Source organism: Phycodurus eques, chromosome 5, assembly GCF_024500275.1.
Source record: "Phycodurus eques isolate BA_2022a chromosome 5, UOR_Pequ_1.1, whole genome shotgun sequence".
NCBI classification, from domain to species: Eukaryota; Metazoa; Chordata; class Actinopteri; order Syngnathiformes; family Syngnathidae; genus Phycodurus; species Phycodurus eques.
Window position 1 is genome coordinate 10,668,924 of NC_084529.1, and position 144,179 is coordinate 10,813,102.

General features: G+C 42.0%; 3 protein-coding genes across 7 annotated transcripts in view; 1 reads left to right on the forward strand and 2 right to left on the reverse strand.

Moving 5' to 3' along the window:
• Positions 1-11,418: 11,418 nt before the first annotated feature.
• calb2a (calbindin 2a) lies at positions 11,419-71,180 on the reverse strand. 2 transcript variants are annotated; one of them, XM_061676661.1, is made up of 11 exons: positions 70,911-71,180; positions 32,679-32,755; positions 32,499-32,588; positions 27,925-28,005; positions 26,011-26,067; positions 21,718-21,795; positions 20,902-20,957; positions 20,741-20,780; positions 20,572-20,625; positions 14,919-14,990; positions 11,419-11,889 (listed from the first exon to the last, which is right to left on the reverse strand). In XM_061676661.1, exons 1-11 carry the CDS (start codon positions 71,002-71,004, stop codon positions 11,773-11,775), a joined length of 816 nt encoding a protein of 271 aa, XP_061532645.1. In that variant the 5' UTR covers positions 71,005-71,180; the 3' UTR covers positions 11,419-11,772. The 2 variants fall into 2 exon arrangements, with proteins under 2 accessions (XP_061532645.1, XP_061532646.1); XM_061676662.1 differs by lacking the exon at positions 70,911-71,180 and adding an exon at positions 41,970-42,075.
• An 8,753-nt stretch (positions 71,181-79,933) lies between these two features.
• pnp6 (purine nucleoside phosphorylase 6) lies at positions 79,934-95,324 on the reverse strand. 2 transcript variants are annotated; one of them, XM_061676643.1, is made up of 6 exons: positions 95,211-95,324; positions 91,946-92,097; positions 91,730-91,833; positions 90,368-90,543; positions 82,771-82,961; positions 79,934-80,844 (listed from the first exon to the last, which is right to left on the reverse strand). In XM_061676643.1, exons 1-6 carry the CDS (start codon positions 95,234-95,236, stop codon positions 80,648-80,650), a joined length of 846 nt encoding a protein of 281 aa, XP_061532627.1. In that variant the 5' UTR covers positions 95,237-95,324; the 3' UTR covers positions 79,934-80,647. The 2 variants fall into 2 exon arrangements, with proteins under 2 accessions (XP_061532627.1, XP_061532626.1); XM_061676642.1 differs by having other exon boundaries at positions 91,928-92,097.
• Positions 95,325-119,946: 24,622 nt separating this feature from the next.
• hydin (HYDIN axonemal central pair apparatus protein) overlaps positions 119,947-144,179 on the forward strand; it is a 123,375-nt gene continuing 99,142 nt past the window's right edge. For all 3 annotated transcript variants that reach the window (XM_061677469.1, XM_061677470.1, XM_061677471.1), the window contains exons 1-17: positions 119,947-120,001; positions 120,210-120,334; positions 121,688-121,807; positions 122,062-122,196; positions 122,850-123,049; positions 127,095-127,219; positions 129,270-129,459; positions 129,683-129,821; positions 132,949-133,048; positions 133,562-133,680; positions 133,775-133,998; positions 134,835-134,902; positions 135,698-135,939; positions 137,253-137,353; positions 141,671-141,806; positions 142,308-142,472; positions 142,563-142,721. In XM_061677469.1, coding sequence (XP_061533453.1) covers positions 120,236-120,334; positions 121,688-121,807; positions 122,062-122,196; positions 122,850-123,049; positions 127,095-127,219; positions 129,270-129,459; positions 129,683-129,821; positions 132,949-133,048; positions 133,562-133,680; positions 133,775-133,998; positions 134,835-134,902; positions 135,698-135,939; positions 137,253-137,353; positions 141,671-141,806; positions 142,308-142,472; positions 142,563-142,721 — 2,322 coding nt within the window. In that variant the 5' untranslated portion in view covers positions 119,947-120,001; positions 120,210-120,235. The remainder of the gene's footprint in view (positions 120,002-120,209; positions 120,335-121,687; positions 121,808-122,061; positions 122,197-122,849; positions 123,050-127,094; positions 127,220-129,269; positions 129,460-129,682; positions 129,822-132,948; positions 133,049-133,561; positions 133,681-133,774; positions 133,999-134,834; positions 134,903-135,697; positions 135,940-137,252; positions 137,354-141,670; positions 141,807-142,307; positions 142,473-142,562; positions 142,722-144,179) is intronic.

A 144,179-nucleotide genomic window follows, 5' to 3' on the forward strand; every position in this document is an offset into this window, starting at 1 on the left:
AGACCATTTTTACTCACGGGGGGGGGGGGGGGGGGGTGGGGGGGCTAGCTGGGGCCAGGGGTGTTGTCAGAGAGGTAGAGTTTTAACACACACACACGCACACACACACTCAAGCGCATCAACACGCATCCCCACACACAAGCACATTCACACGCGGTCTAAATTTATTGATTCATGGTACAGTATTTATTAATCATATTAGTTAATCGTATTTTTTTTTTACTTTTTAAGTGTATTCAGTACATTCTTTCATTGTATTCTCAAGCTTGACTAGACTGCAAATTAGCTGAAGCTAGACAGATATTTTGAAAAGTAACAATGAGCAGTGGAGAGCAATACACAACATTTCCGCAACACTGAAGGTCTACATGAATAACATGTATTATAAAAAGCTACTGCTGTAGGCTTGCATTGTTTTGTGTTGTGGTAATGTTAGGTAGAAGCATCCAATCAATTAAAGCTGACATTAACGCCTGTCTGGTCTGACAGGCTGATATCATAATTTATGAAGTTGGCTAACAATTTTTGACCAGAAGTATTTTCTTTTTAGTTCATTGCAATTGTTTCTTGGTTCTGATTGCCTCTTGCCAGGTGGATGGGAACTCAGTGCTGGGGTTTTAAACAAAATGCACTAAAGAATTCTGCTAGAATATTGATTTAAAGTGACATGCATTAATTACGCCTTTTGTGTCGGTGCAATATCACAATTTTAATATTTACAGTACTTACAATGGTACCGAGAGACGGAGACTTCCCGGCATGTTGTACATGCAGTAATTACGTATCAATCATAATGTTAGGCGTTCTTGTGTTTACCCATAATAATTAGTTTTCACTCACCTGTTGCTTTTCGTTTTTGTTGTGCTGTACCGTAAGTGTAGGTTGTGCTCTGTGTTGTGACTCCTTGCTCCTTTTCTTGTGCAGCAAGTATGTAGTTAGTGTGCATGTGATGCTGATGTTGCTGTCTTACTGCAGTACTGCGTAGTAATTTTATGGAAGGGTGGTCGAAGCACAGTGTTAAGGGGGAACTGACCCCCCTAGGACCACCATTGCTATTAAGTTAAACGTACACCAGATATACTCACAGCAAGCCATGACGTATTCTTTTGTATGAATGGCAACAGGTGGATAGTTACACAACTTAATTGTACCTTCTGCCATCAAGTTCATCATTTAATTACGCCTGTCACTATACATCACTGACGTACGTACATAGCGGAACAAAGGTGCATTTTGTTAGATAAATAATTTTCTGACCAATTAAGTGACATTTGATAATAATATCCCACAGCACCTGCAATAATTTCTCATTGCACACGAATGTGACACTACACATTAAAAATTCTCACGTTCTAAAACATTTAGAAGATCCTCACTCAACTATAGGTTGTGTAATCCATGGTTAAATATTTACCTTAGTCATCATCAGAGGAGCCACAGCATTGGTGTGGTAGTTCTTAATCATCATCTCAGCAGAAACAGTGTGAATGTCACCCTCCACGTTGATAGCTACATTGTTTATGAGGCAGTTTAGACCTTCCTCTTACACCAGCTGTCCCACCTCTTCAACACACTTCTGGATGCTCTCATTACTTATTACATCTGGGAGAAAAGCATGTCATTTATGAATGTATTGTTTTATTTTTTAGTATTATTTTTTAATGGGATGGGTTACTGTCTCTCTGAATCTCTGAAACTCCTATTTCAATGCCAGCATCTTATTGAGAAACATGACATGGAGTATCCCGCCTCCTGTAGAGAGTGATTATATCAAGATTATTGCAAGGAGAGATGCTAAAACACATTCATGTAAGCCACATAGGGGGTGATGCATGCTAAAGAGAGGCAAAAGAGACATACTGGGCCAACAAGCAAGATGGGATGAAAGAATTTGGTAGCCAGTGTTCAGCTTGCAATGAATATGCACACAAACAGCAACAGGAAACAATGTTGTCACACCCACCCACACAACCATGGCAAATCCTCAGCATGGCCCTATACAAACGGGCAGGCAAAGACTTTCTGGTAATAGTAGTTCAATATACTCAGATTTGTGGGAAATAGAACAGCTTACAGTCCTCATGGCAGAAAAAACAGTTCTCTAGTGCAAATCACAATTTGGCAAGTATAGGCAGCCTGACTGTGTAATCACAGACTGTGGCTCCCAGTTTGACAATGAGGTATTTAGAAAAGAGACTTAATAAAGAATAATAATTTATAAATAAATATAAATAAGAATAATTTATAATAAATAAATAATACGGTTTACACGATCAGGATATTTGGGGCCGATCACCGATCACTGATCAGCAAGTTTAAAAAAACCATAACCGATCACCGATCCGATCACAAGATGAAGCAATGTGTCTATTTAAATGACTTGTTCATTTACTGTATATTCTTGTGTACTGTATACTGAGTATTTTCAAAAGTATTCTCTAGTCAGGTCATGTATTCTAATCAGTCAGGTCAAACCATTACATGACAGAAATAATGGATGCTAACTTATTGCAATTAAATGACTTCAGGCGGCACGGTGGATGACTGGTTAGCACATTTACCTCACAGTTCTGAGGACTAGGGTTCAAATCCCGCCCCCACCTGTGTGGAGTTTGCATGTTCTCCCTGTGCCTGCATGGGTTTTTCTCCCACATATAAAAAAAAACATGCCTTGTAGGTTGATTGAAGACTCTAAATTGCACGCAGGTGTGAATCTGAGTGCGAATGGTTGTTTGTTTATATGTGCCCTGTGATTGCCTGGCAACCAGTTAAGGGTGTACCCCGCCTCTCGGCCGAAGATAGCTAGGATAGGCTCCAGCACGCCCAAGACCCTAGTGAGGATAAGCGGTACAGAAAATGGATGGGTGTTTAAAACAATTTGAAGCTGTGTAGAGGTGCAAGAAATCCATTTTACGCTGGAGAAGTTACGAAGATACATCACCAGAAGATGCAAGCCATTCACGTTGATGGGATTCACACAAAACCAGATCGGCTTGGATCACATTATTTATGAAGAACTGAAGGTCAAGTGGGGGTGCAAATGTTACTGTGTTTGTACACAATACCGTACTGTCTGCTGAATGCGGTGGCCTGCTGAACTTCAGTTGTCACTCAAATATGAGTGGTAAAATATGGGCTCAAATGTCTGTAATGTGAGCCACAGACTTAACTACGTGTGCCGCTGTGTTTAATAAACAGTTAACCTTCCCTGGCGTGTGACAAAAAAATTAGTAAGGCGGTGACTTATTGGATGATACCCAGGGGTGGATCCAGGGGATGGCCATCTGCGTGGCCTCCCCGCTGGCCACGCAGATGGCCCCCCGTGACGTGTGTCAAGAATATTCAAAGCAAAAATTTCCAGTCAAACTTCAATTGGCTCCTCCGTTGACGATTGAATTTCGTGGCAACCCCAGTAATTTTCTGCCACCAGCTGGCCACCCTAGAGAAAAATTCCTAGCTCTACCACTGACGACACCCGGCTAGCAAGGTAACTGCATGCTGTAGTGGTAGAAATGGGAAAAATGATTATTACTAAGTAACTTACTAAGTAAGTATTACTAAGTAGTAATTGCGCTACGTAGCAATCGATGGAATGAAGGCGCTCAGTACTGATATAGTGGGGGAGCGCCGACTTTATTTATTTATTCATTTGTTTGTGACATAATCTTGCCTCGATGGTACACATGTGAAATATGAATTAAAATCATCCACGCATTCCTGAGTTCCAGACCTTATTGTGCCGAGAGTCCTAAAATCAGGTTTGAATTTCTCGAGCTTATCTACGTCACTAGTGAAGATCTCCGCCTTCCCTTTCCGCTCCCGAGCCAGCGCTGTAAACATAACAAACACGTGCTCTCTCACAAGTGGGTCTTCTACATAGATGCAATCAGAGGAAAAGGGGCAGTCTTAGCCAAATATGGACAAAGAGGATACAAAACTGGGTCAAACAGAAGTAGAGCCTGTAAGAGGGGCCTTTTCTGGACACTCGTATGACAAAATCAGGTGTTTTTTGTTTGTTTGTTTTTTTAATGAAATTGACAGTGTTATACCAAGTCCAGGTGAGAGAGTCACTCTATGGAGGTCTAAATAGCCAAAATACGGGCCATTAATGTTGTTAGAAACAAATCACTGACATCACTGACAGGGTTTTTAACAATAGAAACATTTATCTTTATCTTAAAGTATCATTATCTTAAAGTAAACCACAGACACACATGCGTCGCGTCGGGCGTCCTGCACAGCAGTGAACACCCCGAAAACCAACTGTGGTCAAGCCAGCCTCCACTCGAAAAGAAGAAGTCAAGCCAGCCGCCCCTAATTTTGTGTATACTACGCATTACGCATTAACAAGCCGCCAACTAGCGACGAAAGCCAAATTCAAAATAAAAGCCTCAAAATAATACGTGGATATAAATGCACACTGATTTTTAAAGAAGGAATAAAAATAATCCTTTTGGTATCACAACAACAGCACCCCAAGTCTCCAACAAAAGAGGTCCCATCCAAATCTGATCTTTGCTTCTCCTCACTAGGGTCGCGGGCCTGCTGGAGCCTATCCCAGCTGTCATCGGGCAGGAGGCGGGGTACACCCTGAACTGGTTGGCAGCCAATCTCAGGGAACATACAAACAAACAACCATCCGCACTCACATTCACACCTACGGGCAATTTAGAGTCTCCAATTAATGCATGTTTTTGGGATGTGGGAGGAAACCGGAGTGCTCAGAGAAACCCCACGCAGGCACGGGAGAACATTCAAACTCCACACAGGCGGGGCCGGGGATTGAACCCCCGTCTTCAGAACTGTGAGGTCGACGCTCTAACCAGTCGCCCACCGTGCCGCCATATTTAAAAGAAATGTAGATTAATCATAAATGCATATACATACATATAATTCCCTCTGTCTCTCAACGCATAGTCCTTTGGTGAATGTGTTGAGTGAACGTGAACCTCAGGGATGAATCATTAAATGAATGACGAAGCACTTGAATGGTTTTGTGAAAAAGAACTGAACGATTCGGTGAACGAATCTTTTGAACAAATCTTTTTAATGAACTGATTCGAATGATTCAGTACACTCAAAAGAACTGCCTTGCCCATCACTACTATTTATGTAAAACTCGGCATTATTTGGAACAGGCACCAATGCAGTGCTGTCCATTTTCTGAGCTGCTTATCCTCTCTAGGGTCACGGGCGTGCTGGAGCCTATCCCAGCTGTCATCGGGCAGGAGGCGGGGTACACCCTGAACTTGTTCCTAGCCAATTGCAGGGCACATACAAACAAACAACCATCCACACTCACAGTCACACCTACGGGCAATTTAGAGTCTCCAATTAAAGCATGTTTTTGGGATGTGGGAGGAAACCGGAGTGCCCGGTGAAAACCCACAGGGAGAACATGCAAACTCCACACAGTTGGGGCTGGGGATTGAACCCGGGTCCTCAGAATTGTGAGGCTGACGCTCTAACCAGTCGGCCACCGTGCCGCCTTGAATAAACTCCTTACCAATAAATTTCTTCACCAATGTGTTCCAAAAGTTGTCCAGTTACACATCTTAAGCGATTTCAATTAAACTTGTGGGAAAATCCATGAGAGCTGCTGAAAGTTGGGCTACCTGGAACCTTCTTGGTGAAAAACTGAAAATCTTTACCTCTGCCCTTAGCAGAGGTGGGTAGAGTAGCCAAATGTTGTACTCAAGTAAGAGTACTGTTACTTTAGAATTATATGACTCAAGTAAAAGTAAAGCAGGGTCATCCAAATATTTACTGGAGTAAGAAAGTACTCAATGAAAAAACTACTCAAGTAAAGAGTAATTTGTGAGTAACCTGATTTTTTTTTAAATCAGAGAATGAACATCAAATAAAATAAAAAAGTAATATATGGGAGTCGACACACACTTGCCACCATTTAAAATTTTAATTGCCCAAAAACCAACAACACATAACTTGGGCCCTACAGAAACATTATTTGCTTTATTCGCTAAAATAACTTCATGGAGAAGATGTTTGCTGAACAGACTTATTGATTGTGTGTGCGTGTGCGACACCATAGGGATAGTACTAATTATGCCATATCCACTGCCAAAAGACCAATAGGAACATCTGCAACTTACCGCAAGGGGTTTTCTCAAGTTAGAAGTGGGCTGAAATATCAACGTTTCGACAGTCACAATTTAAGAGCTGCATGACAAAAGCTGTTGTTTTTTGGAGTCTGTAAAATAAACAGTCGCGCAGCTGCCCCCCCCCCCCTCAAAATTGGCACATAGCCTCGCGAAGGCTATGTGCGCGGTCATGTGACTGCCTTGTGTTTTCTGATTGGTGAAAAATGAATAATTTTGATTAGTTCACGAAGGCTACGTACATGGTCACGTGACTGCCTTGTGTCATTTGATTTGTGAATTGGAGTCCAATGACATTGGTGATCCCGTTTGATTGGCGCAAGGGGCGCCCTTTGCAGAAGTCTAAGATGGAGTCTAATAATACACGCGCACAAGCAAGAATGAATAAATAAAATCAATTGCAAACATGTTTTGCACTAAAACCACTCCTTAGTGGGAAAATGAGTCCACACACTTTTTAGAAGTTAATTTAATAGTAGCTTTATTCATTTATTTCAACATCTTAAATGCTCCAGGCGTAGCCGGAAAAAGTGTTGCTCGGGAGAGCGGTTCTCTTCTTGGCCTGCTGTCCCTGTGACTGGGATAGGTGACTGAAAATGGATGGACGGATGGATGGAATGCTAAAAACAATACTGCTCCACAAAGTCAGATGTCTCAGGGCTCTATGTCTTAGTCTTATCCTGACTCTACATTATCATTGATACCTTTCTAGAATGTAATGCCTTTAAAACTTCCACATACTGAGATTCACTTGACACAATTCTTCTTACAGTATCAACCCCATTTGCTGCACCCTCTGTTAGAGGTCAAGTTCCTGGTTTGATCAGGGCAGCCACTGCCTTTCGTGAGAACATGTTGTATGGCATTTCTCCATAAGTGGTACCTGGTGCATAATACACATGGTGGAAATTTGTGATACCAGCCCTGATTACTGCATCTTTTCTCTGAAAATCTTTTCAGAGACTGCAACTATTGGAACTGTATGTCTGACTCCTATTTCCCCATCAACTACTTTCTCCACAAAGGTCCTCATTTCATCAGGTTCCTCCTCAGTGAAGACATGTTTCATGACATATTGCCAGAAGGCAGCATCATAAGGAGGTGAGCGCGTATTGCCTTGTAATAACATCCTCCATTCAGGATGTGGTTGGCAATCGTTCTTCCTGGATAGATAAGCTGGATCAACTCAAGCGGTGCAGAATCATCCATGGTATCAACCAAGGTCCCGAGGTTGGATTGAAGTAGGTAGAAACCCACCCAACCTTGAAATGATGGGTAGATGCCTGCTTTGTGATATCCACAGCCTTGAGCCAGATGGGGAGATTGAAGGTCACAATGATGACTCTGTCCCTTGAGAGCCGCATGCACTCTTTGAGAGTGGTGAAGATGGTCCCGTGGTCATTAGGGTTACCTTTGATGACTGGGAGAAAGTTTACCTGTTCGCTCTCTCGCTCTCGTACAGTGCAGACGCTTTTTTGCTCGCTCTGCTTGCTTCACTTCTGTTTACATTTTTTCTTGCTGATAAGCTTGTTTTTCTTCAAAAAATAATTAGAAGCAACAACTCCTGGATATATTTAAACCTGTGGGACCATTTTTGGTAGATACAGTCAGTTGTTGCTATATTCCAATATTTTCTGATACCCTCTCACCATTACATGAGTGTGGCCTGCTCATTAGCACAAGCCTGCGATTAGCAACAAGACCAGCAATCAAGATGCCTCCCTTTTCCACTGAGGACTATGACGGACTGCTGCAGAGGATATCAACCCTGGAAACGAAAATCCACCGTCTTGAAGTGTATGTGGATGTTAATGGACAGTCGGGGAAGAAAACCACTCTACTGATGTTTCAAAATGGTGAGCAGAAGTGCTAACAGACAGCCATTTATCTCAACAAAGAGGACAGATGTGGACTGTGGAAACGGTAATGGACCATCCAGCCGTTCTCCCTGGAATTTACTGGGAGCAAAGCCCAAAGATATGGGACAACATCTAAAAAGGAGGACACAACACCAGCAGATTACAGAGGAATCCGGCTAGCCTGCATTGCGGGCTGCTTCAATCCTGAGTGAGGGTCCGTGGACGGTCACTACAGCGAAGGGCAAGAAAAAAGGACGCGAGTCAATGCAAAACATTGACATCAGACTTACAAATAGATTTGAGCCACTTTTACAAGACCCTGGCCAAGAATGCTCACCCCCCACCACCCCTGAAAGGTATAAAACTAAATCATACAAGAAAAAACTGGCCCCCCAAATGTTAATAGTTGGTGAAGGAGCTGTCAAGGATGTGAAATGTTTTTGCAGTGAGAAGAACACCAAAATACTGTGTTTTACCAATGACATGGTGTCTGATATCGCTAAAACAAATCCTGGAGATCACTAATCAGCACCCAACTGTGAAATGTATCATACACACAGGGGCCCTGGATGTTCTCAAGCAGCAATCAGAGGTACTGAAGCGAGATTTCATTGATCTCCTAACAAAAGTGCAATTTTTGGATGCTGAGGTTTTTATTAGTGTGTGTTTTTATTACTTGTACAATTTGGAGATGAAAGTTTCTCTAGGGGCACGGTGGACAACTGGTTAGAGCGTCAGCCTCACAGTTCTGAGGACCCGGGTTCAATCCCCGGCCCTGCCTGTGTGGAGTTTGCATGTTCTCCCCGTGCCTGCGTGGGTTTTCTCCGGGCAATCCGGTTTCCTCCCACATCCCAAAAACATGCATTAATTGGAGACTCTAAATTGCCCGTAGGCATGACTGTGAGTGCAAATGGTTGTTTGTTTCTATGTGCCCTGCGATTGGCTGGCAACCAGTTCAGAGTGTACCCTGCCTCCTGTCCGATGACAGCTGGGATAGGCTCCAGTACGCCCGCGACCCTCGTGAGGAGAAGCGGCTCAGAAAATGGATGGATGGAAGTTTCTCTAGGCTCAGTCAATTAAATAAGTGGCTCAAAGTAGTGTGTACTGCACTAACCGTTAGTTTCATTGACAATTTCTGCATTTTTTGGGAGCGCAGACATCTTTACAAGGCAGACCGTTTCTGTCTAAATAGACAAGGGGTTAAGTTACTGGCTGCCGACATTTTTTACTGTGTACGTCATTCAGCGGCCCAAAAAGAAAACACTGGCCTTGGTGACACAGTTGTAAGACAAAAAGATGCAGTTGTTCCCAAACAATCAGGAGATAAGGTGACACGAGGCGCAGACGGATTCATCAGTGTCATCCAAACAATCGGCGGAACGAATGACAAATAAGATGAGCCAGCACCTTCTCCCACATCCCTCCCTGCCCCATTGGAGCAAAGCCCAACGCAAAACACACTCTCTACTAGCCTAAATTCTCTGCTAGGTGTGGCAGACAGGATGAGGACTGTTGTTGGAATTTAATGCACACCACGCCAAGCTCTTCCTCCCATCCCCCCTCGCCTGAAACCACCATACACTAAGATGCAAAGGGCCCCTCCTACACCCATGAAGAACCCATCCATCCATCCATCCATAAATTTTCTGAGCCGCTTCTCCTCACTAGCCGCTTCTCCTCACTACTTTTCCAGAATAAGTCAGACCCCTATGGGGATCAGGCATTTTTGATCCCTGTAATTACAAGGGACAGAAAGTTGGTAAAATAAATATGGCACAAAAACTAGAACTACAAACTTAGTGAGGATAACATGTGAATCTATCAAACTATTGTCTCCAGTTATCTCTAGGAGACTAGCTCTATTCAATATCAGGTCACTGGGTAATAAATCAATGCTGATTAATGACATAATTACAACCTATGATCTGGACATACTGTTACTAAATGAAACGTGGTTAACAGAAAGTAGCTGTAATACCATTTAAAATGAGGCAACACCAGCAGATTTTAATTATATGAACAAGTGTCGAATAGGGAAAAAAGGCGGTGGTATTACTATTATTTTTTTTTTTTTCATTATTTCAGTGTAAAGAAATTATACTGGGTGATTTTAGCTCTTTTGAATATCTCTGTTTTTTAGTTAAAGGTGACCCAAAGTTATTGTTTTAATAATTTATAGGCCTCCAAGATACAATAGAAAATGTATGGAGGACTTTTCAGAACTGCTGTCAGTTATTTGTACTGACTACAACTATTTTGTCATAACGGGAGACTTTAACATTCATGTTGACAATAACATGGAAAAAAAATTGAAAGAACTCTCTGCTGTACTAGACACTTTTGACCTCTCTCAACATATTAAGAGTCCAATCCACACTCAAGGTCACATCTTAGAGCTGGTCATCTCTAAGGTTGTTGAAATTCTATCAATTGACATTAATGATATGGCTATTTCTGACCATTTTTTTTCCAAAAGTTTAGACAACCACTATGTCTATTAAGAAAAGGTACATAAATGAGAGTACTGCCACTAAGTTTATGGAGACCATTGCTGTGCCACAAACTGTGAATGCTGAGACAGTTGATGAACTTTTGGATAAGTTTACCTGTAAAATCTCCAATGTCATGAATGCTGTCGCTTCTATTAAAACCAAGACAATCTTGAGGCGACCAAGAACACCGGTGTTTTTTTTGGGTTTTTTTTTTTTTGGTGGTGGTTTGTCATTGACAAATAAATAATTCACACCATCTGTGCCCTATTTCCAGCGATGTACATTTTTCTTGTGCATCTGTATGTCACCTAAAGAGTTAAATGGTTTTAATTTATTGATGTGGGTTTGCCTCAGCTCCACTGCGAGATGGGAGGCCGTATGCCTGATGGATAATTTAGACTTTAAAAGCATGCCAACTCAATTACAGAGGTTTTACTAGACATTTGATGCAACAGCCAATTATCTAAAGATGATCAACTCAGCTAAGGCACCTCTTTTTCTGTGGCTAATCTTTGTTTATATTGTATGCGCTTATGAAGGCTGCCCTTGATTTAAAAAAAAAAACAAAAAACTGTTATTAATGTCACCTAGATTTAATTTTACCCATTGATTTTGACAGGAAGCAACTATTATTAAGAAATTGATGTATAATTAAAAAATATTTTGTGTATTATGCAGAAGGCTGAAACACACCCCATATATCTATGCATCTAAATTGCCCAACTGCTCCTGGAAACTTAACCACAGCTCCATTGTGTCACTAGTGGGCATGTTTTGTTCTTTTATTTTTGTGCATTACAATTTTGAACAAAGAAGGTTGAATCTCCTGCAAATCTCCTAAAAAAATAGGACAAAGAAAAGAAGGTATAGACACCCACTGACTATGAACTATGCAATAAACGAAGCAAATGTCTGTCTAGATGAAAATAATCAAAAATGTATTCATGTTAAGAGGTTTTATTGCGATTTTCATTTTACAGTATCAGCCAAAAACAAACATTGAATGTCAAATCATATGGCATCAAAGGACATCATGTGAAATAGGAGGGCTTGCTAGATGTTTCACAAAAGATCACCTTCGGGTTGAGAGGTCAGGTTGCAGAAAACAAGGGTTTACTGGGTAAGAGCTATTTTATGCCAATGTTGTACTTGTCATTCTCTCAGAAGAAAGAGCTTTTGGAGAAGATGTGAGGTCCGGCACATGCACCTGGTGTTTTGTTACCAGAAAGTAGGAAGGTAGTGTTTTACTGGGAGAGCAGGGCAGGGAGAGCAGACATAATTAGGATACACAACAAGAAAGGATCATTGAATTGGCTCCCTGCAGAGGACGATTTCAAGCTCGCCGCGGTAGAGCTTTCCTCCATCAGACAGGCTCATGATGCTCTGCTTGTAGCCTGTCAGGTTCTTCGGGTCTGCCTCCTGGAAGACATGAGGTGCTATGATAGGTTGTGTATGATTGAGTCAGAAAAGCTGAAGGCATCCATCTCCTGTCACCAACTAATGACATTAGTTAAGAAGAAGACACCATTTGCATCTCAATTTACACACAAATGAGAGCTACAGTAAGTGGTACTTTTCATTAATTTGTTAATTTTTCATTTGATTTTTTTCCCCTCTCACAGCACTTTTATAATAAGTTGTTGAGATAATACAAATTTATAAATGAGCCTGCATGATATGCATAAGAATTTTACAGTAATCAATTCACATATCGAGATTACTTGGTAATTATTGATTACTTGTCCAGTAAAAGTTATTTTACATTGTTTTCTTAGTTTAGTTGTGCAATATTTATTAGGAATTAATGATGAGGAAACTAAAATGAATGAATGATATATATATATATATACATCCATCCATTTTCTGAGCCGCTTCTCCTCACTAGGGTCGCGAGCGTGCTGGAGCCTATCCCAGCTAATAACGGGTAGGAGGCGGGGTACACCCTGAACTGGTTGCCAGCCAATCCCAGGGCACATACAAACAAACAACCACTCACACCTACGGGCAATTTCAGAGTCGTCAATTAACTGATCGTGCATGTTTTGGGGATGTGGGAGGAAACCGGAGTGCCCGGACAAAACCCACGCAGGCACGGGGAGAACATGCAAACTCCACACAGGCGTGGCTGGGGATTGAACCCCAGTCCTCAGAACTGTGGGGCAGACGCTCTAACCAGTCGGCCGCCGTGGCATATATATGTAATATATAAATGGGGTGTCCATGATGCTAGGGCCTCATTGACATTCTTCATTTAAACACACTAAAACCAATCAAGCCATTTCTTAAAGTGATGTTTACTTGCGGATCATAATTAATCACGAATGTGATGTGTTGACAAAGTTAGACCTGAACACAGCAGAAAGTGAAGGAAAACGTTTTTGCTTCTGAAACTGCATTATCTTTATTCCTGAGGCATTATAAAGAGAAATTATTATAAATATATAGTAGTATAAAGTAGCAGAGTATCAATAATTATTGTTACTATTTTAATTGTAAATAGTTTCTTTGCATACCTCTAGGTACAGTAAAAATAATTTCTTCTTCTTAGAAGTAGTAGTTGTCAGGTGCGTCACTCACATGGGGGATGTGGGTGTCACATCTGTGTCAAGTGTTATTTGTTTTTTTGTATATGCTGCGGGGTGCTAGAAAATGGCTGGCTGGCCTCAAATGGCCCCCTGGCCATCATTTGGACAACCCTAATATCAATGATTAAATGACATCTTCGGGCAAAACCTTATGAGCAGTAATACTTTTTTTGTGTCACATTCTGTCATTTCTTTCTCTTAAATAAAACAATATTTGATGTTACTGCAGCTCCGGACAACACTAATTTGCATTACTGCTTGAAATAGGGGCACATCCGGAGTCTAAGTTGGTCCCTCAAGGTACAATCTACACTATTATACCTCATTGGACTAAATGTCCAAGGCACTAGGCATGTTCCCAAACTGAAAAATATGTCAAAATGGCAGTACAAGTAATACATTTTACATTTTTATATTAACAGTGGTGAATGTCCAAGTTAAAAGCACTTTCCCTAAATGCGACAAACGGCAAATGAAAAAAGGAACATGTCATGATATTCTGTGCAGCCTTTATCTGCCGTGTCAAAGTTTTGTGTCACAATATATAACTCTTTTAAATGTGCTACAAAGTGTTACATTCCAAACTGTGAGAATAGCCATGCCTGTTTTGTTGTTGTTTATACATTCCAAACTGTGAGAATAGCCATGCCTGTTTTGTTGTTGTTTATTTCTACTAATCAGTGTTCGAGCAGTGTTGTATACAATCCAACATGGGGCCGAGTTTCATTTCGTGTTCCCGTGATGAATACTTTTCGGGATTCAGAGGAGCAAGAATTGGTTTCATTAGGGAGGGAACAGCGTTGGTTGAATAAGGAAAACCAATGTGCGAAAGGACAACAATTTAATTAATATAAAAAATTTATTAATATTAAAATTTAATTAATTCAATTTAATAATTCAGGTGACGGACTGATTCCAGCGTTGGGTGTCGATGGTGAGAATATGAGGTCATAGAAGCAAAGAGAGTAGCTGAGCACTGAACAATAAATGCTCTGTTTTTGGCGACTTGCTACCCAGTATATCTTTAATGCATTGCATTTTGATCTGGTGGTTTACCAAACTCAATACATTGTAATATTATAGGAAATACACTGTTATGTATGATTTAATAAATAACTTTATTGTGGGATTTGTCAGTTATCAAGCATGTGGATTGTTTTAACAGAACAAATTTAATGTTCCTTAAATTTGTAGGTCTGTGCAAGTAAATGTAATTTTACTCTCAAATTAAAAATTTAAAATAGCATTTTAGAAATTAGCTCTTTAAATGTTACTTAAAACATTGCCTGTTTGTTGCGTTTAAACTATGTTCCCAGTGGCCATGGCAGTCATGTAGAAGAGTGCCCACACGCACCACTAACATATGTTTACTTAACCTTCTAATAGCTGCCGTGGTATTCAGAACTGTAGTACGCTTTTGTGCCCCTGCCCTTCACGGCCCATCACGGATACTGTGATAGACGTGACACACACAAGAAAAAACAGCATGACTTGAATACCGAGGAAAAAAAAAACTAAAATCCCACAAAGCACTATGTTTCAGGCAAACGGAGCTGCCGTGGCCGCTGGTAACACAGTATAAACACAATACTGCATTCAAGGTTCTATGTTAGCAATAGTTCCTTTTTTTTGCAATGACCAGAATGGATTTCATTTGATAGATTTCTCATCTATTATAATTATTATCATAATTTTTTATTTGAATAGATATTATGTATGTTGGTTTTCTGTTACATACAGTATGGATGTAGCCTGCAGGAGGGAAAAAGCATAACTAAGCTAACCCTAACCCAGATACACACACGCACACACATTCTGTTGGAACTGCTGTTGCTAAGGAATTTACCAAAGCCCACGTCTCACCGTCTTGTTTGTCAGGCAAAGGTCTTGTAGCAGGGCGTCCAATTCCTGCTCGTCAATGTAGCCATTCCCATCCTGAAACAAGGCAACAGAAACACACGTGCTGTTTTCGTCCTTGCCTTCCACGACATTTTTAAATACATATTATTTCTATTTAAGAACTGCTCTTTGGATAAACTTAATAAATAGGTTACTTGTATACTGAATGAATAACAGCATAATGCATATAGTATATTTCAAAATAGTCATAAACTGTGAATGTATATCTTAAAGAGAGAAGTACATTTTAACTTAGAAATGGTTTTTGAAGATTTTTCAAATTGGTACAAAATGATTGCTGTCCATTTTCGGTTTATTCTGTTTGAAGATAACACAGAACTGAATTAATCCACATTTCTTTTGTTCACAAAGATGCTCTTCAGAGTTTCCATCCATCTTCTGAGCCGCTTCTCCTCACTAAGGTCGCGGGGGTGCTGGAACCTATCCCAGCTGTCATCGGGCAGGAGGTGGGGTACACCCTGAACTGGTTGCCAGCCAATCGCAGGGCACATAGAAACAAACAACCATTCGCACTCACAGTCATGCCTACGGGCAATTTAGAGTCTCCAATTAATGCATGTTTTTGGGATGTGGGAGGAAACCGCAGTGCCCGGAGAAAACCCACGCAGGCACGGGGAGAACATGCAAACTCCACACAGGCGGGGCCGGGGATTGAACCCGGGTCCTCAGTACTGTGAGGCTGACGCTATAACCAGTCGGCCACCGTGCCGCCTCTTCAGAGTTTCTTCACTGAAATATACCAAATCTTGGAAAAAAGAGAACTTTCCACTGTATTTAGCTTTGAGAAGACATCTGGTCGAGCAGAGCATCGTGAGAAATCAGTGCAACGTGTCAGGCACTCGGCCATCATTGCATGCCATCATGCAGTTGAGACTTAATTTGGGGCTCTAACTGTGAGCCTTGTTAAGGTTTAACTGACCAGACACACTGCACTCTAAGAGAACCAATGGCAGCATGGCAGCAGCAGAACCTATGTACAACCCCAATTCCAATGAAGTTGGGACGTTGTGTTAAAAACAGAATACAATGATTTGCAAATCATGTTGAATCTATATTTAATTGAATACACTACAAAGACAAGATATTTAATGTTCAAACAGATAAACTGTATTGTTTTTAGCAAATAAACATTAACTTAGAATTTTATGGCTGCAACACGTTCCAAAAAAGCTGGGACCACTGTGTTACATCACCTTTGCTTTTAACAACATTCAATAAACGTTTGGGAACTGAGGACAGTAATTGTTGAAGCTTTGTAGGTGGAATTTTCTTGTTTGATGTACAGCTTCAGCTGTTCAAAATGCCGGGGTCTCCGTTGTCATATTTTACGCTTCATAATGGGCCGCACATTTTCAATGGGAGACAGGTCTGGACTGCAGGCAGGCCAGTCTAGCACCCGCACTCTTTTACTACGAAGCCATGATGTTGTAACACATGCAGAATATGGTTTTGTCTTGCTGAAATAAGTAGGGCCGGCCATGAAAAAGATGTTGCTTGGATGGCAGCATATGTTTCTCCAAAACCTGTATGAACCTCTTAGCATTAATGATGCTTTTACAGATGTGTAAGTTACCCATGCCATTGGCACTAACACAGCCCCATACCATCACAGATGCTGGCTTTTGAACTTTGCGTCCATAACAGTCCGGATGGCTCTTTTCCTCTTTGGCCAGGGGGACACGACGTCCGCAGTTTCCAAGAACAATTTGAAATGTGGACTCGTCAGACCACAGAACACTTTTCCACTTTGCATCAGTCCATCTTAGATGAGCTCGGTCTCAGAGAAGTCTATGGCGTTTCTGGGTGTTGTTGATAAATGGCTTTTGCTTTGGATAGTAGAGTTTCAAGTTGCACTTACAGATGTAGCGCCGAACTGTATTTACTGACATTGGTTTTCTGAAGTGTTCCTGAGGTCATGTGGTGATATCCTTTACACATTGATGTCGGTTTTTGATGCATTGCCGCCTGGGGAATCGAAGGTCACGGGCATTCAATGTTGGTTTTCGGGCCTTCCCGCTTAGATGCAGTGATTTCTCCAGATTCTCTGAACCTTTTGATGATATTATGGGCCGTAAATGATGAAATCCCTAAATTCCTTGCAATTGTATGTTGAGGAACATTGTCCTTAAACTGTTCTGTTATTTTCTCACACACTTGTTCACAAAGAGGTGAACCTCGCCCCATCTTTGCTTGTCAATGACTGAGTAATTCAGGGAATTTATACCCAATCATGGCACCCACCTGTTCCCCATTAGCCTGTTCACCTGTGGGATGTTCCAAACAGGTGTTTGATGAGTATTCCTCAACTTTCTCAGTCTTTTTTGCCACCTGTCCCAGCTTTTTTGGAACGTGTTGCAGCCATAAAATTCTAAGTTAATGATTATTTGCTAAAAACAATCAAGATTATCAGTTTGAACATGACATATCTTGTCTTTGTAGTGTATTCAATTAAATATAGGTTAAACATGATTTGCAAATCATTGTATTCTGTTTTTATTTGTTTAACACAACGTCCCAACTTCATTGGAATTGGGGTTGTACATCACGATGATGCCACTAATTACACACCATTGCCCCCCCCCCCCCCGCCCAAAAAAAAAAAAAAAAAAAACACGCAAGTCATTGACTCACACTTTATCTTGAATCTGACATGCAAGCACAACCAGATGATGTTGGATAACAGCTTCACATTAGTGAGGTTGGTTTAGTGGACCTTAACTTGATCTTTCGTGTCACACTGCCAGGTTAATTTTTTCCTGGGCTTATTTTGCATTGACCAGTCACCACTTTCCCTCAAAGGTGAGCTGGGAACTTTTTTTTTTTTTTTTACATGAAAAATGCAGTTGTATGTGCATTATTTTATTGCTTTGCTGGGTTGCACAGAAACACAGAGGTGGTGAAACACTGCACCGTGTATACTACTTCCACCCGCAAGCAATGGCCAAACGGCATCCATTTATTTTGTCTGTATTTTATAAACAAGAGAGTAAAGAAAGACTAATAGTGTTAGAAATTGCTACCAACTACTGCAAAATAATAACATTAATCTTCATAAATCTGATACTGATTATTGCAATTTTGGCTAAGGGACAAAGTACAAATAAAAAACCAATCCTAATCCTCCACAAAGGATAGAAAATTAACATATCTCATCAGTTACTCTTTGAACAATCATTATGTGCATGGGTGATGCAGTTTTAAACAGTTCTTACAGCCAGCTTTTATTTTCACCGTGAACACTTATTTCCTGCTAAACATAGTTAATATAACAAACTATCTAACAATCACCATCCGACAAGATTCTCCCTTTGCATGATTTGTGCACAGTGGAGGTAATAAAAACACATTATGTCGCTACTATTATGATCTCAAAGTTACAAGTAGTACTGGATTCGTGAAATTGGTATTTGAAGACCCTGCTCAAAAAACCACCCCCACCTCCTCCACAAATACAATGCATTACATTTTCTCCTGCTGGCAAGAACTGGCGTACCCATCTTCATTAATATTTCACTAAGCTACTAAGACAAATGCTCACCTGACATTGTTGAAAATAAATATACTCTCCGAGATGCTTTCTGCAGCCTCACAATTTAATAAGCATTCAACAAGTCACGACCCCACCTTTGGCCTTTGACTCATTGTTGCGAATGTTATTAGGGTTTTTTGAAAGATGAGAGATTTTTTGTAGTGTTGGATTATTTTATTTCTTACTCATGAAGCTATGTTCCATTAGCTTTGCAGGCATCCAGTCGGACGGCGATAATCCACCTGCATCTGTTTGGCTTCGTGTGATAAAGAGGAAGTGGTCTGAACCAAGGTGGACGGGACCGTTCACCGTGACTGCGAGGACTACCAACTTGAAGGAAAAGGGACTACCTGGTTCCACAGGTCACAATGTTGTGTAGCCAAACCACTTTGATTGTTTCATTAGTGTTGCATTTATTGCCTCAAGTTGCATTCGGCAAACAGGGGGAATTTAGTAGACCAACAATTCATGTAGCAGGAGAAAGGGTACCAAGCAAATGTGGAATACCATTCCAAATTACAATTAATCACAAGAAAGGAACAAACAATGCTTGTGTCTGACTTGTGCGAAGTGATTAACTGTGAAGGCTATAACAGCTCGTATAGAGGAACAAACATCTACTTATGTTTCGACCAGACGGTACAGACCCGATGCGCCAGAATTTGCCATATAGTCATACATGGTGTCAGACATGGGGACAAACCACCCACACAGGTGGACCCCACAAAAAATGGTGGACAAAGCCATTAAGGGCCAGAAAAACCATAATGCAATAATGGATAGAATAAAATTATAAAGAAATTATGATTCAACACAAAACCCTATTATGCTAAGCATCAATGGTACAAACACAAACACAAACACAAAGGACGGATGACCACATACCTTACTGTAAAATATTTTAAAGTGATTTTACAGTAATTAAATAGATTTTCCACTGCATCATTGGATTTTGGTTGATGTTACACATATGTTGCATATTTTGCATGCAGCAGAACTGTGAGGCCGTATGGCATTGCGCCATAAGATGTTGAACTGTTGCTGTAATAAAGACTTTAATCCTTAAATGTTCATGAATGATAAGCATTAAGGTAACATTGATCATGTGTGTTTATGTTACCCGTAGTTCTTTGAATGTGTCTTATTTAACTCTCGCGTTACATTATGTTGCACTTTGTTTCCATGAAACCCTGACTGTGGGTTGTGTGCAATAGAGTAACATCCCGGTCAGTTCTGCTGCATGCCAAGATAATCGTTACCTGGCCTACTTCTTCTGTAACCCAAAAGAGCTCCCGTTTACCTTGTGTAACTCAATAGCACCACGATGAATAGAAACATTGATGTAACACTGGAGTAAGTTACTGTATTTTAAGTTTCCAGTAAATTACTTGCAACAGTGTTGCCAGTCTGTTACTGTAAAAACCCTATAATATGTCTAACAGTGTGTCTATATACGTACACTGACGTCATTGTCGTAAAGTGACACAAGTGTCGAGTTGTTGGTGGGTGTTGTATCATACAACTTATCTGCTGAATAAGGTTCTTGTTAACACAGTTGTTGTCTGCACATTATTGAACATAACATTTGTATCCCGCTCCCCTCATTCCTCACCTCCAGTCACATGGTCGCACTGTCGCTGGTGCGAATATTTTAAGAATAGCAGCACATGGAATAGCCTAAGCTATCCACGCTAACAGCTATTCTCATCCGCAACTAGTTTATTTTCGTACTCTCAGAACCACATGGACATAACTAGACTGTGACAGCTTGTTGGCCGGACATTTCATTGTTCCACAGAGTTTAAGAGAAGGCAGCAGACGGGCAATTCCTCTTTAAATTGGTCAATTGGAAGTCTAGGTCTAAAAAACACATGATTAGCAATTAATTGACAAGTTTTAAACACCGATTTGGAGTTGAAAATCGACTTGTAGAATAATCGGTTCAACACTTATTAGTTATTCTAAACAAAAGAATCATGAGCAGCTTTTGATCCAATGTGATGATTCTTCAAATGTCCTGGTTCAGAAATGTAGTACAGTACATTTAAATTTTGTTTCACAACCTACCTTGTCGTAGTATGTGAAGATTGCATTGAACTGCTCACTGGTCAGCTTGACACCCTTTAAAAATAAAAATATGACTCTACTTTCACTTAAAGATAAAAGTTCAAAATCTACCCAATCAAAAAGATGTATCAAAGAATCAATGTTCTCTTTGGATTGTGTTGTACTCTACCTGGAATTTGAGCAAGAAATTCTCTTGAACAGGTAGCAATCTAGAAGAGTGGCAAATTCAATCAATGGACAAAATTGTTTTCTTTTATTTGAAGATGCAGACAATGGGTTTCAACATAAACATGATCCGAGGGTAGTGATTAAAGTGAAATTGCACATTACCTTGCCATCTCTGAAAGGCCCAGTTTTCCATCTCCATTCAGATCAAACATCCTGAGCTACAAAGCGAAGCAGAGATGAGAAGAGGCAGGAGTGGATGACTGAAAGGCATCTTATTCATAGGCTAATGCAGTCAATATGATATGAAATGTAAGAATAGAAAAATTAATAGCAGTTAAGTTTAAGTTCTCTACTTTAAATTGCATCTACAACTTTGTACAGAAGGACAATAAAGGGATAACCTTATAGTTTCTTCAAGGTGAGTGGGTATTTTTCACATGAGACTTCATTAATTATCATATGTACAAATAGTCATTGTATTGTATTTCAATTAAAGCTGAAGAACATCAATAGTTCTTAAACCACCAGCTACTTTTGAAATGCCATGTTCATGCCCAACATCATAGTTGGGGTTTGTTTTCATGCAGAGCCTTAAAGAAGATTTGCAACCTGCTTCATCAAATCAGGTCAGGTCACCTCCGGGGCTCCAAGAAGTAGCAGATGTTAGCACATCTGGGTTGTAAACACACAACCTGCAGGACACCAGCTGCCCAGACTACTCAGGCGTACAATGGAAGTCCCCGGAGTAAAATGTACAACACTAAATATCACCTTTCATCAAGACTAGACTTTTTATGTTTGTGTTTTTGTCTTAACTGTGTTCTTTTAATGAAATAAACTCTGTATCAAGAACCTAATTAATTTTTTCCTCCCATTCTTCAATTTGTATTTAATAACTACGTTTAATACACAATCGTGGTGTAAAATAAATGTGTGTGTTTGTTTGTGCGAGTGTTTACACATGGGAACGAGCCTTACTGTGGTCTCTGTGTACTCGTTAAGCTTCTGTTCATCGTAGTTTCTGTTAGCCTTCTTCAAGAGGTCTGACAGAAAGCCCTGAACACACAGACAAACAAAAGCAACACATTTCACAACTGCAGAATCAGTGTACAAGGATCTTCCTCATGAAAAGTCTCTTGAAATAACATTTGGTAATATGTAGTACTGTATATTGTTTATTTTCATATAATTCGATTAATAATGCAACAGATACACGCAAAAAAACTAATTTATGCCACCTTTATATATGGGTATAGGTTTTTTTTATAGGTTTTATATGGGTAAATGCCTCCCATGCTGAGACACCCATGCTTGACATTCTATTTTCAAAAAGTTGATGATTTATAAATTTAGCCCATAATAGTTAAGACAATCAAGAGATAAATACACTAATACTATGGCAGTCCTATGCACAGGGAACTTGAACAAGATTTCTTAAACTATTTTGGGAAAAAAATCATAAACAATGATATTGTTTATTTATGAAGAACAACTTTATTCAGTAATAAAAACAGCAGTGAAATTAAAGGCCAAACTTTACTGATTAGTTTTGAAACTAATCAGTAAAGTTTGTCATTAGCATTATAATTTCAACAACTGACACAGTAAATGTTTAACTTCGCTATGCAAAGTAGAAATGCATTGATTAAAGAACACCCATCCTTTGAACTATGTGAACTGCACAATTTAAATGCATTGCCCTTCAAATTTTACGGATGCAAGTACATAAATAATGCTAATGACTCATAAAACCCTTTACACTCTTGGCTTTATACTGTACATTCACAACAACAATAAAGTAATGCAATTGTTCTGACTTTTAAAAAAATTCCTACATATCTCAGAAATAATACCATGGGCTCATCTCATTTCTCTCTTTGCAACTTCCTAAGTCATCGTTCCCGTTCCTCTGTATACATGCTAGCGCCTCGCACCAGAAATTCCATTGAGGAAATGCGATTGACAGAGGAGCAAGGTTAGAGGTTTAGCAATGTGTTTGTGGAAAATGAGACAAGTGGGGTGCTTTTAATATGGGTTACAAGGGCAGCCATTGTTGACAATTGGCCGCTTCCCCGCCGACATATGTATTATCAATGTGTAGTTTAAAATGTATTTTCGGGTGCAATACACCAATGCCACCCACCCTTCGACGTTCAGCCATGGGTTTACTTCTTGAAAACCACATTAAAAGTGTCTTTGAAGCCATCATGGTGAGTTAAAAACTAATTAAGTCTTTAATTGTTGCAAAAAAGTAATAAAATAAAATTAAATTAAATAGCAAATCTATAACAGGCTATAAAAAAACTGTGACATGTATTACATTTCACTGTTACTCATTTAAGTTTTGATGTGATGTGTGACAATGGATAGGGAAAAAGATAAACTTGAAATCGATAAATAATAAGGGACGGAGTTTAAATCTGCAAAGAGATTAAAGAAAAAAACAAATGAAACTTAAGTACATGTTGAGTTGACATAACTATAAATAGTATATATTACTGTAAATGTTTTTTTTTTTTTAACGTGTGTTTACTTACCCCCTTACGACCCATGTGTTCAATGTTATCTGATTGCAAGCTCATTTACATTTTTCAAAAGCAGTAAAGAAGCCACACCTCATTTGTGCCTTGCACCTTGGAAATGTGATCCCATAAAAACAAAAACAGGCTATGTGACTATGAAGTGACCCTATTTACTCCCACAGTTGGACGCTTTGCTTAACAAATTTTTTCGGAAATGTTTTCACAAGGTGGGTGGTGGAAAGTCAACTGATTGCTTTTATTTTAGAAACTTCACCTGAAAAATTGGCTTTGCTTAAACCGAATTGTAAATGTTTTGCAATAATAAAATGAAATGAAATGTATTGTTGTTACAATTATGTCACTTTGTCTAAGTTGGTCCTCTAAAATGGAGGTGTTCCGTGTAAAAAAGCTGTCAATTTTTAATTAAAATCCAATTGTGGTATTTTTTTTTTAAAGCCAGAATCATTTAACAGTCAACCTGAAAATGTTGAAATAAATCTGGACCTAATTGTAAGTAACAAGCTAAGTTTTCTCTTCTCTTTCTCTTCAAGTTTACACCTGTTCTAACAATATACTGTAGTGAGACGTTCCCTCCCTGTGTTCACCAAGCTACGTCAATGATTTATTTTGTCTGTTTATTGAAAGCGACAGCCATCAAAAGTGCTCCAGCTCTTTGTGGGTCAAGCTGTTCCATTTTAACCCAGTATGTACAAAGAGGACCTCTCGCAATTTTATCGATGATAAATCACACATTTCCTGCCTTTTAATGTTCTATCTATCAAATAATGCACAACCCCATAAACAAATAGGTACTTGTTTATGAAACATAGCACAGCAGCTGCAATTAAGGACATTACCATGTAACGTTTCTCATCCCTTTATGCATTTTCTACAAGACTTGTCCACATTAGGGATGAGGGTGAGCTACGGCCTATTGTAGCTGATTTTGGGCGAGTTGTGGGGTCACAGCCAAACCCAGGACACATACAGACAAACAACTATTCCACCTATGGACAATTTAGAGAATTCATTTCACCTAATATGCATATTTTGCAGGAATTAGAGAAAATTGGAGTATCGGAAGACAACCTATGGAAGCATAGGGATAACATGCAAAACTCCACACAAGGAGGCCGGGGCAGAAATTTGAATTCCTCAACTGTGAGGTAATGGGGCTAAGTATAACACCGCCGTCTTTGTTTAATTCCTCCTGCAAATTATGCAGTGTCGGGCTACTGTGATGTCACATTATTGGTGGAGCGGATCAAGCAATTGCCATCCTGTCACAGTGGAAGACCAGATCTGGATTCACCATTTCAAACAATATTCCGCCGAGCCTATTGCGTCATGAAAATGCTATGCTTTACACCAGCCCACAACCCATGTTTACTACAAAAATCAGATTAATTAAGTATGCCCTTCAGGAATACAACATGGATGCTCTTATGGTCTGCATTCTGAAGCAAGTTACTGCTCCCTATCCTGTCTCATTGGCATCTGAAAAGCGATGAAGCAGACGAGCCTGTGTGGGATGTCCAAAACCTTTAGGTTTGCTGCACCTATCAACCGTTGAATTCAGAGAACACGTCCAGGTCTTTCATCCATTTCACCCACTGATGCAGGATGTCCTGACGTATGGACTCATCCCAGCCAAGATTCCTTCTGCAAAACTCCTGTAGCAAGATTTTGGCAAGCAACATAACTGGCGAGAGAAACCGAAGAAGATCATAGACAGAACTTGCCACTGACAACATTCCATGCCTGGTGCATGACCTTTGAGGCACCTCCATGCTGAACTTGTCTCAATGCCGCTGAAGACCCAGGGCCTGTTCCACAGGTGTGTTGTATCTGTCAAGGTTTAGTTCCTTCAGATCTTTTGCTATATGTTCCTCAGGAAAATCCTGCAACATGGTGCGACTGTTGCTAACCCTTGTGGGCTAGGTGAAGCCTCGCTTCAGACAAAGAGCAGTTAGACTTTTTTGACCAGGAAAACAGAGTAATCTTCAGAGCTCATGCTCTTCAAATAATCTGCTACTTAGTCATTCAATAAAACTTCCCACTCGTGCAGTGTATCAGTAATGGTGTGTTCTTGCTGTGTTCACAATAAACATGATTAAATAAGTTACATACGTTAAATGATGTAGAACAATTTTGTGCAATGCTTGTAATAATTTACATAAATTAATTTCTTTCAAACAAGCACAAGACTTTGGTTTTGCTCTTATCTACTGTACCTTTTCACAAAAATTTAGTTCAGCATATTTCGCAAATGTCGCAGTTTCCTTAAATGTCTTTCAGAAATCTTTAGAGACATTAAAGAATGTAATTTAGCCTGATAAGATCTCCATTCAGAAGGTTCAATTATCTTGTGAACGTTTCTAAAGGCACATCTGACCTTTCTATCTCATCGAAAACTACAGAATGAATGACTATGCAATTAATTTGGATGTACAATCAAAGAAATCAAGTCCTACATCACGACCGATTGATTGGCTGTGATCTGTGTGTGACAATGGTTTCAATATGTATACTGTATGATGAAAATGAGACTGGTTATTACAATTTAGGCTGAGTGCTCTGCTCGGAAGATTGAGTTGGGGAGGAGAAAGAGACAAAATAAAAAAATATAATTTTTGTCCATCCATGAGTTAAACATGTATTTTTAATGGTTGCAACCGTGTTAAGTACCATAATCACCATTTAAGATGTTGTTGTTTGATTGGTAATTTGATAAAAATGTAATACAAACCTTCAATTCGTTTGCTTCAATGTAACCACTGCGGTCTGTATCATATCGCCGCCATGCCTGAAAGAAATGGGGAAAAGCAAAAAATATAGACTTTTTTATTTTGCTTCCAAGTTTGAACTCCTTTTGTTGAAACCCATACAATGCATTACAGAACATGCTGCAAAAAGACATTTTCCCACCAGGATAAAGAAAAACGTATACAATACACAGACAAAGGCAGTAAGAGACGGGAAGATATGAGCAAGGCAGACAGTCATTTTAATGAATGTTTTAATCGAGCAGCTGCCTATGTCCAAATAAGGGTTCCTTGTCAAAGATGGATGGTCCTCTCCCTTTTTCATCTATCCTCCTCCCCATCGCTCCCCTTCTCGTTTGCTTGGCTCTGCAGAGAAGAGCTAGCAGTAGTGTTATCCATTATACATGACCCTGAAAATAGAAGGTCCTGTGTTCTCATTCTAACCCTTTAAAATCTCTTTGCTCACTTCCCCCTCTCCACACCCTTCAACAAAGACCGATTAATCCTCCTCTCGTTTCATGTTCTCAAACTCTGGCTCTCAGCTTCCCATCGACATTTCATTAAGTTTTCTCTGTGACTGTTTACAGTAGTCCTTTGGTTTCCTCACACATTCTCCTTTCTTCACCCTCCTCTATTTTCATTATTTCATCTGAATAACACTGCAGAGAAGGACATATTTTCCCCTGTATGCAATTGGGTCAAAAATTGGCTACATGCCTTTATTGGAGCAAATTTAACAAAAAAAAATCTTCAATATTCTTATCTTGAGCAAGGATTTGGTAGACTAAATTATTTTATATTCCAAGTATTGTATCTTTCAAAACTCTGGGGACAGCTTTGTGTTACTTCTACAATCAGTCATTATTCATACTGCACATAACAAAGGCATTTTACCAAACTTAGAATTATTAAATAGTTTTGACATTTGCTATAAATAAATATTTTCTGTAATAATTGTAATATTCTATGTGGTCCCATCACATCAGACACACTGTAGTGCTGTACTAATAATGTTTTTGGGCAGTTTTTTTGTTGTTGTTGTTTAGTTTGCATAGAGCTTCTGGTGGAGATTGAGTGGTCACATGGTTCATCCACCAAGCTTTGCATGTACTTCTTTATATGTTTGAACATGAAACCTGGCAGGAACTGGACTCACGATATACATAAAACACAGATTTGTTTGCTCTGCTTGATAGCTCTGCCTCAAGCCTCTGCAATAAACAATACATCAAAATCGAACAATTTTCTGTTCACATAAAAGTCAAAGCGGATTAGCTGAGTCACTTTATGTGTTTCAGGCAGATCAGAACAAAACTTGAGCCAACACTGTTAAAATTGGTGAATACTGGCAAGAAAAGGCTATGCTGCCTTTGCATTTTAGCAGCTGCATAATGTAATTGTGTTCTGCTAAAACTTTACATGATGGGCCTATTGAAAATTATGATTGATTGGTTTAGGACAGTTTGCAGGCAAAGTCTCAGTCAGCGGCCAAAGATCCTCTCAAATAATAACTACCATTGAGACATACAGTATTGCTTGATTTACATTTTCCTCAATTACTATTCATCTATTTTAAATGATGCCATGAAAGTGCTGATAATGAATTTTATACTTTGATATGTCATATTGAGTCTATTTCTTCGTCTAGATATTCGGCTCAGGAGCAATTAATATCATTAAAAACTTATTTGCATCAAGTAACCAGTATAAATATACAGCAAGTCACGAGACACAATTACCGTAACCGCCAGTTCATGGAAAGCCAGGAAAATGTGCACTGTTACATTGTGCTTTATTGGCAAAAGTAAGCCTTCGAGCCAAGACTTGTTGAGAAGTGATATTATAAGAAGATAATACCTGCTTAAATAACACACACGGAGACACACACACACACTTACCGCCATGAATTCAGCACTGGAACTGACAAACTGTCTGAAGCAGAGCAAGAAGTTCTCTTCAGTGGGGAGAATCTGGGCCAGCTACAGAGATAGAATGACAGAGAAATGGGATAGATGAGAAGAAAAAATAGAGGAGTCAACGCTCTTTAGCGATGGAGGCTGTAAAACCTTTTGACTGTTAAGTTGCAAATGGATGAGTTCTACATAAATAATATACCACAACCTGCAGAGTCCCAGGATCTTTTTAGTCCAAGTTTTTGCACGTTAGAACTTTCTTAAAGGAATTAATAAACCTTTGAATAGGGCATTATCACAAAACATTGTTAGTATGCAACATTTGTGCATTTGATTGACAGCTTTTCACTTTGATTAACATCCCATCCATCCATTTTCTGAGCCGCTTCTCCTCACTAGGGTCGCGGGCACGCTGGAGCCTATCCCAGCTATCATCGGGCAGGAGGCGGGGTACACCCTGAAGTGGTTGCCAGCCAATCGCAGGGCACATACAAACAAACAACCATTCACACTCACATTCACACCTACGGGCAATTTAGAGTCTCCAATTCATGCATGTTTTGGGGATGTGACAGGAAACCGGAGTGCCCGGAGAAAACCCACACAGGCACAGGGAGAACATGCAAACTCCACACAGGCGGGGCCGGGGATTGAACCCCGATCCTCAGAACTATGAGGCTGACGCTCTAACCAGTCGTCCACCGTGCCGCCACTTTGATTAACAGTATAATGAATAATGAAATAAAACAATTCTCTAGGAATGTAAAAAAAATATATACTGTATATCCTTCAACCATATTGTCAAGCTCCTCAAATTTTGCCATGCAATATCTCCACTTGAAAGGGATGGAATCATCTATCCACAGGTTCCCACTGGAATTCACTCAAATGACCAGGCAGCTTTCCTTTTCTTCTTTTTATTTATGTGCAGTTTTAGGACATCTCAACAAGCTATTAGCCTTTAGCCTTTTGGTGAAAACCCCTCAAATCAAAGAAACATAAAATATTTTTATTTGAATTCTGTACATAATGTCATCAATATTTCCAGTGGCTATATACAAAATACAAGACAAACATATCCTGTGACACCGGTCCTGTTCCATTGAATTGAAAATTAAGTGAAAATCCAGTGACCCACTGCTGTTAATTCTTTCAGCCTTTCTGTCAAGTATGAATCTCAATTTTTATTATTTACTCTGAGTCTATTTTCAGACTATTTTTAGGTGGCACGGTGACCGGCTGGTTAGCGCATCTGCCTCACAGTTCTGAGGACCGGGGTTCAAATCCCGGCCCCGCCTGTGTGAAGTTTACATGTTCTCCCCGTGCCTGCGTGGGTTTTCTTCAGGTACTCCGGTTTCCTCCCACATCCCAAAAACAAGTGTGGTAGGTTGATTGAAGACTCTAAATTGCCTGTAGGTGTGAATGTGAGTTGGTTGTTTGGTTGTTTGTTTATATGTGCCCTGCGATTGGCTGGTGACCAGTTCAGGGTGTACCCTGCCTCCCGCCTGAAAATCGCTGGGATAGGCTCCAGCAGGCCCGCGACCTTAGTGAGGATAAGTGGTAACGAAAACGGATGGATAGTCTACGTTTCATTTTTTAATGCCTTTTAATGTACATTTTCTTGAATTTCTAACTGTATTCTACCATTAACTATTTAATATTAATTACTTTTTAACCTTGGTAACTTTTTATTGGCAAGATTTTAATACAGTGAAGTTTATCAACAAATTATGAAGTAAAATACAAAATGTTTGCATTGAGTTATGACGTTAAAATCCACGCTATTTTTACATTGCTTAATTTACCCTGTGGTTACACAATAAATCTTAATTTCATAATTTCTCAAAAGACAAGTTCAAATTAAAACCCCATATTTTACATATAATAATTTCACCACATTTCAATCAATCAGGGACATTAACAAACAATTAGCACCCATGGGAACTAAATGGTTAACAACCCACATGTAACGAGGCAACCAGCTCTATGGTAGCACACACACAAACGATGTAACTGCTAGAGTCTCTGATCACAGTTTCTTACTGGCTGCCTCTCTATAGCATTTGCAGATGGATTTGTTTTGCATGGGTTTCCGTATTCAGACATTGAAGGAAGGGTCTTTCTGGCCGTCGCTGTCTGCTACTTGATTTTAAGTAGTTCCAACTGCGACATGCACCGTCTTTTTAGAGTTCAGGCAGTAGCTGTGTGGTGATTGGTCCTTCTGGTTTATTATAGTTCATCCGCCATTTTTGTAGTCCTTTGAGAGTTGAATCCGTTGAACTTTATTTTGACTTGACACATATTCATTCATTCATTCATCTTCCGTTCCGCTTATCCTCACTAATTACCAAAGTTTGTCTATCTACACAGAATTGAGTTATTTGTTGACTGGTGAGTTGGTATCTGCCTGAACACAGATGCAGGTAAAGTCTCAGTCTTAGTTCTCCTGGACCTGAGCGCAACGTCTGTCACAGTCAACCAGGTGATCTTATTGCAGAGGTGAGAACAGTGGGTAGGAATCTCTAGTACTGTTATAAACTATTTCAAGTCCGACCTCGAGTACAGGACGTACTTTGTTGCAATCGGTAACTGTGTCTCAGACCAAATGGCTATGACCTGTGGTGTTCCCCATGGGTCAATCCTGGGACACTTTTTGTTCAATCTGTGCATACTTCCATTAGGCTAGTTCATATACAGCTAAAAATTGTCCGACTGAAACTATGGAGATGACTCTCTGATCTACATGCGTTGGCTTGTAGATTCCCTCTGTCACTGTATCGAACAGATGTTGTGGGTGCAAAAACTATTTTCTTCAGCTAAACTCAGACCAAATTGAAATCATTGTCTGTGGCAAAAGAGAAAATATGATCAGTCACCTTGAGACACTCTCTCTAAAACTAAATCAAGTTGGAAATCCAGGGGTAATATTGGACTCAAACCTGAATTTTAATAGCCATGTTACAGTTTGTCTTAGTTGTACTTGTTCAAGCTTCACATCATTGTGTCAGTTGTGCACATCAAAAAAGTAGTTTCTCATTTCTTTGCAAATGCTTTGGTAGTTCCATGCAAATGATTATGAACAATTCTCTGCTGTTTCCGACATTATTAATTTCTTATGTAATGTTGATCAAAATGTTTGATATTGTTCTTTGTTGAATAGTCTCACCCCCGACAAGATTTAGGCACTAGTGAATCTTGACTTTCTCTAACAAAGGGAAATGTGTGAACTATTAGATCAACACTTGATCCATCGGTTTTCTGAAATAGCTCAAAGGTGCATCTCAAATTCAAATTCCTTGTTTGTCTTGTAACATACTTGGCCAATAAAGCTGATAAAGCTGATTCTGATTCTGATGGCCCATCCACTGGTAAATACTGTAGATGGAGCAATGTCTGACAATGGAAGAACAATAAATTAGACAGGGTCAACAGCCAAAGAAAAGAAGAAGAGAAATTGCTGCCTGGCAAGGGAGTTGAGAGGAGGGAAAACAGGAAGAAGCAGAAGAGGCTGAGGACAAATGCATGTTACTGATGAAATGCAGTACTGTAAGAGCCTCACTTGTAGACCAATCTCAATCATAGTCTTAGGTGTTTTTCCCTATTTTTCTACTCTTTTGTTTTGTTTACTTTGTGCTATGCAGTGCTGTCTTTTCCTTTCTGTATCGCAATGAGTTGAGGTCTGTCAACAAAATACAGTACAAACAGTAAAGGTGTAATTGTGAATCTTCTCCAGTCTCTTGCAATCAATCTCCTACATACAGTATAGCTTAGGTGTAACTTAAATTTAAAATAATTGTCATCGAAATCTAGCCACAGTTTTCATCCAAACATCCATCCAGCATATATTGTTATATTGACATGACTAAAGAATTTGACTGTCCTATCTGTAAACGATGACACACAGACTTGTCATTCTGATGGTAGTGAAATGTTCATTGAAGCAGTTATTTAGTTTTGAGAGGTGAACAAGGGATTTTCAGCAAAAGACACTGACTTTTGCAGGTAATCCATGGTGTTTTGCTATTTGTCCAAATTGTTTTGAGAAATGCACTTAGTGCTTTGAAAATTTCAAGATTGATAAGAGAAATGTAAGAAAGAAAAGTGACTGAGAAAAACTGTAAATCAATAACATCGGAACCTTTTCACCATCTAAAAATTATCTCCAAAATCAAATGAATAGTGTCTACACCTTACTTAGAAAGAATGGAAAACTCTAAATTGCCCAAAGGTGTGAATGTGAGTGCGAATGGTTGTTTGTTTATATGTGCCCTGCGATTGGCTGGCGACCAGTTCAGGCTGTACCCTGCCTCTCGCCCGAAGATAGCTGAGATAGGCTCCAGCACGCCCGCGACCATAGTGAGGATAAGCGGAACGGAAGATGAATGAATGAATGAATATATAAGGTGTTTCATCGTAGGTGTGTGTGTGTGCGTGTGTGTATGTGTGTGTGTGTGTGCATTTCCAAATCATTTAATTTTTCACCTGTACATGCCATTTTCCTTTTTCAATGAAAAGTAGAGATGCCAAGCAGAATAACCATGATCCACCCAATGTCTTACCTCTGACATCTCAATTCTTCCATCTTTGTTCTTGTCGAACTTCTGCATGAACTCCTTCATCTTTTCTCTGAATGTTGAGTTTGAAGGGTCCTACAAACACAACATGCAGTATATAACTTTGGAAAAATGAAATGTGAGTAAATGTGTAGAATGTGTTAAATGACTGACTACTTGACTCACCACGCCAGATCCTCTCCGGGCGGATTCCAGCTCCCGAAAGAAATTCTCCAACTCCTTCCCTTCGATATAACCATTGCCTTGTGAGCCAAAGAACATAAACAACCACAATTGACTGAAATTCAAACAAAGTGGAGACTTTCAACTTTAATTTAAGACGTTTCACAAAAATCTGTCATTTGCCATTTAGGAATCACAGCCATTGTATGCAGACCACCTCACTTTTCAGGGGCTCAAATATATTGGACGAGTGTCATACTTGTAACTATAACTATAGTTTTTAATGTTTGGAAGAAATTGTTGGGACTGTTTCATCGCGTCGGGTGGTTTGTGTGTGCGGGTTTTGGCTTAGCTTCCTGTTTTGAGCTTGTGGCGTTTTGTTTTGGGGGTATGCGCCGGGGCTCGGCATTTTGGCGCAATTGGGGGCTTCGCACGGTGATTTTTAATTTTTTTGTTATTAATGTTATTATTTTTTTTATGGATGGGGCTGGGTCCTGTGGAGCACTGTTTCCTTTCCTGATTTTCACCGGTGGGGTACGTGGTTGGTGTTTGTGGTGCTGTGGGGCGGCGTTTGTGTGGGTTTTATCCCAGTTCATTGTGGTGTGGAGTTGCTGTGGTGGGGTTTTGGGTCGGTGTTGAGCTTTTTTTTCTGTCATCGGCGCTTGCGTTGGTTTGGGGACTGGTTTGGATCCTAGCACCATCGGTGCTGGGATGCGGCCGGCCGTTAGCCTTGTTGGCTGTCTCGGTGTTGGCATGGACATGTTTTGTGGTTTCCCTCACCTGGTTGACTGGGAGTTGGCTTCGCTGGGGATCTGTGCGGTGTGGACTGGGGTTTGGGGCGCATCAGTCACTGCACGTCGTGGGAGCCTGCTTTGTGCGGTAAGGTCTTGTTCCGGGTGTTGCACTGGGGCGACTAGTCATTGATTTTGGCGGGGTCGGATGCGCTTTTGTTCGCCGCCGCCACCATTGGGCGCGGGCGTGTCTTCGTGTACATTCTTCTTTGTTGGTTTTCGACGCTTCTTCTTCAGGATGAGCGGACTGTGGGCATCGGGGCTGGGGTCCAGGGTTTTTGAGTTTGGTCCCAGTTCCAGTCGGTTCACCATTCTCCCAAACCTACTCATGATGGGTGCTTAACCTGGGCTCGCTTTGGCAGGCTATGACCGTTTTTTGGCTGGCGGCTAGCTCATGCGTGGGGCCCTTGTTGGTGGCTGGGGCCCCCATGCTCTCCCGGGATGATGGGGGCAGTGGCAGAGGTGGGGCTCGTTGGGTGGGGGGGTGAAAGTTGGGTGTGGGGGGGGAGGGCGGTCGTCCGGTGACCGTGCCCCTCCCCTTGGGACTGGTTGGGGCACTTCGGTCGGGCTCGGGACCTCCCTGGGTCCTGGGTGGTCGGTGGCGTCGCCCTGGTTGGGTTCGCTGCTGGACGGGTTCACTGACACCCCCCCTTTTCACCCTTCCTCGATGTGCCGGCTCACCAACTCCATACACCGGTTGACTAACAGGCGTGTGATATGGTTTCCATTCACTAATAAGTTCGATAGAAACACTATAGAGTTTCATTTCTTGTGCTGGTATCACTTATAACAAAACAGGTTATACTAACATATCAATTCACAGGTTCTTACAGGTGTTTAGACACTAAAAAAGAATCCCACCGCACCACTCGACAGTAGCACTGCCTTTCTCATTTTCACACATCCTGTCCTGCTCTTTTCTGTCCACTCTTATCTGGTTCTCTTGGTTAGTTATTGCATATCCTCACCGGGTGTGTCCCCACCCCCCCCCAATCTAAAAATAACGTTACTTGTGTTCAAATATCTAGATTGTCTCACTATTGTTCTGCTGTGGTTTTCACTCCTTAGAATCAGAATCAGAATCATCTTTATTTGCCAAGTATGTCCAAAACACACAAGGAATTTGTCTCCGGTAGTTGGAGCCGCTCTAGTACAACAGACAGTCAATTTACAGAACACTTTGGGGACATAAAGACATTGACAAAAAACAATTGTGCAAAAAGATGCAGAGTCCTCTAGCACTTAGAGCAGTTCGAATGACTAATATTGCAATAGTCCGGTGCAATGACCATTGTGCAAAGGGCGCTGAGACTTCAAGGAGTGTATGCGGTTTAAAGTGACGAGTAGTCCGATCATCTGGGACAATGATGGTTGTGCAAATGTTACAGATACTCCTCAATCAGTGTGCAAATGGAGCAGATGCTACTCTGGCATGAGTGGCCAGTATATGCAAATAGTGCAGCATGGCGAGACAACTACAGTGAGTGCACGAGTAATACATAATTGGCCCCACAGAAATGTGACAACGAACTCAAGTCAAAAAATTTCCAGCTTGTTGTAATGGAATTATAGGTTAGGTGTTTAAGAAGTTGATCGCAAGAGGGAAGAAGCTGTTGGAATGTCTACTAGTTCTAGTTTGCGTTGATCGGTAGCGCCTACCTGAGGGAAGGAGCTGGAAGAGTCAGTGACCGGGGTGCAGACGGTCCGAGAGGATTTTGCACGCCCTTGTCTTAGTTCTGGCAGCGTGCAAGTCCTCAATGGTGGGTAGGGGGGTACCTTTCAGCAGTTTTGATTGTCCGTTGCAGTCGGTGTTTGTCCTTTTTTGTAGCAGCACCAAACCAGACTGTGATGGAAGAACACAGGACTGATTTGATGACCGCTGTGTAGAACTGTCTCAGCAGCTCCGGTGGCAGGCCGTGCTTTCTCAGAAGCCGCAAGAAGTACATCCTCTGCTGGGCCTTTTTGAGGACGGAGTTGATGTTGGTCGCCCACTTCAGGTCCTGAGAGATTGTAATTCCCAGGAACTTGAAGGTCTCGATAGTTGACACAAGGCAGCTGGACAACGTGAGGGGCAGCTGTGGCGAAGGATGCCTCCTGAAGTCCACGATCATCTCTACCGTCTTGAGCGTGTTCAGCTCCAGGTTGTGTCGGCCGCACCATAGCTCCAGCCGCTCCGCTTCCTGTCGATATGCAGACTCGTCACCGTCCTTGATGAGGCCGATGACAGTGGTGTCATCTGCAAACTTCAGGAGCTTGACAGTCACCCGACTGTCAAGCTCCTGAGGTGCAGTCGTTCGTGTAGAGAGAGAAGAGCAGTGGAGAGAGGACACAACCTTGGGGTACCCCAGTGCTGATGCTGCGTGTGGATGAGGTGGCCTCCCCCAGCCTGACCTGCTGTGTCCTGCCCGTCAGAAAGCTGTAAATCCACTGGCAGATGGCAGGTGAGATGCTGAGCTGGAGAAGCTTGGTTGAAAGGAGTTCAGGGATGATGGTGTTGAACGCTGAGCTGAAGTCCACGAACAGGATCCTCGCGTAGGTCCCTGCACTGTCGAGGTGTTCTAGGATGAAGTGCAGTCCCATGTTGACTGCATCATCCGCAGACCTGTTCGCTTGGTAGGCAAACTGCAGGGGGTCCAGCAGGGGACCTGTGACACTCTTGAGGTGGTCCAGCACGAGACGTTCAAAGGACTTCATGACCACAGATGTCAAAGCGACAGGCCTGTAGTCATTCAGACCAGAGATTGCAGGTTTCTTGGGGACTGGAATGATGGTGGAGCGTTTGAAACAGGATGGAACTTCGCACATTTCCAAAGATCTGTTGAAAATCTGAGTGAAGACTGGAGCAAGCTGGTCCGCGCAGACTTTGAGGCAGGATGGGCACACATGGTCCGGTCCTGCCGCTTTGTTAATCTTCTGTTGTTTGAAGATGCGTCTCACATCCTGTTCATGGATGGTTAACGCAGAAGTCAGAGGTGTGGTTGTGGTCGCGGGTGCGGCCGGGTGGGTGTGTGGAGTGAAACTGTCCTTTTCAAATCTGCAATAGAAGGTATTCAAGTCGTTGGCTAGTGTGCTATTGTTCTCAGCTTGGGGGGATCGTCGCTTGTAATTAGTCAGCGATTGGAATGCATTCCAGACTGATTTTGAGTCGTTCGCGCTAAACTGGTTTTCCAACTTTGCTGCATAGATCCTCTTTGCAATGTTAATTTCTTTAGTAAGCTGGTTTCTAGCTCGATTATACAGGGCCCTGTCCCCGCTCTGATATGCATCTTCCTTAGCTTGGCGAAGCTGCTTTAGTTTAGCAGTGAACCACGGCTTGTTGTTGTTGAATGTCCGAAATGATTTTGTTGGTACACAAACCTCTTCACAGAAACTGATATAGGATGTGACAGTGTCCGTATATTCATCCAGGCTGCCAGCTGAATTTTCAAAGACACTCCAGCCTGTGCAGTCTAAACAGCTTTTAAGTTCCATCTTGGCTTCATTGGTCCACTTTTTGACTGTTTTCACTGTAGGCTTCGCACCTTGTCCCCTTGTCCACTCTGTCCCTCTGTCGGTCCCCTAAAACTCTTTTCTGTCCGGCTCCATTTTCAATAAACATCAGAATAATTAAAACATTTCAAAATAAGCAGAAGGAGTATTTCAAACTCCCCTGTTGCACAAAGGCATCCAGCACAAAGGCATACAGATCCACCATTCTGCAAGGCCATGCAGCCGAACACCACAGGTTTAAAACAACAAAAAAAGAAGAAATGCTTGCACTTCTCCTATAATCATAATCATAATCATAATAACAATAATAAGAAGAAACCAGACTGATGTTGTTCATGGAGATCATTGGAAGTGAGATGGGAGTGGCGCTGGGAAGCAATGGTCTTTTTCAAGATTTTTGAGAAAAATGGGAGGTTGGAGATGAGACGAAGGTTATTGAAATTATATGGAACTGAACCATGTTTTTTCAGTACGGGCTGCAGTATTGAAAACTGTGGGATCAAACCTTTAGAGAGAGAGGATCAGGTAATGTTAGTGATCAGGGGGACCAGGGACGGGAGGCCAGCTTTTACCAGAACTGTAGGGAGGGGGTCGAGTTGGCAAGTGGAGGGCTTGGAGCGACGAGTGATTTCTGAAATATCCGTGGCAGAAGGCAGAATAAAAATTTATGAGTGGACAGGTAGGACAGGGGGAAGCAGTGAGGACGGACTAAGGCAGGTGGAAGGAAGACATTGCTGGTGGATTGATTGATTTTTTTTGCATTGAAAAATGACACAAGGGAACTACAAAAAATAGATGAGTACAAGTGGGAGGGAATGGAACCCGGAGGGAGTGAAATATTGCCAAGCAGGGAGAAGAGTGCCTTGGAATTGTCTTCGTATTCCTGGATTAGGGTTGTGTAGTAGGTAGATTTGTCTTGAATTAAATAGTCTTTGTAGTGGTAAAGATGACAACTGTACATGTCCTTGTGTATAGTGAGTCAGGTTTTCTGATTGAGGTATTCGAGTTAACAACCTTTGAATTTTATTTGTCGCAGTACAGGGGTGAACTGGGGTGCAGAGGTGGTGCAAGCTACAGACCTGGTTTTTAATGGAGCAACTGTGTTGTGGAGATGATGGAGATTATCATTGTAGTGAGTTATCAGTTCATCGGGGAGGAGAGAAAGTCCATGCAGGGAAGGCTGTTCATAAGTGTGGAGAGAGTGTCTGGGCTTAATGTTCTTGATTTGGTGAAAACAGATGGTTGATTTTGGAAAAGGTTACTGGAGGTTAGTAGGAAAGGTTATTAGTATGTGGTCTGAAAAGAGGAGTGAGTCGAAATGGAAGTTGCTTGTAATGATGCTTGAACAGCATACCAGATCAAGGATGTGTCCTTTGTAGGTGAGTGGGAAAGTTAATTAATTGGTGTAGATCAGGGATTCCTAATAAATCGATCGCGATCGACCGGTCGATCAAAGGAAGCCTCGGTAGATTGACGTCAATGTGACAGAGAGCTCAGTGTACGTGTGGCGTCTGTGTGAGTGTTGTACACACAACTCTGCATGCGTGGGGCGGAGAGCCACTACGAAGGAAGAGATCACGTGAGGTGTGTGCGTGTGTGTGTGTTGTGTAGCAAGAGTGACAGGGAATAAGTTAGCGAGTGTCCTCTGCAAGGAACTTACAGTATATGCAGTACAGTGCTACAAATAAAGGTTTGCAACATCCATCCATCCATTTTTCGTAGTGCTGACCCTCACAAGGGTCGCAGGCTTACTGGAGCCTATCCCTAGCTATCTTGGGGCGAGAGGCGGGGTACACCCTGAACTGGTCGCCAGCCAATCGCAGGGCACATATAAACAAACAACCATTCACACTCAAATTACACCTACAGGCAATTTAGAGTCTTCAATTAACCTACCATGCATGTTTTTTAAGGATGTGGGAGGAAACCGGAGTGACCGGAGAAGACCCACATGCAGAACATGCAAACTCTAAACATGGGAGGCAGATTTGCAACAAATTAAATAGATTGCACAACAGTAGAGTGCCCGCTATCTTGACGTGGGAGTGCCGCGATGGTCCCGCCATTCATTTCTATTGAGACTTTTGGGCATGAGTACACGCACAAACAAAAACTTACTTTTTAAGCGATTTTCATGTGGTTATTTTGTTATAAATGTCAGACATGTGGCTACGTTACAAAAAAAGCAGTGTGTATTGAAAATGTTTCTTCACTCAAAATGTTTTACATTAAAGGGACTCTAAGCAGAGATCCATGTTTTGTTTCATAATACATTAAATATGTTTGAAGTGGGCGGCACGGTGGCCGACTGGTTAGAGCGTCAGCCTCACAGTTCTGAGGACCCGGGTTCAATCGCCGGCCCCGCCTGTGTGGAGTTTGCATGTTCTCCCCGTGCCTGCGTGGGTTTTCTCCGGGCACTCCGGTTTCCTCCCACATCCCAAAAACATGCATAAATTGGAGACTCTAGATTGCCCGTAGGTGTGAATGTGAGTGCGAATGGTTGTTTGTTTTGATGTGCCCTGCAATTGGCTGGCAACCAGTTCAGGGTGTACCCCGCCTCCTGCGCGATGACAGCTGGGATAGGCTCCAGCACTCCCGCGACCCTAGTGAGGAAAAGCGGCTCAGAAAATGGATGGATGGATGTTTGAAGTGCTGAAAACATATGCAAAGACAAAACAAGTTACTGCTGAATTGTTGATGCGGGGACCCAAGGGGGTCCCAAGGGTGCGGGGGGGGGTTGGGGCTTTGGGGGAATGAGGGGGGGGGCCCATTTCCCAGCAGCCCCAGGAGTCAAGTGAAGAGAAATGTGAAGACCCACCGCCCACCCTACGACTATGGTTACCAGGACTGGCAATCACTGCCCCCTAAACTTAATAACTGGTTGGGCCACCCTTAGCAGCAACATTTCAGAAAAAAAATGGACAAAAGCCAGAACACTTTTACATTTCTGAAAACAATTGAACAAAACTCAAAACAAATTAACAAAAGCGCAAAAAAATGACAAGTGACACAAACCAGAAAGAGAACGTACCATATCACAGATTGACGCATTATTAGAATTCCCACGCACATACTTGGCAGGACAGGCCCTGCTCCAATATTAGTAGCTCCAGGACACGCGCCGCTGCACTGATTGGCTGCTGTAGAACATGCCCTGCTGCTTCCAGATGTAGTATGTGACTTATTAAGTTGGCAGCGTTAATATGAATGCCATTAACCCTGAAGCCAGCTACAAGCCTGTACAAGGTGATCGAATCCGACTGGACAGGACATTCATTCATTCATTCATCTTACATTCCGCTTATCCTGACTAGGGTCGTGGCCGTGCGGGAGCGTACCCCAGCTATCATCGGGCGAGAGGGGGGGTACACCTTGAACTGGTCGCTAGCCAATTGCAGGGCACATCTAAATAAACAACAATTCACAGTCACATTCACACCTAAGGGCAATTTAGAGTCTTCAATTAACCTACCACACATGTTTTTGGATGTGGGAGGAAACTGGAGTACCCGGAGAAAACCCATGCAGGCACTGGGAGAACATGCAAACCCCACATAGGTGATGCCGGATTTGAACCCAGGTCCTCAGAACTGTGAGGCAGATGTGCCAACCAGTCGTCCACTAAAACAACATTTGATGCTTTATATACTGTACATATGACTTGAGCCGAGGCGACACGGCGGCGTGGCTCGCAAACCTGGAAACATATTTTCACCGTGAGGGAAAACCTCTGTGCATTTTTATTGAATGTAAACTGCGACGTTAAGACGCCGTGCAGCGGCGATTAAAATTTTTTAAAAGCGGCAAAACCAGCGGCCGACCGATCGGCCGCTCAAGGAAACAGTTGCCAAACCACGCACACTGCGCAATAGTTCAGTCGGGTTCGGCGGCGTCGCTTGGTGTGCGCCGGCCTTAACCACCATAATCCTAAATTTAACCCATCCTAAACTGCCTTAACCCCAACTCTAGTCCTCAACCTAACCATAACAAATTTCTATTTTTTTGTATTTATTTATTTTGTACAAATGTGATCCATATTTGGGATGGACATGTCGTTACAGCTGCATAGCCAACCCTCCCCGTGATGCAGGAGCCAATCATGTTGAAGCAGAGCGTGTCTTGCCAAGAAAGGGTGTGGAATTCCTAATTAGTCTGTGATATGGTACATACCCTTCCGGTTTGTGTCACTTGTATTCGTTTCGGCTTTGTTCATTTGTTTCGTGTCTTGCTAATTTGTTTTCTGAAAAGTAAAAATATTTCAGCTTTTGTTAATTTGTTTTCCAAAATGTCAATTGGTTTCATATTTTGTACATTTATTTTCTGAAATGTAAAAGAATTTCGGCTGTTATTAATTTGTTTTAAGAAAAGCTATTTTGTTTTGTTAATTTCCATCCATCCATCCATTTTCTAGCACTTATCTGAGGACGGGTCGCGGGGGAAGTAGCTTTAGCAGGGCTCCTTTCGATGTGGAGGAGCAGCGGCTGTACTCTGAGCTCCTTCCGGATGACTGAGCTTCTCACCCTATATCTGAGGGAGGAAACTCATTTCGGCCGCTTGTATCCGGGTTCGGCGGCAGGGTGGACGACTTGTTAGAACGTCAGCCTCACAGTTCTGAGAACTGGGGTTCAATCCCCGGCCCCGCCTGTGTGGAGTTTGCATGTTCTCCCCGTGCCTGCGTGGGTTTTCTCCGGGCACTCCGGTTTCCTCCCACATCCCAAAAACATGCATGAATTGGAGACTCTAAATTGCCCGTAGGTGTGAATGTGACTGCGAATGGTTGTTTGTTTGTATGTTCCCTGCGATTGGCTGGCTACCAGTTCAGGGTGTACCCCGCCTCCTGCCCGATGATAGCTGGGATAGGCTCCAGCACGCCCATGACCCTAGTGAGGAGAAGCGGCTCGGAAAACGGATGGATGGATGGTATCCGGGATCTTGTTCTTTCAGTCACAACCCACAGCTCGGGACCATAGGTGAGGGTAGAAACACAGATTGAGCGGTAAATTGAGAGGTTCACCTTTTGGCTCCTTCTTTACCACAAAGGACCACCACAAAGTCTGCATCACTGCAGACGCTGCACCAATCCGCCTGTCGATCTCCAGTTCCATTCTTCCCTCACTCGTGAACAAGACCCGAAGATACTTGAACTCCTCCACTTGGGGCAGGATCTCATCCCCGACCTGGAGAGGGCACACCACCCTTTTCCAACTGAGGACCATGGTCTCAGATTTGGAGGTGCTGATCCTCATCCCAGCCGCTTCACACTCGGCTGCGAACTGTTCCAGTGAGAGTTGGAGATCACGGCTTGATGAAGCCAACAGAACCACATCATCTGCAAAAAGCAGAGATGCAATACTGAGGCCAGCAAACCAGACCCACTGTACGCTTAGAAATTCTGTCCATAAAAGTTATGAACAGAATTGGTGACAAAGGGCAGCCTTGGCGGAGTTCAACCCTCACCGTAAACAAGTCCGACTTACTGCCAGCAATACGGACCAAACTCTGACACCGATCGTACAGGGGACGAACAGCCCGTATCAGGGGGTTCGGAACCCCATACTCCCGAAGCACCCCCACAGGACTCCTCACGGGACATGGTCGAACGCCTTCTCCGAGTCCACAAAACACATGTAGACTGGTTGGGCGAACACCCATGCACCTTCGAGGAACCTGCCGAGGTTGTAGAGCTGGTCCGTTGTTCCACGGCCAGGACGAAAACCACAAAGCTCCTCTTGAATCTGAAATTCGACTTCCCACTGGACCCTCCTTTCCAGCACCCCTGAATAGATTTTACCAGGGATTATTATTTTCTGAAATACAACTGTTTCACAAATTTTTATATTGTTTTGCACTTCCCAGCCATCGTAGAAATCACCTGATTTTGTTTATTTGCACGACTGCATCAATTTAGTGTTTTGAGCATCAAAGATGAGCTCCATATCAAACATAACAGCCAGGTCAGGTCTGTCAGGATGGACCACAATTATTCTCTTGTAAAGTAACCCTACAAATAATTAACACATGTACGAAACTTTATGAGTTTGTGACCGAGAATTTTGGGCGGGCTTTTTGCCAATCTGACTATGAAAACAGATTGCTTCTCAATAAACCTAATTTACCTCATTTTCACAACCATAAAGCGCAATCAAAAGTCTTAAATTTTCTCCCAAATAGACGGGGTGCCTTATAATGGGGCGCACCTTATTATTATTATTATTAATCAGTTTATTTGAAAGGGGACAATGCAATTTCATAAAACACATGAAATACACATGGTTAAAAAAGCCAGAATTAGCCAGAAGGCTAGTTTTCATCTGTAGTCCCCTGGCCATGATGTAAAAAAGCAGTAAAATACATCTACAAGACAATATAATATAAAACAGGATACATAAAGACTTACTATTAAGAGAGAATAAAACCACAAATAATTTGATCATAACAAAAAAAAAAAAAAAAAAATTAAAAAAATAAAAATAAAAACAATAAAAACATCATAACATACTCGTCTTTTAGTGTTGGCAGCTATAAGTGTTAACTAACCACATTTTCATTTTTTTTGTGAAGGCCTTGTATGTTGTAAGCAGTTTAACCTCCTCAGGTACTGAGTTCCACTCACCAGCGCTCCTCACTGACCAGGCTGACTTACTGAAAGTGCTCCTGCGCAGAGGAATGAGACAGTCACCTCTGACAGAGCCTCCAGTGACATGCTCAGAGCTGTTTCTTTGGCTGATGAACTCAGCCAGAGGAGCTGGAGCCAAATCATGCAGTACTTTATAAATCAAATTTAAATCTGCAAATATGTGAAGACTGTCCCAGTTTAAAAGACTGTATTTTTTTTAAATTGCACAGTGATGATAGTGCCTTGGTTTTTTATCCATCACTTTAATTGCTTGTTTGTACAAAACTTCCAATGGTTTTTTTTGCATTCTGACCAGCCTGGGACCAACTGGTTATGCAATAGTTAAAGTGACTAAGAATCATTGAATATAAGTACATTTTTTGCGGCTTCAGTTGACATTTCATCTCGAATTACACGAAAATTTGCGAGGTTTAATTTGATATTTTTACACAATTTGTCAATATGGGCTTTAAAGGAAAGCTGTGAATCTATTATTAACCCAAGATATTTGTATTGGCTGACAATTTGCATTTTTTCTCCATTAACAAGTATGTCGGGGTCAGGTGATACTCTATTTGTTTTAGTGAAATACATGCCTACAGTTTTAGAAACGTTTAGCTGTAGACAGCACTGCTGCAACCAAGTTGTGACACAGGACATTGTATTAGTGAGTTTAGCAGCAACAGTATCTTTGGAGCGACCATGAACAAAGAAAACCGTGTCGTCTGCATACATTAAGCACTCTGCTTCAGAACAAACAGTGGGCAAATCGTTGATATAAAGACTAAATAAAAGGGGGCCTAATATTGATCCCTGAGGGACTCCAGAGGTTAGCCTAAGAGACTCTGATCTGTAGTTGTTAACTGATACAGATTGTGTTCGGTCATGCAGATATGATTCAATCCAGCTCACAGCTTTGTGAGAGAAGTTAAATTTTGAGAGCTTGGTAAGAAGAACAGAGTGATTTACTGTATCGAAAGCTTTCCTGAGGTCCAAGAACACCGCCCCTACAACTCCACCCTTGTCGAGAGAAGATTTTATTTTCTCAATGAAGAGGCATGTAGCCATTTCAGTGGAATGCTTGGATCTGAAACCAAACTGCATGGCGTGGAGAGAGGGGGAGCTGCTGTTTAAATAATGGACAATCTGCTCTGACACCCATTTTTCTGCAACTTTGGAAATGGCCGGAAGAATGCTTATAGGTCGGTAGTTATTCAGACAATTTGAGTCACCGGATTTAAAGACAGGGGTAACAATAGCAGATTTCCAGGCCTTTGGAAAGTGACCAGATGAAATTGAAAGATTAATGATTGAGGCAATAGGAGTAGCAAGAGTTGAACCTAGATCTTTGAGCATGTTCGTGTCCATTCCAAAAACATCCTTTGCCTTAGATGGTTTGAGTGAATGAATTAAATCGATAACTTTGGTCTCAGTAATATTTGTAATAGTAAAGAACTGCGTTGCAGACAATGCAGGGTATTCCTTCCTTTGTTTTACTGCAAACTTAGAAGAGATTTCTGACACAGATTCAATGAAGTAGTTGTTAAAAGCATCAGCCATCACTTGAGGTTCCGTGAGGATGTTTCCATTTAATTTAATTTGGATTAGTTTTGTTTTGTTATTTTGTGTATTACCCAATAGTTTTTTAATATAATTCCAGGTTATTTTTGAATTTCCCTTCGCACTATTCAAAGCAGTAATGAAAAAGTCAGCTTTAGATTTTCTTATTTCTTTCACTACCCTATTTCTCAGTGAAATAAAGTGGTGTCTATTGTATCCTGATTTGACCGACAATTTCAAGGAATGATCGCGTTCTTTCATCAGTTTCAGAATAAATGTGTTTAACCAAGGAAGGCCATTCTTTCTAGCTTTTAGTTTAATTATCCGTGTAAATTGTATAATAATTTTTTGTATTTTGTTGGCAAATTTAGAACAATCCTCATCTAAATTTTTACCAGCAAGTAATACATCCCAGTTTACTTCTTGGATAGAATCTTGGAAATTTTGTTGTTCATGTTTTGGTATCCTATTGGATTCAGTGGTGGCCAAGGGTTTGAAGCGCTTTTTATTTAATTTTCTTGTGACCATTATAAAATTGTGATCAGACAATCCTGTGAGCATATTGTATGGCTTCAAGATCCTTTCTGGCCTATTAGTAAAAGCTAGATCAATCTGAGTTCGGGTGGAGTTTGTAATTCTCGTAGGGCCATTAATTACCTGAGTCATATCCATATCATCCATGACCCTTTTCAATAGTTTCCTAACTTTGTTAACTTCCCAATTAACATTTAGGTCACCCATTATTATCACCTCTTTTGCAAGATTGAGTTGTTTCAGTAAAATTTCCAGCTTTTCATAAAAAGCGGCATTTGATGAGGGAGGCCTATAAATAACTATAAGAATAAAAGACATTTGCTGTGACAAAGAAACAGTTAGTCCAAGAAATTCTAATCCATTCTCATATGTAACATGTATTTCATTACAATTAAAAGTGTCCTTGGCATAAATCATAACACCTCCTCCCTTAGAACCCTGTCTGTCATTTCTAAACATTTTATAACCAGGTACAGATAGTATTGCTGAGGGCGAAGATTCATGGAGCCATGTCTCAGATAGGCAGAGGAAGTCAATATTTGAGTCAGTGAGTAGGTGTTTGACCTGATCACTTTTTGTTAAAATGCTTCGTATATTTAAGTGTGCAAAAATAATGCCTTTTGGTTTACGTGTTGAGTCCCATATTAATTTAGAGTTAACGGTTTGGAACACCCTGCATTTCCGGTGCTTTAGTATTGCGGGGTTTGGAAGCCCCCTGTTTCTTTTATTGGCAATGTTTGCATATAGCTTTACGCTGCCAGCTTCCGCATCAGCCGGCAGTGGTGGGGGCCCAGGCGGCAGTGGTGGAGGCCCAGGCGGCAGTGGTGGAGGCCCAGCCGGCAGTGGTGGAGGCCCAGCCGGCAGAGTTGGAGGCCCAGCCGGCAGTGGTGGAGGCCCAGCCGGCAGTGGTGCAGGTACAGCTAGCAGTGGTGGAGGCCCGGCCAGCAGTGGTGGAGGCCCAGCTAGCAGTGATGGAGGCCCAACTGGCAGTGACGGAGGCCCAACTGGCAGTGGTAGAGGCCCAGCTAGCAGAGGCAGAGGCCCAACCAGCAGAGGCGGAAGCCCACCTAGCAGTAGTGGAGGCCCAGCTAGCAGAGGTGGAGGCCCAGCTATCAGTGGTGGAGGCCCAGCTAGCAGTGGTGGAGGCCCACCTAGCAGTGGTGGAGGCCCAGCCGGCAATGGTGGAGGCCCAGCTCGCAGTGGTGGAGGCCCAACTAGCAGTGGTGTTGGCCCAACTAGCAGTGGTGTTGGCCCAGGTGGCAGTGGTGTTGGCCCAGGTGGCAGTGGTAGAGGCCCAGCAAGCAGAGGTGGAGGCCCAGCCGGTAGAGGTCGAGGCCTAGCTAGCAATGATGTTAGCTGATCTAGCATTGATGTTAGCCCGGCTGCTCGAGGTAAAGGCCCAGTTGGCAGTGATGTTGGCCCAGGTAGCAGAGGTGGAGGCCCAGCTAGCAGTGGCCCAGGGTTTAGTTCAACATCACCAGCCAAAAGAAGTATCAGCAAGAGATTAAAAACACCCAGGAGTGGTTTGCCTGTGACAGCCTGTTTCTGCTCACCTGGGGGTGGCCTAGCATGGCCATAGTCCAGTACCCTTGTGAATAGCATGTGCTGACTCCACCTGGCTGGATACAAGGTTAGAATGCCCCTTTTTCTTGGACATGTTGAACTTAGCAGAAGATAGAGGGTTATCCAAACAGCAAAGGAATACGTTGATAGCAAATCCATGGTCCTATTTGATCTTTGGATGACTTTTTAAGCAAACGCACAGGACCTGCCAAACTGTGTGGCTGCACCCCGGCAGCCATCTTGTTTTCATTCCCATTCCCATTACGTGTGCACCAAGTTCCAAACTCTGTAAATGTTGTTGTGTGACTTTTATGAGTGCTCCGCTTGACTGACTGGGAGCATTTCCTGCCAACACGCTGCTTATATAGAGGAAATGCGGACGTGACTGAGACAGCATGCGGACAAATGCTGCAAATCAGACAATTAAACAAAATCAGGTGATTTCTATGATGGGTGGGAAGTGCAAAACAATGTACAAATTTGTGAAACAGTTGCATTTCAGAAAATAATAATCCCTGGTAAGGTCTATTCAGGGGTGCTGCAGAGGAGGGTCCATCGGGAAGTCGAATCTCAGATTCAGGATGAGCAGTGTGGTTAACGGGGGAAGGGTGCGCGTGAAAGTGGACGCTAAAGACACGCCCCCAGTAGGTATATATTGGCTAAGGACCCCTGAAAATGGCACCTACGAAGAGACATGCTTATGAAGCACAGTTTAAACTGCAAGCTATCAGTTACGCGGAGGAACATGGGAATCGAGCAGCCGCGAGAGAATTCAAGATCAACGAATTCATGGTTCGCAAGTGGATGCCTGGGCTAAGGTATCTACTTTGACTGTTGTCCGAGCTTTCGCGAGCTTTTTGTGGATGAGGATTGATCAAAAAATAACATGAGTAGATTGTTAAATACTTCAATAAAGTACACCCGAACGCAGTTTTGCTCCCGCTGCCTTTTTAAAAACATACGCTAGCATGTTTTAGCGTGCATCCATGTTACCGTATCTTTTAAGCTAGCGTATGTTTTACCATGCCTGCGCCCAATAATACGGTGCGGTGCACCTTATATATGTGTTAAATACAGAAATAGACCCCGTAACTGAGACTGCGCCTTTTGATACGGTGCGCCTTATCGTCGTGAAAATATGGTATATGGAATCAGATTCATGGCAAAATAGAATCACATAGACTTTTAAATCGCAAACAAAACAACAAGACTATCAAACAAAACCTATTGAATTTCAAGCAAAAAAAAAGACATTGAGAGACATAATCTAACTAGGGTGAAAAAAGAAAAAAAAAAGTTATTACTTACAATGAAAATATTCTTTTGCTTGCGATGACGACATTCGCGTGTGTGCTCACTGACTTTATGCTCACTTCCAATCTTTGTGCGCGCGCTGCCTGACTTTGTGCGTTTACTTTTTGGCACAAGCCTCTCGGGTGGGCTGGGTTTATGAGGAATGTGTCGTCATTTGTTCAATTGTTTTGTGTGACAGCTCATGCCTCCAGATGTGATTTCTTTTTTGTTTACGTGTCACACTGAGCAGAGCCAGCGACAAGAACTCAAGATTAAATTTTCAATCACCTTAAGGAAGTGTATCTATCATATTTGTTGTCAATGCTGTACTAGGAAGAAGTGATGTTGTAACATTGTGCTAGTAACATGTTAGAAGCGCACAGCCACAGTTTATCAACAATTTAGCAGCTTATAACCGTTAGCTATATTGCTAGCATTAGCTACCATACTGACTCATCCATACCGTATACTTAATGGCCATTGGCCACATTTCCTTATCATCTTATGATGACCTGAGAATTGCGTTACTGAATAAAATTAAACACATAACCAGTACAGCTTAAAGACAGAATTAGCATAAAAGGGAACCACAAATCCTAAATACCTTGCAGGATTTCCTGCAAGAGCTTGATTATATTCAATGTGTAGTTTTAAAGTAAGCCAGTCTTTCTTACGAGGCGTTGACAAATTGACAGTTTTCCTTTTACGGTTTATTTCAATATCCGGTTTGTGTTCATGCACATGAGGTGGCCCATTGGTTAAGGCGATTGACTGCTAATCCATTGTGTTCTACATACATTGGTTCAAATTCCATCCTTGTCGTGTTCTACTGTAAACAAGTTCTCCTCCTGTTCTCCTCCTGCCCGATGATAGCTGTGATAAGCTCCAGCACGCCCGCAACCCTAGTGAGGAGAAGCGGCTCAGAAAATTGATGGATGGATGGTTTGTGTTCATATCCAATGTTTTCCCCTCTGAAATAATGAAGTTTTGAAGGAAAACAAGCATGAGGATATATGTATTTATATGTAGTATATTGTATCTGTGTGTATGTGTATTTAATTTTGTAAAGCATTACTATTCGAGGGCGGAACGGTGGATGTCTGGTTAGCACATCTGCCTCACAGTTCTGAGGACCCGGGTACAAATCCAGTCTCGCCTGTGTGGAGTTTGCCTGCTCTCCCCTTGCCTGCGTGGATTTTCTCCAGGTACTCCTTAATTGAAGACTCTAAATTTAATGTGAGTGCGAATGTGACTGTGAATAGTTGTTTGTTTCTATGTGCCATTGTGATTGACTGGCGACCAGTTCAGGGTGTACTCCGCCTCTCGCCCGAAGATAGAAGGGATAGGTTCCAGCACGCCCGCAACCCTAGTGAGGATAAGCGGCACAGAAAATGGATGGATGGATTGATTACTCTTAGAAACAAGAGTAGTATGCCCTGGTAAAATGACAAACAGATAAGAAGGCATTCTTCTTCTTTTCCTTTCGGCTTGTCCCGTTAGGGGTCGCCACAGCGCGTCATCCTTTTCCATGTAAGCCTATCTCCTGCATCTTCCTCTCGAACATTCCCTCACGACATCCATCAACCTTCTCTTTGGTCTTCCTCGAGCTCTCTTGCCTGGCAGCTCCATCCTCATCATCCTTCTTCCAAAATACTCACTATTTCTCCTCTGGACGTGTCCAAACCATTGAAGTCTGCGCTCTCTAACTTCATCTCCAAAACATCGAACCTTGGCTGTCCCTCTGATGAGCTCATTTCTAATTTTATCCAACCTGGTCACTCCAAGAGCGAACCTCAACATCTTCATTTCCGCCACCTCCAGCTCTGCTTCCTGTTGTCTCTTCAGTGCCACTGTCTCTAACCCGTACATCATGGCTGGCCTCACTACTGTTTTATAAACTTTGCCCTTCATCCTAGGAGAGACTCTTCTGTCACATAACACACCTGACACCTTCCTCCACCCGTTCCAACCTGCTTTGACCCGTTTCTTCACTTCCTGACCACACTCACCATTGCTCTGGACGGTTGACCCCAAGTATTTAAAGTCCTCCACCCTTGCTATCAGAATCAGAATCAGAATCAGAATCATCTTTATTTGCCAAGTATGTCCAAAACACACAAGGAATTTGTCTCCGGTAGTTGGAGCCGCTCTAGTACAACAGACAGTCAATTTACAGAACACTTTGGGGACATAAAGACATTGACAAAAAACAATTGTGCAAAAAGATGCAGAGTCCTCTAGCACTTAGAGCAGTTCGAACGACTAATATTGCAATAGTCCGGTGCAATGACCATTGTGCAAAGGGCGCTGAGACTTCAAGGAGTGTATGCGGTTTAAAGTGACGAGTAGTGCGATCATCTGGGACAATGTCGGTTGTGCAAATGTTACAGATACTCCTCAATCAGTGTGCAAATTAAGCAGATGCTACTCTGGCATGAGTGGCCAGTATATGCAAATAGTGCAGCATGGCGAGACAACTACAGTGAGTGCACACGTAATAAATAATTGGCCCCACAGAAATGTGACAACGAACTCAAGTCAAAAAATTGCCAGCTTGTTGTAATGGAATTATAGGTTAGGTGTTTAAGAAGTTGATCGCAAGAGGGAAGAAGCTGTTGGAATGTCTACTAGTTCTAGTTTGCGTTGATCGGTAGCGCCTACCTGAGGGAAGGAGCTGGAAGAGCTGGTGACCGGGGTGCAGACGGTCCGAGAGGATTTTGCACGCCCTTGTCTTAGTTCTGGCAGCGTGCAAGTCCTCAATGGTGGGTAGGGGGGTACCGACAATCCTTTCAGCAGTTTTGATTGTCCGTTGCAGTCGGAGTTTGTCCTTTTTTGTAGCAGCACCAAACCAGACTGTGATGGAAGAACACAGGACCGATTCGATGACCGCTGTGTAGAACTGTCTCAGCAGCTCCGGTGGCAGGCCGTGCTTTCTCAGAAGCCGCAGGAAGTACATCCTCTGCTGGGCCTTTTTGAGGACGGAGTTGATGTTGTTCGCCCACTTCAGGTCCTGAGAGATTGTAATTCCCACGAACTTGAAGGTCTCGACGGTTGACACAAGGCAGCTGGACAACGTGAGGGGCAGCTGTGGCGAAGGATGCCTCCTGAAGTCCACGATCATCTCTACCGTCTTGAGCGTGTTCAGCTCCAGGTTGTGTCGCCCGCACCACAGCTCCAGCCGCTCCGCTTCCTGTCGATATGCAGACTCGTCACCGTCCTTGATGAGGCCGATGACAGTGGTGTCATCTGCAAACTTCAGGAGCTTGACAGTCGGGTTCGCTGAGGTGCAGTCGTTCGTGTAGAGAGAGAAGAGCAGCGGAGAGAGGACACAACCTTGGGGCGCCCCAGTGCTGATGCTGCGTGTGGATGAGGTGGCCTCCCCCAGCCTGACCTGCTGTGTCCTGCCCGTCAGAAAGCTGTAAATCCACTGGCAGATGGCAGGTGAGACGCTGAGCTGGAGAAGCTTGGTTGAAAGGAGTTCAGGGATGATGGTGTTGAACGCTGAGCTGAAGTCCACGAACAGGATCCTCGCGTAGGTCCCTGCACTGTCGAGGTTTTCTAGGATGAAGTGCAGTCCCATGTTGACTGCATCATCCGCAGACCTGTTCGCTTGGTAGGCAAACTGCAGGGGGTCCAGCAGGGGACCTGTGACACTCTTGAGGTGGTCCAGCACGAGACGTTCAAAGGACTTCATGACCACAGATGTCAAAGCGACAGGCCTGTAGTCATTCAGACTAGAGATTGCAGGTTTCTTGGGGACTGGAATGATGGTGGAGCGTTTGAAGCAGGATGGAACTTCGCACATTTCCAAAGATCTGTTAAAGATCTGAGTGAAGACTGGAGCGAGCTGGTCCGCGCAGACTTTGAGGCAGGATGGGGACACATGGTCCGGTCCTGTTGCTTTGTTAATCTTCTGTTGTTTGAAGATGCGTCTCACATCCTGTTCATGGATGGTTAACGCAGAAGTCAGAGGTGTGGTTGTGGTCGCGGGTGCGGCCGGGTGGGTGTGTGGAGTGAAACTGTCCTTTTCAAATCTGCAATAGAAGGTATTCAAGTCGTTGGCTAGTGTGCTATTGTTCTCAGCTTGGGGGGATCGTCGCTTGTAATTAGTCAGCGATTGGAATGCACGCCAGACTGATTTCGAGTCGTTCGCGCTAAACTGTTTTTCCAACTTTGCTGCATAGATCCTCTTTGCAATGTTAATTTCTTTAGTAAGCTGGTTTCTAGCTCGATTATACAGGGCCCTGTCCCCGCTCTGATATGCATCTTCCTTAGCTTGGCGAAGCTGCTTAAGTTTAGCAATGAACCACGGCTTGTTGTTGTTGAATGTCCGAAATGATTTTGTTGGTACACAAACCTCTTCACAGAAACTGATATAGGATGTGACAGTGTCCGTATATTCATCCAGGCTGCCAGCTGAATTTTCAAAGACACTCCAGTCTGTGCAGTCTAAACAGCTTTGAAGTTCCATCTTTGCTTCATTGGTCCACTTTTTGACTGTTTTCACTGTAGGCTTCGCACATTTAAGTACTTGCTTGTACGTCGGTATTAAGTGAATTAAGCAGTGATCAGACGAGCCCAGGGCTGCACGAGGTATAGCACGGTATGCGTTTTTTACCGTAGTGTAGCAGTGGTCTAAAGTATTATTTTCCCTGGTAGGACAGTCGATGTGCTGCTTGTATTTAGGGAGTTCGTGGTTGAGTTTAGCTTTGTTAAAGTCCCCGAGAATAATGAGGGGTGAGTCAGGGTGTTTTTTTTCAATTTCGTTGACTTGTTCGGCGAGCGTTAGCAATGCGGCGCTCGTGTTAGCTTGCGGTGTGATATAGACTATCGCTTCTCCCTGTAGCCTCATTCTTCCCCCACCAGCCCTCTCATTCATGCACATATATTCTGTTTTACTTTGGCTAATCTTCATTCCTCTTCTTTCCAGTGCATGCCTCCATCTTTCTAACTGTTCCTCCAGCTGCTCCCTGCTTTCACTGCAGATCACAATGTCATCTGCAAACATCATGGTCCACGGGGATTCCAGTCTAACCTCATCTGTCAGCCTATCCATCACCACTGCAAAAAGGAAGGGGCTCAGGGCTGATCCCTGATGCAGTCCCACGTCCACCTTAAATTCTTCTGTCACACCTACAGCACACCTCACCGCTGTTCTGCTGCCCTCGTACATGTCCTGTATTATTCTAACATACTTCTCTGCCACTCCAGACTTCCGCATGCAGTACCACAGTTCTTCTCTGGGTACTCTGTCATAGGCTTTCTCTAGATCTACAAAGACACAATGTAGCTCCTTCTGACCTTCTCTGTACTTTTCCATCAACATCCTCAAGGCAAATAATGCATCTGTGGTACTCTTTCTAGGCATGAAACCATACTGTTGCTCGCAAATACTCACTTCTGTCCTGAGTCTAGCCTCCACTACTCTTTCCCATAACTTCATTGTGTGGCTCATCAACTTTATTCCTCTATAGTTGCCACAGCTCTGCACATCACCTTTGTTCTTAAAAATGGGCACCAGTACACTTTTCCTCCATTCCTCAGGCATCTTCTCACGCACTAGAATTCTATTGAACAAGCTGGTCAAAAACTTCACAGCCACCTCTCCTAGATGCTTCCATACCTCCACAGGAATGTCATCAGGACCAACTGCCTTTCCATTTTTCATCCTCTTTAATGCCTTTCTAACTTCCCCCTTAGTAATCATTGCCACTTCCTGGTCCACCACACTTACCTCTTCTACTCTCCCTTCTCTATCATTTTCCTCATTCATCAACTCCTCGAAGTATTCTTTCCATCTAGCAAGCACACTGCTGGCACCAGTCAACATATTTCCATCTCTATCCTTAATCACCCTAACCTGCTGCACATCCTTCCCATCTCTATCCCTCTGTCTGGCCAGCCTGTATAGATCCTTTTCTCCTTCTTTAGTGTCCAACCTGCCATACATGTCATCATATGCCTCTTGTTTGGCCTTTGCCACCTCTACCTTTGCCCTGTGTCGCATCTCAATGTATTCCTTTCGCCTCTCCTCGGTCCTCTCAGTGTCCCACTTCTTCTTAGCTAACCTCTTTCCTTGTATGATTTCCTGTACTGTGAGGTTCCACCACCAAGTCTCCTTCTCTCCTTTCCTGCCAGAAGATACACCAAGTACTCTCCTGCCTGCTTCTCTGATCACCTTGGCTGCAGTGGTCCAGTCTTCTGGAAGCTCCTGCCGTCCACCGAGAGCCTGTATCACCTCTTCCCGAAAAGCTGCACAACACTCGTCCTGTCTCAGCTTCCACCACATGGTTCTCTTCTCTGCCTTTGTCTTAAAAATTGATAATTCCCAAGCCTACACTGTAGTCTACTTTAACTTCTGTCTTGGGCTAGCTTCCAGTGCAGGCTTTCCCAGTCGGGTTCTTCTGGTGTGAGAATTAGCAAACAGTCCACCATGTGTCCAAAAAATTCATAGTGAATCATCCCGGCTTCAAGCCTCAGTTTGTTTGAACAGTTTTTATTCACCCATCCATTTTCTGAGCCGCTTCTCCTCACTCGAGTCGCAGGGGTGCTGGAGCCTATCCCAGCTATCATCGGGCAGGAGGCGGGGTACACCCTGAACTGGTTGCCAGCCAATCGCAGGGCACAGTTTTTATTGGTCTAATCTAATTAACCTTCCTGTCTTTCAGCTAATCGAGCAACCTCTCCAGGATCAGAGCACTGATGCTGACCCAGAGGATGGGGTCGTGGTGTCAGACATGCCTTGCCCCGTGTCCCACCATAACTTTCATGTCCTTCATGGATTCATAAATGCCATTACGTCGACTTTGTTTAAACATGAACTCTACATTCAGACGTGAAGACTGAGAGAAGTGAAAATTAAATGTGAAAATTGTAGAATTGGAAAATGTGACATTTTAATGAGACATTTTATGTTTCAAGTAGTATAAACTTTCAATATTTCCTTTCATTTTATCCATCCATCCATCCATTTTCTGAGCCGCTTCTCCTCACTAGGGTCGCGGGCGTGCTGGAGCCTATCCCAGCTGTCATCGGGCAGGAGGCGGGGTACACCCTGAACTGGTTGCCAGCCAATCGCAGGGCACATACAAACAAACAACCATTTGCACTCACATTCACACCTATGGGCAATTTAGAGTTTTCAATTAACGTGCATGTTTTTTGGGATGTGGGAGGAAACCGGAGTGCCCGGAGAAAATCCACGCAGGCACAGGAAGAACATGCAAACTCCACACAGGCGGGGCCGGGGATTGAACCCGGGTCCTCAGAACTGTGAGGCTGACGCTCTAACCAGTCGACAACTGTGCCCCTTTCATTTTAATTTAATTTAATTAAATTTTTCCAAAGCTGATTTGTTGTTCGTTCTTCACCTGTTTTGATACGGTAAGTGATGCGACTAAAATACCAATTTATATATTTTACGTTAAAATTGACTCAATGCTCTGTGTATTTCCTCGTCTGACGTCCTGTCTGGGTTGCCATATTCTGTCCAGCTTGATATGACCATGCAGTGTACTCTTGAAAATAGACTTGTAATGAAGGACCTTTTATGCGTTGCATAACTTTTATTTTGCAATTAAATATTTTTGCAATTAAGCGGAAACATTTTATTGTTACTTTATTGTTACATTCATGGTCAAAGTAGACAGTTATCCTAAAACTCTGACAGTCTGAATTTAGAAGATGCTGGTGTTCCTGTCCAGTCAACCACTTTGTCACTCCAGGGACATTGAATGTTCTTCATCCTCAGCTGTTCCATATGGAGAAATTAGAAATTAAGACTGTGGGACACAAAAAGAAAGAGATGTGATATTACTTGTCTGTAGGTTTATGGAGGTCTTAGTTGACCAAGATTTGTCCATGCATTAGAGTTGTTTGCTGCTAAAAACTAAATTATTTCAGATGGGAAAACGTTTGATATAAATAAAAACTTAATATTGAGAAAAACCCTTATATTATTGAAAGGAAAACTGTCTTTATCTGTAATTATTTTCTTTTTGTCAACACCTAGTAAGAAAGACTGCCTAACTTTAAAAGTAGATGCTGTATATCGTCAAGCTTTTGCTGAAAATCCTACATTTAGGATTTGTGCTTCCCTTTTATGCTAATTCCGTCTTTAAGCCGTACTGGTTATAAGTGTTTAATTGTATTCAGTAATGTAATTCTCAGGTCATCATACGATGATAAAGAAATGTGGCCAATAGCCATATAGTATACAGTTCGAGCAAGTCAGTATACAGTTAGCAGTATATTTTGAACTGCTAAATTGTTGAGAAAATGTGGCTGTGCGCTTCTAACATGTTACTAGCATAATGTTACAACATCACGTCTTCCTAGGACAGCATTGACAACATATATGATAGATACTTACACTTCCTTAAGGAAAATTGAATCTTGCATTCTTGTCGCTGGCTCTGCTCAGTGTGACACACGCACACAAAAAAAACACACACCTGGAGGCATTAGCTGTCACTCAAAACAAATAAGCCAATGAGGATGCATTCCTCATAAAGCCCACCCACCCGAGAGGTTTGTGCCAAAAAACAAATTGCAAAAAGTCAGGCAGGACACGCGAATATCGTCATTGCAAGCAAAAAAAATTTCATTGCCAGTAATAACATTATTATTATAATTTTTTGCTTGAACTAGATTATGTCTCTCAGTGTCTTATTTCTGCCTGCAATTCAAGTTTATTTTTTTATTTATTTGCAATTTAAAACGTTTTGTGTGATTCTTTTAGAAAAAACCCTGTGTCTCGAAGTATTCCTTTGTTCTCACTTGACATAAGCGCCATTCATCCGGGTGATGGTGCTGCACAGACCCGGAAATCCACCACACCAATTAAATGACATGATGCAAAGTGATGACTGCATATACTGAGATGCTATTTATGGAAAATCAGCTTCTACGATTTAGAACGTGTGATGATCCATAGGTGGCTTCTCTTACTGTATTCCATAAAGAGTAATGAAGTTATCAGTGGGTGGACTGGGGAAAAAGGGCAATGGGGAGGAGAGGGAGCCTATAGTCTTTTCATAACCATGAAGTACTGTAAATTACTGTAAGTAATGGAATTGACTGTCAATGTTTATAAGAGCTCAAAATGATTCCACAATTTGCTTGACTGTTCAGTAAATTACTGCCCGGGATGCTGTCCATCATGATTCCTTGAGGTCCATAGCTGTACTTCATCCATCCATTCATCCATCCATCCATTTTCTGCTCCTATTCTGTTGGGTCATGGGTAGCTGTTGTCTGCCACAGCTGACTTTGGGTACAAGTCTTTATGTTGCATCTTATTTTCATTCTGAGTGTGCTGCTCCCATGAAAACAGTCATCCAGAAACCAAATAATGGCACTTCCTTCACTGAGGTAGTATATGTGAATGTGTGCCAACATTTTTTAACAAGCCCATCGAATGACTGGACAGATGGCTCCAAACGATGTGACTAGCTGCTTCTATAAAACCCTGGAAGGCAGCACTGCCTCATTTATGCAATCTACTTCCTCTCTTCTCCCTCAAACTCATCATCTCGCTCTCTTATCTTCTCCTCCTCCATCATACTGACATCTTTGTTCTATCCACTGACATTTTCTGTGTGTGCATGTGTGTGTGTCTGCGTGTGTGTGTGTGGACATGCAGGTGCTCCTTGGTGATGTTATCACAACTCATAAATGTTTGCTCGTGCTGCTTCCATAAGTAGGACAGCCGCCCTGCTATGAGCCTCTCTCCTGTAGGTCGTAATGACATTTAGCTCTCTGGAGAGAAATGACCTCTGAGACAATTAGCGCAAGTACATTGTGATTAAATACAAGGGAAGTGGCATAAGATATCAATAATAAATTATTTATTGGATGCAGTTTCCCCAGGACTTGTCTTGCATTCAAGTGAAAGAAAGAATATATCCAAACTCATATATGACGGTATATGCACATGTTTTTTGTTTAAGTTTGCTTTTTCAAATGTCAATTTTCAAACCTTACATTAAAGGGTTTCTGGTTTATCTTGGAGCTGCACTGTACAATATGCTGTATGTTAATTAGACTGTCAGCTGGTGCAAACTTTATTAACATCTCTTTTCAGTGAATTTCACAGGCATTTTTCATTTAATATTGAGCTACATTATATATTATGTGCACTGTTAGACATTCCTGTCAATTCTATAGTTATTTAGCACATACCATCCATTTTCTACACCGCTTATCCTTAGTAGAGTCGTGGGTATGCTGGAGCCTATCCCAGCTAACTTCGGGCAGGAGTCGGGGTACACCCTGAACTGGTCGGCAGCCAATCATAGGGCACACATAAACAAACAACTATAAGCACTCACATCCATACCTACGGCCAATCTAGAGTCTTCAATTGACCTAGGAGGAAACCCATGCAGGCACAAGTAGAACATCCAAACAACACACAGGCGAGGCCGGATTTGAATCTGGGTCCTCAGAACTGTGAGGCAGATGTGCTAACCAGTCGTCCACTGTGCCACCACCACATACCTTACAGTGAAATATTTTAAAGTGATTTTACAGAAATTAACTACAGTTTCCATTGCATCATGGGTTTTTGGTTGACGTCACACAGAGAGTTACTGTATTTTGCATGCAGCACAATTGTGCGTTAATCCTCAATGTTCATGAAAGATAAGGATTAACATAACATTGATCATGTATGTTTATGTTATGTGTGTTTACTCTTGCGTTACATGTATGTTGCACTTTGTTTTCAGGAAACCTTGGCTGTGGGTTGTGTGCAATAGAGTGACCCGCTCAGTTCTGTTAAGACTAGCTGTGATAAGCGTTACCTGGCCTGCTTCTTCTGCAAGCCAAAAAAAGCTCCTATTTATCTTGTGTAACTCATCAGCACCACAATGAATAGAAACATTGGTTTGACACTGTTATCAGTAAATTACTCTAATTCAAGTTTACAGTAATTTACTGACAACAATGTTGTCAGTCTCTGCCACCAAAGAAATGGTCAAACTACAGCTCATTTCCTGAAAAGCTCGTAAGTCGAGTCACTCGTATCTCAAGGTACCACTGTATAAACTTCCATCGATCCATTTTCTGAGCCGCGTCTCCTCACTAGGGTCGCGGGCGTGCTGGAGCCTATCCCAGCTGTCATCGGGTAGGAGGCGGGGTACACCCTGAACTGGTTGCCAGCCAATCGCAGGGCACATAGAAACAAACAACCATTCGCACTCACAGTCATGCCTACGGGCAATTTAGAGTCTCCAATTAAGGCATGTTTTTGGGATGTGGGAGGAAACCGGAGTGCCCGGAGAAAACCCACGCAGGCACGGGGAGAACATGCAAACTCCCCACAGGCAGGGCCGGGGATTGAACCCGGGTCCTCACAACTGTGAGGTTGACGCTCTAACCAGTCGGCCACCGTGCCGCCCTGTGTAAACTTATATCACAATAATAAGAATAGAAGAGTATGGCGAAGGAAAGGAATAGTTGATTATCCATGTCTCGAACATCGTCTCACAATAGACTATGCTCTTCATTTACTGAAGACAAATATGAAGGCAGCAAGGCCCACAAACAAGTAGAAGGGGAAAGTTGCTTCTGTGAAGGACTGGCAAAGCACATCTATGGATTAAACATAATTCTGTGACATCAATGGACTCTAGGCTGTTAGCAGTTATTGAGTGCAAAGGATTTTGTCTGGTGATCCAAATACATGAGCCCTCTAAAGGTGTGGTAGTTTGCATAAAATGGTGGTAATTTCTAAATAGTGAATGCTATATTTTTGTGAGACATCAGAAACTTAAGCTAATGATCTACAATTTATCACATCATTTTTACTTAAAATCCATTGCAGAGAATACAGGCAAACTCACAACAACAAATACTTCTGGACATACAGTATTTGTTTGCGTGTTGGGAAGATTAATTTGAAAATGTAGTTGGTTACAATTCCAAGTTACCCTGTTGAAAATGTAATAGTAGTGTAACTTTCAATTACTTTCTCAAAGTAATATAACTAACTACATTTGATTACATTACATTAAATTTTTACTTTTCTTGATTTTGAATGGGGCGGTACGGTGGCCGAATGGTTAGAGCATCAGCCTCACAGTTCTGAGGACCCGGGTTCAATCCCCGGCCCCGCCTGTGTGGAGTTTGCATGTTCTCCCCGTGCCTTCATGGGTTTTCTCCGGGCACTCCGGTTTCCTCCCACATCCCAAAAACATGCGTTAATTGGAGACGTGTTAATTGGAGACTCTAAATTGCCCGTAGGTGTGACTGTGAGTGCAAATGGTTGTTTGTTTCTATGTGCCCTGCGATTGGCTGGCAATCACAAGGTAATTCAATGTGCTTTACATGATTAAAAGCATTTAAAAACAAAGGAAAAAAAATACAAATAAAAACACAATTCAAACAACGTGGAGTGCAAGAAATATAATTTTAAAGTGGAAATGCTCTTTAAAGCATTGGAGTTTTTAACCTGGACTTAAAAACATGAAACTTGGGGCTGACGGCACTTCTGTTGGCAACTGCGCGGACCCAGCTATGTCAACGCCAAATCGTCTGTCATGGGTTATCTGAGCCCTCGCATCAAACTGACCCTGAAGAGGAAAAAAGATTATTCTTCCACTTCAACTGAGGATTTACTTGATTCGCCAGAGACACAGAAAAGTGTCTTCCTCTCAATCGACAAGAAATTGTCAATTACACATGACTTGCTTCGCCAAGAGATCGCCGAACTCAGAAAGAGCTTGGAGTTGACACAACAACAGGTCAAGGAGCTAAGATTAGATACTACTGCGCTTCGATCAAACATGATGTCAACATCAGCAGAACTACAAACTCTTAGACAGGAATATAAACTCATGAAAGAAACTACACTGGACAGTATGCGCAACAATCTCATTTTCTCCGGCATTCCAGAAAATGCTCCAGAAGATCTCGTGGTGCAGATTTAAAAATTCATGATGTCCGCGCTCAAGATACAGCAAGATACAGTCGACGAGATTACCTTTCACCGTGTCCACCGATTGGGAGGCCCTCGTCCAGGAAACCCACCACGTCCTATCATTTCAAAGTTTGAACACTTTCAGCAAAAAGTGTTTGTAAAATCAAAAGGTTGGGAGCTCAGAGTGACTTCGTTTGGAATGAACAATCAGTTCCCCAAGGAAATCAACGAGAGGCATAAAATCTTGTACCCGTTGACGAAGAATAACCGTGAGAAACGCAAACGAGCGTGGCCAGTTGTCGACAAGCTACATGTCGACAGCCAACTGTTTCGTGCTTCGTGATGCCAACATCTCGCTCTGGCCTTCTCGATAAGTACTTCTTTTGATCTGTTGTCGTTATGAATTGTCAAAAGTGTATTGTATTTTGTTTCATTCTTTCCACTTTTGCTTAGACAAACAAAAAAACAGAATCACGCATGCCACCAGCATGAATTCTCACTCCTATCTGTCTGCTTTTCTGCTCTGCTTGTTTCCACACACACTAAACACACAAGTCGCTCAAAACTCTTCTTGCGCACTACAAACAACCACCACACACCATATTATCCCCTTGTCACTGTTTGTTTTCTATGTTCAGTGTTTGTTCATTACCCTTCTATGTATCCTGGCTTTGCTGTACTTAAATATAGCATCTCTATCACCGTCTCTAAATAACATTTGTCAACACAATACCAAACAATCTCCCGAAAACTGTAAAAAAAAACCAACAAAGAATGCATAGTAACAAATGTATTTAAAATTATGATACACGTACCCATTATATCTCACACTTAACTTTTGTGTCATGAAATGTCAATGGCATTCGATCGCAGGCAAAGTGAATGAACCCCCACCAACATGGCGCTTCAACACGTCCCTATTGAAGGACCCGGATTTTGATTATTTCGTGAGAAAGGAATGGGATGAGTTTTTAAAATTCAACGACTCCCCAACCATATCCCCATCTCTGCTGTGGGAAACCGGGATAAGCTGTATTGGGAGGTCGAATCATATCATACTCTTTGGAAAAGCAAAAACAAGAACAAAAAATGGAAAATGGAATTGAGGAAAAAATTAAACACCTCACAGAAGAATATGCAATTAATCCGACAGCAACGCTTAGAAACCAACTTCAAAAGGCAAAACATCAATTACACGTTAACTTATCAAAAAGAACATATTTTCTACAACAGTTAAGATACATTGACTTTGAGTACAATAAAAAAATCATGGAAAATTCCTTACGAACCAATTTCAGTGCAATAAAGAAAAGTAATTAATTACAGCCACTCAAGATTCAAACAGCAACTGTACACAGTCACCGCTAGAAATAAATGACATTTTTTACAATTTTTATAGCAGCTTATACGCATCTTCGAACAACCCAGATCAAAAATGAATTGAAACTTTTATTAAGGATCTAAACATACCTCAATTAAATACACAAATTAAAGACAGCCTTGATGTTCTTTTAACCATCGCAGAATTACATAACGCATTAAAAAATATGCAACCGAGACGGGCGCCTGGTCCGGACGGAATCCCTGTTGAATTCATGAAACATTTTTGGCCAATACTAGCGCCTCTATTTTTCAGAACAGTCAAGGAGCAAAACGACAATGGTCAAATTATTAGCCATATGAACACAGCTTTTATTAGTAGTTATTACTTAAGTCAGGTAAAGATCCAATTCTCCCGGCTAATTATTGGCCCTTATCACTGATTAATGTAGATATCAAGATTATCTCGAAAGCCCTCGCTGCGAGACTTGAAAAGGTACTTCGTCGATAATCCACTATGACCAGACAGGCTTCATCAAAGGTAGAAGTTCCACAAATAATGTCAGACGTCTGTTAAATTGAATAAGCATATCACAGCGTAAAAATCTAAACGCAATCATCATGTCACTTGACGCAGAGAAAGCTTTCGATAAAGTTAACTGGGCTTTCTTGTTTGTAGTACTTCCCAAATTTGGCTTTGGAGATTCATTTATGCATTGGATAGCAACATTATACAATTCGCCGAAAGCGACTGTCACCACAAATAGGATTACTTCACAAAGTTTTACATTACAAAGAGGAACCAGACAAGGATGTCCACTCTCACCAATGCTATTTGCAATAATCATGGAACCTCTTGCTGCCGCTGTATGTCAGAATGCTAATATTAAATATATCTGCTCACTCGTGACAGAACACAAAATCAATCTGGATGCTGATGATATCCTTCTTTACTTACAGGAACCCAAGTATTCTCTTCAGCCAGTTTTCAATCCATCGAAACATTTTCACAAATATCAGACTACTCTATCAACTGGACAAAATCAACAATACTCCCAACAACAGCAAGCTCATGGACTCCTGCAGATCAAATCCCAGATTACCCTATCCTCAGAATCAGAATCAGTATCATCTTTATTTGTCAAGGATGTCCAAAAAACACACAAGGAATTTGTCTCCGGTAGTTGGAGCCACTCTAGTATGACAACAGACAGTCAATTGACAGAGACATAAAGACATTGACAAAAACAGTCACTGAGCAGTAAAGGGTTTCTCGTTATCTGGTAATCCCGGTACAAATTAAAAAAAAAAAAAATTTAAAATTGTTTTTACATATTTATTTTTTTGACAATTGTGCAGAAAGATGCAGAGTCCTCTAGCACTTAGAGCAGTTTGAATGACTAAAATAGCAATAGTCCGGTGCAATGACCATTGTGCAAAGGGTGCCGAGACTTCAAGGAATGTATGAAGTTTAAAGTGACTAGTTGTGCGATAATCTGGTACAATGTTGGTTGTGCAAATGTTGCAGATACTCCTCAGTCAGTGTGCAAATGCTACTCTGGCACGAGTGGCCAGTATTGTTTAACAACAGATATGCAAATAGTGCAGCGTGGCGAGACTTCTACAGTGAGTGCACGAGTAATATATAATCGGCCCGACAGAAATTTGACAACAAACTCAAGACAAAAAAAATGACAGCATGTTGCAATGGAATTGTAGGTTAGCTGTTTAAGAAGTTGATTGCAAGAGGGAAGAAGCTGTTGGAATGTCTGCTAGTTCTAGTTTGCATTGATCGATAGCGCCTATCTGAGGGAACGAGCTGGAAGAGCCGGTGACAGGGAGGTGGAGGGTCCGAGTTAATAAAAAAGACTTTTGACGAGGACGAGAAATATTGATCATATTACCCACATTCTGGCCACCTTGCGCTGGTTCCCGTCTACTTGATGTGATTTTAAGGTCCTGTTACTTACTCATGAAATTTTATACGGGTGAGCACCGTCTTATCTCACTGACTTAGTTATGTTCTGTCCCGAAATCTACGCTCGAAAAATGCAGGTCTTTTGGTGACTCCGAGAGCCAGAATGAAGTCCGGCTCTTGAGCATTTTCTATTCGGGCTCCAGTACTCTGGAATGCTCTACCCACAGATATTAGAGCTGCTGCCTCAGTAGAAATTTTTAAATCACAACTTAAGACTTATTTCTACTCTTTGGCATTTAGTTGAAGTACATGTGTAGGCCTGTTTTACTGCTTCTTGTCCTCTCTCCTCCCCTCTCGGCTCCTGCTCGGAGAGAGGGCTAGGTGACGTTGATCGAATCTGAGGCTGTTGCTCTTTGGGTTCTGCACCGATCAACTGACACAAGAGCTAAGTTAGACCACTTTCCTGGACCCGTTGCCAGGATTCTGCTACGACCAATCGGGCCAGGTCCTGAGGCAGAACCACCTAAGGCGTCTACCCTGCGGCGCTATTTCACTTTAAATTGACTCTCATGCCCTCTTAATGAACATTGTGCAGCATCATACAACAGTATGTGATTGATGTGGCCCACTCGACATCCATTGCAGCGTGGTCATCCTGGAAGGAGGATCCCACCATCTGCAGTCCCGTCTCAAGGTTTTCCCCAAAATAGGGTTTTGAGATATTCCTTGCCCGATTGGGGGCTTTAAATGAGAGAATTTCGTAAATCTTTGCCAACTGTGTGCCTGTTAGGTCTTCTGAGACTCTTTTGTGATTAAGGGCCATACAAATAAACTTGAACTATATGTTCAAAAGTGTTACTACGAGGCTAACATTTTCAAAATCTCACATAAACTAATATATTGCACCACATGGTGGCACTTCGAGGTCATATTTGGAAAAATATGTGATGTTTGAGAATAAGGCAGAATCAGAATCAGAATCAGAATCAGAATCATCTTTATTTGCCAAGTATGTCCAAAACACACAAGGAATTTGTCTCCGGTAGTTGGAGCCGCTCTAGTACAACAAACAGTCAATTTACAGAACACTTTGGGGACATAAAGACATTGACAAAAAACAATTGTGCAAAAAGATGCAGAGTCCTCTAGCACTTAGAGCAGTTCGAACGACTAATATTGCAATAGTCCGGTGCAATGACCATTGTGCAAAGGGCGCTGAGACTTCAAGGAGTGTATGCGGTTTAAAGTGACGAGTAGTGCGATCATCATCATTAAAAAAAAAAAAAAATGGCACATTAAGAGGGAGATAATCAAAAGCCTCGGTTTAGAAAGAGGAAGTAATATGAAAAAAAAAACATCTGAACCTTTGCGTCTATTTTTTAAATGTAATTAAAATTGAAATTATGGACATTTGCAAAAGCAACTGTAATTTAACTATACATTTTCTCATAGTAATGTAAAGGATTACAAATTTTTTAATTAAAGTATGTACTGTATATGACAAAATATTGTAGTTTAATTGCATACTTTATATGATCATTATAGCATTTCTAAAACAGCAATAGACCTTTCTATAGCACTGTACATTATAAGGATTGGAAACCCTCTCACATGAATGAGCAACTTGTGTTCTGCGCACAGTGCAACTCAAAACCTTTTGAGTCTGCACCAACCAGTTTCCACTGCTTCGTGTGATTTTGGCTGATCCATCAATTTTCTGTACCGCTTATCCTCACTAGGGTCACGGGCGTGCTGGAGCCTATCCCAGCTATCTTCGGGCGAGAGGCAGGGTACACCCTGAACTGGTCGCCAGCCAACCACAGAGCACATACACTGGGTACGGAAAGTATTCAGACCCCCTTAAAATGTTCACTCTTTGTTATAGTGCAGCTATTTGCTAAATCATTTAAGTTCTTTTTTTTCCTCATTAATGTACACAAAGCACCCCATATTGACAGAAAAAAATGGAATTGTTGATTTTTTGCTGATTTATTAAAAAAGAAAAACTGAAATATCACACAGCCATAAGTATTGAGACCCTTTGCTGTGACACTCATACATGTAACTCGGGTGCTGTCCATTTCTTCTGATCATCCTTGAGATGGTTCTAGACCTTCATTGGAGTCCAGCTGTGTTTGATTATATTGATTGGACTTGATTAGGAAAGCCACACACCTGTCTATATAACACCTTACAGCTCACAGTGTATGTCAGAGAAAATGAGAATCAAGAGGTTAAAGGAACTGCCTGAAGAGCTCAGAGACAGAATTGTGGCAAGGCACAGATCTGGCCAAGGTTACAAAAATAAATTCTGCTGCAGAGCACAGTGGCCTCCATAATCCTTAAATGGAATATGTTTGGGATGACCAGAACCCTTCCGAGAGTTGGCCGTCAGGCCAAACTGAGCAACAGGGGGAGAAGAGCCTTGGTGAGAGAGGTAAAAAATAACCCAAAGATCATTGTGGCTGAGCTCCAGAGATGTAGTCGGGAGATGGGAGAAAGTTCTATGAAGTCAACCATCACTGCAGCCCTCCACCAGTCGGGGCTTTATGGCAGAGTGGCCAGATGAAAAACTCTCCTCAGTCCAAGACACATGAAAGCCTGCATGAGTTTGCTAAAAAACACCTGAAGGACTCCAAGATGGTGAGAAATAAGATTCTCTGGTCTGATGGGACCACGATAGAACTTTTTGGCCTTAATTCTAAGCGGCTAAACCAGGCACTGCTCATCACCTGTCCAATACAGTCCCAACAGTGAAGCATGGTGGTGGCAGCATCGTGCTGTGGGGGTGTTTTTCAGCTGCAGGGACAGGACGGCTGGTTGCAATCAAATGAAAGATGAATACGGCCAAGTACAGGGATATCCTGGACGAAAACCTTCTCCAGCACGCTCAGGACCTCAGACTGGGCGGAAGGTTCACCTTCCAACAAGACAATGACCCTCAGCACACAGCTAAAATAATGAAGGAATGGTTCCAGAACAACTCCGTGGCTGTTCTTGAATGGCCCAGCCAGAGCCCTGACTTAAACCCAATTGAGCATCTCTGGAGAGACCTGAAAATGGCTGCCCACCAACGTTCACCATCCAAGCTGACAGAACTGGAGAGGATCTGCAAGGAGGAATGGCAGAGGATCCCCAAATCCAGGTGCATCATTCCCAAAAAGACTCATGGCTGTATTAGCTCAAAAAGGTGCTTCTACTAAATACTGAGCAAAGGGTCTGAATACTTATGGCTGTGTGATATTTCAGTTTTTCTTTTTTAATAAATCTCCCGCGACCCTTCTGAGGATAAGCTGCTCAGATAGTGGATGGATGGATGGATGGATGGATTAATAAATCTGCAAAAGTTTCAACAATTCTGTTTTTTCTGTCAATATGGGGTGCTGTGTGTACATTAATGAGGGAAAAAATTAACTTAAATTATTTTAGCAAATGGCTGCAATATAACAAAGAGTGAAAAATTTAAGGGGTCTGAATACTTTCCATACCCACTGTATAAACAAACAACCATTCACACTCACATTCACACCTACGGGCAATTTAGAGTCTTCAATTAACCTACCGTGCATGTTTTTGGGATGTGGGAGGAAACCGGAGTGCCTGGCGAAAACCCACACAGGCATGGGGAGAACATGCAAATTCCACACAGGCGAGGTTGGATTTTAACAAGGGTCATCACAACTGTGAGACAGATGTGCTAACCAGTCGGTGTAAATAACAAGATGCACGGAAATGTGATAGTACAAGAAAGAGAATGAGCATAAAAATCCACTGTGTAGAAATACTGAACACTAACATGGCGCACCGTTGCAGAAAAGCATTGTTGTATAGCTTCTATTATATACTGTACATGCAGGTTTGGTAGTAGCAGTATGTTTTCATTGGAGGAAGCTCTTTGTCAAGGTCAAGAGACAACAGGCAATTGCTGCTTTCACACAGTGTCACCTGATTCAGGCAAGCTCATCAATTATCCATCCAACCATCCATTTTCAACATCCCTTATCCTGGTTAGGGTCACAGGGCGCTGGAGCCTATCCCAGCTGACTTCGGGCGAAAGGCGGTCTACACCCTGAACTGGTCACTAGTCAGTCGCAGGGCACATATAAACACCGACAACCATTCGCACTCACATTCACACCGTCACTGAGTGGGAATCGAACCCACACCAAAGTCAGGTGAGTGTACCACTACACCATCAGTGATTTGGTAATTAATTAGTATTGAGCAAATAATGATGATGAATGAATAATGATGAATAATGAAGATAGTTTGAGTATGATATATCAAGTGGTGCATGACTCCAGAATCCAATTCTGACTACTTACCTCCCACTTTTTATATATATATATTTTTTATTTTTATTTTTTTACAGTAACTTACTGTAATAACCCTATGAAATGTTTAACTTTGTAATCTTGAATTTCGGATTCTAAAACTCGCCTAACAGTGAGCAGTACCAACTAAATATTATGTAAAGTGCATTTGGCTTTCAAAGGAAATTTAAGTCCAGCAATTTTAAATGTTTATTCTGGGTGTGGGTGATTTTGATTAATGTTCAAGATTTCATCACCAGTTTAACAAAAACTGTTGACAGCAAATGCTCTATAATTAGCAGGAGGAAGTGCAGGTGTTTTTTTATTTTTCTTATTTTAAAAAAGCTTTGCACGGACTGAATTAATAAGACCTGACCGAGACAGCAGAGGAAGATGAGAAGGACGTGGCACAGAGGAGCTGCAAGACGGAGGCGCATTCCAGATGAGATTTGATCCTGCGCCAACAGGGGAATAAGTGGTTTCATCATCTCTGGATGCATCGCCTCCTTTGTATTTTTAGTTACAAACTCGGTGATGTTTGCTCAATCTGAGCAAACAAATTAGCTCTCCTTTCTTTCTTCAGAGCAAGAACAGACTCCCAGTAATGAGGAACGAACTTAGACACTGTAGCCAAATGTATTGATACGCTGGCAGCATTTGATTAGCAAAGTACTGTAGCTTGTTGCAAAGCACAATAAATAAATAAATAATAGGACTCCAAAACCAAAACAGTCGTGATGCTGATATCCATAAGCTCCAAGCCCGCTATACAGTGGCTTCATTCCACATTCATTTCTCTGTGGAATAACTTCCAGCACACGAGGAGGCGTCAAAACAGACTGCATTAGATCATTAACTATAGTGGAGTGTATGTGTAAAGCAGGTGAGGTGGACTTGCATCATCTACAGTATAGTCGCGTTTATATATTGACTGGTTCAAAAACAAGAAAAACTTAAAGGATTTGATTTTGAATAGGAAATATTTACTGGACAATCAACCAGAGGCTGGCTCATAACATTAATTTCATGTTAATTTGACTGTTAATCTATAAGAAGCAGCACGGCTGGTCTAAGATCAGTGGTTTTGGGGTGCGGGGATTCATTTTAGGGGTGCTTTTGGCACCCCCTAAAATGGGCAAGAAATGAAGGAGCAAACCATATTTTAGGCAATTGCAGGAGAGGAGGCTGTATTTTTGCAGTTCAAATATTACCTTACAACCAAGTTCTGTAATTCTACATTTTTCAGGGTTGTTTAAAAACGACAAAGTTGAAAAAACTATTTTGATCTCTCAAATTTTAGCGGTGGTGGGATTCATTTTAGGGGTGCTATTGCAAAATGGCCTACAAACGCCTATGGTTTCCTCTATTTACAAATACGTGTGTGTGTATGTGTGTGTGTGTGTGTGTGTGTGTGTGTGTGTGTGTGTGTGTGTGAGTGTGAAGAAGAGAGAGGGAGGTGGCGGCTGGAGTGGAGGGATGGCTGAGGTACTATTGATGAATTACGACACTGATAATTCCATGCTGACAGAAACGGGATCAATAAAGCCTATAGGAGGTAGGCATAAAGATGTCACCTGACATTCCACTTATTGACAAAATGTCGACAAGCTTGTTTATGAATGGAAACGGAAACCAATCCAATCAACATCACTCAAAAGTATTCACCAACAGACTTAAACGACTATTTGCTACCTACATATCACACAAAACAAACTTAATGACGGTGTAAATTGTTATTGAAAAGTAATTGTTAATTTTATTTTATGCAGTAATTGCGATGTTTAAATTTAAACACCTGAAGGTGTCGATCATGTTTCATCATGATCAAATAGTCCCCCCTACACATTCGTTATTCATTCTTATAACATTGAGAAAAAAAAATCAACAACGCAATTTGGACATTAAAATGACCTTACCATCGGCATCAAAATGTTTCCAGATGTCGAGGAACTGGGATGCGGTGACCTCGGCCAGGTGCAGGTGAGGAGTCTTCTGTGCCTTTTTGGCCATGATGCTCTGCGCGGATATGCTGCACGTCTCAGGTCTGCTGCTAATTTGAACTTTTCTGCGGCTCTTGTCAAAGTCAACCGTAGGGCTCAACTGTGGCGCGCCGCCGGTCGCCCACTGCTTTTTAACTCTGTTCTTACCGCTAGGGGCGCATTTTACACCTTCAGTCTCTCATCTCGTCCACTCCCTATGAGTGTGCGCGCAGCGTGTCCCCGGCAGCGTGTTTTTCCTGCTGCTGTGCGTGATAATCTTCGTGTGTGTGCGTGCGTGTATGTGTGCGCGTGCGTGGGTACATCTAAGTGCCTGCCAGAGCTTTGCCAACGTGTGTGAGGCTTCACAGACGTTAATTAGAGCTCACACACTAATCACATTTCCCACATTGCCTCCAGCAAGCAGTGATTAGCCCACATAATAAATGTAAATTCTGAAAAAAAAAAAATTTTCATTTAGTGTGCTGCACAGTAGGGCCGGCAAAGCCATGGATCCTATTAGAAGAATGGATGAAGAAAGCAATGCTTACATATTTCAACATGACGAAATGTTAACTTCATCACCTCGTTGACACATTTAATAACAATTTAAGATGTTTACATGTTACATTGTAAAGCAACTTGAAAAAAGCATATATATGTAGAGTTTGTATGTGCTCCCCATGCCGGCGTGGGTACTCCAGTTTCCTCCCACATCCCAAAAACATGTACGGTAGGTTAATTGAAGACTAAATTGTCCGTAGGTATGAATGTGAGTGTGGTTGTTGTCAGGGACGGAACAAAGGACAGGAGTACCCGGAGAAAGCCCACACAGGCACGTGTAGAACATGCAAACTCCACACAGGCAGGGATTTGAACCCCGGTCCTCAGAACTGTGAGGCAGATTTGTTAAGCATTCTTCCACCATGCTGCCACATTGGGATATTGATATTCTTAATTTCTAATTATCACAGTTATTCGAAATTTACTTTTTATCTAAGTGCCACAGACTAAAATGCACCTCTGCAAATTTAGGATGGGAGTGCACACATTTATTGTTTACTTCTGCGTTGTAATGCTTGTAGAGTTATTTACAGAGAATAATAATTTAAAAAAAATGGTGCGCCTCAGGGTTCAGTTCTCGGACTGTTATTGTTCACCATTTATATCAATAATATCTGGCACAATGTTCCTAAATATTCCGAACTTGCCTTCTATAATTACATCTCAGGGGGGGGGGGGTGATTGAGTGTGTCACATCTTATAAATTAGTTTTTTTAATTGATGATACACTGTTTTTAAACTTCACATTCAGCAGCTTGTCAAGAAGCTAAAACTGTGTCTTTATTTCAGAAACAGGTCCTATTTCTCATTTGCTGCAAAAAAAGAGACTCATTGCTGCAACTTTTTTGCCCCAAAAATATGCAGGGTAGGTTAATTGATGACTCTAAATTGCACGTAGGTGTGAATGTGAGTGCGAATGGTTGTTTGTTTATACGTGCCCTGTGATTGGCTGGCGACCAGTTCAGGGTGTACCCTGCTTCTTGCCCAGAGATAGCTGGGATAGGCTCCAGCGCACCCGCGAAACTAGTGAGGATAAGCAGAACGGAAGATTAATGAATGGATATCCCAATGTATCATGGGTCCTTTTTTTTTTTTAACCTATTCTGATTAATTTATGAACAAGGTGGTCACTAAATACCCCAATTCCAATGAAGTTGGGACGATGTGTTAAACCTAAATAAAAACAGAATACAATGATTTGCAAATCATGTTCAACCTATATTTAATTGAATACACTACAAAGACAAGCTATTTAATGTTCAAACTGATAAACGTAATTGTTTTTAGCAAATAATCATTAACTTAGAATTTTATGGCTGCAACACGTTCCAAAAAAGCTGGGACAGGTGGCAAAAAAGAATGAGAAAAGTTGAGAAATACTCATCAAACACCTGTTTGGAACATCCCACAGGTGAACAGGCTAATTGGGAACAGGTGGGTGCCATGATTGGGTATAAAAGGAGTTTCCCTGAATTGCTCAGTCATTCAAAAGCAATGATGGGGAGAGGTTCACCTTTTTGTGAATAAGTGCGTGAGAAAATAGTCGAACAGTTTAAGGACAATGTTCCTCAATGTACAATTGCAAGGAATTTAGGGATTTCATCATTTATGGTCCATAATATCATCAAAAAGTTCAGAGAATCTGGAGAAATCACTTGATGTAAGCGGCAAGGCCGAAAACCAACATTGAATGCCCGTAACCTTCGACCCCTCAGGCGCACTGCATCAAAAACCGACATCAATGTTTAAAGGATTTTACCACAAGGGCCCAGGAACACTTCAGAAAACCAATGTCAGTAAATACAGTTCGGCGCTACATCCGTAAGTGCAACTTGAAACTCTACTATGCAAAGCAAAAGCCATTTATCAATAACACCCAGAAACGCCGCCGGCTTCTCTGAGCCCGAGCTCATCTATGATGGACTGATGCAAAGTGCAAAAGTGTTCTATGGTTCGAAGAGTCCGCATCTCAAATTGTTTTTGTCAATTGTGGACGTCGTGTCCTCCGGGCCAAAGAGGAAAAGAACCATCCGGACTGTTATGGACGCAAAATTAAAAAGCCAGCATCTGTGATGGTATGGGGCTGTGTTAGTGCCAATGGCATGGGTAATTTACACATCTGTGAAGGCACCATTAATGCTGAAAGGTACATGCAGGTTTTGGAGAAACATATGATGCCATCCAAGTCTTTTTCATGGACGCACCTGCTTATTTCAGCAAGACAATGCCAAACCACATTCTGCACGTGTTACAACAGTGAGGGTTCATATTAAAAGGGTGCGGCTACGAGACTGACCTGCCTGCAGTCCAGACCTGTCTCCCATTGAAAATGTGTGGCCCATTATGAAGCGTAAAATACGACAACGGAGACCCCGGACTGTTGAAGTGCTGAACCTGTACATCAAGCAAGAATGGGAAATAATCCCACCTACAAAGCTTCAACAATGAGTGTCGTCAGTTCACAAAGTTTTATTGAATATTGTTAAAAGAAAAGGTGATCTAACACAGTGTTAAACGTGACCCTGTCCCATCTTTTTTGGAACGTGTTGCAGCCATAAAATTCTAAGTTAATGATTATTTGCTAAAAACAATACATTTTATCAGTTTGAACATTAAATATCTTGTCTTTGTAGTGTATTCAATTAAATATAGGTCGAACATGATTTGCAAATATTCTGTTTTTATTCATGTTTAACACAACGTCCCAACTTCATTGGAATTGTGGTTGTAGAATACTAACTAAACTCACAGTACAATCAAAAAGACAGCACAACACACAAAACACATTCAGCGACTATTACAACAAACACACACACACACACACACAACTAATAGAATTACTACATGGAACAACAAAAATTAATACGTTAAAAATTAACATGTTGCAAAATTCTGCTAGGCATGCTGTGATACCCAGCATTTGCAAGTAATATAGCTAGATATATGTTTTGTTGTTAATATAATATTGTTTTTTTGTGTTTCCTCGTAGTGTAATAGTAGTTGTATGCATGTCCTACTTGTGCATTATTTTGTTGTGCTCTTATCAGCACCATGAAGTGGGCACAAACACGCAAAGGTGTGGACGTGTTAATTTGAAAATGTAAATTATCTTGTATATTGATTTTTACCTGACTAATTGTTATGAAAACATATTAATCAGATCAGTGTCATCACATAAATGAATATCATTAATTATTAACAAATACATGATATCAAAAGTAATTTGAGCACATTGGTTATTTCGGAAGTGTGTATTAAACTGGTTGCCCGTTGCATTAACCCTAACCCAAGAAGCAGGTCTCGTTTTCAAAAAGGCCCCTGTTCTAGTAGTACTCCAAAATCACTGCCACCGTACAGTTCAGTGGTCCATCCATCCATCCATTTTCTGAGCCGCTTCTCCTCACTCGGGTCGTGGGCGTGCTGGAGCCTATCCCAGCTGTCATCGGGCAGGAACCCTGAACTGGTTGCCAGCCAATCGCAGGACACATACAAACAAAGAACCATTTCACTCACATTCACACCTACGGGCAATTTAGAGTTGTCAATTCACCTACCATGCATGTTTTTGGGATGTGGGAGGAAACCGGAGTGCCGGGAGAAAACCCACGCAGGGACGGGGAGAACATGCAAACTCCACACAGGCGGGGCCAGGGACCCCACTCCTCAGAACTGTGAGTCTGACGCGCTAACCAGTCGTCCACCGTGCCGCGCTTGCACTGATATTAAATATAATTTTTACTTTATTTTCATGTTGGTCATGGTAGTACTTAAACTCACTAAGTATTTTCTGAGGTGGTACTTCGTGCAAAGTTTGAGAACCACTGGCCTAGACTAATTATTTTTAGGTAGACTTGGTCTGTGAATGATTGTAAGTCATATTATTCACATTCAAGCTGAACATGTACAAGCAGTGCAGCCACCGTTCATCTCTCCTAACATTCTTGCAGATGATGCCTACACAAGCTGTCACAAATTCCCCATATAAAGCTCAATGTTTATTAGGTCATGCCTACAAAACCTTTTCAAGCAGCAAAATGTGGTGTGTTTTATTTTATTTTTTTGGATTGCTGCTCCCCCAGCATTGTCGTCCTGTGCTCCTGCACATGGCGCAGGAATCGCCACTGATTGTCATTGTCATAAGGGGTCTTGAGCTGCATTTTGTCTCGTCACTCACCTAGAACCATTTTGCCCTCACTCTACCAGGGGCATAAATCAACCAACCACTCAGCTCACAGGAGCAACCCCTCCTCTACAATAAGGTACTGCCCTGAGGACGTGGCATTGTTATGATTTTTATAATACATATTTTTTTTTATATTTTTGAATTCTAATGTATGTATATACGATTACATATAATATACTGTACATGATTAATACAAGTATATCTATCATTTTCTACCACATAACCTCTTCAGGGTTCAAGTGTGTTGTAGCCTATTCCAGCTGACTAGATACACTCTGGACATATTCACACATAATCACACACACAACGGTTAACATTTTTATTTAATTTCCGAACGAGATGTATTGCTTATTTTATTTTACATTTCTTATGAAACAGGATTCATTTGCGCAGTCTTGCATGTAGAGGAACTCGTCTGGGCATTTTGTGTCTTTTCTTGTGCTTTGACTTTTTCCCTTTTGGCCATAATAACTCAAAGCTTTTTTTTTTTGTAGTGAAAAGCACTTTTTTTTTTTTAAAGAAATGCTGAACTTGTTCTTTAAAGATAAAAGCCTATGGAACTAAAAGCTATTGTTCTTGTACAAGTGTGTTAAATGGAGTTTCCCAACAGGAGGTGGCATGTTTTGTAACCACATTAATTCCATGCTCTACGATGGAGTTAAACAGTGTTCAGTGTTGTAAATGGATTGTCATGTCACCAAATGGAAACCAGGCAATCAGCATGAATCAGGTAGGGGAAAAAAAGTGCACTATAATGCGGAGAAAGTCTTTTTTGCTGACAAATGTGAAACAGTACGTTTCTAGCTCCAAACTGCAAACAGTGCTTAGATGCAGCCACTGGTGGGGAGTCACTTTTAGTTAAGCTTTTAAAAGTCACATTCACAAAATTGGGGGGAATGCTAGTTCAGAATGCCCTCAGGCACATGACTGTGCATGTGCGTGTTGAGAGTATGCAACGTGTTTGCCAATGATGAGGAGTGTACACTCAGCAGAGGTGCCCCCCCCCCCCCCCCCTCTATTTCCTCATTCCATCACTCCCAAATAATCAATACAAAGGCCTTTTGCTCTGTTGATTACTCGCCGGCCTATGCAGATTTCCAAGTCTAACACATTTTAATCCCCGATTTTGCTTGACTTTGTCTTTATTTGTGCTTCTTCTCCTCTACTTTTTACTACTTTGATTCAAAGTAAATAATTTTGGAATGAAGCCGATTACCAGATATGTGTGTACAAACACATATATTCCTATACAATACAGGTGTTATATGTGAAACCTTGCTGCTTGTCTTATTTGTATTCATATTTAAGCACCACAGTGGGACACACCTCTCCAGGCTCTTTGTAAATCAATTATGTAACAGAAAGCAGCCATTTCCCCTTCCTTTTAATCTCACAGTGTCTTCCTGTTTGAGGTGTTTAAACTGTGTTTGCTTTTTCAAGTATTTGAGAAGTACAAGTACTGAACTACACTGTCTGAAACTATGACGATTGAGGCAAGAATTAGAACCAAAAGCTGACACTGACTCCAAAGTAGCAAATAAATCTTTAATTAAACAAAGTACCAAAATAACTGAGGACCGGGCGTGGCAGCGACTGAGCTCTCTTCACGGCAGGGCAAGTAAGTAATGAGGATGTTCCGGCGAGGAGTGGTAGTCGGGTAGTCTGTGTCAGGAACTCAGCACACCTGACCATGCCCAGCCCTGAAACAAAAGGAAAGGGAACACAGGAAACAGGACCGCAATGATGTCAAAATAAAAGAACCAAAAATGACTCACAACAGAAACACTATTTCAATACCAAAAAGGTAAGCAGAGCGGTATTGAATTTTTTTGGCTGCGCAGATTAGCGTTAGCTAACAGCATTCACTTCTGCTAGTTGGCACATACTTTATTGTCTTTATGGGTGTTTGTGGTTTTTTTTTTGTCATGGTCTGTGCCCTGCAGTATCCTTTTTGGAACTTGGGTGGCGCTTTGTGCCTCGCCTTTCCCCAGCAATCATCACCTCCACGCCTGCACACCTGTTCTCAATCAGCACTCACCACTGCCTGCATTTAAGCCTGCCAGATCCAGAAATCCAGCACCAGAGTATTGACGCTCGTTCGTGCTACACAAGCCGCCTCTCATGATTCCTTCTCGTCTGTTCATTTGATTACTTGGCTACCCGCAATTGTACTAATCCTCTTGTGTCCTCCTCCATCCCCAGTACTCCTTCAGTGTCTCCCGCTTTGCTGCCCGCTCCAGCCATCCCGTGAAGCTCTTCCACTGCCCACGCTCTCACTACCTGCACCTTCCCTGTTCCAACGGACCACCATCACTCCTCGGATATCCTATCCCCTGAGCTACTACCTAATAAACCATTCTACTTCCTCCGCCTCCGCCTGCTTTTGGGTCCAGTCCGATATCATATTATTACCAATCGTGACATTTATGCCCCCCAAAATTAAAGTGTATACCTTAAAACAATTAACTCATCACAGTTAACACTGAATTTGAACTTTGATTAAATAAAATTTAAACAAATTAAAAGTTTAACCTGAAAGTTTTTATTTCATGCAAACCATTTTTGAATGTTGGAACAAACATTACCAGTATTAGCTATGTGAGCTCTTGCTAACTTAGTTTTCTTTAGAAACACGGCAGCGAGTTTCAGTGCTGATATATATGCACACACTCATAGAAGCTTCACACAAGGTACAGGCTTTTAGCATTGTTATTCAATAATGTTTTATGGAGTCTTTCTGGTTTATATGAGAAAAAAATATATACATTCAAGCAGCAGCTCCTGTCCCCAGGTAGGTTAACCTTGACCGAGTCTGCCCTTTCTGGACAAGAGTGTGTCGGATTCGAGATCTGAAAATTACGTCCAGTCAAGGACAGATACATGTTTAAAAACATCGATCAATCTAAACTATCCGTTAGGTTACCAAAATGGAAACTTTATTAATTTTTCTTACCAATGTCAATGTCTCCTTCCATCAAATTCTGTAATGCACACACAAATCACATTCAATCAAAGAAAATCCATCCATTTTCTACACTGCTTATCCTCAATAGGGTCATGGGTATCCTGGAGCCTATCCCAGCTAAATGCGGGCAGGAGGCTGGGTACACCCTGAACCGGTTGCCAGCCAATCGCAGGGCACATATAAAGAAGTAACCATTCGTACTCAGATTCACATCGACGGACAATTTACAGTTTTCAATTAGCCAACCACGCATGTTTTTGGGATATGGGAGGAAACTGGAGTACCCGGAGAAAACCCACACAGGCATGGGGAGAACATGCAACCTCCACACAGGGGAGGCCAGATTTTAATCCAGGTCCTCAGAACTGTGAGGCAGATGTGCTCACCAGTCGTCTACCGTGCCGCCTCAAAGAAAATCCTTTGGTCAAAATAATACCCTGCTGTAAATTTAAATTACAGTAAATAAAATACATTCAACCATGAATATAAATGAGAACATTCACTTGAAACAAGCAAACTAATATTTTTGAACATTGATTATTATTGTTGTTTGTATTATTGATGAATGACAGTTTTGTTCTACTTTTTTTCAGAAAAGAAGCCGCTTTGTTTTGTTCTATCCCATAACACCACCCCCCAGTCATTATAGTAATGAAGGCATGACTCGCAAATGGTTCAGTTCTGTATGGAGCGGGGTGAGTTCGGGTTCACTTTCACGAAACCATAATTTGAAATAATGGATGGAATATAACTTGTTCATATTTGTGAGTTTTTGTACATTTAACCAAAAACTATCAAAACTTGGGCAATGGAAGAAAACAAATGGTACTCAGAAGTTACTTTCTGATGATGGTTGGTTTTATTCTAAAATAATCTAAAGAGATTCTCCTTCAACACTGCCATTGGCATAGTACAATGTAAATGGTCTAAACAGTGGACTGCTGATAAGGTTTTCAAAGGCTTTTCCCGCTCTTATGAATGGATCGGTCAAAGGAACCTGGCAAGAGTTATCAGATCAAAAGTGATTGAAAACTGCATGACTTTGTATATTGTGGTCTCTTGGTGTGGAGATATCTGAGTAGCATCTACTTCAGAAAAACCTTGTACATCACTTTTGTATGAGTATATTTGACCTTAGCTTTTTCCTTTAAATGCCTGCTTTGTTTTGTTTTGTTCACAATCACAAATAAATCAACTGAGAGAATAACATAACAGACAAGTCATTATCTATTAACAATATACATACACTTTAATCAACAATTGAATTTTAAAAGTAAACACTCGGAAATAGAACTATTTTGCTCTGTAGCTAAAATATACATTCATTGAAAATCAACAGTGACTATCGCAAACCACCACAACAAAGAAGCATGAGTGAGGTGCTCCTCGTGATTCACTGATTCAACATTCTCTCTTATTTGCAGTTTTCAGTAATCAAACACATTAGAATGACACCGACTCAAAGCACAGCGCAAACAAAAGGCTTGTTTTCCTCGTGATTTAATTAGATACATTTCAAACAAAACCCTTTAATTTGTTCTTTTGTCTCGTCAAGTATTCAAGAGGAACACCAAAGATGAAATAATTGATGAGCGTCAACATGATTAAACACAATGAAATTAATTAATCCTGTTAAATTATATGCGTGTTGACACTGAAATGTCATCATCATCATCAAATTATAAGTCATCGAGGGGTACGAGCTCACTGCTAATTTGTAGTTGTTCATCAGAGACAACGCCCGGAAATCATTTAGTACTTTACAAGGTATTTATTATATGTAGGATAATATTTACTTATTAAACATATTCAACCAACACCCTTCATTTTAAAGATGCACGAGGCTTGTATTTCCTTGTATTTATTGATATTGGATCTAAATTATTGCTTCTGCTACTGATTATCTCAATACTATTGCTGAAGGATGGAAACTCTTTTGTTTCCCACAGATTTGGACTGAAGGCGCTAGATCTTTGTGACAAGGTGTCTGACAAGCCTCTGGAGGTCACGTGCGCGGAGGCCGGTGGTCGCTAGCACCTCTTCATGGTTTGCTTTCTCATTACTGTCATAATCTGTCACTGCCTTGTTGGTGATCAGCGAGAGACCCAAGACGCGCAAGCCACATTGACGAGCCGCCACCACCTCAGGGACAGTGCTCATACCTAGAAGATGGACAGAAGTAGGATGAGGACATTTCTGGCTACTATATTGAAATACAGTTTTTACTACATGTGATCTAGCCTTCCAGTGTTCCCTCAGTTACATTTTAATGTACATGTCCATTTGCACGTCTGGTGTGTTATTGACATTGGTCCAAAAAGTTTGAACTGTACTGCACTGAGTTGGGTTTGAATCTTTCTTCTCTTTATACTATAATCATATGCTTTAGGTCTAAAGGTCAGCAGATGCAAACATAAGAAACTTTCAGCCGAATGCCTGACTCATATAATAAGATGGAATCAGGTAAGGAACGTAGTTTTTATTTCTACTTTTTAACTCTGCCGAAGAGGTTGTTTTCATCAATGTGATTCTGTCCAGCTGTTTGTTTGCAACTTCCTGTCTACAATTTCTGATTCATTAACCAGATTGGCTAGGTATTCTCCATAGGATGTTAAATTAGACTTTGGTGCCAATTCACACTTTGACAATCGATCCTTCCATCCATTTTTTGTACTTCTTATCCTCACGAGGGTTGCAGGCATGCTGGAGCCTATCCCAGCTATCTTCGGACGAGAGGCACCCTGAACCGGCCGCCAGCCAATCGCAGGGCACATATAAACAAACAACCATTTGCACACACATTCACACCTAAGGACAATTTCGAGTCTTCAATTAACCTTCCATGCATGTTTTTTGGGATGTGGGAAGAAACCGGAGTATCTGGAGAAAACCCACGCAGGCACGGGGAGAAAATGCAAACTCCACACAGGCGAGGCCGGGATTTGAACCCTCAGAACTGTGTGGCAGATGTGCTAACCAGTCAGCCACAGCCACTTATTATGTCATACAAAATGATCTCCCTTACATTCATGGGAAAAACCTTTCAATATTTTATTAAATAGATATGGTACTGTGTGTATAGACAAGGCCAGAAGCTATAATGTTACAACAAGTATCATCTGGTGCCGATCCAGACACATTTGACATAAATTGAAATAAAAAATAAAAGTCACCACCTGTCTCAGTTTTATGTCGTGTGTGGGTCCACGTAACAGAGACACCTCAAAGAAAACGCAGGGGCACATGTTATACAGCCTGTGGCTCACACTACAGACATTTGAGCAAATGAATGAACGTATTTGAGTGACAGCTGAAGTTCAGCTGGATGTCTTTTCAGCGGATACAGTGGCCACACCCACAGTGCTTGAGAGCTGGGAGAACGTCTGTATTTTCCATGATTTTAGAGCCCAATTTTACATACTTGCTGACATTTGTATTCATTCAATTGTTTGTTAACAACACTCTTCTCTGTGGTGTGTGAAATGTAGAAGACATTTTTATTTTCACTTTACCAGGACTTTAAAAGAATACTAATTTTGTAATAAACTTCATATAAACAATGTTTTTGCTTTTGATTTTTAAATGACTATTCAAATTAGTGTACATAGTGGTCCTCGGCTTACGACGGAATTCCTTGTCTTTTTTGGCGACGTAACCCATATTTGTATGTAAGTCACGCCATAGTCACTCACTACTAATCGCTAACCTATGCTAACACAGTAGTAGTCATAATTACTACTGTAAATATTTCTATGAGATGCTCAAAAAAATTAATAATCAAGAAAAACAATAAGAACTGAGTGTGCCTTCTTGTGTTGCATGACAGCATTTTTACCCCCCTGCACAAACTAGTTAACTGCACTCAGTTTGAAACCCTAGGTTGGTACCGTGAACCGAGGGCCCCTTATTTCAATAGTTGAAGGATGTCAATGTTTTGAGAGCCATCACATGACAGCTGAACATAATGTTCTGTTTACAAAAGAGAAGAACAATAATTGCACTTAACCTACAGTAGAATGCATGAAAACATACTGTCGTGTAAGTGAGGCCTACATTTGCTTGCCACATTGTAAACAATCTTTACTTACCGACGGCATCCACCCCAAACTTCTGGAGGATGTTGCACTCTGCGATGGTTTCAAATGTTGGTCCAGCCACCATACAGTAAACCCCTTCCTGCAGGAAGCCACCACAGTTCTGTTCATGTGCTGTCTGTATAGCCAAAGTCCTCAGGTTCCGGTCATAGGCATCTGACATGCAAGGGAAACGAACTCCAAACCTGAGGATAAGGCATATAGTTAAGAGGATTGAACAACCGAGAGGCTATATAGATAAGATAAGATGAGATAACAGCTCATCCGAGCACACTGAGCAATGCTGCCAAACGCGACTGAACTGGACAATAGCACACAAATTCGAGTCAGTTACGCACACCTGAACACCTGGATACTGACACTCGCATACATACCAACAACGGATTCGGTAACAGAGACTCTTTTTAGCCAAAGGCACAAATGAAATATAAATTTAGTGAGTTTATTTTAAAAAAAAAACAATATATTCAGTAGGGCGGCCGACTGGTTAGAGCGTCTGCCTCACTGTTTTGAGGTGCGGGGTTCAATCCCCGGCCCCACCTGTGTGGAGTTTGCATGTTCTCTCCGTGCCTCCGGTTTCCTCCCACATCCCAAAAACATGCATGGTATGTTAATTGACAACTCTAAAATGCCCAAAGGTGTGAATGTGAGTGTGAATGGTTGTTTGTTTGTATGTGCCCTGCGATTGGCTGGCAACCAGTTCAGGGTGTACCCCGCCTCCTGCCCGATGATATATTCAGTCTACTCAAAGTTGGGACGGTTACTTTAATATCCATGCATCCATTTTCTGAGCCGCTTCTCCTCACTAGGGTCACGGGCGTGCTGGAGCCTATCCCAGCTGTCATCGGGCAGGAGGCGGGGTACACCCTGAACTGGTTGCCAGCCAATCGCAGGACACATAGAAACAAACAACCATTCGCACTCACAGTCATGCCTACGGGCAATTTAGAGTCTCCAATTAATGCATGTTTTTGGGATGTGGAAGGAAACCGGAGTGCCCGGAGAAAACCCACGCAGGCACGGGGAGAACATGCAAACTCCACACAGGCGGGGCCGGGGATTGAACCCGGGTCCTCAGAACTGTGAGGCTGACGCTCTAACCAGTCGTCCACCGTGCCGCCCGGTTACTTTAATAATGTATCCCAATACAACTACTTGGTACAGTACCTGTTAAAACATCCATCCATCCATCCATTTTCTACCGCTTATCCGGGTCGGGTCGCGTGGGCAGTAGCTTTAGCAGGGACGCCCAGACTTCCCTCTCCCCAGCCACTTCATCCAGCTCTTCCAGGGGGATTCCGAGGCGTTCCCAGGCCAGCCGAAGGATGTAGTCTCTCCAGCGTGTCCTGGGTTGTCCCCAGGGTCTCCTCCCGGTGGGACGTGCCCCGATCACCTCACCAGGGAGGCGTCCGGGAGGCATTCGAATCAGATGCCCCTGCCACCTCATCTGGCTCCTCTTAATGCGGAGGAGCAGCGGCTCTACTCTGAGATCCTCCCGGATGACCGAGCTTCTCACCCTATCTCTAAGGGAGAGCCCGGACACCCTGCGGAGGAAACTCATTTCGGCCGCTTGTATCCGGGATCTTGTTCTTTCGGTCACGACCCACAGCTCGTCACCATAGGTGAGGATAGGAACGAAGATCGACCGGTAAATTGAGAGCTTCGCCTTTCGGCTTAGCTCCTTCTTTACCACAACGGACCGATACAAAGTCCGCATCACTGCAGACGCTGCACCGATCCGCCTGTCGATCTCCCGTTCCATTCTTCCCTCACTCGTGAACAAGACCCCAAGATACTTGAACTCCTCCACTTGGGGCAGGATCTCATCCCCGACCTGGAGAGGGCATGCCACCCTTTTCCGACTGAGGACCATGGTCTCAGATTTGGAGGTGCTGATTCTCATCCCAGCCGCTTCACACTCGGCTGCGAACTGCTCCAGTGAGTGTTGGAGCAGAGATGCAATACTGCGGCCACCAAACCGGACCCCTTCTACACCTTGGCTGCGCCTAGAAATTCTGTCCATAAAAGTTATGAACAGAATCGGCGACAAAGGGCAGCCTTGGCGGAGTCCAACCCTCACTGGGAACGAGTCCGACTTACTGCCGGATATGCGGACCAAACTCTGACTCCGGTCGTACAGGGACCGAACAGCCCGTATCAGGGGGTTCGGTACCCCACAATCCCGAAGCACCCTCCACAGGACTCCCCGAGGGACACGGTCGAATGCCTTCTCCAAGTCCACAAAACACATGTAGACTGGTTGGGCGAACTCCCATGCCGAGGGTGTAGAGCTGGTCTACTGTTCCACGGCCAGGACGAAAACCACACTCCTCCTCCTGAATCTGAGATTCGACTTCCCGACGAACCCTCCTCTCCAGCACCCCTGAATAGGCCTTACTAGGGAGGCTGAGCAGTGTGATCCCCCTGTAGTTGGAACAAACCCTCCGGTCCCCCTTCTTAAAAAGGGGGACCACCACCCCAGTCTGACAATCCAGTGGCACTGTCCCCGATGTCTACGCGATGTTGCAAAGGCGTATCAAGCAGGACAGCCCCACCACATCCAGAGCCTTTAGGAACTCCGGGCGAATCTCATCCACCCCCGGGGCCCTGCCACCGAGGAGCTTTTTAACCACCTCGGTGACCTCAAACCCAGAGATAGGAGAGCCCGCCTCAGAGAACCCACACTCTGCTTCCTCATGGGAAGGCGTGTCGCTGGAATTGAGGAGGTCTTCGAAGTATTCTCCCCACCGACTGACAACGTCCCGAGTCGAGGTCAGCAGCGCCCCATCCCCACTATACACAGTGTTGGTGGTGCACTGCTTTCCTCTCCTAAGACGTCGGATGGTGGACCAGAATTTCGTCACAGCCGTCCGGAAGTCTTTCTCCATGGCCTCACCGAACTCCTCCCATACCCGAGTTTTTGCTTCAGCGACCAACAGAGCTGCATTCCGCTTGGCCAGCCGGTACCCATCAGCTGCCTCAGGAGTCCCACAGTCCAAAAAGGCCCAATCAGACTCCTTCTTCAGCTTGACGGTATTCCTCACCGTTGGTGTCCACCAACGGGTTCGGGGATTGCCGCCACGACAGGCACCGACCACCTTACGGCTACAGCTCCGGTCGGCCGCCTCAGCAATGGAGGCGTGGAACATGGTCCATTCGGACTCGATGAGCAAAGTACTGTCGGAGGTGGGAGTTGAAACTCCTTCTGACAGGGGATTCAGCCAGACGTTCCCTGCAGACCCTCACAATACGTTTGGGCCTGCCACGTCTTCCCCCACCATCGGAGCCAACTCACCACCAGGTGGTGATCAGTTGACAGCTCCGCCCCTCTCTTCACCCGAGTGTCCAAGACATGCGGCCGCAAGTCCGATGACACGACCACAAAGTCGATCATCGAACTGCGACCTTGGGTGTCCTGGTGCCAAGTGCACGTGTGGGCACCCTGATGCTTGAACATGGTGTTCGTTATGGACAATCCGTGACGAGCACAGAAGTCCAATAACAGAACACCGCTCGGGTTCTGATCGGGGGGGCCGTTCCTTCCAATCACGCCCTTCCAGGTCTCACTGTCACTGTCATTGCCCACGTGAGCATTGAAGTCCCCCAACAGAACAATGGAGTCCCCGGCATAATTGCTCTCCAGCAACCCCTCCAAGGACTCTAAAAAGGGTGGGCACTCTGAACTGCTGTCTGGTGCATGGGCACAAACAACAGTCAGGACCCGTCCCCCCACCCAAAGGCGGAGGGAGGCTACCCTCTTGTCCACCGGGGTGAACCCCAACGTACAGGCGCCGAGCCGGGGGGCAATAAGTATACCCACACCTGCTCGGCGCCTCTCACTGTGGGCAACTCCAGAGTGGAAAAGAGTCCAACCCCTCTCGAGAGGACTGGTACCAGAGCCCAAGCTGTGTGTGGAGGCGAGTCCGACTATATCTAGTCGGAACTTCTCGACCTCACACACCAGCTTGGGCTCCTTCCCTGCCAGAGAGGTGACATTCCACGTCCCTAGAGCCAGCTTCTGTAGCCAGGGATCGGATCGCCAAAAGCCCATCAAGTCTGTCAATTAATTAATTGATATTGTAATCCAAGTATCATACAATTATCATTATCATACAATAATTATTTTAAGTATTGAAACTTAATTATTTTTAATTGCTTTTGGATTACTCTAATACCAAGTATGGAAAAAAAAAGACAAGAAATTAAACATCAATACAATATATACTGTATGTATCTCATCTTTTCAGTGTTATGAGTGTTTAATATGTATAGTTTTGGAATGGTGGAGGAAGCCAGAGCACCTAGAATTCAAATCCAAAACCTCAGAACTGTGAAACAGACGTGCTAATCACAGTGCTGCACATGGATGGATGGAAACTTTATTCATCCCCTGAGGGAAAGTCGATTTACTGCTACGTTTTTAGTTTGGACGGATCACAAGAACCTTGAGTATCTCAAGTCTGCTAAAAGATTAAATGCTAGGCAGACTTGATGGGCTTTATTCTTCAGTGATTTAATTTCACTTTATCCTACCGACCTGGTTCTAAAAATGGTAAGCCAGATGCTTTATCGTGTATTTTCTGCGTAGAGAATTCTTTGTCCGACGCTAAAACCATTTTGCCCAAGTCATGTTTCATTTCTGCTTTTGTTTGGGACATTGAAACTGCGGTAAAAGAGGCTCCGAAGAACACTCTTCGCCCTGAAGATTGCCCTGAAAACAGGCTTTATGTGGTCCCGACCTTAAGGGGAAGAGTTATCGACTAGGCTCACACTAACAGGACTGTATGTCACCCAGGCATTGCCAAAATTCAATCTGTGGTTGAACAGCGCTTTTGGTGGCCTAACGTTAGACGAGATTTTATCCATTACATCAATGCTTGCCAGGTATGTGCTGCTAACAAGTCCTCTCGTAAACGTCCTTCTGGGGAATTGCGACCCTGCCAATACTACAACATCTTTGGTCAGACATTTCCGTAGACTTTGTGAAAGGATTACCGGCTTCTAAACGAAATTCCACCATTCTCACAGTTGTTGACAGGTTCTCTAAGACGGCACACTTCATTGCACTCCCGAAACTCCCCTCAGCTAAAGAAACTGCAGAGTTGATGATAAACCAGGTCTTCAAGTTTCATGGTTTGTGGTATCTGATAGGGGCCCCCAATTTGTTTCAGTTTTGCAAATTAATAGTTGCTACCATCAGTCTGTCCTCTGGGTTTCATCCTGAAACCAACGGACAAACTGAGAGGCTGAACCAGGACCTGGAGACTGGGCTCCGATGTCTCTGCATCCACTGGTCTATCACCTTTTCACATTGTGCATGGTTACCAACCATCTCTGTTTCCTGCCATAGCCCTGGAATCCACGGTTCCATCTGCATTGACCTTGGTGAGACGCTGCAGGAGGACCTGGGAGCGAGCCCGCCAAATGCTGCTAAGCCAAGGATGGTCCTACAAGACCGCAGCTGACCGTAGGAGGACACCGGCCCCAAACTACAAAGTGGGTCAGCGATTTTGGCTATCCACCAAGCATATTCCACTCCGGGTGGAGTCACAGAAGCTCGCTCCCAGGTTCGTTGGGCCCTTCCCCATCATTAAGGTCATCAACACTGTCACCATGAAGCTTAGGCTCCCAAGGTCGATGCGGGTCCACCCTGCATTTCACATCAGCCTGCTCAAGTCCACCCGGAAGTCCCCTCTGGTCCTGCCTTCCAGGCCTCCTCCTCCCCCCCCGGTTCGTGGATTGGGGCCCTGTCTTCACGGTGAGGCGGCTGTTGTCGTCTCGTCGGAAGGAGTTTCAATATCTGGTGGACTGGGAGGGCAACGGGCCTGAGGAACGTTCATAGGTGCCGTCTAGGTTTATCGTTGATGACTCCCTCATACGGGACTTCCACGTTGCGCATCCTGGGGCTCCGGGGCCGTATGGGGCCGGCTGTTAAGGGGTGGGGGGGTGTACTGTCATGGGTGGGTGTTCTGGTTGTTGTCTTCCCCCTGTCGCGTACACACCTGCTCCTGAGAGCATCTTCCCCACCTGTGCCTCGTTTACCCTAATTACCCCATGCATTTAACCTTGTGTCTTATTCTTTCTGGTCGCCAGTTCGTTGTACCTTATTGTCACGTTCCAGCATTCCTTGTTTCCACGTCACCGACTCATAGTAAGACGAGACCCTGTTCTGATTATTGACCTTGCCTTTTTGCCTCATGTTTTTTGGATACTGTTGCCTTTATGCCCTCTGCCCGTTTATTAAACCTCTCTTTTTGAAACTGTCCATCTGAATTGGAGTCGTGCATTTTGGGTCCTGTCCTTTGTTCCGTTCATGACACTTTTTTTGAGTATTTGGGATGTAATATTGGCTCTATGGTTCCTCAGTAAACAAGTGAATTCTGAAATAAAATCGTCCATGCATTTCTGAGTTTTTCTGCCAATAGGCCTGAAATCAGGTCATTTGAATTTCTCGAGCTTATCTATGTCACTAGCGAAGATCTCTGCCTACTTCTCTGCTTCCGAGCCAGCGCTGTCAAAATAAACACGTGTGCACTCACCAGTGGGTCTTCTACATGGAGGCAACCAATCAGAAGAGAAGGGGCGGTCTTAGCCAAATATGGACAAAGAGGATACAAAACTGGGTCAATCAGAAGTAGCTGACAGAGGGGCCTTTTCTGGACACGTATGAAAAAACCAAGGTGTTTTTTTAAATGAAATTGACACTTTTATAGTCAGTCACTCTATGGAGGTTTAAATAGCCAAAATACAGTATGGGACCTATAAAATTGTAATTGTGCAACATAATCAAAACTTTTAATAAATGCACCTGTAATCTGATTACTTTTTTTTTTTTTCTTTCATTAATTGTACCGGATTATAGTTACCTTTTTTTTGTATTTTGAATACGTAATGTCGGTACATGTATCCCATTACACCCCAAGCCTAAGTATACTGTATATACTGTAGTAGTTCGGCATGGCAGGGTCTGGCTGGATTTAACTTGGTATCCAGAAACTTAACTTTTGTTCTGAAAGATCATGTGATATATATGTATAGCATAGAATTTTGGATTGGCTGTTAAATCTGCAATGTTACAATCCTGTTCTGCAGCAATTCATATTCAGAAGTGCACGAATCTAGTTGCCGACAGTTGGCCACTTGTGAAAACTTTCAGAAGTCGTGTCATTGCTCGGTTCGCGGCTGACCTAATATATCATAAACTGCATATTGGAAATTGAGTGTTACCTGGGCGGCACGGTGGCCGACTGGTTGGAGCGTCAGCCTCACAGTTCTGAGGACCCGGGTTCAATCTCCGGCCCCGCCTGTGTGGAGTTTGCATGTTCTCCCCGTGCCTACGTGGGTATTCTCCGGGCACTCCGGTTTCCTCCCACATCCCAAAAACATGCATTAATTGGAGACTCTAAATTGCCCGTAGGTGTGACTGTGAGTGCAAATGGTTGTTTGTTTGTATGTGCCCTGCGATTGGCTGGCAACCAGTTCAGGGTGTACCCCGCCTCCTGCCCGATGACAGCTGGGATAGGCTCCAGCACGCCCTCGACCCTAGTGAGGAGAAGGGGCTCAGAAAATGGATGGATGGATGGAGTGTTACCTGTCATCATTGTGCCCAACCAGTGGGCTCTGTCCACAAAAACCCGGCAGGTTAATATGATCCTTAATGACCATAATATCCCCCACATTGTAACTGCCATTGAGTCCGCCTGCTGCATTTGTCACAATCAGAGTCTCCACACCCAACAGGAAGAAGACTCGCACAGGATACGTCACCTGCAGGACAAATATCATGCATTACAAATTAACATGGAATTTTCAATTATTCCATCAACATCAGTTTACTATGAAAAGTCACGAGAGAATGTTCAAATGTATGGGGGGAGCAGCACTGAAGGTGAACATAGATATCTAGCAAATGAGCATTGCTTTTTTAAAGTATCCTACAGGACAGAATGACCAGTTACTCTTGATACTTGAGAGTCACTCTGTATTTCCTCACTTGAATGGGGCATAAGGGATTGTTAGCTTCACCTTGGAGGAAAAAAGTTTGAGGGTGCTTGGGCCAACAAATACATTTTGGCTCCGATCAGGATGAAAGTTCACTAATATCTAACAGCAATTATGTTTCTGTTAATGTTAAGCCAGGGCTGTGCCACTGCTTTCACGACTCATTGCTCATTTGTGGATAAAGAACACTTGATTGTTGACATAGGCCTTACTTATTATGTGGTGATTGTTTTAGTCCCTTGTTAGAGAAGGGAAAGTGTATGTGGTAATTTAATAATTCCTAACTTAGTCAAGAAGCAGCAGAGAAATGTCAGTTTAGTTACTACAGCATTATGTTACTCGTGGGTTGCTGTTATGGGATCATTTACCGCGAGGCTGGGAAGTAAAGCGCATTTGTTTGTATCCTATGGAAAATGTCAAGAGATGAAAACATTTCAGGTTGCTATTACAGCACAAAAGGTGTAGATGGAGCCTTCACAGACATTGAGATGAATTTGTTCAACATCTATCATGTTTTCTTGGTAACATTTGCTCATTAGAATATGCTTAGTTGGCTTTCTAGAAATACTTATGTCACAAAGAATGGAACAAAGAGCAAAATCTGTCTAAAGTCCTAACTGGATACAAGAAGTACAATACATTTAACGTCTGTTTACTGTATAGATGAAACTAGGTTTTATGATATAACTAACTTTATGTGGAGAGGCACATCACAGCTGGTAATAAAATAAAACCGTAATACAATCTCGACAATATTACAAAGGTCAATCCAATGCTGACACACAGAGGTGAACCATCTTTTCAACTGCAGTTGATTATTCAGCACAGCCAGAACATTTTAAGTTGATTCATGCTAGTGAAAAACCAACCGAAATGAAGTAGTTTGTAAAATCTAAGAATTTCCATAAAGCTTAACAACATCACAAACACTTTTGCTTAATGTCGTTCTTACAGTGTCTATGCTGTAGCCTTCGTAGTAGTGGAATCGGCCCTGCATGCAGACACACTCTCGGTCCTGCAGCTTCCCAAAAACCAGTTGACCAGCATGGCCTGCCACTAAACAGTGCACAAAATGTATAAACACCAACTTGATTTACTTCAGTCACATTTTTAAAAAAATGTAAATTGAAAAAAGCAAAACAAAAGGTACCAGTGCTAGTAGGGAAACCTGGGATGTCCTGATAAGGGAAAACTATTTTGTCATCTATCAAGTCAGCCAGGGCACCCAGTCCCGAGCCACAAATGATGGCTACCCTGGGCCGCTGCTTGGTTCGGACCAGCAGCCAGTCGGCAGTCTTTTTGCAGTCATCATAACTGGATCTTCAAATAAAATAAAATATACTGATTAATACCAACGGACAGATCCTTTGAGGTCCAGTATCATCAACTGTAAACCCATCCTCATAAATCATGTCAACCACTATTTAACCTGTGTCACATTACACTCACATTTTCAATATGAATTACATAATGACGGAAGGAGTGTATTATGTCCAAAAAAATAAGAAATACATTCATATACAAAAAAAATAAAAATCTTTAACCAGCGATGAACAGGCCCTTACACGCCCTTTTTCATTGTGAGTCCTGGAGATGATCATCAAACTTATATCCAATATCTGCCCACATTAAATGGCGTGACATTTTTCATAATTTAGTAACTATGAACCATGGAATTCACCCGAGTTCCTTGTTTAATTTCCTTGAGAGTTTTTTGTGTCATGATAGACTTGTCTCCTGAATTTCATGTCCATCGGTGTGTGTCTGGTGTCTGTCTGAGGCTGTTTTTATCTTGCCAGGCGTTGCATGTGAATGAGTTTTTGGGGGATGTTTGGGACCCTAAAATACATTTCTCACAGGGATACACAGATTTCCGTGTGGGGTGAAGGGATGGATAGCAGATGAATGGCTCTGAACTCTGGGAAACTACCACATTTTGCACAGCCTGAACCCATTTTTAATTCTTGTTTTAAATGTGGTGTCAAGCTATATCATGTTAATGTTCATTCCATGTTACTACTTAAAACTGCTGGGTCAGTTTTGTAACCATTTGGTATAGGCTGTTGTTTATTTTATTTTATTTTATTTTGATTGATTTATTTATTTTTTAACATTGCATTGAATTGAAGGTACACCCTTCTCAAATTCCCAATTTTTGTTTCTGATTCCTGCCTCTGCCTTCCTCTGACACTGGGACCTGCTTTGGACAGGGCTATGAAATTTAGTATGTTATTAATGCTAACTAGAAAATACTTTTCCAGAGTATCCTTGTATGGTTACGTTTAGACCTACATGACATCACATAATTATATTTCAGATCAGTGGTTAGCAGATCTGCCTCACAATGCAGAGGTCTTGGGTTCGAATATGGACCTTCCTCTGTGGAGTTTGCATGGTCTCCCTGTGCCTGTGGGGGTTTTCTACAGGTATTCTGCTTTCCTCCCACATTCAAATAACATGCACGGTAGGTTAACTGAAGACCTGCAACCCTAGTGAGGATAAGCGGTACAGAGGATGGATAAATACAATGTATTTTAAACTGCTTTTTGGGTCACATTTGATTAACCCAAAAGCAAAGTCACATTTAACCTTTTTGGGGTGTATAGAATCCCAACCACGCAGGATTACGTCTGTAACGCAGGCCAGCTGGTTTACAATAACCACTAGCTGGGTCGCTCCAACTTTAGGAATATCTTGGGTTACCCAAAGAACCCATATTGGGTTATTTTTAATCCAGGAGTTTTAAGGGTATATAACTTTGTTGTTTAAATGTGTTCTTGAAAGAGGAGAGAGTCTGATAATGTAAAGGCCATTTCCTTTTAGGTAAATGTCTGTGCTTAATGATGACAAACTATTGTGACACATTTATGGTAGTGATTAAACAGAATGCCTTTTGCAGAGGTTGCCCTTCACATATACTCAATGTGTTAATGGCAGCAAAGTACACACTTTGCTGAATCATCGGTGTTGTAATGAATGACTGCAACTTCCTCCATTTTGGATGCCAACATATTCTTTAATCACTGATTCATAAACCCAGTTCACTGATGTAAACAGTATTGATCATCATTCTGCAATTGAAGTTCTGGAGAGTTCAAGATCAGTACAGTGAGTATAGTACGATTACACGTGTGTAATGTCTCTTGCAGTGTTTTATTTGCGTGACAGTCAATTGTTCATAAAACAGAAGATTAACCTTGAGGCAACTGGACTCGCAGGAAGATGTGTTATCATAAACACAAATGTGAAACAAACGATATGAGATGGTTTGCTCATTTGCTCTTCAAATTATTCAACAGCAGTTACATAGTCAAACTGAAGATTAGCCAATTAACCAAGTAACCAAAAACAAATATAAAGTGGCAAAAAGAACAAGGTTATGCTGCCAAGGTACTTGGAAAAGCAAATAAACGCACACATTTTTTTCTGAGAGAACAACAAACTATACTGTAAAATACGGTTTACCAAACCTTTCAGCTCAAGCTCAAGTTAGAAACTAACTAAAATGATGCATTACCATAACATCATTTTACAGTACACATAAAAATTGATGATGATGAACACAACCTACCTTGTTTTATTACAACAAAATGTGAAAACCATTTGTCAATATAATGTGTGCTTTTGATCAATAAATGAAATAGCTCACAGCATTTTATTTACTCTTATAACCCAATAGAGACCAAGGACCCCTTCTGAAAATGCAGATACAGTACATTGCCCTATCATTTACGATCTGTGTGTGTATGTGTGTGTGTCTTTCCCTGCATGTATATCAGCTTTATGTTCAATTAAAAAAAACATCTCATCAACATCTACACACATACTGTTTTTCTTGAAAATGTTGGTGGCTAAATTGTAATTCAATTCTGGAGTGACCCATAATCTTTGCAACAGATTTTATTTATGTATTTATTTATTTATTTATTTATTTTTTGGAGGGACAGTGACATAATTGATGTAAAGTATGTGCCTTGGCTCAATAAAGTCGGGAGAAACTGCTCTATTGGGATTTATATATTTTTTAAATATATTTTATTTTATGTATTATTATTATTATTATTATTATTATTATTATTATTATTATTCGTATTTTTACGTCAGAAATGGGGGGCGGGGTGGGCCTGGAGCTGTCCGTGGTGCTTTTAACTCAAACGTGCCACGGCTCGGGCGGTTGCCAAGATACGGAGCTATCTGTGGAACAGAAAGTCAAGATTAAACTGGTTTAGTACGGTAAACGACATATCATTACGAGTAGTAGTGCCTGTTGGAAAGGGTCGGTATACTCTGAGGTTGATCATGAACAACATTGTGAATAGCGTCGGGGTTTTTAAACATGAAATCTGGTATTGATAGGTTAGCTGACCGATCTTTTATTTATTGATTTGGTCATGAGGCTGCACCCGCAGCTTTAACAAGCACCAAGATCCTACCTGCACTGGCAGGACGGTACCTCCATGTTCTCCTGATGAGCGGGACCAATGTACAGTCGAGATGCAATTTGAGTCGGTTTTTTTTTTACACAGTCGACGGTTCGTCGGTTGTACTTCCACTCTTTTTAACGGAGTTCATCAGAGGCGGTCGCTGGACGTGGTGACGCCATCCGGCAGGAGGTAAAGGCGGAGCCAAACACACCACCGCAGACCTGGAGTTGAAAGTCGACTCAACTATTCACTGAAGCGCAGAGGTGGAAAATGACTCACACTTTGTTCTTAAATAGAAGTACAGAAACTTGTGTGTAGCAATACTCCGGTACAAGTAGAAGTAGCCTACTAATTCAACTGCTTTCCAGTAGACTAAAGAGTCTGAACTTGATTTAAGTACAAATTAGTAATTGGTAAAAAAAAAATATTTTTTTTGGGTGTCAGTTATAAATAATATCCGTTTTGATAAATTGACACAGTTACAAAAAAAAAAAATAGTCATCCTCTTTTTGAATTAACTTTCATAATGCTTGTACCTTCCAGAAAATCTACAGTCGCTAGCCTTGCCTCATTTAAAAACAACATGCTCTTATAACTCTGCTAAGGCTGTCAACTGACTCACAAAACATCCTAAATTTGCAAATCATAACAACTAACAAATTACACCTTACCTGTATGCATTTTAGATGAGGCGGATATTTTTTTTTTTTTTTTTTTGCGATTGCCTGGCAACCAGTTCAGGGTCCCGCCTCCTGCCCGAAGATAGCTGGGATAGGCTCCAGCACGCCCACGACCCTTGTGAGGATAAGCGGCTCAGAAAATGGATGGACGGATGGATGGATTTTTTATATGTATTTCTTTTATTTTTTTCAGCATGAAGTTGCTTTTTAGGCTGGCACAAGAACCAAAGCATTCGCCACAAATCATTGTTGTCGGCAACAACATCATCCAACCATTTATTTTATGACAGATTGGGAATGTCTTGCTTCTCAAAACTGTTGCATCTTCATTATTAATGCTTCATGGTTCACGTTCCTCCATGTGGAATGGATGGATGGATGGATTTAGCCGTCACAGTGTGCTAATGGTTAGCATGGCTACCACACAGTTGAGAGGTGGTGGCTTCCTGAATGTTATCCCCATGCTGGTGTGGATTTTCTCCAGCTACACTCTAGCTTCTTCCCACATTTCCAAAACATGTTTGTCAGGTTATTGAAGACTCTTAAATGTTTTCCATAGGTAGGAATATGGGTGTTTATGGTTTGTCTATATGTGCCCTGCAATGGAATGGGGACCAGTCAAGGCTGTACCCTACCTGTTGCCCAAAGTCATTTGGGAAAGGCACCAACTCAGCTGGGAAATAATTGAGGACAAGCGTGAGAGAAAATGGATGGAAAATTGATTTGATTTACTTAGCAGACATTATTCATTGTTGTTTTCTGCTGCTCGCACTTGAGTACCGTATTTGTAAATTCCTAACTTTGGAGCAGGAAATATGAGCAATGGATGTAGTGTATACTGTATGACTTACTATTTCAGTCTACCTATTATCGATTAATTGGCCATTGTTCCTTAGCTATTTTCTGCTTTTTTTTGTGTGTGTCCTGTTCGGTTGTGAGGTCAAGAAGAATGGAAAATCTGTATGCCTTTCATGACGGAACAGTTTTACTGTGTCACAGTGGAGTTTTCTGCTTAAGGGTTCACTCCAGGCAGGTTCTCGTCTCATATTGTCTGCAGAGGTGGGTAGAGTAGCCAAATTTTGTGCTCAGGTAAGAGTACTGTTACTTGACAATAATGTGACTCAAGTAAAAGTAAAAAGTATTCCACCAAAAAATTACTTGAGTAAGAGTAAAAATTACACAGTGAAAAAACTACTCAAGTACCGAGTAAATCGTGAGTAACTTTAGATTTTTTTAAATCAGAGCATGAACATCAATAAAATAAAAAAAATAAAAATGCAAATGTGCAAATTGAGATATATGTGTGTGCGTGTATGTGTGTGTGTGAGTGTGTGTGTGTGTGTGTGTGTGTGTGTGTACACTGTGTGCGATATTACCACATACCCCAAGAGATGCATGTTTTACAGGTATTTGTGGTAAGATAGGCCGAATGTGGGCTAACATGCACAGCCAAAGCAACATCTGCAATTAACCACAAGGTGTTTTCTAAAGTTAGAAGTGGGCTGAAATATCCACTTTTGGGCAGACAGTGCCAGACAAATACTACAATACATGAAAGCTGTTGTTTTTCTTTGTCTCAATGAAAACACAAGTCGCGGGCCGTTGTCTTCTATGGTAACGACGACCTTTCCAACATGGTCGCCATGTAAGCACATCGATTAGCCGGGTTGGCTTCTTTAGTGTTTTACCTATGACCGGGAAGCCCAATAGAAGATGTTGTGTGAGGTCATGTGACTTCCTTGTGTTGTTTGATTTGTGAAGTAGACTTAAACATCCCTAGCGCTTTTGGATTGGGGCAAACAGCGGCAAATGTGAAAGTCGTAGTCCAAACAGATATGTCGCGCACGAAATAGTTGATAAATAAACAATAATTGATAAGTAAAAGTAGCGAGCGGCATTTTTTATTGTAACGGAGTAAGAGTACCGTTTATTTTTAACATACATACTCGAGTAAAAGTAATCGATCCATTTTCTACCGCTTTTCCAGGTCGGGTCGCAGGGGCAGTAGCTTTAGCAGGGACGCCCAGACTTTCCTCTCCCCAGCCACTTCATCCAGCTCTTCCGGGGGGATCCCGAGGCGTTCCCGGCCAGCCGAAGGACGTAGTCTCTCCAGCGTGTCCTGGGTCATCGCCGGGGTCTCCTCCCGGTGGGACGTGCCTGGAACACCTCACCAAGGAGGCGTCCGGGAGGCATCCGAATCAGATGCCCCAGCCACCTCATCTGGCTCCTCTCGATGTGGAGAAGCAGCGGCTCTACTCTGAGATACTCCCGGATGACCGAGCTTCTCACCCTATCTCTAAGGGAGAGCCCGGACACCCTGCGAAGGAAACTCATTTCGGCCGCTTGTATCCGGGATCTTGTTCTTTCGGTCACGACCCACAGCTCGTGACCATAGGTGAGGGTAGGAACGTAGATCGACCGGTAAATTGAGAGCTTCGCCTTTTGGCTTAGCTCCTTCTTTACCACAACGGACCGACACAAAGTCCGCATCACTGCAGACGCTGCACCGATCCGCCTGTCGATCCCCCGTTCCATTCTTCCCTCACTCGTGAACAAGACCCCAAGATACTTGAACTCCTCCACTTGGGGCAGGGTCTCATCCCCGACCTGGAGAGGGCACGCCACCCTTTTCCAACTGAGGACCATGGTCTCAGATTTGGAGGTGCTGATTCTCATCCCAGCCACTTCACACTCGGCTGCGAACTGCTCCAGTGAGAGTTGGAGGTCACGGCTTGATGAAGCCAACAAAACCACATCATCTGCAAAAAGCAGAGATGCAATACTGAGGCCACCAAACCAGACCCCCTCTACGCCTTGGCTGCGCCTTGAAATTCTGTCCATAAAAGTTATGAACAGAATCAGTGACCAAGGGCAGCCTTGGCGGAGTCCAACCCTCACCGGGAACGAGTCCGACTTACTGCCGGATATGCGGACCAAACTCTGACTCCGGTCGTACAGGGACCGAACAGCCCGTATCAGGGGTTCGGTACCACATACTCCCTCACACCCTCCACAGGACACACTGCTCCTCCTGAATCTGAGATTCGACTTCCCGACGGACCCTCCTCTCCAGCACCTCTGAATAGACCTTACCGGGGAGGCTGAGGAGTGTGATCCCCCTGTCGTTGGAACACACCCTCCGGTCCCCCTTCTTAAAAAGAGGAAGCACCACCCCAGTCTGCCAATCCAGAGGCATTGTCCTCGATGTCCACGCGATGTTGCAGAGGCTTGTCAACCAGGACAGCCCCACAACATCCAGAGCCTTTAGGAACTTCGAGCGAATCTCATCCACCCCGGGGGCCTTGCCACCGAGGATCTTTTTAACTACCTCGGTGACCTCAAACCCAGAGATACGAGAGCCCACCTAAGAGAACCCACACTCTGCTTCCTCATGGGAAGGCGTGTCGGTGGAATTGAGGAGGTCTTCGAAGTATTCTCCCCACCGACTCACAACGTCCCGAGTCGAGGTCAGCAGCGCCCCATCCCCACTAAACACAGTGTTGGTGGTGCACCGCCTTCCTCTCCTGAGATGCCAGATGGTGGACCAGAATTTCCTCGAAGCCGTCCGGAAGTCTTTCTCCATGGTCTCACTGAACTCCTCCCATGCCCGAGTTTTTGCTTCAGCGACCACCAAAGCTGCATTCCGCTTGGCCAGCCAGTACCCATCAACTGCCTCAGGAGTCACACCGGCCAAAAAAGCCTGATAGGACTCCTTCTTCAGCTTGAAGGCATCCCTCACCGTTGGTGTCCACCAACGGGTTTGCGGATTGCCGCCACGACAGGCACCAACCTCCTTACGGCCACAGCTCCGGTCGGCCGCCTCAGCAATGGAGGCGCGGAACATGGTCCACTTGAACTCCACGTCCCCACCTCCCCCAGAACATGAGCAAAGTTCTGTCGGAGGTGGGAGTTGAAACTCCTTCTGACAGGGGATTCTGCCAGACGTTCCCAGCAGACCATTTGGGCATTTGGGCTTGCCACGTCGGACCGGCATCTTCCCCCACCATCAGAGCCAACTCACCACCAGGTGGTGATCAGTTGACAGCTCCGCCCCTCTGTTCTCCCAAGTGTCCAAGACATGCGGCCGCAAGTCAGATGACACGACCACAAAGTCAATAATCGAACTGCGACCTAGGGTGTCCTGGTGCCAAGTTATGCTTGAACATGGTGTTCGTTATGGACAATCCGTGATGAGCACAGAAGTCCAATAACAGAAGACCACTCGGGTTCTGATCGGGGGGGGGGGGGGGGGGGGGCGTTCCTCCCAATCACCCCCTTCCAGGTCTCACTGTCATTGCCCACGTGAGCATCGAAGTCCCCCAGCAGAACGATGGAGTCCCCAGCGGGAGCGCTCTCCAGCACCCCCTCCAAGGACTCCAAAAAGGGTGGGTACTCTGAACTGCTGCTTGGAGCATAGGCACAAAAAACAGTCAGGACCCATCCCCCCACCCGAAGGCGGAGGGAGGCTACCCTCTCGTCCACCGGGGTGAACCCCAACGTACAGGCGCCAAGCCAGGGGGCAATAAGTATACCCACACCTGCTCGGCGCCTCTCACCGTGGTTAACTCCAGAGTGGAAGAAAGTCCAACCCCTCTCGAGAGGACTGGTACCAGAGCCCAAGCTGTGTGTGTAGGCGAGTCAGACTATATCTAGTCGGAACTTCTCAACCTCACACACCAGCTCGGGCTCCTTCCCTGCCAGAGAGGGAAGTCCCTCGAGCCAGCTTCTGTAGCCGGGGATCGGATCGCCAAGGTCCCCGCCTCCGGCCACCGTCCAGCTCACACTGCACTCGACCCCAATGGCCACTCCCACGGGTGGTGTGCCCATGGGAAGGGGGACCCACGTTACCCTTTCGGGCTGTGCCCGGCCGGCCCCCTGGGTGAAGGCCCGGCCACCAGGCGCTCACCTTCGAGCCCCACCACCAGGCCTGGCTCCAGTGGGGGGCCCCGGTTACCCGCGTCCGGGCAAGGGAAAACCAAGTCCATCGTTTGTCGTCATCATACGTGGTCTTTGAGTAAATGTAATGGAGTAAATGTAACGCATTACTCCCCACCTCTGATTGTCTGTAAGTGTAATATTTAATTGTAATTGTAAAACTGTAATAATAAATTAAACTAGACTTGTTGTTGCAATTTCAGTTTTACACAAGATGAGATGGCCAAACTATTTCTTGTACTGATTTCACTGATAGTGTCGTGGTACACTTGCATGAGTTGGGGATTCAATTCCCCGTCACTGAGAGTGTGGAATTTGAGTATGAATTGTTGTCTGTCCCTATATACACCCATAAAGAGCAGTCCAGAGTGTTGTCCTTTTGCAAGTCAACTGGGATCAATTCTAGCTCGCAAGGATAACAGGAAACCAAACCAGTAGTAGTAACTGAGCATAAACCATTTTATTACACTGCTATGAAATGTGTTGTATTTCAGGGCTTATTGTTTGGAACATGGAAATTCTTGAATTGAGTCTCCGGGAAAATTTACTTCAAGGGCGGGCGGTCAAATCCCATGTGGTTCCACTTACCATACAAATGACCAAGCTTCAATACACACGCAAACACGTGCACACTCATAGACAAGCACACGCAGCAGAGTACAAATACTTTGTTTTTGTACCTAATACTATTATCCTAATCCAAAAAAAAGACAATCAAGAAAGGTATGACAAGAATTGAAGGAAGACAACAAAGGTAGTGACAAAAAAATTATAATACAGGATTCTTTCACTTTAGTGTATAACGCAGGTAATCAGGAAATCTTTATACAGGCACACTGGTAGTGTTTCTCTCTCTCTGTTGCTGCTTAAGCCAGCAACATGTATATTTTAACTACTGTACACCAATAAAGTAAACTAAATACTGTAGATAAAAATAAAATTGAAATAAATAAAAACACCGTGGACGACTGGTTAACACACCTGCCTCACAGTACTGGGGACCGGGTTTCAAATCCCGACCCCGCCTGTGTGGAGTTTGCATGTTCTCCCCATGCCTGAGTGAGTTTTCTCCGGGCACTCCAGTTTCCTCCCACATCCCAAAAACCTGCATGGTAGGTTGATTAAAGACTCTAAATTTCCCGTCGGTGTGAATGTGAGTGCGAATAGTTGTTTGTTTATATGTGCCCCGCAATTGGCTGGCGAAGGGTTCATGGTATACCCCGCCTCCCACCCGAAGATAGCTGGGATAGGCTCCAGCAGCCCGCTACCCTAGTGAGGAGAAGCGGCTCAGAAAATGGATGGATGGATGTTATATTGCAGCCATTTGCTAAAATCATTTAAGTTAATTTTTTTCCCTCACTAATGTGACACAGCACCCCATATTGACAGAAAAAAACGGAATCGTTGACATTTTTGCAGATTTCTTAAAAAAGAAAACCTGAAATATCACACAGTCCGATAGTTTCATAATAAAGTTTGTTGATTGTGTTAACAAAAATACAGTGCAGTGAAAAAGTACATGCCCCCTTCTCAAATTCTTATATTTTTGCTTAGTTTCACCACTTAGGATCGTCAAACAAATGTAAATATCAGAAAAATATAACCTTTCAAACTTTTAACTCAAAATGTTGTTTTAAATTGTGATTTCATTTATAAATGCAAATGTAATGCCCCCTCCCCACAAAACCTAATAACTGGTTGGGCCATCCTCAGCAGCAACAACTGAAATCAAATGTTTTCTATAACTGTCAATGAATCTTTCACACATCTTTGTGGAGATATTTTGGCCCACTCTTCCTTGGAGAACTGTTTGAGTTCAGCAACAATGGAGGGTTTTTGAGTATGAACGGCCTTTTTTAGGTCATGCCACTGCATTTCAATCGGATTCAAGTCTGGATTTCGACTAGGGTGCTCCAAAATCTTCATTTATTTATTTTATTTTTTTTTAGCCATTCAGTAGTTGACTTACTGGTGTGTTTTAGATCGTTATCCCACTGCAGAATCCAAGTGCCCTTTACCTTGAGGTCACAAACTGATGGCTGAACTGTCTCCATCAGGATTTTATGTTAAAGAGAAGAATTTATGGTTTCATCAATCACAGCAAGTTGTCCAGGTCCTGAAAGAGCAAAACAGCCCAAGACCATCTCATTCCCACTGCCGTGTTTGACTGTTGGTATGATGTTCTTTTTCTGAAATGCTGTGCTACATTTACGCCAGATATAATGAGACACACACCTGCCAAAAAGATCAACTTTCATCTCACCAGTCCATATAATATTCTCACAAAAGTCTTGGGAATCAATCAGATGTTTTTTGTTTTTTTTAAAGATCTTATATTTTCTGTTTTTTTCTTAATTTTATGAATAATTATTTTTATCTTGAACGCCTACACCCCAAAATTAATGTGCATGAGCATGCTCCACCTCTGGCAAATGACTTTTTAAATCTTTAATTATTTGCATGCCAAAATATTTAAGACCCTGCAAACTAGTCTGTTGGTCACTTCCCATTTAATATTGTAGGCATAGAGTTATAAACCATTTTAAGCATTTCCAAAAACAATGATATTCATACAAACAGCAGTAAGGAAATGGTTTCACAAATGTATTTCCAGTTTATCAGATAATAAGCACATAACTGCTAACATCAGTAAATTAGTGATTTATGTGATTCAACGGGGGTTGGGAGCTCTAGGTAACTTAAGATAAGGATGCTCCTGAAGCGTGAGGTGATTTAAAGTTTTAACCTAAGAAAATGTGATGAGCTGGTGGTAAATCAATGGAATGGTTCAATCAAATCAGCCTTAATCGTTCTCTCCGAACCCTCCACACGAAAGTCTTCACATAAGCTAATTCAGCTGTTTCAGCTACCCCCGAGTTAAAAGAAATCCCACAGTGTTTAGCAAATAGAGCACAGCAGCACGCCATGTGGGAAAAAATTCTGCTTCTTTCCCTCATTTAATGTGAGTGTACTTTTGTGTCAGAAAGTGAGAGAAAGAGAGAGGGGGAGAGTGAGGGCGAGAGAGTGAGAGAGAGAGAGAGAAATGGGAGCATACATTAACATGCTGACGTAGCGATCATTGTTCGGATACTATACTGTAGCAAAGTTACCCTATAACTCGAAAATAAAAGCAACTCATAGTTTTTGGCTAGCTATTTTCAATGATCCACTTTATTATTTGCGAAATAATTCCCCCAAGCAGAAACAAGATAGTCTATATTTCATCGTTGTTGTGACTTTAAAGATACGTAAGTTAACCTTTGGGAATATTCAAATATATATGCAAATGTACCCCTGAATAACGTGCATGTGTTTGTGTGTACTGTATAAGGATTTCCACTGATGCAGATTCTGCAGAAGCACTATGCAGCTACAATGCAGGTTTGCAAAATGAGAGGCGACATTTGCCGAATTCAGTGTCATTAAGCTTTTATCAAGAGGAGGCCGGATCTGGTCCACAATGTCACTTACAGCCTGTCAGGACACTATCATTTTTAATTTAACACCCTTCCCTGTCTCCACCACTCTCATGTATGTTTCAGCTTAGTATGCCTGAAAAGGTCTGGACTCCTCAGTGTGCCATCGTTGCCATGTTCAGTAACAGATGCACATGCTATATTATTCTCTACTTTTGACAGTTAAAACTAGTGTAATTTGAAGATAATAATTTGTTTTCGAATACAGCGTTAGACCATGATCTTTCTTTCTTCCAAAAATGCTCAGATACTTCCCCCATACCGGCGCGAGCACCAGCGCCCCCTTCATTTTGCACATCCTCTCACTGTCGCGTTGGTAGATATCTTAAGGCAACGACAGACAGCACTTCGGGAGTGCCGGGGCATCTGCTGTGAGTTGCAGCGCTGTGGGGACCTCACTATAGCAGCCTCTCTGGAGGAACAAAAATACAAATTAGAAAGCTGCTACACACAAACAAATGTTTCTTTCCCCTCAAATTCAAGTTGCTGTGTGCACTCAAGACGACAATACATGCATATTGCAGCTATGCCGTATGAGTTGTAATCAAACGTAGCTGAGGGCTTAGAGAAGTTGAGTTGTGTGTGTGTGTGGTGGTGGTGTCTGAGTGTGTGTGTGTGGGGGGGGGGTCAGTGATGATGAAAGCATAGCAATAAGCTGCAGCTCTCCCTCCCTGTCAACTGCTGTCATAGCATCTGAATTCCAGAAGATAATTGCTTTTCTCTCTGCCATTTTTTAATCTCTTTCTCCCTCATTTCCTTCTATCAGTCGTCCTCCGTCTGCTATGTTCTCTTTTGTCTCATCCTTTGAGTGAGGAGATATTTCAAGGAATTTTAGTCTGTTACTCAAGCAAAAGCAAATAACTTTGCCGTCCCAATGGAAGTGTGCCAGTGCCAGCGATAATTGGTCAAATATGGTAGCATTTTCACCTTTGGGTATGCATAGTATCTTACTGTTCCAATTTATGTCACTTCTCATGTTCAGGTCATCTCTTTAGTAATTTTTTTTTTTGCTTCCCCGCACTTGGATCCTCCACGTTTTTGCCTTGCCTTCCTCGCCTTCAAAAAAAAAAAAAAACAATCGTGACAATATTCCTTGTGTAGAACACACAGGAATACAAACTCTACTGTAAATCGTGATGTTACGGTCTGTGTCGATGCTTCGAAGTGTGTGTCGAGTAATCAGCAGAAATCCAGGCAAAGTGCGGTTCGGAGCGTGATTCGATGACGTTCGAACCTTTCCGAAGCATCGTACTACGTGACTGCTTCAGGGAGTGGTTTGTTGGTTTGGTGTGTGAACCCCGTGTCATTTGAAATATACGGCACAGCAAAACGCAATGGAGTCGGCCCGCACATGTTGTTTGATTTGGTTGGTGTTTGGTTAGTTATTTGCGAGTGTTTAAAAGATGGAACCACCAACAAAAAGAAAGTTTTCCCCTGTTTGGGAGTACTTTGACTTGATAACTCTCAAGGTTTGTCTTGTATAGTAATTATAAAATTGCACAATGTCTGCTCAGTGCTCACAAAGTATAAACCATTTTGTGCATGCGTGTGTTTGCCACAGGTGAAGTGTCTCATGTGCTCAAGAGATGTGGGGTGCAGTGGGAATACCTCAGCCATGCTGAGGCACTACAGAGCCCTGCGTCAGGACACCGTGTCCGCTGGTTCAATCTCTGGTAAGCTATTTTGGGTGCAATGGAAGTACACATTACTTTGTCACTGCCTGAGAAAATTACGACATTTGTATATGTACTTCACATCTGAGATTATAAAGTTATTTGAATTCTTTTGTTGAGCCGTATGCTTTTAAGTAATTTTTGTTTTTCAGTTGAGAATTCTGATATAACAGAGGAATTGATTGTCATGGTAGTGGAGGATTGTCTGAATTTTCTATTGTAGGTGGGAGTGGGTTCAAAAAATTTGTGAAATCACTGAACCCATCTTATGTAGCCCCCTACTCGCCAGGTGTGAATTTAAATATATCGAGTACAAGTGGTTCTACTATTGCTTGTCAATTGTATTGCTTTGATTTTCATCTTGTATTTAGGTCCTGAAAGTGATGGTGGGAAAAAAAAATGAGGATTCGAAGAAGGCTAAAGCCGCGGTAATGAAAGAATCATCAGAGCCTTACTTCAGACATGTGGACATCCATCAACACTGATGGCCATTTTGTCGATGTAACATGGTATTTTCAGTCTGTTGTTGTGCCTTACGCACTTTCCACAATCACACACTGCCTTAAATTTGGCCAGTGTAAAAAAATACCTTGTACAGTGGGGCATCAGTAACAAGGTCACCTGCCTAGTCACGGATGGTGCTGCCAATATGGGTGCATGCGCTAAAGAAATGGAAGTTCGCCATGTCATCTGTGTGGCACATTCATTAAATCTGATTGTCAAAAAAGCACTTAATTCTAATGAAGAACTATCAGAAATAAGGGACAAAAGCAGGAAGATCGTTGGATATTTCAAGGGCAAGAGGACATGGCATTAGTGAGGTGTCTAAAAAACCAGCTAAAAGAAAAACTTGAATTTGCAATCTCAAAAGTATTTTCTCTCAGCATGATATTGGAACCAGGATTTAAAAAAAAAAAAAAAAAACTAGGTTTCTTCAGTCCACACAAAGCTGCTGAGGCAGAAAGACAACTGACCTGAATGTGCTTCAGCTATAAGACGCGCTTAAGCCTCTACTTCAGCGTCATCATTGCCATCTGAAGTTTCAGTCAAACACGAGGTAATGTATATGGTATATGAACATTTATTTTTCTATATAGTGTCTTAGACTGTTTTTCTCTCTCAGAAAGCAAACTGTGGCATCGCCGAGACAGACCCATTCAGCAAAGAATAACTCTCGCATCACTGACCGTAAATGCAACAATCGAAGTACAGAAATACGTGGCAGAACCAGACAGACAGACAGGAGGACCCACTGCAGTACTTGAGAAGGCAAATTATTAGTTTATTCACACTGGCTGTCATGTACCTTTCCACTCAAACTTCATCTGTGCCTTGAGAGGATTCCCCCCCCCCCAAAGCAGGAGAACTCCTCACAAAAAAACGGAACCACTTTAGTCATGGCTCTTTAGAGAAACCAATGAAAAATATATTTTTTTTAATTCTCTATTTAATTACAAGCACTACTAAAGTGCATTCCTATTTCTAATACTGTGTTTCACTGTGGTCCTATCACTTGTTTTGTAGCTGGCAACTAGATTGTAGTACATTTTATTGACCATGATGGCGCCATATAGTAAATTATTCCTAATGAAGTTTCTGTACCTCTGCCGGCACAGTTGACTGAAAGTATCGATGCGTCATCTCACCATCACTAACTGTAAATGCTGTCATTGTTTCCTTTAGTAGTATATTTTTCTTTTTTATCCCAAAAAATAACGAGCACAATTTCCAAGAATTGCTATGACTGTGAAGTGTTGTCAATATTGATCTCATATTTGTGAAAAGCCCTATATAAACAAAACTCACATTGTCAGAATGTACAGTACATACTGTATGCTATTTTATTCCACCAATTTCGTCACCTGGATTTTAAATTTATACACCTACATCTTGTATCCACAGTTGATCTGTACATGAATCCAAATCTTTTCAGTGTTGCTATAAATAGCCTGTCACTGTAATTGTATTGGCACTGCTTTGTTTTTCCAAATGCCTCTATTTTCTCTGAACACCTTTTCACACCAAGTTTTGTCTTTCCCTACCCCCTTTCCTTCTCTCCAATAGACTGCTCACTGCTCAAGCAGCAGTATGAAGAGGATAAGCAGTAGCTTGTTCGTTCTGACCTCACAGCCCGTTTTATCTCATAACGATGCAAAACCGCGGAACCAGCATGTTTGTGCCTTCCTCTTCTGCATCTGTTCCCGACATGTTATACTTGCTATCTGCTCAGAGCTTTCAAGACGTTCAGGCTCAACTTTAAAGAAAACCATCTTAATATGATTCTTCTATCAAATACAGAAAACATGACAATTTGCTTCACTACAGTTACAGAACCCGGAATTCACCATCTTTACAAAGCACAACAGAGGGTCCAAGGATGAAATGTGTCCCTTAAATTTTGTGATTCCCTGCTGGTGGACAGGATTATGATTGGCCTTGTTGACAGATATAATTTTACTTTTTTTGGGGGGAAAATCAGACTTCTCATTGTCAATAAGTTGACCCTGTAGTCTTTTTTTTTTTTTTTTTCTCTCCCCCCCTCCTTTCTTTTCTTTTTTCTTCTTCTTCCTCAAAGACAATCAGGTACTCTGGCCTAATCTGAAACCTCAATTCCCCTTTGGCACTAAGCTTTTCCTCTAGGTCCAGAGGGGACAGGGGTCAGATGAACAACACTGAACAGGACAGAGAGGAGCCATGTGGGAGAAGACAGCTAAAGCGGTTTGTGTCAGTCGCATTGTGACCTTTCAAGGGCATTTGAGTGCTCTGTAGTAAAACAATATACAGTATACATCCACTCATTCTGGTATTAGTGGGTATTAAAGGCTTCGGTGGAGATAATATGGCCAAACACCACATTATGTTTCAGCATCATTTGTCTCTCCTTGTCTGTCATTGTCCTGTATGACAGTGTTTCTCAGCTGGTGGATCAGGACCCAAACCCATTTTTTGGTGGGTCGCGGACAACTAATTAAAAATGACATTGGTATTCGGATATTTTCATGGCAGTCTAGGGATACCAAGTTACTGCATGGAACAGAACAGGAAATGTTTCTCACTTGTGGTCTCGTCACTAGTTTACTCAGTAAAGAAATACAATGCAGCTCAGTTTTTGGTCAGCATGCATTATGGCTTGCAAAGTGCTTTTAGCAAAAAAATCTAACTCAATTGCAATGGCATTTAAAATGATAAAACACTGGACATGTGTGGCGGCACGGTGGACGTTGGGGTTAGCACATTCGCTTCGCAGTTCTGAGGACCGGGGTTCAAATCTCGGCCCCGCCTGTGTGGACTTTGCATGTGCTCCCTGTGCGGGTTTTCTCCCCCGTCCCAGAAACATGCATTGGTTGATTGAAGATTCTAAACTGCCCATATGTGTGAATGTGAGTGCAAGTGGTTGTTTGTTTCACTACCAACATGGAGATCATCTCTGCCCGAGCAGTGCCTAAAAATTCAGCTCCGATTGTACAGGGACCAAAAAAAAACTAAAAGCCCAGTAGTAACTAAGTCCCGGTTCTTTCCTTGAACTCCCTGTTAGGAAAGAAACAAAACAATCACACAAGAACAGAAGGAGTCTGATGCACTGGTTTAAAAAGCCCTCATGTCTTCCCACACTACATCCATCAACCTTCTCTTTGGTCTTCTTCTCGCTCTCTTGCCTGGCAGGTTGTTCTTGTATGCAACCAGTGAAAGATAATCCATTTCAAACTGGATTCCTGAAGGTACAGCTGTCTAACATCAGGTTGATTGATGCTCCTGCACCACTTTTAGTTTATTCTTCTCCTTCACTCCCAAGAAAGATGTTATTTCCTCTGGGACCTTCCTGACTGTAAAGTCACCTTCTACAGTAACATCTCAGGGAACTTTCTCTGAGGATTTAATGTAGCTAACACATAGGACAGGGCCTCACACCGTAATCCAAAATGATTTCTAAATATGGTACACCGTTGCCCGCGACCCTGGTGAGGAGAAGCGGCTCAGAAAATGGATGGATGGATGGACGGATATGGTACACCGTTAACTATTATTGTGGTCTATTGTCTCATTTCATGTTTTCCTATTTATTTTCAAATGTTTACGAACATCAATTAAAATGTATCTTGTGTGTACCCCAGCCCTTCTTTATTGCATTAATGCAAGAACTAACTGTTTTTTGGATCCTCGCTTCGATCTGAGGAGTATCATTCATGAGCTCGTGCAGATGCCATATCACACAGACATCAGTGTTGGACTTACTCGACTAGAGAAAGAGAGTGAAAACACAGGCGCACGCACACACACACACAAACACACACATACATGCACACACACACATAGAGTGAGCATCTCAAAAGGTCAGCATGATAGCTAGCTAGCAGCCAGCGTTAGCAAACTTACCTTTCAAATTGAAATTACAGGTACAGTGAGATAGAAAACTTTAAATAAATAAATAACAATTCCAATTAACTTTGCAGCACTTTATTCTACCCAGACAGGTCAACGCAGAATGCAGAAGTCCTGCGTGAGACGGAACCTAGATATACAGTATGTAGACATCCATAAACCTCTATAGAGATCGACCTGTGACAGTCGGATGTGGTGTCGCCAGCTTGGGTGCTGCAATGTTGTGTCTGACCTTGGTCCCATCTATTGCACTGAAGACAACTTACTGCACGTTAACTTTTAACAATAGTGAATGGGTAAAGCTTTTATGTCATGAAATTAGAAAACAGAGATGAATGAAACTTTAATCATCATTAACTATATACTATTTACCCTGCTCCTGCTGATCTAAAAATATAATAAATGTTTCTTTTATAATTTCATCTTCAAGCAAAGTAATGTGGTGAACACCATCAGTGGTGGGGCAGTGCCCTAGCACCCTCTATTGACCAGCTGCCACTGGTTAATGTTAACGTTTGCTTACACTATATTGCCAAAAGTATTCGCTCCGCCTTGACTCACATATGATCTTAAGGAATAGGGTTTAATATGACATCGATCCATCTTTTAGAGCTAATAACAGCTTGAACTCTTCTGAAAAGGCTTTCCACAAGGTTCAGAAATGTGTTTGTGGGATTTCTTTTATCATTGTTCCAGAAGCGCATTTGTGAGGTCACACAATGATGTTGGACGAGAAGCCCGAGCTCTCAGTCTGAACTGGAATTCATCCCAACGGTGTTCTATCAGGTTGGTGTCAGGACTCTGTGCAGGGCAGTCAAGTTCATCCACACCAAACTCTCTCATCCTTGTCTTGATGGACCTTGGTTTGTGCAGTGGTGCACAGCCATGGTGGAACAGGAAAGGACCATCTAAAACTGTTGCCACAGAGTTGGAAGCAATGAATAGTTCAAAAGCTCTTGGTATGATATGTGTCAATCATTCACTTTACTCTGTGACCTCAAAAATGTGGTTCTGGAAGAATGTTGAAAAATTCCCACAAGCACACTCCTAAACCTTGTGGACAGCCTTCCCAGAAGAAGAGGTGAGAGCTGCAAAGGGTGATGAATTTACCGGACATTAGTTGGCCTCTTTAGTGGATTAATGACTCTCTATACCTCTGTGCCAAATGTTTAATATTTGTTAAAGTGTTGTTGTTTTTTAACAGTTTGAGTCAGTTTTATTTATATCTATATTATTTATTGTTCTATATTTCATTGCCAATGTTCAATATTGTTTAGAATTAAAAGTTAATTGTTCTTAAAATTGATGTACTGGAATTATTATGGTCTAATATTTTATCAGTCACATAAAAACACAACACTATCATTTATCGTGACAGTTTTTGGGAAAATATATTGTCTTAAAAATGTTGTATTGTGACATGCCTATGCGCATGGAGCCAGACAGCAGAGACACTGTAGCCCAAATAATACAAAACACATTACACTTCAAGGAAGATGTGTTTTTTTTGTTGGCCATTTGAATGCTATACTGGCAATTCCGCCGAATGGCAACTGCATGGAATAAGGGTGCTTGGTGTTTATATACAGTTGTGGGGGAGAGCCTCATGTTAGAAAGTATACACCCCAGCCTGCTGACGTCACAGGGCTAATTCTTAGCCCTGCCCCAAAACACCAGCCAAAAGAGATGAAGAGTTTTAAGCTATATCTGAAAAATTCTGTAATATATTGTTCTCAGTCATTGCACATTTTCAGCACTTATCTTAAAATGTTTTCATGTTTTTAGAAACAAAACAAGGGTATGAGTTTGGTTGCACGTTAAAGAGAAAGGAGTTCAGTAGAAGTCAACCTCTGTCTGTCAGAATACAACCTCCCCTAGCCCATAGTGGGAATTATTGGACAGGCTAACTATTTGTACCTTTTCCAAGCCAAAAAGGTACAGGTTTGTTCCCAAACTCTGAGAAAAGCAAAACAAAAGCAGTTCCTTTGAAGGTACACCCTAGTCAGAAGCTACCGTGGCTGTTACGGTACAGTGATGTACTTTTCCTGTTTGTGCTTTTCTTAACAGTGCTGCCTGTCACACATGCACAGCAGAGAAGCAGTTTAACTTTACACCCAGTTGTGTGTCCATATCCTCTGAGACAGTGTTAAAGAAATAAATTTCTTACCTGAACTCTTTTGCAACAATGTGGGGTACACCCTGGACTGATCGCCAAACAAGCAGAGGGATGGAACAGAGACAGAAAACAATTCACACTCACATTTAGATATAGTGCTCTATTACTGTAGATGGCGCATCTGTGGCAGAGCGCAAAACTTGGTATGTCTTGATTTTCGCGCACAAGGCTTGCTGACATGCACCGAGCGGAGTGACAGTTTGGCAGACATACGCAAGCTCCGTCAGATATAATTCCATTCATAACCATGTGAACAGTGGGCATCACACCCTCTGAATCATGATAGAAATACATTTATCGGGCACATAATAGTAATAATCCATCCATCCATCCATCCATTTTCTGAGCCGCTTCTCCTCACTAGGGTCGCGGGCGTGCTGGAGCCTATCCCAGCTGTCATCGGGCAGGAGGCGGGGTACACCCTGAACTGGTTGCCAGCCAATCGCATGGCACATACAAACAAACAAACATTCGCACTCGCATTCGCATTCACACCTACGGGCAATTTAGAGTCTCCAATTAATGCATGTTTTTTTGGGATGTGGGAGGAAACCGGAGTGCCCGGAGAAAACCCACGCAGGCACGAGGAGAACATGCAAACTCCACACAGGCGGGGCCGGGGATTGAACCCGGGTCCTCAGAACTGTGAGGCTGACGCTCTAACCAGTTGGCCACCGTGCCGCCTAATAGTAGTAATAATAATAATAATTATTATTATTATTAGGCAATGCTAATCATGCTGTTGGAGCTGACCAAGTGTGATGGGATTATTGAAATTCCAGTCTTTTTGTTCCTACTAACTGGAGTAGAACTCAAATTTTCCCCCTCAGGCTATAAGCGCCCTAAGTACCAAACTTATGATTGTTTGAGGTATTTATGCACATTATAACACAATGCCCTTCCATCAACTTTCCGAATATCAACATTTTAATGGTTCCCATTATTCTTGATAACGTAACTGAATATTGTCAGTAATTAGAATGAAGACCTGCCCCCCACCCCATCGACCCATACAATATTAATACTAGAGATAGAAGACTTCACGAAAATGAAAGGTTTATTCTCCACTCAACCATCAGTTACAGATGCTGCAAAGAACATTTTCTGAGCCGCTTCTCCTCACGAGGGTTACGGGCGTGCTGGAGCCTATCCCAGCTATCATCGTGCAGGAGGCGCGGTACACGCTGAACTGGTTGCCAAACAATCGCAGGGCACATACAAACAAACAACCATTCTCACTCACAGTCACACCAACGGGCAATTTTAGAGTCCCCAATTAATGCATGTTTATTGGATGTGGGAGGAAACCGGAGTTCCCAAGAAAAAACCCACACAGGCACGGGAGAACATGCAAACTCCATACAGACGGGGCCGGGATCTCCGAACACTAACCATATAAACAAATGTCTAAAAATAATTAGATGTGTTGATGCTACTCCTGCCTGTCTTGTATTGTAGATGTGTGTATGTAATCAGGGCATAAATGACTGGGAAAGTGGAATATTGACTGAAACATGTCATGTATTATATACTGTACTTACACAGCACATAAGAGTGTCCACATGTGCACTTGGCACCAGGACACTAGGCCGCAGTTCAATGATCGACTTTTTGGGGCGTCATTGGACTTGCGGTCGCATGTCTTGGACACTCGGGTGAAGAGATAGGCAGAGCTGTCGGTGGTGATTGGCGCCAAAGGTAGGGAAGATGCTGATCCGACTTGGCAGACCCAAACATATTGTGATGGTCTGATGGGAATGTCTGACAGGGTCCCAAGTCAGAAGGAGCTTCAACTCCCACCTCTGACAGAACTTGGCCCGAGTCCCGGGGGAGGTGAGGGACATGGAGTCCAAGTGGACCATGTTCTGCGCTTCCATTTCTGAGGCGGCCGATCGGAGCTGTGGCCCTAAAATGGTGCCTGTTGTGGCGGCAATCCCCAAATCCGTTAGTGGACACCAACGGTGAGGGATGCCGTCAAGCTGAAGAAGGAGTTCTTCGGGCCTTTTTGGCCAGTGGGACTCAAGAGGCAGCTGATGGGTACAAGCTGGCGAAGCGGAACGCAGCTTTGGTGATCGCTGAGGCAAAAACTTGGGCGTGGGAGGAATTTGGTGAGGCCAGGGAGAACGACTTCTGGGTGGCTTCGAGGAAGTTTAATTCGGTCAACTGGATTATCAAAACTAGTTCTATTGCTAAATGCCAGACCAATGAAAGATGGGTTTTTTAAGGCAAATTTTTATTAGTTTCGTCAAAGTCAGAAGTTTACATAGCGTAAGATTACTATGCCTTCAAACAATTTGAGAAAACCCAGATATTTAAAACCCATGTTATTTCTTTGGAAGCTCTTGAGTTAATTAGACAAACACCTGAATGATGAATGATGATGAATTTGAACTAATCACACCTGAAAAAATAACTGGTTCCTTGTGTAACATCATGGGAAGGTCTGAAGCAAAAGAAATCAGCAAAGCTATCAGGAGGATCAATTGTGGACTTGCACAAGTCTGGTTCATCCTTGGGTTCCAGAAGCCTGAATGTGCCACGTTCATCTGTTCAAACAATTGTAAGTAAGTATAAACACCACGTGAATGTCCAGGCATCTTGGCACTCAGGAAGGAGAACTCAGGGTTCTGTATTCTGGCCTTGTCCGCACAACGCACCTCGTCGCGACAGTTGTGGGTCAGCGGGGGTGCGAAGAGGAGTAAAACTAGGAAGAAAAAAGAAATCAAAAGAACCAGTTTGGGTCACTTCATGTGCTGACGCTGATCAGTGGCTCTAGGAAGGAAAAAAAAAAAAGAGCCAGTCGGGGTGACTAGTGCTGATCCTGCCTGGACACAGCACCTCGGCGCTGGTCACGAGAGTCACCGAGCCTCTGAAGAGGACAGAGGTAGGAGGCGCACATCAATGTGGCACAAGAGAAGCGATTGGCATTCGGTCCCCTAAAGTTAATTTACCGTGTGGGGTATTTTGTTTAAGTGTAGTCGTTTCTTTCTTTCTTTCTTTTTTTAAATGTGTAAAAATTATGAGGTGTCTTATGGATGTGGTGCAGGCTTTACAGATCGAGCTGGAAGGAGCTGGCCGGAGACTCAGCTTGAGTGACGTCTGAGTGACGATTTTGATGATGAAGCAAACTGAAATGCAAACGCTGCCTCCAGGTGGACAAACAGAAAAGCGACACACCATGGAAGTGTCAAACCTGTGGTGCATTGTGGTGAACAGGAAATGTGGCACACATTTTTTTGGGTGAAAGGCTCTGAGGAATTGCCTGCACTTAACTGTAAATAGATGTATGTAACTTTTTATTAATTAAATTTGAATGTCGTAAAAATGGTTCGTTCAACATGTATGTATGTCACTTTTAAGTTTTCCTAATTGACCTAAAACAGGAAAAGTTTAGTCTGATTTCATATCAGACAGTGAAAAAAAAAGTGTTTTTTTTTTTTTTTTTTTTTGTAAACTTCTGCTTTCAACTGTATATCCCTGACTATTTTTATGTAAATGTCATCATTTGTACTCTTCAAAGGATCCTGGTAACTCCGAGCAAAATAGCCTCGAGTATTCTAATTAACTAATGTATACATTTAAAATGTGTCACGTGCCTTGAGAAAGTGTACGGTGTATTCATAATTGGAATCTTTGACAAAACGTAAAAACTTGAGAAAAGAACATTTTACAGTCATTTCCAAATAAATTGGCCGACACGGTGGCTGTCTTTATCACTGACGGTCTAAAACAGGTATGTCAAAAGAACTCATTTTATGATGAGCTGAGGAACAGGTGAAAAAAAGAGTAGAAAAGGAGAGACAATCTCAATACCAAATGGAAGGTTAGGAGTATTATAGCAAATGGGCAAAAGCTTAAATATTGTAGCTGTGAACGAAATAAATAAGTTATCATAAAAATATGAAAATTATTATAGAAAGCATGAAAAAAGGTACTGTAAAATCTATAATACATGACTTTATAAAACATGCAACCATGAGTTATAAAATGAGGGAAAAAGCAAATTATGGTGGATTTAAATTAGTAGGGGGGAATAAATTACAAAATAATAGGAAAATATATAAGAAAAGAGATCAAGAGGAAATTGTGTTAAAATATATGGGAGAGGAGCAAAAGAGAGTGTTGTGAGTACAGGAGAGATTTAACATAGAGGGGAATTTTGAGAAATAAGTATAAGCCATTTTGTGTTCGACTTTTGAGGAAAAACGCGAATAGATGGAAGAATTTGCCAAGCAAAGCTCCTTTTGTGTAACTTTATTTTTATTTTGTTCAATGAAATTTGAAATGTTTAGATGCAGAAAGCCAAATCCGTACATTTTATAAAACAACTTGAAATCTACAAGTCATTTTGAAATTTGCATAAATTTCCACATCCATCTGGAAATCTTGACAACCTCTAATGACTAATCACACCATACAAATTTAAGTGGTAACTATTCAGAAAGAGGGTGCACCGTTGCAGTTATCCCCCTGCCTTGTAATACTGTATATAAAAATACATACAAGTTGTAGCAGTGTATGAACAAAAAAAAAAAAGGTTCCACGAAAGCAACCTTTTTTAAATTTAAGCTGTGGATATGTATGTATTTTTTTTCTTAATGATCATTATTTTTTTTTAGATACTAATTTTCACAGAAAGCAATACTGCGAAATCCAGTGGACAAAATTAGCAAAAACAGTTACTTTTGTTGAAAAATTGCCCTTAAAGTTTTCATAAAATTTTAAACTCTGAAAATCTTCCTCACGGGCCGGGTTGGATCCGCTGACAGATCCAGTTCTGGCACACGGGTTGTAAGTTTGACACCCTTGATCTAAAATGATGTCAAGGCTTCTTCAGTGACGCCTTTTTGTATATTTTTACACCAAGGCACAAATATTTTATTTCACTGTTCTCACGAAATGCATAATGCAAACACCTAACCTACATATCCATTACAACATGCTGGCAATTTTTTGACTTGAGTTCGTTGTTAGATTTCTGTGGGGCCAATTATACACTACTTGTGCACTCACTGTCGTTGTCTCGCCACGCTGCAATATTTGCATATCTGTTGTTGACCAATACTGGCCACTCATGCCAGAGTAGCATCTGCTCCATTTGCACACTGATTGAGGAGTATCTGTAACATTTGCACAACCAACATTGTCCCAGATTCTACTCGTCACTTTAAACTGCATACACTCCTTGAAGTCTCGGCGCCCTTTGCACAATGGTCATTGCACCGGACTGTTGCAATATTAGTCATTCGAACTGCTCTAAGTGCTAGAGGACTCTGCATCTTTTTGCACAATTTTCAAAAAATAAATAAATTACCGGCATTACCAGATAACTAGCAACCCTTTACTGCTCAGTGACTGTTTTTTTGTTTGTTGTTGTTGTTGTTTTGTCAATATCTTTATGTCTCAAAAGTGTTCTCTTTCAATTGACTGTCTGTTGTCGTACTAGAGTGGCTCCAACTACCGGAGACAAATTCCTAGTGTGTTTTTTGGACATACTTGGCAAATAAAGATGATTCTGATTCTGATAATCATTAGTGATTAGTAGGTTAAGATAAGTATTAGATTGATAGTGACATGTGAATTGGATGAGGAAGTAGGCCTAAATCCTAGAAAACTGCACTTATCATGGTATGTTTTGGGTCACTATCTTGTCGGAGGACCCATGACCTGCAGCTGAGACCAACCTTTCTGAAGCTGGGCAGCACACATTTCGTTCCAGAATCCCTTGATAGTCTTGACATTTTATTGCACCTAACTCTGTACAGATTCATAGTCCCCACGCAGGATGGCAGAGTATAACCAAGCCTCGACCAATTTCAAAGGTTTTTCTTTGTATGCTTCGTTTTTACATCTGTAAACAAACAAACAGCTGTTGTGACTTAACAAAAAATCTCGTCAAAGGACATTCTGTCAAAATCTCTGTGGCATTTAGGCTAACTCCAGCCTCATCAGTTTCGAGTTATTACAGATATCATTGTGGATCATATAAACAAACAACCATTCACACCTACGGGCAATTTAGAGCCATCACTTAACCTACCGTGCATGTTTCTGGGATGTGGGAGGAAACCGGAGTACCTGGAGAAAAGCCACGCAGGCACGTGGAGAACATGCAAACTCCACACAGGCGAGGCCGAATTTGAACCCATGTCCTCAGAACTGTGAGGCAGACGTGCTAACCAGTCATCACCATGCCACCTGTGTATAGATTATATATTTTGTTAAATTGAACAAGCATTTTATTGACATTGTTTCTCTTCCCTCTCGTTTCCTTTACCTTGCTCACACAGTTAATTTTCTATGCTGGAGTTTAAGACTTACTTGAGTCATCTGCCCCGTATGTATCTAAAATATGGTTTTGAGTAACACAAAATCGTCTTGTTGGCAGTCAGCTTTCCAAATCCATAAAATGGCACAGACCCATCAAGCACGCACAATGGCCCTCTCTGGATTTAAAAGATGATGTGAAACATGGATAAAAAAAAAAACAAATGCAAATCCCATTTTAATAATATAATAATAATACAACTGAGGTAACATGGAAGGCCTAATGAGGTTCAGTCTGATTTTATATTTGCCATAACACAGGATTACACACTTATATTGCAATTTAAAGCCTGCAGGAGTGTGTGTGCAACATATACTGTTGTATGGTTTGCAATAATACAAGCCAGTATTGCAAATAATATTTCTTGTTACATTTTCAGTCTTCTTAGCATGTAAATTTACATTTAACTGTGTGCGTAGGATATATTAGTCCCTATTCTGTCAAATTGTTGGTCTGGCCAACAGTCAGAAAGTCAAGTGAACCTCAGAGAGGCTATAAAAACAGTTGATATAGTACTTCTCATTTTAATGTTCTCAACCTCCCATATTGCTACGAAAGCGTGGTGGTCAAAGTTAATTTATGAGCATTTCCGCTTAGTTTTGGGAGTCTTGAACTGGTATCGGTATTCTTCCATCAATTGCCCGAGATGACTCCCATTGTGTATTTCCTTTAATGTCTACCAGCAACTACATGCCCATCACATCAAATCATATGGTTTGTGTTCTTTATTACGACGGTTTTGAACCTGACAGTACTTTCGTAATGAATACTTTGCGCGGCGCTGAGAAGTTTTTTTAAATTGTTTTTTTATTTATTTATTTTTTTAAACCTACTATTTCTTATGTCGCTATAGCGACATGACATCATTTGGGGACCCCTTTATGAGCAGTACCTTTCACACAGATCACGGGGCTTCTTTGGTCCGTGCCTGGTTTCATGACGTCTTCAAAATGACCTTCAGGTCAGTAACTTTCGCTAGAAGTCAGGATTTATGAAGTCATGTTACGCTTGTGTATCAATGATCGCCCCCCCCCCCCTCCATATGCTGGCCAATCGGAGCACGTGTTACTGAGAGGTTTCGCGATTGAGTCGCCACGGTAACAGCACACAACCGACGAACTTCTGATCCCCAAGTCAGAATTCTAGAGCCGGGTGAGACTTGTTTCTTGTCCTAATTATTCTTTTATTTCGTCATCTCAAACGATGTATAATTTGTTGTTCTATTAGTGAATGTATTGTTTGGCTGGGACAGGGACGTCCTTTATCTGGCCCACATTATACTGCATTAGAGTAATCGGACAACTCCTGTGAATCGAAACAAAGTAACATGTTAGACGATGGATACATATTTGGGTTACAGGTGACGCTTATGTTTACACACAAAAGATGTTGCAGTCTAGTAAACTGGGCCTGATAGAGGGCAACGAGATGCATCCCCCTCGAATCCTAGAACTACTTGATCCGAGCAAGACAACCCACCAAAAGGTAATAATGAACCATCCCGAACATTATGGCTTGTTCATATACTTAACCAAATGAAAAACAAGGTTTATACTATTTTTTATAGGCATTGAAAACAAGTCCTTTTTTAAATTTTTTTTATTTTTTATTTTTATGTTTTATTTTTTACAGATCGAGAGTGTCAACCTATGTGTACCAATGACAGCAGTGACTGCATCGTAAATGATGAAGCATATAATGTATTTTTGAGACTACACTAGTCCCCTGATTAAATCAATAGATTTGATATGATTGTGCCAGTACTGGGACAAGTAAAAAGGTGACAATGACCGTAACCCGACCTTGGATCTCAGCTACTTTATTTAGAATTGTTTTACAACACAAGATCTGCGATTAGCTGGCTGTGTGTTCCTCCCACATCCCCAAAACATGCGTGGTAGGTTAATTGATGACTCTAAATTGCCCGTAGGTGTGAATGTGAGTGCGGATGGTTGTTTGTTTGTATGTGCCCTGCGATTGGCTGGCAACCGGTTCAGGGTGTACCCCGCCTCCCGCCTAAAGATAGCTGGGATAGGCTCCAGCAGCCCGCGACCCTAGTGAGGATAAGCGGCTCAGAAAATGGATGGATGGAACACAAGATGTTTGAGGTTGCTGACCTAGAAACTATGAATGAATTTTCCTCATGTTTCATGATATGTCACTAATGCACACATCATCAACTGTCTGTTGAGCAAGCAATGTGAGTGCTCTGAATTTTGGAATCTGAACAATGAATAGGGTTTGCCATTCAACGGATGGGGTGGAATGAAAAAGTATAATGTATGCTCTCACAGTTGATTGTGATCAGCACTTGCAGACCTTTTTACACTTAACAATTATGTAAACATTCATTTGAGAGTTATTCGTTTGGAGCGATATACAGTATGATGACAAGCGAATAATGACCAGAACTCAGGGAGCACTTCTGATGTCTCATCAGATATCTTAGTTGACTTGAAGGAACACTTCTGATGTCTCATCAGATATCTTAGTTGACTTGAAGGAAGAAATGCAGACCATGCGTGACAAGGGTAATGCGAGTACAGCATATACGCTGCGATTGGCCACTGACTAGTCCAGCATGTACCCTGCCTCTGGCCCACACTCAAATGGGACAGGCTCCGGCTCACCTGCGACCATAATGAGGACAAGTGGTAGAGAAAATGGATGGATAGAGGGAGTACAGAATGATTGTATTATTTGTACTGTTGAATGTCTTGGGTAATTAGTTTTGAAGCTCTAAAGTTTAATCTAAAGAAAGAAAGAAATGGCTCAGTGCATCAGTATGCACACATTAAAAATAAAAACAAAAATCTGTTTTCACTTGTATGTTTGCAGATGTCCTTGGTAGATGTAGATCAGTCACTTTTCCAGCCCCACCCCCCCAAGTTAGTCTTCAAGAACTTCACTCCTGCACAGTCTTACAAGTTACCACTGCAGCTGTTCAACAATGATAAGGTGTGGACTTAAATGAACAATTGAATTGACAACATGTGCTCACCGGGATATGGACCAAAGCAGCACATGTATTTTTTTTTTGTGTATGTTTTGGAGTATAGTGTGCTTGGAGATGTATTGGTCCTGTATAAAACATGGCATGAAATAACAATGTATAAAACATACTTGAGTGTTTCCAACTGTGTTGTTGATGCTCTGTTGATTTGGGACTTTTTATAATGCTTTTGGCAATTTGGTGCTTGTTTCCTGTCAAGATATCACGCCATGTGAGACTGGAGCACCAGGACTCAGCTTATTTCCAAGTTGAAGGTCCAAAGGAGGCAAAGAGTAAAGTGGCAGCAGGACTGTCAGTGGGCTTCACAGTCTGCTTTACTCCACAGGAGAACAAGGTACCTTCACTTTCAAAAAAATACTTTCTGATTGATTGTTTCTATGTTTCAAAAGTTGTGGTATTTGTCTCGACATGAAGACATTTTCAATCATTTATTTAAATAAATACTGAAAATAATTTTAATCACACCTGCTGTATGATTACTCTGTTGTTTTGTTATTTTTCATAATCAACAAATAATGTAGTTGTGGACCTCAATAGACTCTTATACAGTAACATCCCAACATAATTGCATATAATAAGAGGTAACGGTACCAGACGAGAAATCAGCCAGTGTGTGTATTTTCCACAAACAAATTACCTAAGTCAAGAAGATAAAATGCCATCCTCAAAGCTGTGCTGACCTGACCAGTGCAAACTTGGGAAGGAAACACATTGTTTTTGAATGCACAGGTTAAACAGTAATAATAAATATTTGTTGCTGTTGTTGTTGTTCTTATAACCTAATCTAATACCCAATTTTCAGTTCAAATACCTGTTTTTCCATTGCTTAGAATGTGTACAGGGTTAGCACTAATAATGGATGATTTATATATATATATATATATATATATATATATATATATATATATATATATATCTGTTCTTATAACCTAATCTATTAACCAGTTTTCAGTTCAAATACCTTTTTTTCCCCACTTTTCTTTACAGGACTACCACCATGCTCTGTTTTTTGTGACGGAGCGAGAGCAGTTTGAAGTGCCAATCCATGCCATTGGCCCAAGAGCCAGTTTGAACTTCCGTGATGAGTTGCATTTACCTGACTGTCTTGTGAAAGGCTCCACACAGAGAACTCAGCTTGTACGCAACGTCGGAGATCGCGTAGCCATCTTCAAGTTACTGACACAGAGGTGACTACTGATATTAAAATCAAGTTGTGAATTAATGCTAATTATATCCATCCATCCATCCATTTTCTGAGCCGCTTCTCCTCACTAGGGTCGCGGGCGTGCTGGAGCCTATCCCAGCTGTCATCGGGCAGGAGGCGGGGTACACCCTGAACTGGTTGCCAGCTAATCGCAGGGCACATAGAAACAAACAACCATTCGCACTCACAGTCATGCCTACGGGCAATTTAGAGTCTCCAATTAATGCATGTCTTTGGGATGTGGGAGGAAACCGGAGTGCCCGGAGAAAACCCACGCAGGCACGGGGAGAACATGCATCAGAACTGTGAGGCTGACACTCTAACCAGTCGGCCACCGTGCCGCCGCTAATTATATGGAAACATATATTTAAAAAAATCATATTTATACCTGTAAACCCAACACATTGATTTATAGTGTAAATAATACGGATGTGAATCTCCTCTGCCTGAAAGTTTATGATGCAATATGTTTTGCATTACCTTCTCATAGATTTTAAGGGATGATTATCCTCTGTGATCCATAGTGCAATGCATTTATGCAAATGTGCCTTTTTTTTGAAAATGTATTTTTAATTGCTTGTACACAAGTAATAGTAGTAGTAGTAGTAGTAGTAATAGTAGTAGTAGTAATGTCTCGGGAGGGCTTGCTCAGCCAATGACATAACCAAGTACAGTACATGTTTGAGGTATTCGATAATGTGTCCGCAGCACTCGTTAAATGCACGGATCCCCAACACTAATTCACAAGTGTAACTCAGCGGCTTGGTTGTGAAGTTCAGCCTCCACATGAGGTAACATAGGTCCTGCTTCTAGTGGGCTCACCACCTGTGGTGGGGCCGAGGGGGTTGGGTGCTTAGAAAGCTGGGTGGCAGCTGAAGATGTCCGCCAAGTAGGGGTTCACCCAAGTGGATGAGAGAGTAGTCTCCCTCCACCTCTGGGTGGGGGAATGGGTCCTGACTGTTGTTTGCACCTATGCATCAAAAAGAAGCTCAGCGTAGCCATCCTTTTTTGAGTCATCAGATAGGATTCTGGAGAGTGCTCCCGCTGGGGAATGCCTCGTTCTGCTGGGGGACTTAAAAGCTCACATTTGCAATGATAGTGAGATCTGGAAGGGCGCGATTGGGAGGTACGGCCCCTCCAACCAGAACCTAAACGTGTTCGGTTATTGGACTTCTATGCTTGTGACCAGTTGTCCATAACAAACATCATGTTCATAGATAAGAATGTCTATACGTACACTTTGCATCAGGACATCCTAGGCCACAGTTAGATCGACTTTGCAGTTGCAGCCACATGTCTCAGACAGTCGGGTAAAGAGAGAGTTTGAGCTGTTAACTCATTTCCTGGTGGTGTGTTGGTTCTGGTGAGGGAAGTTGCCGGTGCGACCTGGCAGACTCGAAGATATTATGATGGTCTCCTGGGAACGTTTGGCAGAGTCCCCTGTCAGAAGGAGTTTCAATTCCCACCTCTGGCAGAACTACAACCATGTCCTGGAAGAGTTGGGGGACATTGAGTCTGAGCAGACCATGTTCCATGCCTCCATTGTTGAGGCGGCCGACCGGAGCTTTGGCTGTAAGGTGGTCTGTGCCTGTCATGGTGGCAATCCCTGGACCCATTGGTTTACACTAGTGGTGAGTGATGCCGTCAAGCTGAAGGAGTCCTATCGCATCCTTTTGGCCTGTGGGACTCTGGAGGCAGGTGATAGTACCAGCAGGCTCAGCAGAATGCAGCTCTGGTGGTCACTAAGGCAAAAACCCGGGCATGGGAGCTGTTCAGTGAGGCTATAGAGAAGGACTTCCTGATGGCTTTGAGGAAATTCTTGTCCACTACATGGCATCTCAGGCGGGGGAAACAGTTCATCATCAACACTGTGGATAGTGGGGATGGGTGCAGCTGACCTCGACTAGGGATGTTGTAAGTCATTGGGGAGAATATTCAGAAAACCTCAATTCTGTTTCTGATTCTGATTCCACCGTTCTGCCTTTCTATGAGGAAGCAGAGTCTGAGGACTCTGAGGTGGGTTCTCCTATTTCTGGGGTTGAGGTCATCGAGGTGATTAAAAAGCTCCATGGTGACTGGGCTCCAGAGGTGGATGATAGCTGTCTGGAGTTAGCCTTCCTCATGAAGTCTATCCATGGGTTCTGGAGAGGGGTATCCGTTGTGAAGTCGAATCTCAGATTTAGAAAGAGCAGTGTGGTTTTCATCCTGTTCATGTAACAGTGGACCAGCTCTTACACCTTCAGCAGGGTCCTCGATGGTACATGGGAGTTCGCCCAGTCTACATGTTTTGTGGACTTGGAGAAGGCATTGAACTGGTTCTTTCAGGAATTCTATGGGGGGAGGGGGGGGGGGGGGGGGGGTTGGGAGTATGGGTTATCAGACACAACATTTCGGTCCCTGTACGGCCGGTGTCAGAGTTTGGTCCGCATTGCTGGCAGTAAGTTAGATTCATTTCCAGGAAGGGCTGGAGACCCTTTGTCACCGATTCTGTTCATAAGCTTTATGGACAGAATTTATATGCCCAAGGCTTTGAGGGGGGTTCGGTTTGGTGGTCCCATTATTGCATATCTGCTTTTTGCAGATGATGTGGTTCTGTGGGCTTCATCAATATGCTATCGTCAACTCTCACTGGAGCGGTCAACAGCTACATGTGAAGCAATTGGAATGAGAAGCCGCGCCTTAATATCTGAGACCATGGTACTCAGATGGAAAAGGGGGGAGTGCCATCTCCAGATTGGGGATGAGAGTGTAGGAGTCTAAGTAAATTGCCGTCTTGTTTACGAGTGCGGGAAGAATGGAGTGAGAGAGAAACAGGCGGATCGGTGCAGTGTCTGCAGTGATGCGGACTCTGTATCAGTTTGTCATGGTGAAGAAGGAGCTGAGCCGAAAGGCGAAGGTCTTGATTTCCAGATCGATCTACATACCCACCCTCACCTTTTGTCAAGAACTGTGGGTTGTAAAAGAACAAGAACATGAATACAAGTGACTGAAATGGTTTCTATTACAGTGTGTCTGGGCTCTCCCTTAGCGATAGGGGGAGCAGCTTGCTCATCGGGAGGGACTCAGAGTAGAGTTGTTGATCCTCTTTATCAAGAGGAGCCAGGCATCTGGTTAGGATGCCTCATGGACGCCTCCCTGGTGAGGTGTTCTGAGCATGTTCCACTGGGAGGAGGCTCCAGGGGTGACCCAGGACATGCTGGAGAAACTATGTCTCATGGCTGGCCTGGGAAGGCCTTGGGATCCCATCAGAAGCTCTGGATGAAGTCGCTGGGGAGAGGGAAGCCTGTGCTTCCCCCGAGACATGACCTCGGATAAGTGGAAGAACTGGATGGATGGATGAATAATTAATTTTAAGATATTTAAATTCCTGAAATTGGCTGGCGACCAGTGTACCCCACCTCTCGCTCGGAGAAAGCTCGAATAGGCTCCAGCACGCCCATGACCCTAGTCAGGATAAGCTGAACGGAAGATGAATGATTGAATGAATATTTAAATTAGTTGATTGAAGACTCTAAATTGCCCGTAGGTGTGAATGTGAGTGCGAATGGTTGTTTGTTTCTATGTGCCCTGCGATTGGCTGGCAACCAGTTCAGGGTGTACCCCGCCTCCCGCCTAAAGATAGCTGGGATAGGCTCCAGCAGCCCGCGACCCAAGTGAGGATCAGCGGTAAAGAAAATGGATGGATGGATGGATGGATATTTAAATTCATTTTAACTTTTTTCACATTTTGTTATTTAGGATAATGCTGAGCACTTCGCTGCAGTTAGCTACGGTTCTATATTGCTGCAGCTAATTAGTAGATAAGACAATACCCTATTATTGAAGCACCAACCAAAACTGCACCAATTGCAGTGCTCTGACAGTTTACCTGTAATTGTTTTACTCGTATATAAAATCGCAGATAGTTGCTCCAATTTTGAGGAGTGATTAACTTTCTGTCCATGCACACTTTGGATAAGTTCAAAGGCAAACACATTGTCAGGTACAAAAACTAATCACTCTGTGACCTTGCGTTATATCTATTTCAGTCCTTTTTCAGTAACTCCCTCCTCTGGAACTCTTGATGTTGGCGAAAGCATGCAAGTCACCGTGGCTTTCAATCCGATGACCGCAGGAGACCACCGTCAGGATCTGTTGCTATACTATGATACTGGTAAAATGTAAACGTCTTCTCAGACAAACAGAACAGTCCAGTTGTGATCGATACAATGCCCCGAAAATCAAATGATTTGGAGGAATCAGAATATTCACAGGTTTCAGATCAAAAGATGGGCATGAAGAAAACGTTCAGAATTCCTGTTTTTGTTAATGGTGTTTACATCTAGATGTGTTAAACAACTCAGGACGGAGCACCTTTTGTTTGAAGCCACCCACTTTTCAAGTGAGCAAACGTATTGGAACAGACATTATTAAATTAACTTAAAGTGAATAACATTTAATATTTGGTGGCATAACCCTTACTCGCAATAACTGCATGAAGACTGCGATCCACTGACCTCACCAGACTGTTGCATTCTTCATTTGAAATGCTTTTCCAGGCCTTTACTCCAGCCTCTTTCAGTTCTTGTTTGTTTATCCCTTCAGTCTCCTCTTCAGGAGGTAAAGTGCATGCTCTATTGGGTTAAGGTTGTTGACTTGGCCACTCTAAGACCTTCCACTTTTTTCTCCTGATGAAGTCCTTTGTTGTGTTGGCAGTCTGTTTAGGTCATTGTCTTGTTGCATGATGAAGCATCTCCCGATTAGTTGGATTAATTGTTCTGTAAATTTCCAGACAAAATGGTTTTGTAGACTTCAGAATTCATTCTGCTGCTACCATCAAGAGTTACATCATCAATAAAGACAAGTGAGCCCGTTCCAGATGCAGCCATCCAAGCCCAAGCCATGACATTACCTCCACCATGCTTCACAGATGAGCTTCTGTGTTTTGGATCATAAGCAGATCCTTTTTTCTCCATACTGTGGCCTTTTCATCACTATAGTAGAGAATAATCTTGGTCTCATCAGTCCATAAAACTTTGTTCCAAAACTTTTGTGGCTCATCTCTGTACTTCTTTACAAAATCCAATCCGGCCTTCTGATTATTTTTGCTAATGGGTGGTTTGCATCTTGTGGTATGACCTTTATATTTTTTCTCTCGAAGTCTTTTTTGAAATGTGGATGGTGATACCTTCACCCCTGCCCTGTGGAGGTTGGCAGTGATGTCAATGACTGTTGTCTTTGGGTGTTTCTTTACAGCTCTCACAATGTTTCTGTCATCAACTGTTGTTGATACGCTTGGCCAACCTGTTCGATGTCTGTTGCTCAGTACACCAGTAGTTTCTTTCTATTTACGTACATTACAAATTGTTGTATTGGCTATGCTCAATGTTTGTGCAGAAGCTCGGATCGATTTTCCCTCTTCACTCAGCTTCAAAATGGTTTGCATTTCTACCATAGACAGCTCTCTGGTCTTAATGTTTGCTTAACAGCAAATGCAGTTTTCACAGGTGAAACCCAAAACCAAAAACAAGCACTATTTAATGTTTAAGCAATCAATCTAAAAGGCAACAACTGAGCAACTAGAAACACCCATCAGTCACATGTTCCAGTACTTTTGCTCACTTGAACAGTGGGTGGCTTCAAACAAAAAGTGCTCTGTCCTGAATTGTTTAACACATCTAGATGTAAATACCATGAAATAAAAGCTGGAATTCTGAACTTTTGTCTCATATTCATCTTTTGATCCAAAACCCAAATGTATTCAATATACAACAAAAACAAAGGAAATGACCTTGCCGTGCCAATACCTTCGGAGGTGGCTATAAATCATATTAATCTCCTTACGTAATTTTGGACTGCAATGTGCCTTAAAAATCTTATTCTCATTTGAGTATAGGTGAGGTTATTTACCTTTTGACCCTACGGTGGCAAGAGTCAGACCATGCCAAAAATGCCTTATGAAATGTTTAATTTAAGTTAGGTTTTGTTTTTGGTGGTTGTTTCAGGATATGTGTCACGAGAAGTAGAAATAAAAGAAATAAATCAAATATAGTACGGTATAAGCAATTTTCATGTGGAAATTCTTGGCTTAGTTTACTTTCTCTGAAGATCAACTTACATTTATTTACTCAGGTGTTAGAGCTGTTTGATTTGTTATTTATTTATTCCCCAAACCCCTCTACTCTAATAGCTCCCCACCCCCTCACTTCATTTCCTTTGTTCAGGTGAAGATGTGTACATCAGCCTGCATGGTTCCTGTGGGGAGCTGAAGCTCAATTTAATTCCCGAAAACCTTGATTTGGAAAAGACCTACATCTCCTTGTCAAACACACACACGGTGTCCCTCACTAATAGTAGTGATACTACTCTTAAGTATTGCTGGACAACATGGTCAACCCAACTGGAACAGAACAAGTGAGTATACTTTACAAAAGAATGACATTATACAGTGGTTCTAACTTTCCTGCATTTCCCAAAAAAATATATACTGAACAAAGCACACACTAACAAAAAAAATGTGTCTAGATCCAGAAAGCATACTTTCACAGTATTTTTACTCATAGCTTACAGTACTTGTTACTTTCTCTCTCTCTATGTACATGTTGCATTGTCTTTCCCTTCCCTTTCTCCTCTCCAGGTATTGCGCTGCACTAGAGCAGCAGCAGCGGCAGCATGTGGATTCACAATTGCTTATTCCCTGCCAGTCTGACCCCACAGCCAATCATCGAACTGGCCTACTCTCTCTCGCAAAAGGAAGCATAACAGTAGAACCAGCGGTGTGTGTGACTTCCTCTTCTGCATCCTCTCACTATTTTTTTCAGGGCTGGCCCTTCGATTTTGGTGGCCATGAATGAGATTTTATTCTCTTATGTGGCCCCAAATTTAGAAATACGTGTCCTATTCACATCACATTCAGAGACCAAAATGACATCTAATTGAGGTGAGCATGTAAACTATTTGTGCTTAATGACTACAGTGGAATAAATAGTTTTAAATGGACAGATGGGACAGATGATATTTGTAGATGAGGTAAAAAGAAATGGTTAATGTGTATCAATAAGTTTATTCTAATAAAATAATATTTTGTTGTTTGATAAAGTTATAATTTTTAATTCACAATAAATCAATTACTAACCAATTATTTAATTATAAACCTGAGGATAAGCGGTACTAAATGGACAGATGGGACAGATGACAATTGTAGATGAGGTAAAAAGAAATGGTTAATGTGTATCAATAAGAGTTTGTTCTAAAAAGATAATATTTTGTTGTTTGATAAAATTATTATTTTTATTTACAATAAATCAATTAGTAACCAATTATTTAATTATAAATCTGAGGATGAGCTGTACAGAAAATGGATCAATGCATAAATAAAAACTAAATCAAAATGAATACAAATGTTTATTTTTATAAGAAAATCACGCTCATTTAATTATTTAGAATAAAATTAAAAATAAAACTTTTTGTATAAAAATGAACAAAACATTGTTAAATGTGTAATTTTATTAATATTTAACCAATCAACCAGCTATTTAATGAGAAAATGAAAACAATACATAAAATTAAATTTGTTTTTAATTAACCCATTTTAGGAAAACGGCTAAAATTTATTTAACGGATATTTGTGAGTCTTGATAATGTCAATGCTTAGCGGGCCAGATTAAATAATGCAGCAGGTCCCCTGTACTTTGAAAACCCCTGATTTGGACTAGTCTCTTTCTGAGCTGCCGCAGTATGTCTGTCATAATCAGTGTTGGGATGATTACTTTGGAAATGTAGTTGGTTACAGTTACAAGTAACCCTTTATTATATCATTACTCTCTCAAAGTAATGTAACTAATTACATTTGATTGCATTTTGATTAGGCGGCACGGTTGCCGACTGGTTAGAGCGTCAGCCTCACAGTTCTGAGGACCTGGGTTCAATCCCCGGCCCCACCTGTGTGGAGTTTGCATGTTCTCCCCGTGCCTGCGTGGGTTTCCTCCCACATCCCAAAAACGTGCATTAATTGGAGACTCTAAATTACCTGTAGGTGTGACTGTGAGTGCAACTGGTTGTTTGTTTGTATGTGGCCCTGCGATTGGCTGGCAACCAGTTCAGGTTGTATCCCACCTCCTGCCCGATGACAGCTGGGATAGGCTCCAGCACGCCCGCGACCCTAGTGAGGAGAAGCGGCTCAGAAAATGGATGGATGGATATATTTTGATTACTTTTCTTAATTTTAAATGAATGCACCAACCCTTGAATATTTCCTCTAAAAAGTGGATTAAAACCATATGTCTTGATTTTTTGAATTATCCACATGTGCTCTTTACACAAATAATAAACTTGACTGCAAAACACACTGAAATGTAAATACATAATACATAATGTGTTTGTTGCATTACATGTGTACAGCATGTGGAAAACCACCATATCATGCCATGTTGACCTAATGAAAAATATGCACAATTTAGACAAGATCGCTTCGTCTGACAATCCAGATAAGTCAATGCAAATAAATGAAGGAGGAAGTGATATGAAAAGGAATCCGAGCTTTTCCAGCCATTTTTGACATGTAACTAAAATTGTAATCCTGGAAATTTCTAAAAGCTACTTTTATTTAACATGTTTTTCAAGTAATGTACTGGATTATACATTACTAAATTATGAAATCTAGTTACATGTAATTCCTTACTCCCTAGCACTGATAATAATTTTATAAAACATAAAATATGAGTTCAATCACTTGACATTTTGTGAAATTATTTATATTACACCAATACAGTTAACAGCTGTTTAACTGTGAGGGTGATTCACTTTTCCCACTGGGGGTCACATTGTTGCTTTTATGCAGTATGCTCTGCATCGACACAAAACTCCCATTAGCAAAAAAATTATATATTGCTACACACAAAATTTGCACCAATGTCAAAAGTCGTGTGATTATAGAGATGGCTGGAGGATGAAGATTTATTCTGACTGAGTTTGACTACAAGCAATAGGCTCCTCTGCTATCAGAAATTTGTTTGGGAATATATAACATATCATTTGAGATTTAGTTGTGCATCAATGTAGATGGGATCGCGGAGAAACAGACAAGCTTGCTTTAGGCGGGAGCCAGTAGAAAATCAGGATTTAGCATACAAGTGCAAGTGAGCAGGTTAAGTTTGCAGAGTCTGTTACTGCTGGGACCGAGTCAGAATTTCTCTTCTTCTCTTCTTTGAACCTGATAGTTCAGACTTTCCCACATCTCAGGGTCAACTTTTTTTTTCCACATAACCTGCTTGCTGGAATAGCCCTCAAATTCCCTGCACAGCCACAGAGGATAATTTGCTTTGAGGGTCATATAACCCTGTGAAATAACTCGTTCCACTGCCACTTTCACATCATAAGATCTTGACAGCCTAAAAGAGACACACAATCGAATGGCTTTTGAATTAAGCTCAATAAATAACATACTACGCCATTTACACGAGTAATGGTATGTCTTTGGTGTGGACATGTGGCCCCCCCCAGCGGTTCTGCAACCGCATAAACGTTATGCCACAGGCTGGCCCTGATTTTTGTTACTGCTATACCATTGTTTGAAAATATGAGACTGCTATAAAGATAATAATTGAATTGAAAAATTGCAACACTTTTTAAATAATCTGGAAATTAACCATAAAAGCATAAATGCAGATGGCAAATGTTTGCATCCAAATAGATTTAGCTGTTTGCAAATCAGACTTCTTAATGTCAAGATGGTCATATTTGGGCTTACATGCAAAGAAACCTCAGATAGCCTGCCCTACTACTCCAGGCCCTATTTTTTCAGTATCTTCAATCTTCATGTGAAGAATTGTATCTCACTTTGTCCTCTCGTTTTGCATTAACTATTAACTAATCCCTATTTCCCATTTTCTGAATATGGCACAGTTGGGAGAAATATGGCCGAATACCACAGCACGTTTCACTGTTGTTTTCAAGCCGGATGAAGCCAAACTATACCAAGAAACCATATATTGTGACATCACGGGTAAGTTTTTGGCTAGAAATCATGACAAACCTATTGGGTTAAAACAAGCATAACAATTAAATAATAACTAGTCTTTATTGAGCTACTGATTTAACTTGCAATGTACAGCAACTATGGGAGATATGAATAATTTTTTCTTCCACATGGATATGCCAAATTTTACTTTACAAGAAAATTTTCCACAAAAACACACAAGATGGGGGTGGCCATCAAAGTTTCCGAGTTCACGGCCACCCCGGCCCATCCCCTGGCTCCACCCCTGACAGTAGCTACATATAAGGGTGCAATTTCTAATTTGACTTAATTGCAACGTTCAGGGTGTAACTTGCCTCTCACTCAGAGTCAGCTGGAATGGGCTCCAGCACGCCCGCGACCCGAGTGAGGATAAGCGGTACGGAAGATGAATGAATGAACGTGACCTTTATACCACTTGTCTTCTTTGTTTTCCTCTGACGACCTGTGTTTCATGTGTGATGAACATTCTTGCCAATTCTTGTTATGCTTTAATTTCAGGCCAGAAATCTTGCATACCTCTGACAGCCAGAGGTGAGGGTTTAGGACCTGTAGTGCAGACCAAGTGTAACCTAATGGATATGAAAAACATATTCATAGGCCACACTGTCTCTTACGAGGTAAGGCTTTTATTGTCAAGAAGGATGTACCTGTCAGTACATGCTAATGATTGTAACTAAATGTCATAACCCTTTTAAAACTGGATTACTGCAGGTCCAGCTGTCCAACCACGGGCTGATTGATGCCCCTTTTGAGTTATCAAGCCCTAGTACCACTTTTGGTCAATTTTTCTCCTTCACTCCCACGAAAGGTGTTGTTTTCCCCGGGGCTTGCCATATGGTTAAAGTCAGCTTCCACAGTAATATTTTGGGAACTTTCGCTGAAGACTTACTGCTAACTGTCACAGGGCAGCCTCGACCACTTACGCTGACCTTCAGGTGAAGTTAGAATGTAATACTGCTCTTACGGTGAAAAAACAGTGAGGGCCCTATTTTCGTGAACGGCGAAAATCCGGCGCAGTGGGCGGCGCAACTGCGCCAGAGCGGGGTTGGACCAGTGTGGGTAAGTTAGTGGATGAGCGCAGGCGGCAGATCTGTGGGTGGGTGGGCTGCCCCACTGTGGTACTGTTTACAGCTACTTCAAACGCCGCCAATCAAAGCGACTCCTCTCATTCCCTTTAAATGTGGCGCACTCACAGTCTCGCATGGAGACATCTCCATGATGTGTATAGCAGCGATCTGTGTGTGAGTGGAGCATTGGATCTCTTGGCAGGGTGACAACAGACAATGTGGGCAGGTATACAGAATGAACTGGTGATAACTGCTGGTGACCTAAATAAGCCCACGAAGCACAGTGTCAGTCTGCCTGTGCTCGTATCAAATTCACCAAAATTGTGTTTGACCAGCAGTCTACCTTGTACCAGTATTTAGGCATGGTCTGAGCAGGGTTAAGTTTAGATTGATTGCCACCAAATTGTCTCTCCGCCAGATGCATGTCCAAGGACAATCTTTCCCTGCACCAGAACGCCCAGACTAGCGGAGACTGGTCTGCCAAATTGAAAAACATGGAAATCATAATATGCCGGCATTTGCACCCCACCACAGATGCGCCTTCTACGAAAATAGAGCCCTCAGTCATTGATAATGAAAATGCTTTCAACATTGTAATCAAAATACCTTGTATGATTTTTCACCATTGCATAATTGTTGTTCAATTTATGCTGTTTTTATATTGCAACCATCTGATGGTTTAATGTTTTTGTTTTCTGTTGTAGGGGCTGTGTCATAGGTCCCACTTTTCACTTCAGTGTTTCAGAACTCAATTTTGGCGATGTAGCATTTGGTTAGTATATATATGTTAAAGGAGACATAATATACATTTTTCTAAATAACAGTTCCCAGTTGTCATAATAACATCAAGTCACATCTGTGACATCCGCTTGTCAAAATACCCCAAGGATAAAGAATTTTAGCAGAATTTTCAAGTTTTGTTTTGAGCTTTGCTAAAGCCATCTGGTTTTTAGGGGGCGGTGCTGTCTCGCATGCTGCTCATAAATGAGCAATTGCCCATCTACTGCTGGGTGTGCAACACAAATACAGCTTTGCCTGGGGCTGTGACCAGGCAACAGAGAATTTACTTTTATTTTGTTTAAATATTTTATGCCTCCGAAAAAGGTACCCTGTTTCAGTGTCATACTGTCATAGCTTCTGTTGCTATGACAGTTAGTGTTGAAGCTACTGTAGGAGAATGATCAAGACAAGCTGCTTCTACTTGCAGAATGAAGCCCTGAGGGTGGAAATGAAGCGTGTTCCTGAAAATAAAATAAAACATTTTTACTCATGGAGGCAGCACCTCATACACAACACTTAATTTTACTTGCTAGGTGGGGTGAGACTCCAGACAAATGTCTGTATACAAGCAGTTAAAAAGTCAAATCTCCAAAACATGTCCCTTTTAGGTTTATAATTTTATACATTCTCTGGATACTAAACAGTGTGACCAGTATTTTTTCCAGTAATTTGACAAACCCAGGTTTACTGAAACAAAATGCAATCAACTCCAGAGGCTTGATTAGGTTTTATGTGCATATTTGATATTTTACTTTTCATATTTATATTTATTTATTTATTTTTACAGGTTTCCAACAAACAGAAATTTGTACCCTCTTTAACACATCCTTTGTCCCAATGAACTTTTCCCTGCGTGTTGTGGGAGATGGAATGGGGTCTCCCAGTGTGACCAGTGACCAACAAGTGTGTGAGCTGTGTAGGAACAACTGGCAAGGTAGTGCTGCTCACGACCTCGGTGCAATGCCTGTTGAGTTCACTGTCAGTCCTGATGTGGGCTTTGTACGGGCCGTGGCGGATGTCAGCATCAAGGTACAGAGTTCTATTTTTTTATTCGTAAAATTTAACAATTTTAATACTTTTCTTGCGCTCCAGCACAATGAAAAAAATAACATAAAAAGCAACTTTTGAATAAGTGGATGGCGGCACGGTGGACAACTGGTTGGAGCGTCTGCCTCACAGCATGCAAACTCCTCACAGATCTGCGGCAGATCACAGTTCTGAGGACCGGGGTTCAATCCCCGACCTCACCTGTGTGGAGTTTGCATGTTCTCCCTGTGCCTGGTTGGGTTTTCTCCGGGCACTCCGGTTTCCTCCCACATCCCCAAAACATGCATGGTAGGTTAATTGGCAACTCTAAATTGCCCGTAGGTGTGAATGTGAGTGCGAATGGTTGTTTGTTTGTATTTGCCCTGCGATTGGCTGGCAACCAGTTCAGGGCGTACCCCGCCTCCTGCCCGATGATAGCTGGGATAGGCTCCAGCACGCCCGCGACCCTAGTGAGGAGAAGCGGCTCAGAAAATGGATGGATGGATGGATGAATAAGTGGAAGTTTATTATTGATAGTAAAAAAAATTATACAGTTTTTGAAGGTCCTTACAGTCTGATGTTTATTTATTTATTATTATTATTATTTATTATTTATTTATCCACATTTCCTTTATTGCCCCTTACCCTAATTTAGTCTGTTTTAACATTAGTAAGTTATAACACTGATTGTAATGAGATGTAAAGTTTTATAGCAAGCACTTATTAACAAATAAAAATTTACTTTTAGTATCTTTAATGAATATTTTATTTAAAGACAAGAGTACATTAATCACCCACATTCTGGGCACTGTTATATAATAATGATGTTTAATACAACAGCTGGATAAAATAGTCTGCCTTTAGATCTATACCACTGTACACTACAACCAGAGTAATAACTGTGTTGTTAAACGAATACCTCTTGACACTGACATTTACATTGCATCTGAGCATTATTATCTTCATAAAGGGAGAATATCTGATAGAGCTCTTAGACTGAATAGAATTATTGTATGTGGTGCGATATTGTATCACAATGTTGTTACCAGTTGGCATGTCTTGAAAATTGTGATATTACCTTTGACATGTTTTGAGTGTAATTTCACTTTTTTTTTGTTTTTTGTTCTTGCTATATGCAGTTAAAATAGTATTTAGTGTATTTGGTTGTGATGTGATTGCAACCTGATTTCCGAGACAGATTTTACAAAAGGGTTTTATCTAAACAGTAAACTACTGTATATGTCTGTCTATTTTGTCTAATCTTTCTAATCTATCTATCTAATCTATGGAAATTTGTTTGTGCATTATCTCAACAGGTGACACTGTGCTCCAACACTGTCAAACATTATAGGGTGGCTCTGGTGGTAGATGTTGAGGGTGTTGGAAAAGAGATCATGGCTCTCCCCATTAATGCAAGGTAAGAAATGTAGAAAACAAACTGAAGCTAGTAATAGTTTTATTACGTAATTCCATTCCGCGGTGGACGACTGGTTAGCATATCCGTCTCACAGTTCTGGGGACCGAGGTTCAAATCCTGGCCCCGCCTGTGTGGAGTTTGCATGTTCTCACCGTGCCTGCGTGGGTTTTCTGCGGGTACTCCGGTTTCCTCCCACAGCCCAAACACATGCATCGTAGGTTAATTGAAGACTCTAAATTGCCCGTAGGTGTGAATGTAAGTGCGAATGGTTGTTTGTTTCTGTGTGCCCTGCTATTGGCTGGCGACCGGTTCAGGGTGTGCCCCGCCTCCTGCCCGATGATAGCTGGGATAGGCTCCAGCACTCCCGCGACCCTTGTGAGGATAAGGAACAGATGATGAATGAATGAATGAATTCCGTTCCGTAGTTCATTGTGGCAGAAACTGTTGCTGAAGATTTTGGCTTGTCAAACAGGTTCAATGCAGACTAAAATTGGATTGGCACTGACAATTACAAAGACGAAATATTTTTTTAAATGTAAGTAGAAGTGGGCAACTTTGGAGAATGCGTAGCTATTATGTCTCCCTTACAGTATAGAGGTTCTTGGTTTTAATCTTGGTGTGGGCCTTTGGTATGGAGTTTTTATGTTCTCCCTGTGCTTGTGGGGTTTTTCTCCAGGTACTAAAACTTCCTCTCATGTTCCAAAACCACACGTTAGTTCATTGTTAATCATAGTTCATTGTGAGTGTTAATGTCAGCTGGTCAATAGAGGGTGCTAGGGTGCCACCCCACCCCCGCAAGGTTTTCACCACATTACTTCCCTTTAAGACTAAACATTAAATACAAATGCTGATAGTATAATAAAAAACATTGAAATAAGCAAGAAAAAGTAGTATGAATCAAAATCTAAATTCTGTAAAAAACTTATAGGCCAATTGCACTTACCTCCTTCGTAATGAAAAGTTTTGAAAGAATGAAAGAGGAATAATTACTGAAGGAACCATGTATTTTATAATCACCTATTACTTTCGAGGTTCCATGCGTGTTCGTTTTCGTGGAAGAACTACAATTATAACGCGTTACAAGTCAACCAATGTATTCCTGACAGAGGAGTCTATACATTTTACAGAGCTCTGGGTCAGCAGCTACGCTTATCCTTGCCTCAGCAAAGACAGCACAGACTGAACAAAGCTCTCTGTTCTTGCCCCCCACTAATACAATGTTTCAAAGAGGAAGTATGGGATTCCTGTCATCTGATTGGTCCAACGCCGACTGTTGTCCTCGATGGCCATTTGCCGTCTCCACAGTCTTGCATCTAATGTTTATAGTGGCTCCCCGCAGTCATTGTCTTCCTTGACATCTGGTTTCAGCTGGATCAGTATCCATCCTGCTGGGAGCTTTCATGCATCACACCCCCAGACCCTTATCTGATTTACATTATATGTTATACTGCAATAAACATCCTTGTCTATCCTCCAAACCAGTTACCCACTGAAACTCTATATTCTCTTCATTACACTAACTTTAGGAAAACTAGATCCATTGCAGCTTGGACAAATAAAGGCGTTGAAGATGCCAAGCACTTCATTTTAGACAGTGTACAAGCATCTTGAATAACACAAATCCCATGCAAGACTTTTATTTGCTGATTTTAGCTCTGCTTTTAACAAGATGCAATTACATATTTTAATTGAGAGGTGTGATGATTGATGTCTTGACCTAAATGTGAAAAGAACCAAAAAGAAGAAGAACCATCCGGACTGTTATGGACGCAAAGTTCAAAAACCAGGATCTGTGATGGTATGGGGCTGTGTTAGTGCCAATGGCATGGGTAACTTACACATCTGTGAAGGCACCATTAATGCTGAAAGGTACATACAAGTTTTGGAGAAACATATGCCGCCATCCAAGAAACATCTTTTTCATGGACACCCCTGCTTATTTCAGCAAGACAATGCCAAACCACATTCTGCACGTGTTACAACAGCGTGGCTTCGTAGTAAAAGAGTGCAGGTACTAGACTGGCCTGCCTGCAGTCCAGACCTGTCTCCCATTGAAAATGTGTGGCGCATTATGAAGCGTAAAATACGACTATGGACACCCCGGACTGTTGAACAGCTGAAGCTGTACATCAAGCAAGAATGGGAAAAAATTCCACCTACAAAGCTTCAACAATGAGTGTCCTCAGTTCCCAAATGTTTATTGAATGTTGTTAGAAGAAAAGGTGATGTAACACAGTGGTAAACATGACCCTGTCCCAGCTTTTTTGGAACGTGTTGCAGCCATAAAATTCGAAGTTAATGATTATTTTCTAAAAACAATCAAGTTTATCAGTTTGAACATTAAATATCTTGTCTTTGCCGTGTATTCAATTAAATACAGGTCTAACATGTTTTGCAAATCATTATTCTGTTTTTATTTATGTTTATCACAATGTCCCAACTTCATTGGAATTGGGGTTGTTTGTATATATATATATATTTAGTGTGTATATGAATGCACTTCATATACATCACTTCACAAACTCTATTGAATTCAATTAGTGTGCACATGCTGCACACAGATCACAAATTCCCCTGCACCCTTACCGCATTGACAACTTCACCTAATGTGCCGATCATCAGAAGCTAAAAGAACTAAATGGAACTTTGCTTATTTATTTACCATATCATGTGATTAATGTTGCCCACTCGGCGTCCATTGCAGCCTGTTCATCCAGGTCGCCGGATCATTTCCTCCTCCCTCTGTAATCCTTTTTCAAGGTTTGTTCATCTTCCCAAATTACTTTTCTTGCCCGGATGGGGATTTTACACCAGAGGATGTTTTGGATCTCTGTTAACTGTGGGCTTGAGCTCCATTAAAGGCTACATAAATAAACTTGACTTCCCTTTAGCATGATAGTGTTTCAGAATGTATAGTCAAGCAGTGTCTTGAAAGTGGTGGATCTTCAGCCAAGCTGCCACGTTTTGGGTGGAGAAAATTCTGAGTGGCTCGCTCACAGACACTTGTTCAGAAATAACAAAAGACTGACTTGGTTGTGTTTTATTTTTGCAGTTGATGGGTGGGCAGGCACTCCAGAGACCCAAATTTTTGTATACAGTGGTGCCTTGAGATACAAGGGTAATTCATTCTGTGACCACTCTCATATTTCAAAATATGTTTCACAAATCATCTTTCCCCATTGCAATGAATGGAAAATCAATTCATCCATTCCAATCCCCACAAAACCTCAAAATTCATTTTTAACATGATTGAATGAATGTAGTTTATTTTAAAGACCAAATGCAAAAAGATAAACAAAAATAAATTCAAAAAGACAAGCAACAGTGTTCGAAAAGGAGTAGGAAAATGTAAAACATATATCCTTACCCAACATGTTTTTTTCCAGAAGCAATATTGCACTCATCATTATTGTACTGTAAAAAAAACGTTCTAACATTTATCAAACCATCTTATGGTGTATTACTGCCTCTAACTGTCATTGTCCTTCCACTGTAAGGAAACCAATGTGAACTGGTGGAGGCTGGATGTTGTTAAGTGCAATGCAAACTAGAACTAGTAGACATTCCAACAGCTTCTTCCCTCTTGCGATCAACTTCTTAAACACCTAACCTATAATTCCATTACAATAAGATGGCAATTTTTTGACTTGAGTTCGTTGTCACATTTCTGTGGGGCCAATTATGTATTACTTGTGCACTCACTGTGGTTGTCTCTCCATGCTGCACTATTTGCATATACTGGCCACTCATGCCAGAGTAGCATCTGCTCCATTTGCACACTGATTGAGGAGTATCCGTAACATTTGCACAACCAACATTGTCCCAGATGATCGCACTACTCGTCACTTTAAACCGCATACACTCCTTGAAGTCTCAGCGCCCTTTGCACAATGGTCCTTTCACCGGACTATTGCAATATTAGTCATTTGAACTGCTCTAAGTGCTAGAGGACTCTGCATCTTTTTGCACAATTGTTTTTTGTCAATGTCTTTATGTCTCCAAAGTGTTCTGTAAATTGACTGTCTGTTGTACTAGAGCGGCTCCAACTACCGGAGACAAATTCCTTGTGTGTTTTGGACATACTTGGCAAATAAAGATGATTCTGATTCTGATCTCACGGTGGGGGTCTGAAGCTTGCATCTCACATTTTACTCATATCTCAAGACAAAAATATCTATCATATCTAAAAAAAAAAAAAACATGTAGGTGAAGGCACTCGTATCTCAAGGCACCACTGTACAAGTAATTAAGTCAATGTTCCATTATATGTATGCAAGTGAAGCTCAGAACCCCATTCCCTCTCTGCTCTGTGGACAGGTGTATTGTTCCAGAGATCATGGTGGAGACTCCAGTCCTAGACTTTCAGAAGTGTTTCCTCAATCACCCTTATGAAAAGAAAGTACGCCTAATGAACCAAAGCTCTCTGCCTGTCTGCTATGGCATGCTGGAGCAGGTAAAGCAGTTCACTGTTGCTGTTTTTTTAAAAAATTTTTTTTACCAGGAGTAGAAGGAGTGACGAATAGCTGACTTTTGAATTCCACTAGGATACATGAAATTATAGTTTGTTCATTGCCGCATAGATTTGTGTGTGTTTAACCGTGATTAACACGTTTGGGATCATGTTCTGATTTTATGTGTTTTTATCAGTACATGGGATTAAAACTAAACACTCTTTCCACAGTTTTAACAACAAACACAGGGCATTTTTTCAAGAGTGGAAAGACTGATAAACATTTAATATACTGTACCTTCTTCAATAATATGTAGCTATTCAGCACTATAAATTGCCATTTCATAAACGTCTTTATGGGATAGAACGACATTTTGCTCATTTATGATCAAGAATGTCTATTTTTTTATTTTAAAATACAGCTATTAGTGTGACAGTATATGCACATATACAGAGGCTACATGTGATACACAATAATTGTATACATTATTTCCCCATGTTTAGGAATATGAAGAAAGCCCTTCAATGATATTTGGGAGTTCTTTATCAAGGGGAGTGATTCCTCCTCACAGCTCAGCAGACCTTCCTGTGTTTCTTCTGGTGAAGGATGTTGGAAAGCAGCATCACACTCTGTACATTGCTCTGTTTGGCAGTATCCACCCACCACAGGTAAGTGCGTGCAAACATACCATTTCCTTGTAATTGCCATCATGTTGTCTTAATATAGTATTTGTCTGTGTATCTCCTGTTCTCTATCAGGGGGTTGTCTTGTCATGCACAGGGCGTGGTCCTATAGTTCACCTTCAGTGCCAGATTCAACAACTGGAATTTGGCAAAATACCTGTTCTGACAGATGTTGCCAAAACCCTTCCCCTGTCCAACCAGTCACCTATTCCAGCATGCTTCACAGCACGCATGGTACAAACACTCAACTCAGATCTGCCGCTAAAATAATGCCATAGTTTATTTAAAGTTGCACTAAACAGGCCCAAAAATTTAATGTACATTCCACACAGCACAGAGAAGAGTCATGTTAACAAGCCTGCCAAATGTTAATGAATGAAATAAAAATCCCTCAGTATGTAAAATCAGGCCTCAAAATTTTAATGATAAGGGTCACCTCTCAGCTCTGAGATGCTGCGGGCGTGTCGAGTGTGTGTGCCAAAAGGAATCAAACATACTGACGGGGTGATAGCTTATACGATGTAAAATCACGTTAAGGCTCTACTTCAAAATTGAATGGTTATTGTGGACTATAATCATAAAAATAGGCACACAAATCAACTCGTTGATGACATAATGTTCCAGCTGAAAATGGCACCTGACACAGCGGGATGGTAAGAGGGAGCCCAGGTAGTTAGACAGTCGGCACTGCCCCATTCACAAGTACCAAGTTACCCAAGAAGCCATGTTGTCTGTGGTGAAAGTTTACAAAACTATCCATCATAAAATGCGCACTACAGAGTCAGACAGTGGTGTTAATGTTCAGCTCGCCATCTGCGTGTCTTTTCAAAGTCAATCCATCGCTTTTTAATTTTTTGGGACCTTAAAAAAATGTCACAGACCTGTTCCATAAATTGAGGCATCCAGCAAAGGCGCATTTACGGGGTGCAGCCATCGTTAGCTTGCTAACTGCACGCTGGAGTGGTAAATGGGCCTTGTTATGGAAGCTAAGCACAGCTAACTCACAACTGAGCAGCATAGCCAAACGAAAAGACATCACTTTGTCCTTATATAGTAGGGGAGGGAACTCGCGCGAGAAACTATATGCCCCTGCCCCGTGATGTCATGGGACTGTATTTTAGCCCCGCCCACAAAATCAGGAACATTCAAACGGTGGAAAAGATGCTTAAGCTATATCTAAAAAAAATTCTGCACTATATTGTTATAACTCTTTGCATGTTTTCAGCACTTCGAACATATTTAATGTATTTAGCAACAAAACAGATTTCTACTGAGTGCAACTCTAAGCTGGAAGGCATATGATATACTTTTTCAGGTCCAATGTACATGAGACAAATGTGAGCTCAATGTCTGGTTAGATGCACATTTTCCACTTTACTTTTTGTCTGTCTGGACTAGTTCTTCCATCAGAAAACATTGTGGTGGTGATATTTTGGCAAATGACACAAGCCAATGGAATGTAAAAGACACATGTTGATAACTGATTATGTTCAGCTTTAATGCATTGTCTGACACTTTTTGGAGATTGTAAAGCAGTATTTGTGAGCTCCTTGTACAAATCCAACACCCGAAAGCCATATTTGTCATTTGGCATTTCAGAAATATGTGAAGTTGTTCAAAGCAAAAACTGATCTTTGGCAAATGTAAGCATATGGAAATTCAATTTCATACTGTGTCATGTATTGCTCAAAT

Excerpts from the sequence above, each read along its gene's own strand:
- calb2a (XM_061676661.1), bottom strand. The coding sequence starts at position 71,004 with ATGGCCAAAAAGGCACAGAAGACTCCTCACCTGCACCTGGCCGAGGTC. Across the intron at positions 20,958-21,717 it reads ACGAGTACACAGAGACCACA|CTCAGGATGTTTGATCTGAA; the intron begins GTAAGGCTCGTT and ends TTCGCTTTGTAG. Across the intron at positions 20,626-20,740 it reads ATTTCTTGCTCAAATTCCAG|GGTGTCAAGCTGACCAGTGA; the intron begins GTAGAGTACAAC and ends TTATTTTTAAAG.
- pnp6 (XM_061676642.1), bottom strand. The coding sequence starts at position 95,236 with ATGGAGGTACCGTCCTGCCAGTGCAG. Across the intron at positions 92,098-95,210 it reads GTACCGTCCTGCCAGTGCAG|ATCCAGTTATGATGACTGCA; the intron begins GTAGGATCTTGG and ends TTTTATTTGAAG. Across the intron at positions 90,544-91,729 it reads AAGGCTACAGCATAGACACT|GTGACGTATCCTGTGCGAGT; the intron begins GTAAGAACGACA and ends TTTGTCCTGCAG.